Source organism: Procambarus clarkii, chromosome 76 (genome assembly GCF_040958095.1).
Source record: "Procambarus clarkii isolate CNS0578487 chromosome 76, FALCON_Pclarkii_2.0, whole genome shotgun sequence".
Taxonomy (NCBI): Eukaryota; Metazoa; Arthropoda; class Malacostraca; order Decapoda; family Cambaridae; genus Procambarus; species Procambarus clarkii.
In genome coordinates this window covers 18,857,825-18,975,762 of record NC_091225.1, presented here as the reverse complement: position 1 = coordinate 18,975,762, position 117,938 = coordinate 18,857,825, and the positions used below count along the sequence as shown (strand labels likewise).

Here is a 117,938-nt window from a genome sequence, read left to right as displayed (position 1 = left end):
TCAATGACAGGACAGGCCAATGTGCCCTTGGGACACAAAGCAAACTGCTGAATAACCTAATGGGTTCGTACGTCTTGCCTGCGGCATAATTGCAACCATGATGATAACAGACTTGGAACGCGTATATTGGCAACACGACCTCAAAGTCACCGGGTTACATTATCATGAGATTACGCATTTCTCTTGCTGTATTCTTGGATTCCGTTTTTCATGTTACAGATTTTCTTCATCTGTATCATGGGCATGACACTATACCTCCGTTCACTTATGTTTGTACAGCATTTCTTTGGATACCTGTATTGTGAAAAAGTATTATCATTCTATCTTTGCTAAATGCTCAGTTTGCACGGATTCCTATTTTGTTTTCATTGGTCCGCACGAGAGGTTTATAAGCTTGTAGTTTGGTGTCGAGTTTTACAATTTACAAGTGAAGGAAACTTTCTGTATCAGAAAATGAGGAAATATTAGCAAGTAGACATGATATCCTAGACATAACATAGAGACACACATTAACGGATGTGTCGAAATCGTCAACTTTCAAATAGCCTCCAGGAACTTTGACACAGGTGCCTGCCGAACGATATATGTAGCCGATGTGTGACCCACAGGAGCCGGTCGGCCGAGCGGACAACACGCTGGACTTGTGATCCTGTGGCCCCGGGTTCGATCCCGGGCGCCGGCGAGAAACAATGGGCAGAGTTTCTTTCACCCTATGCCCCTGTTACCTAGCAGTAAAATAGGTACCTGGGTGTTAGTCAGCTATCACGGGCTGCTTCCTGGGGGTGGAGGCCTGGTCGAGGACCGGGCCGCGGGGACACTAAAGCCCCGAAATCATCTCAAGATAACCTCAAGATAAGATACATCAAGAAGCAGGTCAGGGAGATACCGTAGGGGGGCGTCTATAAATCTGTGTATATAAGCTTTCCCTCCTCGACATCACGAAATATTATTATTCTCTGCCTCACCCAGCAAGTTCGTATTTTAATGAGTATAGACTATAGAGGAAGGGGAGTAGCATTCTTATTTTTGGTATAATAGCCTTAACTTTTATAATATTTATAACATTGTTATAATATAACAATATTGTGCAAGACGTATAACGTAGAGATCCAGAATACCTGCCACAATAGGCTATGATTGAATATATCAAGTCAATTCTAAGTGCTGACATTCCACTGGTACAATTGAAAGATCTGTCAAGCATTACACCGTGACGCAAGTCACGGTGTGATGCTTGATGATGTCTTTCCATAGAAGCTCTCACAAGCTTCTATGGAAAGGTTTCACCAAACAACATTCTGGGTTGCTTTCCTTACAAAGCTTTAAACTGCCCCGATACGCATACTTCTCATGGACAATGAATTACGGGAAAGATTCTCATTAAAAATGTGTATTGTATACTACTCGTCGTGTATTATAAGTAGACGTGTTTAGGCTGGTATTCAAATTTTCCTTTCAACTTATTTAGTGAACAAACAGCACTTGTCCTTTAACAATGTCTTAGACGTTCACGTCTGACTTGTTGCCACAAGTTGCCTTGCTTATTGTGCATTAATACTTAACCCTTTGAGCGGTAGTTTATTGTGAGTCCCATACTCATCCTTTGAGCGGTAGTTTAATGTTTATTCCATACCCACCCTTTGAGGGTAGTTTATTGTGCATCCTATATTCATCCTGTGGGCGGTAGATTATTGTTCATTCCATACTCATCCTGTGGGCGGTAATTTATTGTGCACCCCATACTCATCCTGTGGGCGGTAATTTATTGTGCACCCCATACTCATCCTGTGGGCGGTATTTTATTGTGCACCCCATACTCATCCTGTGGGCGGTAATTTATTGTGCACCCCATACTCATCCCATGGGCGGTTGTTTATTGTATATTCCATATTCATCCCATAATTGAATAAAGGGGGTAGTAAATTGTGCATCCCATACTCATTTGGTCCTGATCGTTCCATGTGTAAACTTTTTTAACAGAAACTGAGTTATACTTTATAAAATTGCATTATTAAATATGTGTATTTAATACATACTTTGTATGTAGTACCTTCCAGTATATGTGGTACCTGGATCTTTGCAGTTTCTTTCTCCACACTCGAGTTCTAGAGGATATTCTTATAATGGATCTAAAGTTTGCTTGTGAAGTCTCCTGTGAATATCCATCCTCTGAGATAAGGATATTAGTTTACTCACCTCTCATATTTGTTTTAATTAACACATTTAGGTACATCTGCATTTGTGTATCTACCCTAGACTATATGGAGGGAAGTACAGCGTGTTAAAAAACTAGCTACATGATGCTAAAAATCCCCTATCCCTAGCTAAAAATCTGACCCTTTCATTTATCGATGTTATCCGCATAAACGTACCCATGTATGTCATCATATACAAAACTGTGTGTATAATTTAACAGCTGCTCTTAAAGCTATCACCCAATTGGTTGTGTAAGTTTTTGAATAGATGATTTTACCCGGCATGCAGTGACGTCAAAGACTTCAGCAGTGTCGCGAGACACGAACCTGGGGATGCTGTGGCCACGTGCACCTCACGATCAAGGACACGTGCCCCCTAAACTATATCTAATTTCCAATTGGTGATCTGTACGCAGAGGTTGAGTCAGCATTCCTGTGGCGCAGTGGATGGCGTGCGTGTCATTCGGCCTTACAGGTTAAGCAAGGGTTTGGTTTGGCCTGTAAGTGAATGGGTGACTGTGCTAAAAACAAAGGAGGAGAGGATCTTGATGAGGCTTCCTATTCACGACCATCGTATGCCAGAAATTATAGAATACGAACATACTATCGAGTATATTCATGGATGCCGCCTGAATGTTAGATTAGCAATGGCTCGCCCGAGTTAGGCTGCACTAAGATGTTAGTTTATTATGGATCTCCATACCCATCATGTGGGCGCTGGCGGAAACGTCTCACAGGATTACATATTGAGTTCATGTATTGGACTCTTAAGGTTCTTAAGCTGAGCAATTTACATCTATGGTCAACTAATTACAGGTTTGTTTGTACTCAAATCTAGTTCAGTTGGTGCAAACTGCCAGTTATATATGTTAGTAGCGAATCTAAAAGCCTAGCAGCAGTAACGTGTAAAAGTCTGCTTTGTTTCTAATATTTTCACATTCTTAACATTTTTATTTTATTAAAAACCCTCATATCATTATTTCAGTCACTACAGTGCAAGCGTAGGCGTGATATAATCAATTAATATAGATGCTTTGCTATACAACTAGTATATCTATAATATATATAACTAGTTTTGCAATTCTGATTGACGTCCCAGAGATTGGCCGATACCTAGCGACAGCTTTGAGTCCAGAACCCGTCTCCTACATTGGCGACCCAGTCTGGCCATCATGTGACTGTTCACGCAATCGTAAGGTATTTGAATCTGGTTATATTGTTAAGCTGCGAGCCCCACATTGGACGGTTACATCGCGCGAACAGCTCCTGCACGTCTGTGTTTGCGCCAATTGCGTGTCTTTGTTTTCTCAATTGATGGGATTTATCCAAAGTTCTAATCTGTGTTTAATACATAGTTAGGTATATTCTGTGTATTGGTATACCCAGTGGTATGGGTCACAATAATATAATAAGTGGTAAATTATTAGGAACAAAAATTGTATTTGGTATAAAGCCACTAATATGCAAAGAGAGAGCAAGTCCACTACGGGCTCACCATAGCCCGTGCTACTTGCCCCGCTCCTGTGCCAGGGAAGTCCACTACGGGCTCACCATAGCCCGTGCTACTTGCCCCGCTCCTGTGCCAGGTAAGTCCACTATGGGCTCACCATAGCCCGTGCTACTTGCAACTTTTTGTAACGAGTACCTGAATCTAAAACAACAACAACATCAAAGAGTGTGACTAGCGAGGTGTAGATGTTGATACTCCTGCCGGTAACTCATGGGATCCCTCTTGGAGAACAACAGTAAAATCAAAAACAGTGAAACTATGAGCAACTCTAGATCTTATTCTTAACACATCCAAGTGTGAAACAGTCTCCTCTAACTCACACATTACTGAGAAAGTAAAAGATGTCATGCCAGATGAAGTAAACAAACGCTTTGCCAGACTTGTGTCATTATTGATCAAATAATTACAGTACAGTTACATCCTGCAATATCCTTAGAGGTTGGGGGCGGGGAATCTTGACATAATCTTAACGCATATACACACACAGGCGGTCTGTCCCCCGACCAAACGAATTATTCAATTGTGTTCCATTCTACTCTGAAAGTGTTGAGAGGCTGAGGGGGGTAGAAATAGCCTAAGCTACTCTATCCCTTTGAGATGTATTTTTTCTTGTCTCAATAAACATACTTGAAATTGAGAGGCTCAACGGAAAGCAGCTCCTAGAGTCAGATCATAATAAAACTGTAAAATGGACGTTGGACACTTAATTTTTCAACTTCCTTCTCAAGTGAACAATATTAGAAATATAGTGAAGATTCGTGCTAGAAAAATCGATCTCACCCTTTCTGTCATATTCAGTAACATTCACTACAGGAACCTCTACTAAAATATACAAACATACATCACTATAACTATAAATACAAATAACACTAGTAGCGCCCACTGAAATTAGCATCAAATTTACCTGAATTTACCTGAGGGCCACGCCAGAGGCATCGTCGAGGACAGGAAGCCGGCAACTTGTCACTGGTCCCGCCATTTGCCCTGATGATATTTTCCAGCTGTATTTTAAAAGTTAACAAAGTTAGACAAAATAGCGGAGAACACCGGTATAAACAGGTTTATCTGGGCGAGGGTCAGATCACAACTGGAAAGTGACCCAATCTCTGAGTGGAACAGAGGGGAAAGTGCAAGAGTAAAAGTCTGCATCAGGAACAATATAACTGGTTATATCCGACTGTTGGTGTTGGCCTGTGCAGAGCAAAATCAAATATTATATATGTAGATTTAAATACTTGACTCATCGAGGATTCGAAGTCAGGTCTGAATAATACGAGATCGTCACTCAACACTAGGCCAAGATGCTCACAATTAAGAAGGGTCTCAGGAGTACCTAACTGCTGTTCAACTGAGACCCATTGTTGAGCAACGCTTAGTTGGGTTACAGGATCACTCATATTTTCGGATCCAAGGTCCTAAAGTTTCTAGAATGCCGGACAGGAACAAAAAATGTATTTCCTCACTCCAGGTAAATTATTACTTACGCATATATTCTTTCAATTGTGCTTCCATCTGGCTGATGGACAATAACAGCCCTTCTCGCCCTCCCTGTACCAGTACTGAATGATCCGTCAGTGAATATGGTCTGCGTGATTTTTTAATTTGTAGATTATGTATGTGTTTCAGGTTACTTAATTTACAGCAAGCTAAGCATGAGGGTTGTTTGAGATTAGTTTCTTGGTGGGGTATACGGGCCTCAGGCCGTGGTCACAAGGTACTATTTGCTAGGGTGGAAGGAAGTGCTGCACTCTTTCATCGATACATACATCGTTCAGAAGGGAAGGGAACTATCAGGGAGAAAGCACCAAGCCATTGCGACTACAGTATATAGCACTGGGAAAGGGTCAGGATAAGCACGGGGGAGACATCTCCCGTCACGTAGGGTGCAGTCGCACCTCCACAGATCTCCAGTATCAGCTAATGATACTGGTAATGGCTCCAAAGGGCCACCACTTACGGGCTATTCATGCCCGTGCCACCTTTTGGGTGACTTAATCTTCATCAATCAATCAATCAGGATAAGGATTTGGGATGGGACGGGAGGAAGGAATAGTGTCCAACCACTTGGACGGTCAGGGATTGAACGCCGACCAGCATGAAGCGAGACCGTCGCTCTACCGTCCAGCCCAAGTGGTTGGAAACACAGCCTGGAAACAACACCTGGCTGCACTGATGTACTTTCAGTCCATGGGCGCACTGTAATCCAAGTCTGGGCGACCAGCAGGATTTGCAAAATTATGGGACAACCAAATATAAAACAAGCCTCTGTCTTTCTGCTTTGTCTTAGGCTGTAGCGAGACTCATCTAGTGAGGCAATACTAGTATAGAGTCCAATTTTCCCTTGTCCAACAAGCATTTCCGCATCTACTTACAATCATGTACATCTTTTTTCGATCTTTGGCGGCTTTGTTTACATTTATTAAACAGTTTACAAGCATTCAAACTTCTCAGTCAAATGTTATTATTGTTGTAAACAGCCAATTGTTTACAAGGCTCCTAGAAGCTCACAAACAGTTTAACAACTGTAAACAAAGCCGCTATGATTGAGAAAAGCTGTGCATAAAAAGTTGTGTAAATGCTTTTTGAATCCTGCTGAGCCTCAACAGTGTTTGTTACCTTAAAATAGTCTGAATATAGCAAATAAACATCATCCACAGAACAAACCCATCCAATCCAATGGGATCTCAGCGACCCTCGACCATGGTACAGTGGGCATGAAGGCCCATATGGGCATTGAATTTTGTAACTACCTCATCAAGATTAATTGTAACTTGCTTAGCTAAATGAATTGTGGGCTTCAGTCCCTGAGCCCATTATGTGCCTCTGTAACCGTTTCCACTACCGCCCACATGATGGGTATTGGGTGCATAATAAATGAACTAAACTAACTTTCGCCACCGCTCATCTAAAAAAAAATAATCATTGCTTAGTCACGCGCACCTTGTCTGGGGCCTCACCGTCACGTCAGATTTCCACTGAGAGAAATCTTATTAAACTATACGGGGCAGCCTTTTCTTCCTCCCCATTCTGGCTCTATACAGAGCAGCTTTTTCTTCCTCATCTGGCTCTATATGGGGCAGCCTTTCTCTACTCATTATGGCTCTATTGGGAAAGCCTCTCCACCTGCTCACTTTCCCAGCAGCGTCACATTAATGAAGATGGTGGCCATCAGGCAAACGATTTTTTATTTGGATAGTGATCTAGAGTAGCTGAATGAAGAAATGATTACTTTCCCTCTAGAGTCTAGATCGTATATATGAGAGTAGAAAGATACATTTAGGTAGACAGTCTACCTAAATAAATCTGTCTACCTAAATAAATCTTAGATGGTTTAAGATGGAAAATGTCGGATATAGTAGTCAGACAATTTTAAACGAGTTTGAATAACGTAAAAAAATAGTCAAAGTATTTATACGGAGGAAGGAACACAATGACAGTAATAGAATTAGATAGCAATCTGAAGAGGAATATTTCAAGAAACGCCAGTGCTTAGCCTTGGGATTGACTCCTGTCCAATCATTCAATCAAGAAACATTAAGCTGTAATTTCGTCACCCAATTGGCACAGATTGCCGAAAATCGTTGGTCCAGACTATATAGCTTTCTGTGCTAGACGAAATACATACAGTTGACCCTTGATGTCTGTATGACCTCGTAGAAAAATGAAAATCAGCAGCCAAAGAATAAACTGAAACTCGAATTAGCAAGAAAATCTCCAAATTATAGAAAAGCTTCAGCTTTAAAACCCTCGAATACATCTCGATAATTTTATGCAAGTAAAACAAAATAATATATGCATAAATTAGAGTATCAATGAAGCCAAAATTAAAAAAAAATAGGTAGAATGAGACCTTGGGATTATACTAAGAAACCCACCCCCCCCTCAAAAAAGGGTGATAGAGTTGAACTGGTGAATTTGTGGAGGCGATAATTTTGTATTGGCTAGTTGCTCCAACGAGAATATGGTAATTAATATAGCGTTGAAAATCAAACAAGGCGCACATGTAGGATAATACAGCGGTTATACCCCCCGAACCACCCCTGGTCAAAGCTGGGAAAAGGACGTTGATATAATCAGCATTGATACTTTCAATCCTACGTTGGTTATAAACGTTACTTGGCCATGGTTAAGCCCGCTAACCTATTGAGGAAACCCGCAGTATGTTGGAAATTAGAAAAATATTACAATAAGCAGTTGAGTACTCACTGAATTGCGCCTCGGTTCACCGAAAATGTAGTTACAGCTCGCCTTTTTCAGCAGTAGGTCTCACTTGTACTGAACTCATAGTCTTGCCAAAGTTGGGTGTGGTCTTGATGACTTAAGTTGACTGTGGTCTTGCCAACCAGCTTGGCCCTGTATGTCAAGGATACGTCTTTCCACCACTCCCGATAAGGAAGGCTTGAGAAGCTGTTGACAGGTGAATGCCACTTACTGCAGTAAGCACGAGGCTCTTCACAGCTTGGTATGGGACTCAGGGGTTCCAGTTTTGACAACTTTAAATCCTTCCCATGTTTATTTGATACCATTGTAGATGACATTGTTAACGAAGCACTTGCGGACGAGGTATTATTGAACGAAATAAGGAAGAAGTTTGAATATGGCAGCGTGTATATTGAGCAAGTCGGAAAATAAGTACAGTTTAAATGAAATCCAGACGAATCTGGAAAACTTGCAAGAGTAAAAGCAACTCAGAAAACAGGAATAGAATGAACGTAACATTAGGATTATAAATATCTATCTATCTTATTGAAAGATATTCAAATAGAAGGTAGAGAAAAAAACTCTTCAATATTGAGAATCTTACTGAAATCCAAGCAAACATGTAATTTATCAAGAGGATAGGCTGATGGGATTTCATAAAACATTTATGAAATCAAGTTTACGAGTATGATTGAGTTTTCTAAGGAAATGTTAAAGTTTATTTGCTATATTAAAGTAAAATAATGCTAGGCTGTGTTTGAAATGACAGGGAAGTGGCTTAGAAAGCCGGAGTCGAACATCTAAATTATCTGTTCATGATATATTGAACAGTGAGAAGAGACTCGAAACTATGGACAGATCAATCCACAGAAGCCCAGTGAGGCACCATCGAAAAACACTGTTAGGAGCTAACTCCTCTTGTGCAATGTAGGACAACAAATCACTACGACAAACTGACGGGCCCCAATAACATCCGGGGTTAAATACAGTAATGAGAGCAGAAGGTCATTGTGGCTAGATTGAGGCTAGGGAACAAGTACACATGGTATGTGAGCCGCCTGAAGCTCTCAAACACTGTTGTTCTTCACTATGTATTAGAATATGATGAAACTTATACACATACAAATCTCTACCTATAAACCTAAATTGCTCCTCAATGCAACAACTGGCATTTACTCTCACCCACTGATTTGTATTTGATACCATTAAAGATGCACTAAACTCCCCCACCTTAAATAAATGCTGTAACACCCAATGTATTAAACTCTCGATGTAGTTTAAATTGACTTACAAGACTGTTAGCCATCACTTCAAAACCATAAAGCCCTTCAGGCAGTACCCATAACTATAAACTTTAATAATTTTTACCAAAAATTGGCAAAAGTATGTGAAACAAACATAACAGGGAGACTCAGAATATTCTTGTCTAGGTTTAAGGTTCGCTGTCCTTGCACGCAGGGTGTGTGGGTGTGTGTATTCAATAAAAATTTGTTTCTTTAATATGCCATAATAATACTAATAATAATAAATAGCCACCATTGAGAAATACGCTCGAGATAGAAGACTGGCAATCAATTATATCACTATTGGCTGTCACCTGTGCAATCCCATTGTCAGACTCGCTTCAAGGTCCATAAAGATTAAAGGTTACTTTGGTCATTACTTCACTGGCCAATGTGTTCGGATTAATTGTTCTAGTTTTTTATGAAACACCTGACATTTACTTGTATTTGTTGATATAGCTCTCCTTCCAGTTCAATTAATTCTGGCAGGAATTATGGGATAGAAGTACATGCAACAAATCCAGGAACTGACTAACTATACACAAGCACACTAGGAAAATACGACAATCATCAAAAACTAGTTTTTATGGGTGCAGATCAGTCTACAAAAAGTTTGATGCAAGTTGCGGGTATAAATACTCATATTTATAACTATAATATGTTTGAGTAGGGCTGGGCACAGTCTCTATTCTTCATGGTGTGTCATCCTCTTAAAATATATAAAATAATTAATTATCAAAGAAGGCACCAAGCTGGGACAAATATATAGTGGTTGCTTCTTATAATAATATATAATAATATAAAATAATACAAGAATTATGCATGCACTTCTTTTGAAGAAATTATATGCAATCTGCAGTATAACATTTTGGCAGGAATATTTTATTTTTATTAGTACTGTATTTAGCAATTCATTTTTTGTGGGATTCATGCCCAAAGCCCAGCAATGAAACCATTTGTTATTTAGAGCATTTCAATCTGCATTAGGTAATTACTCATTCATTATAACATCATTTTCTCACTTTTGTGGATTGGGGAAGTATAAGATGGGAGAAAAATGGAATAAAATGAAAGGTCTTGTGCATGGTCATACATAGTACAAATACATTCACTCCCTCCTTACAAACAACTTCCAACGAGACTAATTCCTCGCCGTATCGCGTTGTGTGTACACTAAATGCATGCTTTCTCTCTCTTATTCATAATATCCACCCATCTAATTATCCTCTGCTCTTACCCTTAAATTAACTTTGCCTATACTCTCACCAGTTTATCATCATCCATTCGTTCAACATGGCCAAGAAAATTTCAATATGCAATTTTGTGGCTAATCAACTTTAATATTCACATTTCTTAATTACATTGCTGTTCCTTATTATTTTCTAACACCTGTGTTACATAGTCTTCTCAGCCTGGCTCCTTCTTTTGATAATTGCTTATTTTCTAATACCAAGCATTCGTCTCACATTGTTCATTTATACACTAATCCGTAACTTACCACATTCGTACCGCACTGTTGTTTTGCATCTGTACACAAAGGATTGTCATTTCACACAGCTCGCTTGGCTGCATTTTGATTTGTAATTCTAAAATATAAAATTACACTTCATACTTATAATCAGGGCTACTAAAACATTATTATAACAATGTGAGCTTTATTTATTAATTATTTACATTTCTAGCAAATTTAGTAAACACCAATCTTCATACATGTATCACATCTTACCATACATGTATCACATCTTACCATACATGTATCCCTCCTTACCAACTGCTTGAAGTCATCATGGAAGTAAAGAACGGCTGACAAGGCACTAGACACTTGTAATTATTTCAAAACCAGCTTCTATAACTCTCTCTTGAGGTATTTAAGATGTACAACTATCACATGCAGATGAACTTTGGAGATATATACGGATAGCAGAATAGCAATTATAAAAAAATATATTAAAAAAATATTTTACAATGTACAAAAATTTATCCAATAAAAACAAACCCTACAGTTACATAATTCACAAATCTAAATCCCTGTACAGTACTGGTACAGACCAAGACCACATGGGACAACAGAAAACTGCAATACTCCATTGTACTATAATAAAATGGTTATATTTTTTCTTCAACTATCCACTGCTAATATTTTAATGCTTAGTCTGAGTTTTTACTGCTTTATAAAAAGTCACGTATGAAAATATTACCTCATGAACTTGTGAACCAAAAATAAAAACAGTGTGTGCATGATTGTGCATATTAAACATTAAAATTTCTCAATGTTCAAAACAATACAAGTAATTCTTTTTTAAACATTCCACTCGTTTCTTATTAAGAGGGGGAACACAACCTTGGTGTTATCAACAAAACATAATTCATTTTCATGTCATTTTTATCTGTAGTATTGTACTATTAATGTTTTTGGTATCCAACAGACCATTATGTAACTAAATATGATGTAACAAATTGCAAGGAACACGAACATTGCAAATCTGTATGAATTACTGTACATTTAAAAAAAATTAATAAAAAAAAAAAATCTACAGTACTGATATCGCTGATACAGCCACAGAGCATTTCTAAGTGAATTCTAACATTAAGCAGTCTCAAATTTTACTACACTAGTGAAACCTAAAAAATCTAGACAACAATATAATGCAAACCTTAAAAATCCAAAAGGATTTTGCTAATGGAACCAACATCTAAAAATTCTGGTTCCCGTTCAGAACTTTGAAATATTGATTGCTCCAGCAAAACATTTTCCGGCATTTTAACATTCCCATTATACTGAAGTCTGTGTCTTTGACATTGCATTGGTAGTACAATATTTATTTTTGCCTTGTGGAAGAATGTCAACTGGAGGATGCAGAAGGACTGGTTCTATGGGCAGTAACTGTTTGCTGACTCCTTTCTTCCCTCATCATCACCTCCACTACTCTCCCAGTCAATGTTTCATTTACCCTTTACACCAGCTAGGCAAGTATGTTACAAAATTTATGCTTTTGCTCAATTATAAATCTGAGATCTACTTGGATGGAATATTATATTATATACACAATAAATTATCTTGTTAATTTTAGTTTAAAACTAATTTATTTTTATTGATTTTTTTTGTATTTTTTACTTTTAGTCATGTTCACACCACTAATTATTGTACTGAGAATGTTAAATAAAAGACAAATACAAAGAAACTAGACACAAACACAAATAACATATGTCAGATGTGTGTTAAGTAGGAGGATCAAGTGCTAAATGATGTGGGGAAAACAAAAAGGTCATGAAAGTTTTGAACACCACTATGAGAGTGGCCAAGACAGAATGCAGAATTTTGAAGATCTCTAACATGGTGTAGGAGAAATTACTGTATTAGCCAATTCTTCCAAACGTTTTGCACTCTACATACACATTAGTATATGCAAATATGAACAAATTGGGTAATAAAATTAAAAAATATACAGTAAAACTAAAAGTGAAGGAAATCAAAGAGGAATATGATGATAAAAAAAAAAAAAGAATATGGTTTATGTATGCAGAACATCATGCTAAAGAAAACACTAAAGTGGTTCCCTAGGAAATTACAACAGTGTGATGTACCTTTACGAAAATCACTGAAACAGGACGAGGACAGAACCAGTGTCCTGGGTCATCCCAGACGCATCATCCTGGGGTGACCCAGGATGGGTCACCCCAGACGCATGCCTGGGGTGACGCATGGTTACTCCATACTGCTCCAATGACTTTTACTAAATTGGTATGCATTTGCAGATCTATGTCGTTCCAACAGATCATATATCTTTTAGTCTTCCAACGTGGTAGCACAAACAGTATGTCAATGTGCCTGTATTAAATTTGTAAGTGAAGATGTGATCAAGGAATTCCTTGGACTATATACAGTATTTACAGGTGTGTAATTACCTCATGTAACTTCCCAAGTGTAGTTTCAGAATGAGAGTTACACTCTTGGTGTCCCATCTTCCCAGTAAACTTTGTCATATGATGCTTTGAAACTACTGATGGGGGGGGGGGGAGTATTTACTATTTGTGTCTATAGAATTGGGCTATTTAGCTCATGGACCCCGCCTTTCTAGCCAATCTATTTTTCCTGTATTATGTCTACTACATATATTTCTCTCTAACACACACACATCCCCAGGAAGCAGCACATAGTAGCTGTCTAACTCCCAGGTACCTATTTACTGCTAGGTGGACAGAGGCATCATGGTGAAAGAAACTCTGCCCATGTGTTTCCACCTCCACCGGGAATTGAACTTGGGCCATTTGGACTACATCCCTCGAGCGCTGTCCACTCAGCCGCAAGGCCTGTGTGTGTGTGTGTGTGTGCGCGCGTACACGAGACCATATTCCCAGAAAAACTGGAAATAAACTGGAAATGAATAATGAAAGTGGCGGTGCTCCCTACGAGTGGATACTATTACAGTATAAACCCAGGTAATTTTTGTGCCCATGTGCCTGAATGCCGATGTTGGAAAATTCAGAATTACAGCTTAGATACAGTTGCAGATCTCTATCAATAATATGATGTGACAAGTTGAGAGCCACCATACTAAGCAGCAACTCTGGGTAAGATCAAATAAAGCATTTAAAAAAATAACAAACTCATTAACTGTTTAGCGGGACAAACAATGGACGGACATATAAATAAAACAAATATGAATATTATGAATTGTGTGTAACTCAAGTGACTAGGAATGTATTAGAATGAGGTGAATAGGAATTTATAAGGAAAAGCGCTTTCATTGGAAGGTTACTGTGAATCAAGATGAAGGATGATGGAAAACTCACGGCCATGCGATGGAACCTATGGGCCATTCAAAGCTTCTTATTGAAGGAAACTAAGGGCATTTGGAGACAAAAATTAGAAGTTCTGTACTGTTTATGATATATCCTGTTAACTGATGAACTATACCAAGTAAAAAAAGAAGGAGGAATTTTTTTTTAAATTGACAGCATAATAAAACTGAAATATTGAGTAGAATAATCCTTACAGCATGTAGGAAATGTGAGGAGAGATTCTGCTTTTACGACATATGTCAAAATAATTATGGGTACTTTGACTGACTACCAAGTCTATTCTGTATACAGTACTATATTTTAAATCAGCTATTGTGAAAATTACAATTCACCATAACTTGGTCAACTTGTGGCAACTTTGTGTACCAAAGAAAAAGCCGAAATTGGAAATGAACCTCTGAAATACTTGGGGGATAAAGAAGCCAACTACATACATTTCTATTCAATGGGGCAACATATTATAATTTTGTGTTAATAATGAATTTTCTCTGGGACAGGCAGCTTGTGTATATACATACATGTTAGGCTTATATTGAGATCTCCCAAGGTCGAACTACTGACCCTCCCCAGGATGTAACCCCACAATAAGCCGACTGAACTCCTGGGTACTTATTTACTGCGAGGTGAACAGGTACATTAGGTGTTGGGAAATGTGGTTAACCATTTGTGTCCCGCCTCGGGATTTGAACCCAAAATCTAAATTTTCAGTTCATTCCATCAGGTACAGTATACTGCACTGTTACTTAATTGGAAGATAATTGTTTTTACTTTTAATTACCTCGTACCAGCTTATGTCAAATTTGATTCTCTCCATACAATTCCAACAGTTAAACTAGGCACTGTACACAATAAAAATACCCTAAGCTATTATGCTTGAATTATAACAAAATGAATGAAATGCATTAATAGCATTTTTTGCTTTAGCCTTACTACAATAAAAAGTGCATATGATACATATGATTTATAAATATTAAAGATGCAAGAGCACAGCTCAAAATGAATCAACAAAATCTTAACTACGTACTGTCATGATCAAAACATTTTTTAACGAGATTAAAAAGGGCAATGGGATAAAAATATACAAAAAAGGGTTATTTGAATTAATTCAACCTAATCTAATATATAAACATACACTTGGAGAGAGCTGCATAATCTGTGTTAATGCATTGTGCCGAGACATAGTTGATGGAGAACCTACAAAATTTAATAGTCAGCACACCAAATGCAATAAAATTAACAAGTGGAAACAATACTGTACAGAAATGACTGAATTGGCAGAAATAACTTATAAAAGGGTTAAATTACAGTGAAAAGATAAATTCTAGTTAAACCAAAGAGAGAATTTTAAGGCGAAAAGATTATGTAGCTAATGAACGCCAGACCTTTAGTTCAATAGTAGTTGAGAAGTTGGAATTAATGAGAAGGATTATTGTGCAAATATGTGCTGTATCTAATGTAATACTCTTAAATGTAACTTATAAAATTGGCAGATGTTACTCTTAAATTTGATAAATATTTAGATAATGCTACATACGTAAAACAGTTTTGCAGAAAATAAATAATGTAGCTTGTTCGTCTAAGGACCCAAAACGTGACAATGATCTCATTTATGCTATTATAAAATAAGTAAATGTCAAAGTCATGCAACCAACATAGAAAAATATAACTACTCAGTGCTTCAGGTTTAATACACTCCTGTACGAAGTTAGTATAAACCCAGGGATACAAATGGTGATATTAATTATGACGTCGCACGAGGAACGTGAACTACAGTAGTTTGTCTATGTATTGACCAGTACTGTATTACCATATTACTACATGAACTAATGTCATTTTGTATCTATATATATTTTGTTTTTTTACTAAAGTTTTATTAAAGTTTTTTACTAAAACTAGTTCTCAAAAATCTGGCTTTAATAGCTAATAAGTATGGAATTTATTGCATGTTAACTTTGAAACTACAGTACTGTATCCTTTTTTTTAGGGCACCTATAAACTTTTGATTTTGTATGTGCTACAGTGTATGTTTCTCTGCTGTGTAATATTACATCTTTTCCATACAACCATACACTGAATTTACAATACACTTATCTCTCTAAATATGCTACTATCAATTCAAAAAACACTGGCCCTAGACTGTATGTATGAGCTATACTTTCATATGTATTTCTACATTTGTCTTGAGTGCTTTAGCTAATCAGAAATGTGTTAGTAGATTTATGGGATGAAAAATAATTGAGAAATTTATTGCCATTATTAGTATGCTCTTTACCATTAGTATAAATTTTCTTGATAAAAATATATAAATTGAATTTCTTCACAAATTACTGGGAAAATGTTATTACATAACAATATTGCACTTCAAGTACTGCACCAGTATTAGGTAATATTATCACAGATATACTTCAAATCATCAAATGAAGTCAATATGAATGATTTTACATGTAAATTACCATTTAAGATGATGTAATGGTTTGTAAAATGATAAATACTTAGGTTATCAGTTAAGTACAAACTTTTCTCTAAAATCTTATAGCCATAGTATGCCAAGCTTGCTGGGAAAACTGACAATATGGCTATGCTCTGATATACATTTAGGAAGAAAAATACATTAATGGCTAGAAAATATTGTGTGTTTACATGCAGTTACAACCACTTGTCCACAAACAGAGTTACAACCTTATTTATCCTCAGTCGTATGTGCGAATACAGTTGTAGCCACGTGTACACACATGAGACGGTTACAACCTTATCTATCCTCATCCGTGCCCGCAGTCACACTCATTTGTACATATACTACATACAGTTGCATTACACTCTCACCTCTCCTCAATGGTACGCATGCATGAGACTGAACCTCAACCCTGCGGGAACACTAAAGCCTGAGGTACAACTTCTTCGGGATAAAATAACACAAAATACTCGCGCGCGTGTGTGTGTGTGTATTTATGACATGACAACATAGAGCAATAAGGCTACCTGTTGCTATCATTATATCTCAAACAAAGTGGGGGGAAATAAAATTTAAATAAATCTTAAAAACATATTTTGCATTATAAAGTAATTATCATAAAACGAAGATGCACATTTTTTATTAGCAAACCGTTTGCTTCGACAAGAACAATTCATTTAAGTTAGAAAAATAAATAAGTACAAACAGTACGATATCAAGAATTTTCAAGATTTGCGAATGAAAAACTTGAACAAATTCTTCCTGAAGTGTATCATATAGACTCCAGTCTCATACTTCCTTACTACCAGCCTCAGTAAGCTTAAAAAAAGTAGCACCTTGTTTATAAAAGTTTTGAATATTCTTCACAAAATTTTCATCACTGTAGATTTGCCATATATTGTAAACTGTCACAAAATACAATAAAAATACATATAATGAACATTTACAAATACCTATGTGATAAATAATCCCCAACAATGCATCCCAATGTTAGTCGCCAAGATCGGCATCTCCATCACCAACCAGGTAGAGGAAGTGGAAAGCTATGGCTAGGAGGCCTGTTCCAAGGAGATCTCCGAGGGCAGTCAAGTATGGAATGGCAGAGTTGTCTGGATCAATGGACATTTTCCACATCCAATGCACCATTACATGTGCAATATACAGTAGGATTGCCACCTGAAAAAAAGTATATGAAAAAGGAAAAATATATAAGAAAAAATTGCATTTAATTTTGTGTAACATATAATTTTATGCATTCATGTGCAATCAAGCAAAAACCAATTACAAAAGCAATTAAATATGACTACACTGAACCTTATTCTAAATTAAACAAAAATTGACTTTTTAGTCTAATAAATTACACATGTTGTACCTGGAAATGTGACAAAAATGCCGTTCTGAAGATATACTCAGTGCAACAATCACATGGAACAATGACTTATCATGATACAATAATCAAGAGGAGGGAGGGGGAACCGATGCATTTTCTTGTCCTAGAATGGGGAGCCATAGGATTCCCAAAGGAAGGAAACTTTACACTAGCATTACCACACACTCATGGCCTGAAGGAGAAATTAAACAAAATAGGGGATTCTTACCTGGAGGAATGCAGCCAGCAGGTACGTAACAACAAAGATAGGAGTGAGGGACGTGTGTCCAGCCTTAAGGTACGAGATGGTGTACATGAAGACTAAATGTCCTGGTACGACCAGAAGTAAGAGAACTCTTGCAGTTCGAGGATGACCAGCTGTATTGATGCAAAAATTTAGATTACTGACTCGGCACTGAAAGGTGAAATACAAATATTACATTAAACAAACTAACAGCTGATTTGTATTAGATGTGACTGTGCAGGCAGGATAGACAGACTAAAATGCTAAGGAGAAGAGAGGAAGCACATTTTAAAATGAAGTTAAGGGCATCAAAAGAAAAGTAATTATCAAAAGAAAGCATTAAGCCACAATGAATTAAATAAAGTCTTGGGAGTGATGATCAAGGAGAACTAGTTATTTGGGATTAATTGCATAGGTCAGGCACAAAACCGATTAGGTTATTTTAGCTGCATGTTTTTCCTAGAACACGAACAATCCTTCATGACAGAGCCCTGTGCCTAATTACTGCTTGGTGGAGAAAAAAAAAATAGTGCTTAGCCATGATTATGTAGGGCATACGTAAATCTGTGTATGTATTTACATATGTAGGTTAGCTTAGCATTTTAAAAGCACCGAATCACCTTCTGTGGTTGATTGTTCAATAAACCCTTGAACTATATGTTTAACACATCTCTAACCCTGTCCATGGAGGACAGAAGAAAATGTATATATGCTGGTTAGCATTGTAAATGTGTGGCCACGTCTGTGGTAGAAAATAATAATAATAATAATAAAAAAAAAGTGCTTAGCCATCTCATCCTGTCAAGAGTAAGACCCCAGGTAGTTTCTCTTGCAAGATGAACAGGTGATGGTGCTAGCCATTACACCATAGAGTAATTACCTAAGTGAAGTGCACAAGTCTTGGAGCTTTTCCATCCCAAAATCCTCCAAGACTGGGGCTATATAGTCAAACTAGCTTAATGCAATATTCTGATAATTTCCTTTCCTTTCCATACCAAGAGATAAACAAGGAATTCATATATAGAGTAGATAGATCAGATGACAAGTACATAGGTTCATCCAAAATCAGAGGAATTGTCTTTAAATACAGCACATATAACATTCTGCATTCATGTTGCAGTTAACGTATTTATAAATATGGAACCAATGATGGAGAGGAGATAGCTATCTAACTTAATGTTTAATTTTAATTTATATTTTAATATGAAATGTATCTGAGGATGAATTCATTAACATATTAAGGATATTCTACTACAGTACTGTATTAAAAAACCTGCAACTTGAAAATGACTAAAAAGCCCCACCTGCAACCACAAAGTTCTCATAATTACCCCGAGCACAGAACGCAGAACAAGGATTGATGCACAGCTCGGCCACAAACTTGGGCATCTTGCCAAGAGGAGCTGCAGCATGAAGAGCAGTGGACACACGGGAAGCCTGCACCGCCACTAGGTTTCCTCCAACACCATTGATCACAGGTTGGAACACCGCGATGCCCTTGTAGTTGGCCACTGTGAAGTCTAGAATCAGACCTCCCATGCTAAAATATAAAGCAAAATTGGAGCTTTAATTACAAGACCAAGTCAGAAAGGTAATCAAAGATAATAACAATTAAACCAGATACTGAAGTGCAAGATGTTCAATAAATTAAACTACTATGCGGTAAAAAATAATTACCGTACTTCCTGCCATCAAGTCCTGTAAGACAATTTGGCAAGCGTGTAGCTAAGGTTTCATAGAGTTTGGCGTTGTTTTTTAAATGTTAAAGATTGATGAACTATAATGACAAAAATATCTTACCTCCCCACAAACAGTAATATATGAAAATATTCCAAACCCATTAAAAGATGATTTTACCTGGAAATCATCATAGCCGAAATGACAGGAGTCCATCCAGAGTAGAGAACCTCCCTGGTATGCTTGTTGCGACCAGCAAGCCACACCCATAGTGGTAAGGAGAGCAGGTAGCCAACCACAATCAATGGGGATAACCATATATCAGAATCTGTAGTAAAAAAAAAAAAAAAAAAAAAAAAAGAATTATTAATTAAATTTTCATGGCTTATACTTTTTAATTAAACTTTTTATTTGTAAATATTGCAACTCCAACCATATAAAGAAATCTCATCTAGTAAATATTTAAAAATTAAATTTTTGTTTTAAATCCATTATTTATAGCCATTAACAAAACCTTTTCAATTTTATTTTGGAACACATAACATGGTACTGTACTGGATCTGATCGTTTCATGTCTCGTATCACAAATCAGCAGGACAGTGACAAGCATTCAAATTCCAAATACTCATACGATAGACTCTTTACAATACTATATATAAAACCCTACCTTTTGAAATGTAGAGTACCGAGGCAATCCAAGCCAATAAGCCGAGAGTAGTTAAGTCCCCAAGAGAAGCAGCTATAGGAGTAGCAACATTGTCTGGATTAATGTTGCACTTTCTTGATGCAAGAATGACTCCAACCATGATCATACCTGACGAAGAATGCACAAGTTGTAGGACACATTAGGCAGTGATGTGGTGGAGGCAGACTCCATACACAGTTTCAAATGTAGATTTGATAGAGTCCAATAGGCTCCAGAATCTGTACACCAGTTAAATGACAGACGAGAGGCGAGACCAAAGAGACAAAGCTCAAACCCCGCAAGCACAACTAGGTGAGTACATTGGATGTAGCCGTACTGAAGCCAACATACAAGTCAAACACCCATCCACCACCTGGTGGTGGATGGGTGTTTGATTTTTTTTATTATTATTTTATTTACCGTACATATATATGTACAAGAGTTCTTACGTTATCGTAATACTGACATGAGGAACATAGCTGACCAGCCAGAGACATAGAGCAAGAATATCTTTTAGGGTTAAAGAAATAATAAACACAAATGATGTAAAACTTCACAAAAAGTGGAAAAAAGTGAATTCTAAGAGTGAACAGTCGATGATGGAAAAGTTGAGAAGAGCAGGTAATTGAGAGAAGTTGGAGAGAAAGGCCAAGAAAGATGGAGAGAGACTGTGGGTGTGTGTTAAGAAATGGGGATTAGGGTGTGAATGGTGAACAAGAAGTGATGGGGGAAATAGAGCTTACATACAATCAGGAGAGAAAGGCCAAGAAAGATGGAGAGAGACTGTGGGTATGTGTTAAGAAATGGGGTTTAGGGGGTGAATGGTGAACAAGAAGTGATGGGGGAATAGAGTTTACATACAATCAGCTTGTTAATTAACACTTGTGTTCTGGGATCTGGTGGTGGACCATATCCAACTTAAACACAAGTAAACTGGGGTTAAGGGAACCAATGAATCGCCATCTATCAATGATTACATTATACTGTATGTTTATTCAGCTGTTTAACATCAGAGAATTTTCATTCCATGTTAATGTTTGCAAATGATTTCTCTCAAATATATTACAGGAAAATGATTACATTATAACTGTATTTTTGGCACATGCCCATCTTCAAAAAACTGAAGAGAACTGGGTATGAGAGGGTAGGTAGGGCTATGTACAATGTGTATAATTTGTTCACATTTATTCACCTGTTAACTGTATTTCATAATTCTTCATGCAAATGTTTATAAATAATTGCTTTATTGTATGGTAAAAAAGACTTGCATTAGAATTAAAGTCATACATTTTTGTTTATAGAATAATCATTAGCCTGTCCTGAGATGATTTTTTAAACATTTTACATCTGTGCCATGTTAATTGTAATTATTTCTTTTTTTTTTACAAGCAACATTTAAAAAATGATTGCTCTCTATTGCTTGTTAACTAATATATTGCATAACAAAATTGATTGGTGAATTTTCACAATGGATACCACAGCATGAAACTTCTTGATCAATTACTTTGCTTCTTTGTCTTTCCTACTATATTATGGGATTATATTCTAGTTCCACAATAGACTGGATTAACAAATACCCACGGATTTCCAAAGAAATCACCACAAACAGATGAGAATAGCTACTGTAAAACCACAACTGAAATCCTTCTGTAACCATTAGTTACTTTAGTTTTAATCCAGTAATATTTAAAAACTTGCATAAATAAAAACAAATATACAGCACACAGTCCATCTTACTTAAGATTAGCGAGGCAAGAGACGCAGTGACCAGGGCCGCGGCACAGAGCAGCAGTGCGTGCAACAGATCAAAGTGCCCCTCTGGAATCCATCCCATCACCACTGCAGCTACAGATGCCAGAAATCCAACCACTATAGCTTGACACTGTTGAAAATTGTAGGTTTTGCCATCAAATTAATTTTTGAAACTACTTACTGTGTACGTAAAATACTCCAAAACATGATAATAAGAAGGGTTTGACAATAAAATGTAAGTTACTCCTTACCAGTTTTATTTTACTGTATATGTTAGTCAATTTAAGATGCAATATTTATTACCGACAACTATCCATTATATGCGTATCTTAAGGGTGTAAACAACAGCATTTCCATGATATAATCACTGTCGTAACTTTTCCTTAGACAACTATATAGTAAACCTGAATTACAAACCTGAATAAGTGCCATGTTCCCAATGATCATTGACACACAGTCTTCTCTTTTATCTAGGTGGCCGAGATTGGCATGAGTGGAGAGCCGTGATGCTAACGTCATTTCCAGATTTCCTTTCAAACCCAGAAGAGCTGGCACCATTATGAAAAGTTCACTCACATCTCTAAACACATCCCAGTGCTAGAAAGAAGCATTGATAATACAATAATTATAATATATCAGTAACAACTGTGTTAAAGAATTCTTGCCTCTGTTTTAGTTACAAAAATATTGTTGTTTAAAAGCATTATCAATGCTGTATTGATTGGCTACAACACCCATTTTTTAGATGCAGTTTTCATGTATTTTCAAGTACAGCACTAACTACAGGCAACAGAATTACCACTTTTATACATATATATATATACATATCAAGTGCAGTAACAATATTGACAATTATAGACATATGAGTTATATCAGGGAATGACTAAGACTGAAGAATTATATCAGGGAATGATTAAGACTGAAGAATTATATCAGGGAATGATTAAGACTGAAGAATTATATCAGGGAATGATTAAGACTGAAGAATTATAACAGGGAATGATTAAGACTGAAGAATTATATCAGGGAATGATTAAGACTGAAGAATTATATCAGGGAATGATTAAGACTGAAGAATTATATCAGGGAATGATTAAGACTGAAGAATTATATCAGAGAATGATTAAGACTGAAGAATTATGTCAAAGTTTGTACAGTACCTGGACAAGATCAAGCACCAGTCCCGCTCCCACCATTCCCAGACCTGCCACTAGGAAAGGCAGCATAACTTGGGTCAGGATGGATAGACTGGTTTCTTCATCACTTTCCAGTGCTTCCCCTCCATGGATTAAAGATACCACTTGGTCATCATCCGATGTTGACGAGCGCTCCTCAAACAACCCATCCCCCACCTCAATACGTCCCTGTAAGGTAAGTTTCTCAATACACAACTAAAACGTTACACTAATTTACTGCATTATTTCCTCTCGGATAAAAGTTACATTATACAATACCACTTGCATATTATAGTGAAAAAAATACAAATTCTGGACAATATTTTTAATGTGCCATCCTTTTATGCAAAACAGCATTCTTTATGTATGTGCTAATGTGTCTCCACGGGTACTATAGTTTATAAATAGATTTACAAACACATCGTACAATTCTCCTATTCAATAATATATTGAACAACCACTTCAAACAAACTGTATCTTAGAAGCCTACAGTAACCATCCTAATATTTTAATATACTGCATATAAAGAACCCGCTTTGGAGTTCGTACAAATTAGGTCTCATAGTAGAGTTGGCTTCATTCTCGACTCGCAATCAAAGATGCTGGGTTCAGAGGGGGGGGACAAAAATGGATGGGCATTTTTTTTACCTAATACCTCTGTTCAACTAGCAGTAACTAGGAACCTGTGATTTAGATAACTGTTGTGGGGTTGTATCCTAGGGAAGGCCAGCAGTTTGACCTTGGAAGGACCTCAATACTCTACAAGCTGAAAGTACTGAATATATATATATATATATACTGCAGTATATATATACATTTGGTTCAACTACCAAAGGCTTTCTTTGTACCAGCCACTTTCCTCTCCTAACTCACCCTTAACTCAACTTTGATTACAACAATTCCAACTCTTATCAATCACACAACCCAGGTATTTAAAGTGATAGACGACCACTCGTGTTCACATCACACGCACACACTTCTCACTACCCATGTCACTCTTCATTACAGTATATTGTTTTAGAGATACACACACATGACTACAACCCCCTGTACCCACTGGCATGAGATGGGTAAACTAGACACCTTCCAGGAGAGGATATCAGAGCATTACAGGTAAAGGCTAAGATATACTGTGTTGTTTGATCTATTATATTACCTTCTGCTCTCAGGTATATATACCCTCCACAACAATTATTTACATTACATCTTTTCTTCATTGTATGCCAATTTACTTCCATGCTCCCATTCACAAGAATAACATAACCCATTGTTTTGTACATCTTCTATTAATTAATTACATATTGTAGCTAAGTGAGTATCTGTTCTTTTTTCACAACTGTTACCTGCTTTATACTGTACTATTAAATGTCTAAAGTCTTCCTAATTTTAATTTATTCCATATTCTGCCATCAGATACTATTTAGCCTAGCTTTGTATTTGTCATTCACTCTCCACTGCTTACTCATCTCATGGATGCATACCGCACATAATGTTATTTTCACAAATACAGTCAACAAATAAGTAGCCAGTCCTGCTCAGCCAAAACTGAACCATGAGAATGAAACACACACACACTTGTGTAAGAGTCCACAAAATTGTACATATATTACCAATCATGAAGTGAAATACAGTAAAATACATCTTCCCTCACCCCCTTGTTTAATCTGAAAGATTTGATATTTTGATTAATATTCTTAGTAACTAGCTGAAATGTTTCTTATAAAAAGTAGATAGTTACATGCATTTGTAATTCAGTTTTCATAAAATTTAAGGTCTCAAAATGTATGCCTTAAACATGAAATCCTCCCAATTTTCCAGTAAACAACAGAAACTATGCTTATATCCTAATCTTATCAACTCCTTTGCCAAGCAGATCCACCTTAGACAGGCAAACATGGTATACAGTACTGTATATTAAATGAAAGGTGGCCCTGTCCACCTTCCATTGTCACACCTGAACAAAAACTGAAGAGGCCACAAGAAAGAATATTGAACATGCCTTGCATATGTACAGAATGGAGGATTACACCCAGAGAAGCCATAATGGGTTTTTATGCCTAACACAGAAACCTGCAGTGGCCTCTACAGAACCGGGTGCACAGCGGGTGGACCCCAGGTGAAAGATGAGGGGTATTCAGCTCCTCCAACTCTATTGTAATAGAGTTAGTGCCGCAGAGGATAGAGCAGCAGAGGCATAATCGACTATCTGATCATTCCCAATGATCCTCAGTAGGGGGTGAGCATCTAATTCTCTGTTCTTTGGTCTTATAGCAAGCAGTTGCTCGGTGATGGACTGAGATAAACTTTCCATGGTCTCTGCACCCCTTAAATTATGTGGCAAGACAATTTGCAAAGTTCCTTGTTATGGTGAGGCTACAAGTCAACACGTGCTTGGAGTGTAGGCATAACCTGAGGTGCAGCAGAAAAAATTAATCAATTGTTATTTTTGTGGGAAGACACCAGTAACCAAAATGAATACAGTACCTATACAACCAAACCTAATCTCACCTAATAGGGAGTATTAACCCTTGAACTGTTCCAACTGCTATCTGCGATTACCGCTTGTGGTCGAATCACCATCCATGTTTTGTTTAACATTCATTTTGTGAATTTGTTCTTTGTTATGTGCACCACAATGTGTGAATTTTAATTAGCAGCACTGTTTAAGACTTACCCCTCTCCAAAAAAAAAAGTACATTGAACGAACCATGTGGCATTAAGATTACCTGCCAAGTTTTATTCACTGAGCATGTCCTAAATATTGAGAAACACGAATCTATAATCTACCACTAACCAATGATCATTTCCTAGTAACAATAAAATGCTGAAAATAAATGTGAACAGTGAAGTGCTACAACTAGTCAATCATGTTAAACACCCGAGATGCACGATTTATTTAACGGGAAACTGTGCACTCAAAGTTAAGAGTAGGATCAGTTAAGAAAATAAAGTGGATGGGGCAATAAAAGTTCTGGCAAGGAAAAATAATATATGCATACTGTAGAGGTCAGTGTAAAGAAAACAACTTCTACAGTATGACCTCACACTGTAAAGGTCATAGCCAGAAGTCATTGTAAAGAAACAGTGGTATGGTACCAATTCTTGTACAGTATCATTGTGATACTGTATACAGGTGGGGAAACAGGGAAATTATAATGTATCATACCCAGTTGTAAAAATTTCTATATACCTGTACTTATTACAGTATTTCTTGGAAAAAAGAATAAATAAGAGAAAATTAAAGAAAAGAAAATAAAAGAAAAGAAAAAATAAGAAGGAGAATGCTTTTCTGCAGTGATAGTAACCAGAAAAGGCCAACAGAGATGCCATTTTGCATTTAAATGGGTATAATGTAAGTTAGTCTGTTAGGCTTATTTCAACTCCAGTTCTCTTATTATGGTACGACACGTACTACCAGCATTAGTATGGAACCTGGCACCATGATTGTGCTATTCAAAATTCGATCCATGTAATTCTCCTTTGTGCAGTCGGCACGGCTGCTTTCACACCTTCAGTCTTAAGTGATATACATCCCTAAGATGCTGCATCCGCATTGACAATAGGCTTCCGTGTAGAATAAGTAATCAGAAGATAGTTCAAAGCTCTGCATGTGTGAGTGTTACCAATTGAGGTCAGTTGGGAGTTAGTGAATAGCTCCTGGTGGTCCGACAGACCACTGGAACATTATCTAACACAGTGCACAGTTACAAACCCAATAAGATTTTAACTTAGATTTAACAGAGTAGAAGTTGTTAAACACACTGGGCAAAAATTTAACTGAAGTGACCATACGAGTCATAAATACTTATACTTCGCTTAAGTAAAACAGAAACAAGCAACACTTAGTGGGCCAGCCAGAGGCTTAAGACCCATGCAGGAATATCCCTGGAAAAAAAATCCTGGTAAGCAATGGTAACCTTGTCCCTGAGCCCATTATGTGCCTCTGTAACCCTTTCCACTACTGCCCACAAGATGGGTATGGGGTGCATAATAAATGAACTAAACTAAACAAGCCTGTCATCACTGACCAATTTTTAGATAGTATCAAACCCTTCAACAAACACCTATGCAGTATGCAAAAGTGAAAAATACAAATATTTTATTAGCACCAAGTTGCAAAATTTGAATATTGCAGCAGCTGGTCAATAATAATGAAATAAGGAATCACAAAAGACTTAACCCAAATACGTCTACTCAAAGATTCAGAATGAACACTTACATTCAATAAGGAAACCAATTCTCTTTGCATGTACTGAGTTTCTAAAGTGTGTTCATTAAGAAAGCATTCACTGGACATTAATCAAGTAGACATGCTTTCTATCTATGTGACCAAACCTAAGAAAAAATCCAAAAGCAATCAATTCTAATTACCAAACTATTAGGTCAAAATATCTTTGAAAAAATGTAATGGAATAAGTGCAATAATTATAATTACACAATAAGTATTATTTTTAAAATAATTGCAAGAGTTACTGTAGATAATTCATACTTCATGCATAATTAGTCATTCACTTAAGAGTACTGCCATCAAATTAATGCCACAATTATTCCATTACATTTGAGTGTGTGAAGTGACTTGATATTTAACATATTCAAAGATTTCAGCAAGGGTGATGAATGTTGTATGGGATTAAAGTTTGTCACTATTGTAAGTGTTGATTTACGTTAAGAAATAATGGGTCATAGGTAATTTTGGGTTGTAGATTCCCAGGTACAGATACCATGAGATACAGATAAATAAAGCATTACTAAGGCAGAACAAGGTACATAGTACTGCTTTTTATAGAGAATGCCAACTGTTTTCTAAACTGTTTTGTTACATTTTGCATATGACAATTGATATTCAGTTTGTGATCATTGTGAACATCAAGGAATTTCCCATGAACTTTGTTCACAATTTCAGTACAGTATTGTTCATTCTTAGTTCAATTTGATTAGTTGACTTTTTTCTATAAAATACATAATACGTTTTTTCAGTGTTAAACACGATTGTTAATAGTCACCCTCAAATAGACATTTTTAGTGCAGTATTGACTGTGCCAGTTAGAATAAGTGGGTTAGCATTTGTAAAAATGAATGATAACACATAGAATTTGGTTTATCTGTTGCATGGTATTTAGTAGGTAATTGATGCAAATGAGCAATAATTATGTTAATTTTAAGATATATACAAGAGTTGTGCCATTCTTGTACAGCCACTAGTACGCGTAGCATTTCAGGCAGGTCCCTGGAATACGATCCCCACTGCGAAGAATCGTTGTTACAACCAAGTACGCATTTTACTGTTGCGTTAAACAGGGGCTACAGTTAAGGATTTGCGCCCAGTAAATCCTCCCCGGCCAGGATACGAATCCATGACAAAGCGCTTGCGGAACGCCAGGCGAGTGTTTTACCACTACACCACGGAGACTGTATTGGCAGCATGGAAGACGTAGCATTGTTCACAAACATGTCACTGAGGTAAAATTGAAAATATTGATGGGAGAGACCTGATTCCAGAGCGGTGCAGTTTGAAAAGAATACTGCGGTTAACTGTCATAGGCCTTACACAGGTTAAATGAACCAAAGGGGTACTCATGTTTGTCAAAAGCTGTATATATCAAGTATATTAATATCATAGTATATTAAACCACCAAGGGTATTTTTGGGGGGTCTGAAGCTATATTGGTAAGCACTAAGTATATAATGGTGGATAATTGGGGATATAATGGGGTATGTATATAATTGGGGCCCTGCCTGAAACGCTGCGCATACTAGTGGCTTTACAAGAATATAAACACCATGCTATGTATCCTCTCAAACCCAGTGTGCCTTCTTGTATATATATATATATATATAAATAAATAAATAAATAAATAAATAAATAAATAATGTTTATCTAGGGAAGAGTAAAGCTGTTCCTACATTATCTTTTCAAATATTTTGGACAAGGTGGGCAGGATTGAAATAGATTGAAGGGTGTTGATTTCAGTGAGATCACCACTTATGGAATTGCATTACCAAAGTCATTTTTATTAATTAATGTTATGGTGGAAGCTGTATCAATTTAGGTTTCCTTATAAATTAGGGTTGGTATTGCATGAAGGTTACTCAATTTAGTTCATAAAGTTGAGGAAGTTTATTGCTTAGTATTAAATTTCTGAGTCTTGCATTATATTTAGCTACACCTGTGTTAGGAACTCCAAATATCGCTCCCACTGATAAGTTTGCATCTGAACCCTATGATTGGAAAATATATACTCTACTATATACTGGACTGGGAATATAATAGATATAAAATATATACTATATACTGGACTGGGAAATATATTATCTCCATAGATGACTCTAGTTTTTATAACTTTTGAGCACGATAGCTCCTAATGGTAGAAAAATTGTAGTATCATCACTTCTCTGGTTAGGGATAGCCTAATCAGAGTCAGGTTAGAATTCCTATCAAACCCAGGTTGGTTTGATAGATTTTATTGCCCTGTAAGTAAATAGGGATCTCCTATTGTCTGTACTGCATGGAAGCTTGGTGACCCAGTTGTTGTTTCTTGAGTCATATTGTACTCCTTTTTAATTAACACATTAAGACCAAAGAGCCAAAGCTCAAAGCTACATCATGACAATACAGAACTTTGAACAACGACATGTTTCCTTAATCTCACCACTAAATGTTGGTAGATTTTCATGACCAAAACAATGGGTTCCAACTTCTTTTTCATTATACAGTATTGTAGTTTTTTACAGTAACCATATTCTACACACACTACATTGCATCCCAGTGCAACATTCTCCCTAAATACGAGATTCTTAGGAATGACGTAAAGTCCCTCTCTGACCTCACGATCATCACTTTTTTTAACTTTTAATTGCAGCTAGTGTCGTGTTTCTTTATTAGATTTTATAAAAACCATTATAAATGAAACTATGGCATGTCCAATAAAGTTTACTGGTCAACTTGGTGTTTCTCTACACTGATGTCAGTACTTTAGACTTAAGTCAAGCTTACTTGGCCATGTTTTGATAGGGGGTAGCCTACCAAGACACCTTTGCAAAATGAACTCTTGCCTATAGGTACTCCGATGTGCATTTCAACCAACCTTGACACACTTCTCAACAGAGATACTCATTTTGCCATCTCAAACGACCATTTTTTCCTCGAGTACAGTAATCCATTTTGTCACTTTTTTCTCCTCACACCACTTTCTTTTCACTCACACAAATTTATCCTTGTCTTCCGAAACCCTCTTTCCAGAAGATCCAGATGCATGGTTCCACTTACAAGCCTCTGTAAATTGGCTTCCCATTGTTGGGGACAGGAAGCCTACTTATCGAGGTCACCCCAGTCAAACGACTGGCCTTTTCCAGGATGCAACCCACAACAGTTGCCTAACCCGGGTACATATTTACTACAATGTGAATAGACGCATCAGGATTATGGAAATGTGCCCAACCTTCTCCGTCCTGCCCAGGAATTGAACCAGGGAGCCAACTGTGCTGATCATTGTGCTAACATTTTATAGACACCTAATATTTAAAAACACATTACTCCCAAACTGTTTAACTTGTGAAAAATGCATGACCAAAACTTACACAATCTCCAAAAACTGTACTTGTGTAGTTTTGTAAAAGAAAATGTTCAACACAAGGCCTTAAATCTTCATTAAATAGCACCCAGTGAATTTAATGCCAGAAAACTACACTTTAATTAGTACAGTTTTAATAATAATAATAATTATAATAATAATTTTATTATAAAGGAAATCCTGTACACAGGTAGTGGACTGTTTGTTTCAAGTACAGTATTACAAAACCTGAACTAAGTAGTGTAAGCCTAAACACTGTAATACTTGTGAAGGAAGCCAATGTTACAATTTCAATGAAAATACAGTATCGAACATATTTTGAGCATAGCAAAGTAAGATTCAGGTGTTTGTGTGCCTATTAAGTTTCGGTGGCCATTATTGTCCTAGCACAGGAACCATTCTGCCAAATTTACATGCAAAATAACCACAACCTTAACACATGCTAGTGCTTATTGGAGTTACTGTGTTGTATATCAGGCAGAAACAAAGGCAGAATACAAAGATAATACAATTTTTCGGAATTTCCAAGTGTCTATAATATAAAACCTAAAAGAAATTTGGCACCAACTGTATGTACAGTATCTTAATTGAAAACCCTTTTGACAAAGGCTTCTTGGATGTTCAATTTAATTCATTAAATACTTTTAGCATCTTTTCAGGTTTGTTCAGTTTCTATGTTGGAATTTTATATTATAAGAATAATGTAAGATGTTCAAGGAAATTGAAACATTATTTTTACACTGCTTGGAAGGTCAACATGGAACATTAGCGAGGTATTCTCGACCTTCAATAAATGTAAAGTTGAGAGGTCAAGCACAAGTACTGCAGTGGCTTTATCTAGTTTTTCTTAATAAATTTTTCTTAATTCTTAATAATTTTCTTAATACTGTAATAGTTTTTCCTGAATCTGCACATAACTACAAATTTGACTTAAATAATGCAACTACTCATTTTATAACTATATGAAACCCACAAATAAATCTTAGTATACTGTACTGTATATCATTTTACTATATAATATATTTTAGAACAGAGCTAAATGCTATTAGCAGGGTGGCCACAACTTTTCCTTACTCTGAGCACACACGTGGAAGCAACACCCACTTTTTGTCTTGCTTTTCAGGTAAGGTATGGAATCATGATAAACTTAGATATATATAAACTTAGAATGATGAAAGCTGTGTACAGTACTATAGCACAGCAGGGAGTATGAGCACAGCAAGGAGTGTGAGCACACAATTACACAAACGAACAAGATATAACTGGGAACACCCATCAGTGTTGTCATTTAACATTATACACTGTAACAAGTTCATCAAAGGTTAACAGGACACGGTGGCCAGCTTATCAACAGGTGTGTGTGTTACTAAGGCATGGTGGCCATCCTATCAACAAGTGTGTTACCAAGGCATGGTCTTACGCATCTAACATTAATTCAGAACTGCGTATCAGGACTGAGAGGACAGGTGAGGCAATAAAAACTTGGAACTGGGTTGCCAAAATATCATCCCAAAATCAAGGCACATTCCTGATGTCTAGCTTTCTATTATTCTACTCAATTGCCAACAGGATTTGTATACAATAATACCAAAGAGTACAGCAACAACAGTAAGTATACATTACTGTATAAGCAAATACAATTGAAATGAACAAAGGCAAACTCTGTTACAAAATCTACATACAAAGGTAAGGACAACAATTAAAAACTGTTAATACATTGTCTAGGGAAGGTCTAATTTTGTCCCTTTCCAGTTCAGAACATGATTATTAAGTAATTCATCAGAAATAAAAGGTGAAAAATTATCAAGTTACAATAGATAGAAAGACATAATTATAGCCTTGTATTGGGGCAAGGAACCATTCACTGCTGTGTAAATGTCACCCAGCACCAGGTACAGGAATGTTCACATAGCACCAGAAATTTAATTATATAGAACTAGATTTCCAGATAGACTGATTGATATTCCAGACATGCATAGCTCTTCGTTCAATCTTAACATGCCATGCCTCCATAATAACGCATTTGGCATTATAATGTAACGACTTTAACTGGACTTGTGCTTGGCTTCCATCAACAACAACAAAAACATGGCAGTCATACGAGGAATGACAATAGCCTGCTACCAAAACAAGTTATAAAACAGGTCACCTAAAAGCAAATTCTTTAAGAAAATACAACTGGTGATAAAAATATTGTATTGCATATTTACATACATACATACATTCATACAGTTCATACATACATACATATATATATACACACACACACAGTATACACATACATATATACACACAGTATATTATATATACATAAATACACAAAATAATTCAAAGTGAATCGTGTAGCTGGTCCCCATTTAGAAAACAACCTGCAGCTCTCCAAGCTGGACACACTGGTACATGTTAGCACCATGATCGCTATCAACTCGAGGACTCTGACACAGTAGATATGAACCCCACGTCCCCACACTGACCACACCACACCTATCATCTCTCAAGAGAAATAGAGTACTTCGCAATAACCGACGTTAACGTGTCTCGGGAAATGGAGTTAAATCACCCCTAATCAGCTACCCTCACAGACTTCTAATGAGGGGTCAGTTTCAGATAATGGTGGGCTGCCTCTCTGTTATGGGCGTCAGGTATGCTACTGTCCCTCTTAATATGTTTATAAAGATCACTGTCTGAGAACTGTGTTTGATGTTTGTGCTTACTTGAAACACTTTTCGCTGGATGGAATTTGACTTGTACATTATTTTGAGGTACAGTAATATAAAATATATGCTGTAATTATGTCTTTGAAAATAATGGTTCATGCTCCTGGTATTCAATCATTTTTTATTAAAGATACTAGTTTCATTGTGATAATTTTGTCACTATAACTGACAAAGATGACCCGACAGGAGTAAGGAAAATGGTAGAAAGCCCAGCAGGGTGTGTAAGCACAGCAGGGAGTGTGGCCACAGCAGGGGGTGTGATCACTTCAAGGAGTGTGAGCACAGCAGGGGGTGTGAGCACAGCAGGGAGTGTGGCCACAGCAGGGGGGGTGTGATCACTTCATGGAATGTGAGCACAGCAGGGGGGTGTGATCACTTCATGGAGTGTGAGCACAGCAGGGGGTGTGAGCACTTCATGGAGTGTGAGCACAGCAGGGGGTGTGAGCACTTCATGGAGTGTGAGCACAGCAGGGGGTGTGAGCACTTCATGGAGTGTGAGCACAGCAGGGGGGGGGGGTGTGAGCACTTCATGGAGTGTGAGCACAGCAGGGGGGTGTGAGCACTTCAAGGAGTGTGAGTACAGCAGGGGGTGTGAGCACAGCAGGGGGTGTGAGCACAGCAGGGGGTGTGGCCACAGCAGGGAGTGTGGCCACAGCAGGGGGTGTGGCCACAGCAGGGAGTGTGGCCACAGCAGGGGGTGTGAGCACAGCAGGGAGCGTGAGCACAGCAGGGGGTGTGGCCACAGCAGGGGGTGTGGCCACAGCAGGGGGTGTGGCCACAGCAGGGGGTGTGAGCACAGCAGGGAGTGTGGCCACAGCAGGGGGTGTGAGCACAGCAGGGGGGTGTGATCACTTCATGGAGTGTGAGCACAGCAGGGAGCGTGAGCACAGCAGGGGGTGTGAGCACAGCAGGGGGTGTGAGCACAGCAGGGGTGTGTGATCACTTCATGGCGTGTGAGCACAGCAGGGGGGTGTGATCACTTCATGGAGTGTGAGCACAGCAGGGGGGGTGTGGCCACAGCAGGGGGTGTGAGCACAGCAGGGGGTGTGAGCCCAGCAGGAGAGTGTGAGCACAGCAGGGGGTGTGAGCACAGCAGGGGGTGTGAGCACAGCAGGGAGTGTGAGCACAGCAGGGGGTGTGAGCACAGCAGGGAGTGTGAGCACAGCAGGGAGTGTGAGCACAGCAGGGAGTGTGAGCACAGCAGGGGTGTGAGCACAGCAGGGTGTGTGAGCACAGCAGGGAGTGTGAGCACAGCAGGGAGTGTGAGCACAGCAGGGGGTGTGAGCACAGCAGGGAGTGTGAGCACAACAGGGGGTGTGAGCACAACAGGGGGTGTGAGCACAGCAGGGAGTGTGAGCACAGCAGGGAGTGTGAGCACAGCAGGGGGTGTGAGCACAGCAGGGGGTGTGAGCACAGCAGGGAGTGTGAGCACAGTAGGGGGTGTGGCCACAGCAGGGGTTGTGAGCACAGCAGGGGGTGTGAGCACAGCAGGAAGTGTGAGCACAGCAGAGGGTGTGAGCACAGCAGGGGGTGTGAGCACAGCAGGGGGTGTGAGCACAGCAGGGGGTGTGAGCACAGCAGGGGGTGTGAGCACAGCAGGGGGTGTGAGTACAGCAGGGGGTGAGCACAGCAGGGAGCGTGAGCACAGCAGGGAGCGTGAGCACAGCAGGGAGGGTGAGCACAGCAGGGAGTGTGAGCACAGTAGGGAGGGGCAGCAGCATCAAGCGGCAGAGGGAGGGAGCAGCAGAGATGAGAGGAGGATGAAGAAGAGGAGAAAGTAACTGAAAGCTGTTGGCAGTAGATGAGAGTAATAAGGCCAGCAATATAATAATTGAGGTGCAGTACTGCTCTTATTAATATTTAAACAAAGTGATGCACTTGAACACTTTTGTCAAGTGCTCAAGTGTATCTTCGATACACTTGACAAAATATCAATAGTTGTCAAGATACTAACGTCGATAACAGATGAAAACAATTACAGTATAATGTAATGTGGTGGTGGTCTGGTGGTAGGAGTGTGATGGTGGTAATTAGAATGGCTCTGGTGGTGGTGGTGGTGGTAATTAGAATGATGATGGTGGTGATGGTGGTAGTATTGATGATGGTGACGCTAATTGGTTATAGTGATGAGGCTTTGACGAGCAAAACAAATCAACTTCAGGAATGCATAAAATGATAGTGATGATGGTCTCAAGACATCAACAAAATCACCACTGATAACATTCGAGTAAATAATATAACGATGATTGCCAGACATGACAGTAAGATCACTCACTATTTGCATTAAGAAACATTTGCAACCTTTGTGTAGTGGGGGGGGGGGGGGAGAGGGGGAATTACCTTGAGCGAGCTTGTCTGCACAAAATCTATTTTCAAACAATGTTGACCATACACGTAGTGTTATTGGGGTTTAATTAACTAAGTTTTCTTAGAATTTTGTTTACTATATCACACACACACACTTAAAATGCCACTCGAGAATATCTAAGTTTGTCTATAGCATCTCGTTATTTTCTTTCTTTTCCATATATTGTAAGGAGATTTCTTATGGTATTTGCAACTTTTGGATTTCCCACCACACTTTTGCTGTTATGTAGCTATTTTTTTCTTATATAGCTACTCATTTAATGTTATATAAGGATGAACTGGTCAAGTACGGGTATTACACATGTATGAATTATTACACGTAAAAGCATAACATAGTATATGTATGTATGTATGAATTATTACACGTGAAAGCATAACATAGTATATGTATGTATGTATGGATTATTACATGCGTAAGCACTACACATGGATGAATAGAGCGGGGAGTACAGTTGCCACACGTGTGTGTGAGTGAAACAATACATGTGCAAGCAAAATACATGTGTGAATCAGCACGTGTGTGTATAAGCACTATAAATGTCAACGCACCAACCACAGTGGCCACGCCACACACACACACACACACACACACACACACACACACACACACACACACACACACACACACACACACACACACACACACACACACACACACACACGACGGAACTCATTACCTTTAGATGAGGCTTCTTGGTCAAGACCTTAGCGGCGCCGCTCTCTTGATTCTCCACGATAATTTCAAGCTCTGCTGGACAAGCACACACGATTTGGCCCTCCAGCGCCTTGCTGATCATCGGCTCACAGTCCCTAATGCCACTCTCCAACTGAACCTCCCTTTTGCTCTCTTTTACTAGACCCATTTTGGCTCTTGAAGTGAACACACGGCAAGTTTCCCCAAAAGTGCCTCACTTGGTGACTAAATTACTAATGGTTATGGCTTCACCTCCTGGTGCCAAGGTAATATTAATGGTGAATACCCCCAAAATTACCCCCCAGGAGTTAGGGGTTAATATTTAAATAGGAAAAATCCAACTTCCATGGAATCACTTCAATGTTAGTGCATAGAGGTGCACACAGAAGTGTTTGGTGAATGTTTAACATTTAAGAAATGTGTTGAGAAAAACCACTCGACAAGAAAATATAATATTGAACTTCAAATCACTGCCCCAGTTTGGTGGTCAAAATGAGAACAAACCGGGTCAAATGCAAAACGTGAGAGGGAGAGAGAGAGCGAGTTATTGGAGCAGGGAATGAGGAAATTCGCAGAGTGTAGCAGCCGTGCGCCAGCAGAGAGTGCGGGCCCACACTTGCAAACGAGAATCAGTCCACACAATAGAGCCGAGCCATGTGGAGAGTGTGTGTTGCACCACCACCAACTGCCTCACAGACACTGGGAGGCAGCCATGTTCACATCTAACATTCTGAGACCCCCAAGGCCCCTGGCTGCTGATGCCTCAGTTGCCAGTCAACAGTTTTGGCTCAACTCACTCCAAGACTTGCCGCAAGCCACACATTTCAACATTTACAATTCAATGCCAGAACTAAGTGTTTTTCCTTACCTTATCAACATATAAAAACACCAAAACCAAAGATGTTTAATGCTGCAAACAAGGTAAACAAGACAGACATGAACTAAACCGTAATACCAGACTGGTCTGCACCTCAATAAATATTCACTCTTGCCATAAGTTGGTAGCCTCATATAACAATTTGCAATAATTCACAAATTCATCTACCCCATGGACTCGCATATATAATTACAAAGTCAGCTTCACAAGACCTACAACCCATCAGATGGCCTGGATAAGAGGCATCTGATATAATAAAAAAAAAGGGTCCACTGTTCCTTGAACAGCAGGTAAAGTCCCACCACCCTCCCACCTCCATTTTTTCCCCCTGAAGTTAAGCCAACTCAAACCAGTTTTAATTTAAATTCTGTTTCTTACATGACAACTGAGACACAAAAGACATTCCCAAACTGCTGATATATGTCATTATTGACACAAATATACTCAAATCATACTCGTTGTATAGCGAATATACCTGATCTTCCACTCCTGCACATACAACATATTAATAAGTCTGAGTAAAGATGGTTGTGTGTAATGGAAGGGGGTGTGGCCAAGGACCGTGTGAGTGAACATAAGCATCTTCAAGGCTGTATAAATTGAGTCTAGGTGTAATTTTAAGTGAATGCAGGTGTGTAAGCTGTCAGGTTGTGGAGGTGTGTGTAGATGAGAGACGGCCAGCTCACCCAGGAGGCGGAGAGTATAGGACTACACGCATGGATGACAGGGGTATGGAGGATAGGGATGGATGAGGTGGTTGGGAGGGGTGAGAGAGGCTGTGAGGGGTTGGGAGGAGGGTTGACTGAAGAGGAAGGGATGGGGGGAGGAGGGTGAGAGAGAGGTGTGAGAGGTGTGTGTAAGGGGGAGGTATGTGTATGGGGGGAGGGGGAGGATGTATGTGAGGGTGAGGGGTATGAGTATGTGATGTGAGTGAGAGAGTTCATCAATTCGTTCCTATCAATTCCTTTGTGAATATTGTATGTGGTTATCATTTCCCCCTAACTCTCCTGTCTTCCAGCGACGTGAGGTTTAATTCCCGTAGTCTCTCCTCATAGCTCATGCCCCTCAGTTTGGGCACTAGTCTTGTAGCAAACCTCTGAACCTTCTCCAATTTAGTTTTATGCTTGACGATATATGGACTCTATGCTGGAGCTGCATACTGCATGTGTGTGTGTGGGGGGGGGGGAGGGGAGTGAGTGTGTGTGGGGGGGGGGGAGAGTGTGTGTGTGGGGGGAGAGTGTGTGTTTGGGGGAGAGTGTGTGTGGGGGGGAGTGATTGTGTGGGGGGGGGGAGTGAGTGTGTGTGGGGGGGGGGAGTGAGTGTGTGTGGGGGGGGGGAGTGAGTGTGTGTGGGGGGGGGAGTGAGTGTGTGTGTGTGTGTGTGGTGTGGGGGGGAGTGAGTGTGTGTGTGGGGGGGAGTGAGCGTGTGTGTATGTGTGGGGGGGAGTGAGTGAGTGTATGTGTGGGGGGGGAGTGAGTGAGTGTGTGTGTGGGGGGGAGTGAGTGAGTGTGAGTGTGTGTGTGTGGGGGGGGAGTGAGTGTGGAGTGAATGAGTGATGGATATGGCCGTAGATACATAAAACTGGAAGCTGAACACCCAACTGAGCCAAGGAGGTGCAATTAAGTGGAGAAAATGGTGGAGGCAAGCCAAGTACAAGAATCCATGTGTAAACACACAACACGTGGGGGTGACCCACCAGGCTATTTTCATGGGTACGAGAATCAAGCAGGAGAATACACCAAGATGTGCTAGTGCATGCCCAAGGGGCCTGTGGCTGAATGGACAGTGCTTGGGACTCGTAATCCTAGGGTCCGGATTCGATCCCTGGCGGTGGCAGAAAACAAATGGGCAGTTTCTTTCACCCTCATTGAACTGGGTGGATTGAACTGGATTGAACTGAACAGCAGGTAACTGCTGTTACCTAACAGTAAATAGGTACCTGAGAGTTAGACAGCTATTACGGGCTGCTTCCTCTGTATTCACTTAGTTGTACTCGCTTAGTTGTGCTTGCGGGGGTTGAGCTCTGCTCTTTGGGCCCGCCTCTTTCGTCCGGGATCGAACCCGGATCCTAGGATTACGAATCAAGAGCGCTGCCCACTCCGCTATCAGGCCCAAGGTGAGAGAGAAGAGTGAGAGAGAGGGAGAGAAGAGAGAGGGAGAGAAGAGAGAGGGAGAGAAGGGAGAGAAGAGAGAGAAGAGAGAGAAGAGAGAGAAGAGAGAGAAGAGAAGAGAGAGAAGAGAGAAGAGAGCGAAGAGAGTGAAGAGAGCGAAGAGAGAGAGAAAAGAGAGAGAGAGAAAAGAGAGAGAAGAGAGAGAGAGAAAAGAGAGAGAGAGAGAAAAGAGAGAGAGAGAGAGAGAGAGAGAGAGAGAGAGAGAGAGAGAGAGAGAGAGAGAGAGAGAGAGAGAGAGAGAGAGAGAGAGAGAGAGAGAGAGAGAGAGAGAGACAGAGAGAGAGAGAGACAGAGACAGAGACAGAGAGAGAGAGAGAGAGAGAGAGAGAGAGAGAGAGAGAGAGAGAGAGAGAGAGAGAGAGAGAGAGAGAGAGAGAGAGAGAGAGAGAGAGAGACAGAGAGACAGAGAGAGAGAGAGAGAGAGAGAGAGAGAGAGACAGAGAGACAGAGAGACAGAGAGACAGAGAGAGAGAGAGAGAGAGAGAGAGAGAGAGAGAGAGAGAGAGAGAGAGAGAGAGAGAGAGAGAGAGAGAGAGAGAAATCAGTTGAGTGATGACAGTTGAGAGGCGGACCGAAAGAGCAGAGCTCAGCACCCGCAAGCACAACTAGGTGAAACACGGGTGTGCACCCCTCCCCCCCCCCCCACAACACCTGTACAAATACACTACCAAAACGAACCAAATTCTCTACTGTTTTGGAAGAGGAAGGATTGAGAACCAGATAGCTGTCCGAGGATCAGTTAAAGGCATGAATTGGCTATACCGAAGAAGCGTATTTGTAGAGTCATTTCTTCCCTTTGGCAATTACAGTTGGCTGACAGATTAAAGGTTCTCCCGACCCGAAACTGATATACTAGTGCATATATATATACTGAAACGAAAGTGTTTACCTTCTTATGCTTAATTAAGTTGTGTCCAGCGATATCTGTCAGCTCATACGCATCATCGTCATCCTCATCTGATACGTGAGGAACCATTTTGCCTGAACGAAGGCGAATGCGCGACCCGCCTTCTCTATCCTCCTGAATTTGCTGCTTTCTGGGGTTTCTTCCCCCAGAATTACCACTTGAATTGCCAGGTTTTTTAGTTTCTTGATTCCGTTTCCTTCCACCCATTACGACGGATATTTAATGTCTGAAAATAAAATAAGACGCCTTAGTTAAGGATGTGTGGGGACGGCGGCTTTTGACTAGCCGCCAACTTCATGTATTCATCGAGGCTAAATCTATAGAGGATTAATAGAATTGATTGATTGATGAAGATTAAGCACCCAAAAGGTGACACGGGCATGAATAGCCCGTAAGTGGTGACCCTTTGGAGCCATTACCAGTATCAAGAGCTGATACTGGAGATCTGTGGAGGCGCGACTGCACCCTGCGTGACGGGAGATGTCTCCCGTGATTAATTAATAGAAGTAAATATTAATAATTTATATTTACCTCTATAAATTTAGGTAAATAATCAACTTTATTTAAGCTCAGAAATTAAAAAAAAAGGTTTACTTTTACGCACCTCAGTTAAGTGAAATTTTCTCCAAAACTTGACTAAAAAAAATATTAACAAGTCAAACAAAATAAAAAAAATGAGTTAACAGTAATAAAAACATGGAATAAAGCAAGAGACATACAGTGCAGTATTGACAAAGAGAAAGGTTACTGAAGACCTAGACTGGGAAAACTTGTACCCATCATGGTTTTGGCATATATCCAAAATACTCCACAACCTTACCAAACCATTTTTATCAAAATTGCTAGGATGAGAAGGCTAAATGTTAATATCAGTCAATACAAAATGTTCAAGATTTATTTAACCATCTCTTGATTATGTATTTTGTAAAATTATGGAAAACTTAATGAATTTAATATTGTTCATAAAAGCTGCAGCTAAACACGTATTATCTCAACTGCAATGCAAATCTGAGCTACATAAATAATACAGTAATATATATTTGTAGATCACAGCCATCTGTGCAAGGTATTCTAAGCTTATATGGCAAGCAAATTCCATAAAAAAATACTATGAATGGTGTCAGCGAGCCTGAAATTTAGTCTGTTTCGGAAATGTATTTTTATGGAAATTAAGCCACTTGTATGTATTTGGGAAACAAGAATACTGTAGACAGAAAGAATGAGGGCAGCCTCCATTCTTTCTGACACATTCTTGGGGGGTTGTCCTCATTCTTTAAACATTGTTTCCCAGTAGAAACAAGTGACAACCGCTTCACTCTATATCCATCAACCACCACATACGATGTATCTGACTAATGTAGCGGCAGATGCTCTTTCAACTCTTCAAGGTCCCACAAAGGTATTGTTGGTGAAACGCCAGATAAACATTCAAGATAAGTGCCTGACCAATCAGGCCCAAATCCAAATACAAAACGAATATCGCGTGATAATAAATTAGTGGATTTACTTATCCTTATAGCATTATCAAACAATTTTACGAGACTTTAAATTATGTTTATATCGAGTCTTATATTAAATGAATGACAGTACATCTTGGATTTAATTTTCAAGATGCGTCTTGATTAAAACACGAGAATAATTACATTGACTTGAATAGCAGCAGTATGTATGATACAAACTGAATCATTAAAACGTTGAAAAAAATCATTCATTTTTATTGAGCCTGTATAAATACCAATTATCATACCTGGAAATTGAAACCAGGACCAAGAGGGGGTAGAAATAGCCTTAAACTTGTAACCAATGACAAAAGTTTTTTTTTGCATTGTTGACATGCAGTATTAAAATCAAAACAAAACAAAGACCAACACACCATTTAAAATAGGCAACAATAATAGAGATTTTGTGAAGTACAGCCACAAAAGTTCACAACAAAAAAATTGGCAGTCTTTCAACAATTAGTATCATAAACTGCAACTTTCTAACTATAAGGTCAGGTGGGGTGATAAAGAGATCATGTGCTGCCTCCCAATGCATTCTCCATATTGCATGGGCAGCAGACTTATAATTGGGTGAGAAGTTGGGGTCGGACAGCTATGGGCCACATGTAGCTTTACCCAAAATAATAGGAAGAAAGCCTCTTGAACTGTATAGTGAGAGGGAGGGAGAAGGAGAGAGAAATAAAAAAGAGAAGAGAAAAAACGAGAAAAACACGAGAGAGAGAGAGAGAGAGAGAGAGAGAGAGAGAGAGAGAGAGAGAGAGAGAGAGAGAGAGAGAGAGAGAGACAGAGAGAGAGAGAATGAATGGGATGGGATGCAGCGTTTGCCAGGGGGTGGGAAAAGTCAGTAAAGTATTGAATAAAGTAGGGAAGAAACGCATCCCCCTTGATTCCGCATCTTAATTATCAGCGAGAGCATTGATACATATCATTACCCGTTTAATTAACAATATTGCTATGTATGATAGAACAGTGTCGTATTCACTGAGTGAAGCAGTAAACAGTTGATTTACCCCGACATGTACTGTATTTGAACAATTTCACTTGCCTTGTGATACTATTTAAAACCCACGTAGCTACTGATGGCATAGGATCCATTCGATATGTTCCTGTCTCCCTTGCCTTGTGATGCGCTCGTCTGGACTCGTGTGGCTATTGTTGGTGGTGGCTTGTATTCGGCGTGGCCATAGAGACGAAGGCAATGCTCATACCATGTTTAAGGTACAAGTCTATTCTACGTACCGATCAAGTATAAGGACACAAATTATCTCATCATACCCAGGAATTGAAACCAGGATCAAGAGGGGTAGAAATAGCCTAAGCTACTCTATCCCTTTGAGATGTATTTTATTGTCTCAATAAACGTACTTGAACTTGAACCAGGATCAATTGGGTGTAAGCTGAGTGTACTGACCACTGCTTCTCTACCTTAGACCTGAAATTTTGATATTGGCTGACTAACACCTTCCATTTCCCCCTGACTTCTTTATATCGATATTTTCAAGTTGCTTACACAGAACTTCAGCTCCTTTTCAACCCCCCAAATTGAAATCTTGTCTGAGCCCTTGGTCTTTGTTGCATCTAATGCTATCATCTTGAGGTTATCTTGAGATGATTTCGGGGCTTTAGTGTCCCCGCGGCCCGGTCCTCGACCAGGCCTCCACCCTTAGGAAGCAGCCCGTGACAGCTGACTAACACCCAGGTACCTATTTTACTGCTAGGTAACAGGGGCATAGGGTGAAAGAAACTCTACCCATTGTTTCTCTCCGGCGCCCGGGATCGAACCCGGGACCACAGGATCACAAGTCCAGTGTGCTGTCCGCTCGGCCGACCGGCTCTCTCATATAAAGTATTTCCTTACTTAATCATTCCTTACTGCCGGAAACGCTATGCGTGTTTGTGGCTTTGCAGGAATGTAAGAACAACAATGTTATGTACGTCACAAACCTACTGCTTGTATATATAAATAACTATGTAAATTAGGTAATAGTTTTCTAAGCTAAGGATTGACAAGCTCCCCCATGTGACGTAAATTGTCAGTTTGCTTAACTCTGAGGTTAGTATAATTTATAATAGACGTCGTCTATTCTGTGGCAGCGGTGGAAAGGTGTTACATGATGGGTTCAGGAACTGAAGTCTTAGTGTTCTATTAGGTCAAGCTATTTACATTTGTGGTGAACGCGTTTTATATATATAGTTATTTTTTATCTGCTTAACATGCAGCGGGCTCTAGTCACATCCTGTGGTGTGGCCGTGGAAAGATTACATTCCAGGAAAAATTTGCCACGCATCTTAAAATGTTCCTTGCGTGAACTCACATGAGTTCAAATCTATCCTGAAGTCTCCCCACCACTGATCTTCTGAGCCATCTTTCCTGGTATAGCAGATATATAAATTATGTTGAATCCTTGCTTATCTTTAGCCAGTTTCGATTTACTAAAATGTAACAAGACAAAACTTCAATCTACACTTGTTTACACTTGCTATGCTATCTATAAACATTCTCCTATGCAGGAACCATATATCTATGGGTCACTAAAGTGAACATACTCCTAGGTGTTCAACCTGTCAATTAATACACCTGTTCAATTAATACACCACATTTTGTATACTACGGTCACCAACGCACAGAATAGGTGGTTCTATGAAAAGTAGCTCTCGCAATCATCCTCGCTTTCTATGCGTTGGTTGGTTAGTTTAGGTAGGTGACTCGTCCTCTCAAATAATACATATCGAGGTCAAAATCCAAAAACGGACATATAACGTGGTACTATAAATCATAGCGGCTATGGAACAATGACATTTTCTTTGCATGGGTTGTTAGGTAAGGTCGGTTAGTGTTAGGTTCGCGCATTTTAGTACCCCGTAATTTGTCTGTTGGGGGAAACCCGAGAAAATAGGAGTAGTGAGGGGCAACCACTGCTAGGCTGCACCTCTCTGTTTACGCAGCCTACTGATGTAGATCTGATCACGTGTAAACTGTCGTCAAAACTACTCTCAAGTTACTCTAAAATCCTTCATCAATAAAGCCTTGTAATTTAATGTATTTGGTTTTCAAAGTTAAAGATAATTATCTCGTGGATATTAGATATATCTTACGATCATCATCAACCCGTTATAAGCCGAACATAAGCAGCCCTAATATACGTTATCTTAGGCCTAAATTAGTACATATGTTATACAAATCTAGGTAAGTTTAAGTTTGGTTTCTGAATTTCTCGTACCCTCTACAAAATTTATAGTACAAAAGATGAACATTGTCGGCGGCAACAGTTCATTTTTGAACATTTGACCAAATAGTTGCTTTTAAATACTCTAAATTTTGGGGGGAATGGGTTGCTGTATCTATAAAAATAGTATGTCTGCCCGTGATTGGTGGCCAGAGGGTTGTGGCTAGTCTAATTAAACTTTGTGAGTGACTTTTTTTTTGGGGGGGGGGGGGCTGATATAGGAGGGACGGGGTCAGCCCTCCCATTGACCCCTTTCATGACGTCAGTTGATATAAAAATGTTTGGGCCGAGTCTAAAGAGTTTTATCATTGATTCTTTATGTTTTATGGCAAATTTGCTTTCTGGGGACACTCAACCTTTTGGGGAAGACCCGGGCATCACCGGGTACTCCATCTAGTAGACTAAATACTCATACTGGTTGAGCGTTTTCGACTCTTTTTTTTAATTACCTTACCTTATTGTCAACAACACACAAGATTACAGTCCGTAACTTGCACCGCTTGCAAAATACAAATCTTACTGGCCGCACTTCTTAACCACTATATCATTATGCAATACTAATTATACACTAATTCAAGCTATTATAGCATAAATTGATTACCTAGTGAACACCTCACTGCTGTAGTGAGCCCACACTAGTTGCTGATGAAACTGGACTTTGTATAATCATAGACCAGCTTAGATAAACACCTGTTTGGTTCCCGAGCTCATTGTGTCAAACTCTCTCCCACTTCCCCATCCTGAATGGTTGGGGGGGGGGGGGGGGACGGCATTATATGTAATGGGATGACGCAATGGGTGATGGTGCCGTCACTCAGGTTAAAACCAGCACTGAGTGGGTGACCACGCGGACAGACTAAGAAATCTCCCTAGACTCAGGTTAAAACCAGCACTGATTGACCGCCCGCGTGGACAGACTATGAAGCCTCCATGAACCCAAAAGACTTCCAGTACCCCAAGAATGGAAAGCAATACTAAACATGAACAAGATGTACTGTAACAGCAGCGGTAGCAAGCTCGCCCTACTATGCTTTTTTGTTTTAGTTTAGTTCATTTATTATGTGCCCAATATCCATCCTGTAAACATTAGTTGAAGAGGTTAGAGGTAATGATAGACTCAAACTGAAAACCAAAATTGGTTTAGCTAAGTAACTTACTGTACTGGTGAGTTAGTTACCGTTTCTTAACAATACATCAACAGTCTATTCACCGTTTATCGAACTAACCCTGTGATCCTAACAGCCCCCTTAACGTAACGAGTAACTGTTTTATTTGGTTCATTTCTTTTACAAAAAAAAAAAAATCATATCCAGGGTATGGGTCAATGGCAGAAAGGTTACTGGACCCCGACCCCAGTTTCCTTCCACCTAACATTAAAATAGGCACCCGGAGTTGGGCAATTGTTGTTGTGGGTTGTAGCCTGAGGAAGGTTGGGAATTTCCTTAAGTGGGACCTTGACAAGCCTAAGTGCGGACTTCCTGTCCCCGACAACGGAATATTTGCCGTCAGCTACTGATATATACAGTAGTTTTAATTTGCCTACCATGCATCCCACGCCCATCCAGAAGGCGGCAATGGAAAGGTCACAAAACGTTGACTAATCAATTTCAATTTCAAGTACGCTAACTTGGGATACTTGCCTAAAATTTATGGTAAAACATTTTGCATGAAATGCACATTTCTTTACCATTTGTGATGAAGTAATGTCTTTCATTAAAATTCTACATTCCATGCAAGGTGTGCGAATAGTTTTGCTGACAATCTGCACTGGTAAAATAAAAAAAAAGGTAATGCAAAAGCCTCGTGAGGAATTTCAACTGGGTTTGAGCCCCAGGCAAGGAGGGTCAATTACCAACCCGTTCTCGCACTTTCTTAGTCAATATTGACTTATTAAATACGTGCATATGTGACATACTAGTTTACCTTGAAAAGCTTCATAGAAAACACCGACCTTACCTAACCTTCTTAGTATGTTAAGATAGGCATATTATTGCTTCGTAATTACAATTATTACTTAACCTATACCTATACCTGTAATAATTGTAATTACGAAGCAATAAGATGCTTATCTTAACATACTAACAAGATTAGGTAAGGTCGGTGTTTTCTATGAAGCTTTTCAAGATAAACTAGTATGTTTAGTATGTCACATATGCACGTATTTAATAAGTCAATATTGACTATACGAAAGTGCGAGAACGGGTTGCAATTACGCACCAATCCTCTGTTCGCCCCTGTTCATCCAGCAGTAATTGGAGACCTGGTTGTAAACCGACTGGTGGGCGATGTTCAGGGAGAACTAGTATGATAATGCCTAAGATAAGCCACGGAAAATGAGAGCGCTAAACCTGCTGACAAGGCCTAGAAGACTTTTCTCACGGATTCACGTGAAAAAAACAAAAGGAGTCCATGGCCAATGTGTGTCTACGTGAGCCTTCTGCCAAGTGGTGGTAGCTAATAATAAACTATACCACACCGGTAAACTCTACATTGTGCATGAGTGCTCACTTTTGCGTAACTTATTCATCAACGCTGTAATTTGCTCAGCAATATAAAAATACTGGGGGTTCGATACCCGGACCATGGTACATGCATAGATGTAATGGGCAATTAGATAGTAGAATTTGGTACTATTCACTTTATAGTCCGAAAATATAAAAGTTAAAAACAAAACTTAAATATTCCTAGGCCTAGTATAGCACATATATGTACTATATTAGGTCTTAGATAGCATGTATTAGGCCTAGGAAGGTTAGGTTAAGCTTCATTGCAATATAAAAGTTTTTTCTGGTTTGCCCAAATTCAGTACCAATTTCTACTTTCTAATTGCCTTGTACGTCTATATATGTACGGTGGAGCTCAACGTCACAATAAGTACTACCTAAACGGGAGAATGGGCTGTAGAAAATAGCAGCGGCTCGCGATATTGACAATGTGCCGTTTTCTGTTGGTAGGTCCTCTGGTAGGTTAGGATAAGGGCACTTTAGTACGACATTTTCTTGACGTTGTGAACGCTGGCGAGAAGGGGCTCTACATTAAAGTGCCACGTCATGTAACCTATCCACCACCGCTCTCAAGGCTAGTATGGAGATGGGGGTGCATAATAAACCATCTATTAAAACTCGGGTATAGTAGATAGAGCATAAATGCACTAATTAGTGTATTGCGTGCCATCAATTCTGGCTAGTTCAGTATGCCTTATGTGGGGGCCATTCCTACAAAGTTCTCCCAATGTCTTATTCACGGAAAATCCCATTCATACGTATATCCTCGTAGCTGTATGTCGGCAGGTCTTGTGCTTTCTGTACTGTCATCCTAATACACTACGCGTTGAGGGGCATCACGATAGAGCAATTAAGATGTGTGATGTTTTAATATTTGCTTGTCTTGTGTTAGCTACTGTGTCGAGATTGTGTTGTGCGAGAAGAGTTGGGGGTTGAGCTCTGCTCTTTCGGCCCGCCTCTCAACTGTCAAACAATCAACTGCTACTAACTACTAAAAAAAATTTCACACACCCACACACACACCAGGAAGCAGCCCGTAACAGCTATCTAACTCCCAGGTACCTATTTACTGCTAGATAATAGGAGCTTCAGGGTGCAAGAAACTCTGCCCCATTGTTTCTCGTCGGCGCCGGGAATCGAACCCGAACCACAGGATTACATATCCAGCGTGCTATCCACACAGCCACCGGCGCCCAGGTTGAGGGTGGGGATGGTGGTGGTGAGAGTGGGTGTAGGGAAGGGGGTTGAGGGTGGTGGCAGAGGGGTGATAGTACCAGAGGGAATGTGGAGTCCGTGTGGCGGCGTGTTGGCGGGACTGGGGGGTGTGTGTGTGTGTGTGTGTGTGGCCCGGGCCCTGGGCTCTGACGTAAATGTATACTGCGCTAGTTTTTTCACAGGCGTAAGAAATCTGGCTTGGGGAAACTTACAGCTGCACGCGGACATATTTTCCTAAGTTTGTCAATGGGGGAAACTAGTCTGGTGACGGAGAACGGGCAGACAATCTGATATAGAGGTGAGCGTGGGAGGTGGGTGGGGGAGGTAGCCTACATATCAAGTGCCAAGTGGATGAGAATATCTGCCAGACATATTACTGGTGTCCTTGACGGTGGGAGGAAGAATGACACGGCAACTTGCTCACACATTTCAAGAACCACGTGTTCTAATTACCGAACTTTATCAATATTCTTTTTAGCATAAATGACTATAGGCTTAAAAATGGCAAGGCTCAAAATAAGGTTATCTTTATAGCTCAGGATGTGTTTTTGGCAATTCCCCATCCACCTTGTCAACACACACACACACCACACAGACACACACAGACACACACACACACACAGAGAGAGAGAGAGAGAGAGAGAGAGAGAGAGAGAGAGAGAGAGAGAGAGAGAGAGAGAGAGAGAGAGAGAGAGAGAGAGAGAGAAATATATATATATATATATATATATATATATATATATATATATATATATATATATATATATATAAAGTTTGTGAGGGTGCCACCTCTGGTGCCAACCCAACCGCAAGGTGCCTAATGTAATGCCTTCCAATCTATTTTCTCTATTGCACTGGCCATCCCCAGGACGCAACCCACAACAGCTGTCTAGCTCCCACTAAGATGGTGAGAGCAAAATTAATGTATATGTAACTTTGAAAAGAAAATAATTAATTTTGGTTATAGGATTACGGGCTATTCATGCCCGTGCCACCTCTTGGGTGGCTTAATCTTTATCAATTGGTTATAGGCCTTGACTTTTCTCCTTGTTTACTAACGGAACGTTTGAAGTCCAACACATTCCTGCACTAAAAAAACTTGCACGTTAATACACCTTCCTGTATTAACATGCAAGGGTCCCAGTCGGGTTGGTTCTCTACTCGTAATTGGGAATTCCGGGTTCAAATCCCGGGCGAGACAGAAATGGCTGGGCTCGTTTCCCATCATACTATGCCTCTGTTCACCTTAGCAGTAAATAAGTACCCCTGGAGTTAGTCAGTGTGTGAGGTTGTATCTTGGGGAGGGTCAGTAATTCGACCTTAGGTGGGGGGAGGGACTGTTCCTGTACTAAGTACATCTCGCATTGGCTACACGTTCCTGTACTAGCATACATATGTATGTTATTATCTTAATTATGTACATCTGCATGTATGCAGCTTCCCTTGAGTAAATGAAAGGATATAGTCCAGGAGTAGTTACATAGTTAGCTCTTGACGCTTTTGTGTGCGTCAAGAAATACTAAGAAATCCCACTCTCGCAGGATGCTTAGTCATACAAGCCATGTGTATCAGTAGCCTGTGCTTACACGCTTTGGATGCGGTATGAGGCTATCCTCTCGTGATCTAGAGGATATCATGAGTATCTACCACAAGCCATACATTCCTTCAGCAACACACGTGCTGAATTCCTTCAGGAGCCTGGTAGCCTGGTGGATAGCGTGCAGGACTCGTAATTCTGTGGCGTGGGTTCGATTCCCGCACCAGGCAGAAACAAATGGGCAAAGTTTCTTTCACCCTGAATGCCCCCTGTTACCTAGCAGTAAATAGGTACCTGGGAGTTAATCAGCTGTCACGGGCTGCTTCCTGGGGTGTGTGGTGTGTGGAGAGAAAAAAATAGTACACAGTTGATTGACAGTTGAGAGGCGGGCCAAAAGAGCAAAGCTCAACCCGCAAACACAACTAGATGAATACACGTCTCTTGCAATGTTAATAAAAGTTCCTAACAGCATAAATCGTAATAATATAGAGGAAACAAGGAATAATAGAGCAAACTAATAATAGGGGCCCATTGTTTCCGCTAAACGTCAACTACCTGTTGACGGTTCCGGGAACAGTTATAGGTAGGTAGTTGTATCCTATTTACCTCATTTCGCGCACTTAAAAATCGTTTTTTTGATTTAATATCCCTTGCTAGTCGTGACTTTCAGATCTGTTCACACTCAGAGTTGGCAATTTTACCATTGATAATCTGATACTGGAAACTCTATACTCATTACCTAGGCTCGGAGTAACTCCTACGGACGTCAGCATTTAATTGCATCTGCCAATCTTTCGACTGTTTTAAAAGCCCGTCAATCGTTATAAGTAATTTCGTAAGAGATGCAGAAAATATTAGTATGACAGACTTAAGGGTAGCTTTTTCCTTGAAGGATTTGCTGCTAGTGAGTGCTCTCATAACTACCAATTGCACACAGCACGGGAGGTACACGAACAAGGGGACACAGGTGGAAACCGAGTACTCAAATGAGTCAACACGGACATTAGAAAGAACTTTTTTCAGTGTCAGAGTAGTTAACAGATGGAATGCATTAGGCAGTGATGAGGTGGAGGCTAACTCCATACACAGTTTCAAATGTAGATATGATAGAGCCCAGTAGGCTCAGGAATCTGACAATCTGTTGATTGTCAGTTGAGAGGCGGGACCAGAGAGCAAGAGCTCAACCCCCACAACTAGACGAGCACAGTTCAAGAGGTGAGCTTGGGTAACGGACGTCAAGATCACACCTTGCTAAACTTGTCACTGCCATTCTACCCAACACTTCCTCAATTGATTGCGAGAGAATCAATCAATCTGCATTAACATACAAGTGACAGCAGAAATTTATAGTCCCAATAGACTGGTGTAGACAAAATAAAAGTATTTTTTAAAGGAAACGGAATTTTAGCTTAAACAGGACAATAGGAACACAGCATTCATGAAAGACCAAGTAGCGATTAAATTTTGTTGGTCATACCTGAACCAAGAATGGCGTCACAGGAGAAGGCCAAAGATGACCTCAGAGATCTGTGGCGGGGAAAAACTGCCATGCATCACTAGGATTTTCCTCCGCTACAAATTATACTTGAACGATAACGAAGTACTGTCGCAGTTGTCCTCACAAAAGGCGTTAAATTGAATTTAATATTTACATTTATGTAACCTAAACCTAAACCTAAACTTGAGGTGCTTCCGGGGCTTAGCGTCCCCGCGGCCCGGTCGTCGACCAGGCCTCCTGGTTGCCGGACATTGTACAGTGAAGATTTTACCTAAATCCTGTTGTGTTCGTATCATGTATGTTAAATTGCATGATACCAAAAAGCAAAGAATTAAGATATAAAACCCGTAAGGGATACCTCTCCATTGTCTTTTAAACTCTGTAATAAGATTAACGTGTGTCTGGTCACGGCGAAAAACATTATTTATCACCACTGTACCTTTGACTTTTATTAATATTTATTTAATATTTCAAACCGCTGCAGCTTAGCTATAACGCTACACACACACACATTATTTATATTATATATATATATATATATATATATATATATATATATATATATATATATATATATATATATATATATATATATTAGTCCCCATTGCTTCCGAGACACTCGACGCCTGGGGTTAGAGTGCCACCAGTTTTTTTGAAGGAACTGGGTTCTAGGCTTATTAAAACAACTAGAGACCCTAGAGCTACCAACTTCCTTTTCCAGCGCCTCAGCGTGGCGATACAGAGGGGAAAAGGCACACTGCATTCAGGGTTCTTGCCCGCCAACTGAGCAGCTCAAGGAACTCCACAAATTATAATAATCAACTTTGTACCCTACATGTAACTCCTTTTTTGTAGCAAGTAATTATCAAAAGAAAGCACCAGACATTTTTGTAGCAAAGTTTATCCAATATGCTCAAGTATCTGTACACCAGTTGATTGACAGTCGAGAGGCGGGACCAAAGAGCCAAAGCTCAACCCCCCGCAAGCACAACTAGTTGAGCACATCAACGTCAACCACCGCGGACACAATGTGTGTCAAATAAAATATTTTATCAATATCTGTCAAAGGTAACAAATCTCTGGTATCGAGAAATGCCAAATTTCCAACCATGGAATGCATTAGGCAGAGACTTACAAAGACACATTTTTTTTAGGGCAAACTTCTTCAGGCTATCATGTTAAAATATGATGGACAGTTTTTGTTTTCCAAGTAGTGATTGTTATCGCAAGTGTGACAACATATCACTTAAACCCACGTACATCCTGTCCGTTCGAAGAATGCATCGCATTTTGACATCAAAATACCCAACGGTCAATATATCATGTACTATAAAGTATAAATCACAGCGGCTGCCAAATAACCCCGTTTTCTATGCGTAGGTCGTCGATTCGGTTAGGTTCAGGCAATTTAGTACATCAATTTCTATCCGTTGTGGCAACTCTAGAGGACGGGCTGCATAAACACTTTTTCGGTCCCTGAACTGCCATTAGGCAACTGACTCTAGTGTGGGATTTTGTGCAAATAGGAAGTTAGTCTTTTGCCCTTTGTCAAGTTAGACTTGTACCTTAAATATAGTCTTGAGATTTGCATTCGCTTCCATGACCTTGAAATTTTGCCCGATGACCACGCCGAGTGCAAGCCGCCACCCACAATAGCCACACGAGTCCAGAACAGAGCATCACAAAGCATGGGAGACCGTTCACACGTCGAATGCATCCTATGCGAACAATAGCCACGTGGGTCCGGACAAAATGAGTAATTACCTAAGTGTAGTTACAGGATGAGAGCTACGCTCGTGGTGTCCCGTCTTCCCAGCACTCTTTGTCATATATCGTGTTGAAACTACTGGCGGTCTTGGCCTCCACCACCTTCTCACCTAACTTGTTCCAACTGTCTACCACTCTGTTTGCAAAAGTGAATTTTCTTATATTTCTTCGGCATCTGTGTTTAGCTAGTTTAAATCTATGACTTCTAGTTCTTAAAGTTCCAGGTCTCAGGAAATCTTCCCTATCGATTATCACAAAGTGAAATTGTTCCTATACAACACTAGCTTCAGAAGTGTTACCTGTTTAGCTAAATGAACTGTGGGGGGCCGAGTTCCTGAACCCATGATGTGCCTTTGTAACTCTCATCATACCCACCACCGCCCACGGAATGGGTATGATGGTGTGCATGATAAATGACTAAGCGGACGATGAGTCACAATAACGCGGCTGAAGACATGATGACCAAACACCATCTGGTCACCACTTGGTCCGGGAGACATCTCCCGTCACGCAGGGTGCAGTCGCGCCTCCACAGATCTCCAGTATCAGCTCTTTGATACTGGTAATGACTCAAAAGGGCCACCACTTACGGGCTATTCATGCCCGTGCCACCTCTTGGGTGGCTTAATCTTCATCAATCATCAATCAATCGATGACCAAACCACACATCACAAAATGAGGAAACGACGACGTTTCGGTCCGTCGTGGACCGTTATCAAGTCCCAAATCCAGCACAGACTTAAACGTCATCATTTTCACATTTTCTGATGTGTGGTTGATCATTATAAATGACTAAACTAAAAACAAAACATGTCTGGGTAATAAACTGTTTACTGCTCCAATCTGTGAATAATAGTTAGCAATACTGCACCCATAGCAGTGCTGCTAATTAAACGAGTATCAATGCTCCCACTTAATCAAGGAGATGATTGATTGATTGATGAAGATTAAGCCACCCAAGAGGTGGCACGGGCATGAATAGCCCGTAAGTGGTGGCCCTTTCGAGCCATTACCAGTATCAAAAGATGATACTGGAGATCTGTGGAGGCGCAACTGCACCCTGCGTGACGGGAGATGTCTCCCGGACCAAGTGGTGACCAGATGGTTATCAAGGAGATGCCCAACTCCAATACATACCGGACTAACTCTCCCCCTCAAACTCTATATTTCCCCCCCCCCCCCCTCTTTCACTCACAGATATGCACTCGTACCCTCAAAAACAGACTCAAACGCTCACAGGTGGTATGGCTATGACGACGCCTGTCCAATATTTAATTTTCCATGACGCATTCATTTACATGATCATGCTAAACATATTTAATAGGAGAGGAACGTAATGTAATCAATTTAATTCGTGACTTGTTAACAAAACAAAATGGCCCACATGATTTGGAATATAAACAATAATAATAATAGTAATAAAATCATAAATTCTGGGTTGAAACTTCGTTATTATAATGCATTACTTTTGCTGTAAAATACGCAGCAATTGACAAACTTTTGAAATAACGGCACGGATCAAAAACATATTACTAACACATACAATATATCTAATCCCCCCTGCTTCACATACTTCAGATCTATTCCAAAGCCGTATTAAACAACTTGTACCTTGCAATTCGAAGATATTTATGAGATTGCCTGGAAGAAGTACGAGCGAGTATGGAGGAAGACGTTTAGGAGCGAGAGATGCTGTACCAGGCACTGTATGTAAGCTAGACACAACGAGAATAAGGAGTAGGCGAGGATGCCCACACGGGATGATCCCCCCACCTCTGGTACCAGAGGATGACCCCCCCCCTAACCCCAGGTACCTGCCTGTACCACCTCTAGCATGCCAAAAAATACTCTTTCTTCTCTTCTTTGCTACCCAGCGCGAATTCCAATATCGCCAACGGTACAGTTGAATAAGCTCAAAGCGTAACCAACCTAGCTTTCAACCTACAAATAAAAAGCAACTCGCATGATGAAATCATATTTGCAACACGCTACAAATAAATTAAATTAAAGGGCGGAATTCCAACGCGAGAATTGTTCTTAAAATAAACAAAGAGTGCCACCAAGGCGAGTTGCCTAGTCGAAGTGGCCGACAAATACAGTTAATAGCATGCAATGTGCAATACAACCCTGGCCTTCCCGATCACTAGAATAACAAAAACATTATCAAGGTACCCATAACGCACTGCAAATATCGGCAATTAAAACCGTCTATAATTGAGCTTTGACTATGCAGTAGTGAAAGATCAGATACTCGTGAGGCGGATTTTAACCAAAAGCTATAAACAGCCTAGCCAAGATTGTCAATGAAACCCTAGTGAGGCGCTCGTACACGTCTATTCAAAGTGTTCCAAAAATGGGTGAGCCATTCTATGACTATGCAAATTATGATTTCATAATGACCTTCTAATACCCAAATATATAATGATCAAAGGTTAAGACTACCTGCAAAATCCGTCCTGCTCACAAAATAATTGTATTAATAGATCAATTTATGCAATCAGTAGTAATGCAGTGTCCTTTGAAATTCTGCAATTTCTATGAATACTGTACATGTCCCATGCAAACATACTTTTAATTTGTGTATTAATGTCTATACTCACTGCTACATCAGACAAGAGGATAGTGTAATGTTAATTAAGTTAAAAAACTAGCTTTATAAATTCATCTAATATCCCTTATCTTGTACATGAGTACCCTGCCTCATGTACTACATGAGACAGGGTACAAGCTGCTAACCCACAATGCCAAAATTCCGGTACATCAAAAGAAAAGGGTGTCTGGTTCACTCCTTGTACAAAATGTTACTATTGTAGTTGCTAACAGTCCTTATTTTATACCACCCCATCATTCACCTCAAGTCAATCTTTATCTATAAAAAGATGTCTGTCTGTCTGTCCGAGGTTGTAGGCCAGATGCGTGCAGCTAGTCTCACACAACTTTTCATGGCAATTTGTGACTGTATGGTGAGTGTCATTAGGGACCCCCCCCCCTCCCATCCTTCTAAATAGGATTAGTTCCTGTTGCTACAACCAACAAATCATATAAAGTCTTAAATGGGCGTTTGGGTTTCCATAGATTTTTCAACAGATTTTCAGTTGTCCATCACACAATGTTGTTTCAACATTACATGAATGTGGTAATAGTATAATTAACTGTAGTTACAGTGTGTGTTGTCTGGGCACATGTACAGTATTGAATTGACCCAAGTGAGTGTTGTTATAAATAAATCCTTATATTTAATTACTAGAAGGGGGGAACCCTGCAGTGCCCAGGTCTCTCTCTTCCCCACTCTTCACTCCCCTCTCTTACCCCACATTTCACCCCTCTCCCTCTGATCCCCCGTCTCCCTCCATTTCACCTCATCTCTTTCCCTCCCCCATCTCACCGTCCTCCCACCCTCTCATAATGTGCAATCCAAGCAAACACAAACTTACCAATGTTATTTTTACAATTGTTACTTTAATGCAACATTGTAACAATATTAAACAATGTTGTGGTTATGTTATATTGTGTTTATGTTATGATATTATGAAATAGCTGAATATTTTGAAAATCTCCTGGAAAACTAAATCCTCATCACTTCTTACCCTCCCCCTCCTGTCCTTGTCTCTACACACACTCCTCCCTCTTCCCCTCCCTCTTCCCCATCCTCCTTCCCTCTCTACCCACCCTCTATCAGAAAATGTAATACTGTAACCTGAATGAATAATAAATAAATAAATGTTTATTCAGGTAAGGTACATACATACAAGAGATTTTACAAAAATTGATCGATTTATAGATAGAGCTAGTACATACAATGCCTAAAGCCACTATTACGCAAAGCGTTTTGGGCAGGTAGGAGTTTCGGAATGGTAGGAGTGAGCATCAACACACTACAAGAAACACAGGCCTGATTTTATTTCAGACAAAGGAAAATCACAGGGGGTAGGGGGGTCACTATGAATGTCAATATTTCTTAAAGCATGGCATTTGAGTCAACCCCGACTGGTCTGTAACATTCCCCTACCTGCCATGATTCCTCCTGCTAAGTTGAGTGAGGCTAGTGTCTGGCCTCCAACCTCCGACAGACAGGTATCTCTTTCATGGATATAAATAATGATATTGCTGGTAGCAGAACCACTGCTTGCATTATGACGTATAAAAATGTAACATTTACACTGAGCCAAGTCAATTGGGTATTACTTTTTCTGAAGATGAGGTCTCCATGCTTGGATACAATAATCCAAGTGACTAATCCAAGCACTATGGATTTATACCATTGCATAACTGCCTTCTTTTCCCCTGAAATCAAAGTTATGTCTGACTATTCCTTGGAGTTGGTTGGCTTTTTTCACTGCAATTCCCATTTGTTCCACAACTTTCAGCGAGTTGTGTATTCAAACTCCAAGGTCCTTTTCTTTATCAATGTGCTGGCGAGGTAATGTTGCTAATTTGGTACTTATGATGTGTAGTTTTGGCCTACATACAAGGTCTTGTATTATCGATATTAAAAAAGCATCTGCTAATCTTCAAACCATTCACGGAGTTTATGTAGATATCTTTGTAAGGCCTCAACATCATTTTAACTATCTACTTTAATCTAAATACTGTATTAGAGTCATCTGCAAATTTAATAATATAGTTTGCAATACAGTATACTCCTCTATGTCCTTGCTGTATATGACAAAAAGTGTTGGCCCCAAAACGGAACCTTGCAGTGCCCCACTCACCACATTTCTCCAGATTCATTTCTAATTATAATAATAATAATAATAATTTTTATTTAGGTAAGGTACATACATAAAGAGATTTTACAAAGTTTGTTGGCTTTATAGAGCTAGTACATACAATGCCTAAAGCCACTATTACGCAAAGCGTTTCGGGCAGGATCAATTAGGATGATCCTTTGCTTTCTTTGTTTTAACCACTGTTTTATCCATTCTAGTATTGCACCATTTATTCCACATGCTTGTATTTTCCTTGCCAGTCTTTCAGGTGGTAGCTTATTAAAAGCTTCAGTCCATGTTTGCTAAATCTACTAGAAGTCCTTTGTTTGAATAGCTAGTTACCATTTTCAAAAATGTGAGCAGGTTTATAAAGTAAGATTTATTTTTAACAAAACCATGTTGCTTTGATTTTTACTAGATTATTCACAGTGAGATGGTGGATGATTCCCTCCCTTAGGATTCTCTCCATGAGCTTGCAGAGAGGTGAAACTGACCAGATTGTAGTTTTCTGCTGCTTTTTTTAAAATAGGGGTAACATTTGCATATTTCCAATGTGGGGGGAACTATCCCTTAGTCCAGAGATTTTCCAAAAAAGGAGTTTCAGTGGTAGACATACAGTAGTTCATCTCCCAGTTGCTTAATGACTTTGGATTGAATTCTGTCTATACCTCAGGCTTTTTAACACAGTATTTCAGTTTGTCAATGCTTTTCCTGGTTATATTTTATATTGCATGTTATGGGGATATCCCCTAATTCTCTTCCTTATACTGCACAGTACTCTATATATCTTTTTCTTCTAGAAGCAAAAATTTGATACAGTTCAAGAATTTTACGTATTCAATCATTAACAATAAAGTGATGTGCCATTTCAAGCAATGTTAAATCTGATAATTAAATGGCTTAATTTTCAAACATGTATAGGATTCAATGTTCTAGTGTGTATGCAGTCCCCGTCCACACACTTTTTAGTTCATGTAATCTAGCTTCCCACACAAGCGAAGCTGCTATATATGCTCGTAGTCGAGTAGCATTTGAGCTGTCACATCTACCAGTCTACTCTTCCCATGTCACGGTGGTGGGCGTGTGCATTATTCAAGCCCAGCAGATTCTTTTCGTAGATTCCTTTGGGGCCTGTCTAGGAAGAAGCAAGCAGGACCAAAGCTATCTGAAGTTTTACCATCCATGCATTTTCTATGCATATGGAGACCCATATATTCCCAGTTTCCCTTCATCTGGAAGTCTAGCCTATTCAGCAGCTGTGGCTCCTGGTAGATAACACACTCCATCTCCACTTTCATCCACCCCTTCGCTTTTTCTCTCTCCTACTGCCCTCACAACTGATGTCCACCCCCTGTCCATGCCCCACCCCCAACATTCGTCTCTGGCTGAGACTTGCTGACATCACAAACAACACTGCAACCATTGCCTATTCTACACTACGTCCCCTTCTTCCAGTCAGGAGACCCCAGACCCTTCTTCATTCTCCCACAAAGGAAAGAAGGCCCATGTTTCTAAACCCTTCCATCTTGCCTGTCCTCTTCCTGGAATCTGATGGCATCCTTTTTTCAGAGTTTGATGGCGTCCTCTTTCTGATGTCTGATGGCGTCCTCTTCCTGGAGTCTGATGGTATCCTCTTCCTAAAGTCCTCTACCCAGAATCTGATGGCATCCTGTACCCGGAGTCAGACTACATGCTCTTACCAAGCGACACCATTCTTCCTTGATTTACCTATACATAGCGTCTAACCCTGATTTCTCAGCTCACAACCTTAATTACCTCAGTTTGTTTCTACACACATCTTAGTTTCACACTTTTTCTCTCGGTCTCTTAAATTTTATTATACTGTTTGTGTCTATTATTCAATGGAATACACATAGCTCTTATATAAATTTAACTAAGATCCAGCTTGTAATTTTGAATGTGTGTGTATGTACAGTACTCAGTATGCAATCCTTGGAACTCATTCTGGTTACTTTCATGGTTGTACCTTCTTAATGCCATCTCACCCTTTCAATGGTTATTCTAGCACACACTGTTCTTTTAATTCAGGAATGATGTTCCGTTTCTCCACCTTATGTTTATGTTGAACATCCATTCCACTGCCCCCTTGAATATTCTGGTACTGTACTGTCTTTTTTCTCAGCACTGTCTTCTGGTCTTTCTTCTTGATTTTAAGCTGTCTTTAAATCTTTTACTAGTGTCATTACGTCTTCTGTGTGTCATTAAGTGTAGACATGCCTTTTGGGTTGATTTACTAATACCAGTGTCCATCCCTAACAACCTTTCATCGTTTTTATTATTGTCCTGGTCTCTGTTGAATACTGGCGAGCCTACGCACGTTGACTCTCTCACACCAACACTTCTTCCTGTATCGAAACGCGGCTAAAGGGAAAGATCACAGATCACATGAAGTTACAACCCTGACCAACATGCATTCAGAGCAGGATACTTCTACCTCTTACAGCTCATAGACTGCTACAACATGGCCTTGGATATCATGGAAGACTAGTACAGTTGATTCTTGAGATATGTTAGCAAGGGAACTCATAAAAGAATGTTAACGGAAAAGGGTAGAGATAAGCAAAATGAACAGAATAAGACTCTTACCTGTAGGATCCATATACTATACAGAGAAAAAGTCACAATTACATTTCTGAAAACAAATACTGTAATCCAATCCACACATACATTAAATTATATAGCCAATAAATTTATATAACTTGTAAAGTAGATATGATCACTCCTGTAGGTAAACATCTTTTTAACTCGCAAGCAACAGCAAAAATGTGGGAGTAAGTACAATAATGGTCAAAAGAGCACACCAACATGGAAAGACAATGAATCAAACACAAAAATTATGTGGAAAAATAAAATCACAGTTCTGAGAGGTCCTGCCACATGATCACAAGAAGAAAAAAGCACTTGGCCAAGATATATTCAACTATTACACACAGAGAACACACTAACGTGATGCATCAAATGAACAAATCCACAAGGGCCGTGACGAGGATTCGAACCTGCATCCAGGAGCATTCCAGACACTGCCTTAATCGACTGAGCTACGACAGGGTAAACAGAGTTGAAACCGAAATTCTGCTTAACTTACTGGATCCTGTAGCCTCTCCGAGGCACAAACCAGAATTTTACACAACTCCCCCCTGCACCCGAGTTTGAATCCTCGTCACGGCCCTTGTGGATTTGTTCATATTCAACTATAATAGGATAATGTCCGAATCAGGAGAGAAAAAAAAAGTGTCAAACTATTACACCATTTATATTTTATACTGTATTCAAATAAAGAAATGCTGTAGTTGGAGAATTAAATAAAACAGTTTTATTACTACAGTACTGTATTTACTTCTATGGTTCTAGTCTTGCTATTACTAGAACTATATAAAATTCTTGTCCAAAGATATTTTTGAAAATTTAAAGCTGTCACAAGAAAGCATTCTCTAGATTTTGCATGAACATCACAAATTTTGAAGAAAATAATTCAGTGAAAACAATAAAACATTCCTTTCAAGGATGATTAACAAAAAGTGAACATAGCAAATGTACAAGTAACAGGAACATTAGCCTACTAAATGCAGTGGACGGCTAGTGAGAAAGAAAGCAAGAAACCTTATATGGCATACAAACATGGCATTTATGCACTTTAAGAAAGAATATGACAAGCAGTGCACGAACAGTGCATGTCTTTAGAGAATTATCACACAAGGAGTTGGCAGAATGTTATTAAATGATGTAAAGAGCTTTTATTCAGGATGAACATTACTTACCAGTTAATGGTACAATGAATGTCTTCTTTGAGAATAATTTAGATGTGCCAAGGTTGTGCACTGTTTACAAGATTGTTCAATGTAAATACGATGAAGTCATGAGTGAAGTCAAGGCAAGAAAACTAGAGAAGGGAAGTGAAATTAGTGTGTGATTGTAATACAACAGAGTACTGAATCTATACAATTATATGTAAGCTAATGTAGATTATATAGTCCTTCTTGCAGGAAATGACAGATATATGTAACTCAGTTGAATGTTTTGTTGATGTATTTGAGAGCAAAATGATAAGAAGTGAATGTGGGTAAAAGTTAAGCCATGTGATTGATAGGAGATGACTTTCCCTTCTTCACTTTTCCTCTTGAAAGTAAAGCAACAAATGCAAATGGAGTAATGTATGCTTAGAATTAAGTATACACCTAAATGTGCATCAATAGTGAGGTCTATACCAGAGGTGGGGGTACCTTTTGCCATACAAAGATCCTATTTCACTTAGCAAAGATTTTATAAGGGTGCACACATTGAATTATACGATATGTACAATAACATATGTCACATGCTTACAGATCAAGTTTTAGTAATTTAAAATGCTTTCTAAGACAGCACCAAGTTCCATACAAAGTCACAGGTTTCCCACCCTTGATACAGTATATACAGTATCACCTTGGAAATTAATTAGACAATTAAATACTGTGATCTAATCTTTGCACTGAGAAAGATTGCTTGCATACTCTTAAATGTTAGATGTTAATTGGATAGGATCTGGTGACCCTATGTAAAGATATAAGTTGTGCATTTTGGGAAGAGATAGGTTCAGTAATGGCAAATGTCTTTCTTCACTAACCACAGAGGTGGTCTGGTCTTCCCGTCTCAAATGCCTTATTGTTTCAGCATTTTTTGGCAATAAGCATTCTGATACATCAAAGCTCTGTTACAGCCCTGCTCCTGTGCCAGCTAAGTCCACTACGGGCTCACCTTTTCCCTGCCCGAAACACTTTGCGTAATAGTGGCTTTAGGCATTGTATGTACTAGATCTATAAATCCACCAATATTTGTATCTCAACTTGTATGTACTTTACTTGAATAAACATTTGATTTGATTTGATTTATTTTGACCATAGCTCGTGCTACTTGGAACCTTCCTTTCCGAGTAGCTGAATCTTAAACAACAACAAATCAAAGCACCATAGGTCAATCTGGCAAGGCCTGCTCCACAAACCGGCTCACCATAACTGTATGTGTATACTGTGCATGTGAAACTGTTTACTAAAACTAGTTTACCCTCTTGTCTACACTTCAGGTTGGAGTGCATTTGAGGATACAGACCATAGATATCCACTTCAACTCTGACTAGTTAAGGGAGAGCTCTACAGAGCAGTTAGTGTCATTCTCAACTCACAATCGGGAATCCCGGGGTTCGAATCCCAGATAGAACAGAACTAGTTAGACACATTTCCTTTCACCTAATGTGTCTGTTCACCAAGTTTTTTTTTTTTTTTTTTTTTTTTTTTTTTTTTAGATATATACAAGAGTTGTTACATTCTTGTACAGCCACTAGTACGCATAGTGTTTCGGGCAGATTCCTGGAATACGATCCCCGCCGCGAAGAATCGTTTTCACAACCAAGTACCCATTTTACTGTTGCGTTAAACAGAGGCTACAGTTAAGGATTTGCGCCCAGTAAATCCTTCCCAGCCAGGATACGAACCCATGACAAAGCGCTCGTGGAACGCCAGGTGAGTGTCTTACCACTACACCACGGAGACTGTGAAGTAGAAGATGAAGTAGCAAATAGGTACCCGGGAGTTTGTCAACTGTTGTGGATATACATCCTTGGAAGGGTCAGTAGTTCAACCTTGGTGAGACCTCGATATAAGCCTAATGTAAATACTGTACCTACACAGACTGCCTCTCCTCAACTAAATGAAGTAAACAAGTGAATTGTATTTCCTAAATATCACCCAAATGGTGAAACAAAGATTCTTCATGGCATTGCTGAATGAGAGCAAACACATTTAATTATTGTAAGTGTTATCTACTCATGTCAATATCTATAACAATTTCATTCCAGAGATCCAGTGCACCTAGTCTAGATATTTACATGTGCATGGTAGATTAATTATCAAGTACTGGACACCAGCGTTGAAGGTTATCCAATTTGTTTTCCATGGTTGCTATAATGCAAGCAAGACAGCATTAATTATCAATTGCCATACTTGGCAACTACACTGTTAAGCCAGTCTTTCCACTAGACTGGCTTTAGATTTAATTACTAGATTTAATAACAATTTTTATACACATATTTAAAAACTAATATTAAGATTTCCCTGAACCTTGAATAATCTGCAATCCTAAAATTCCTAAAAACCTTCGAGAATCACATCCCACTACTGTTATGTAATTGTAACTAATACAAAGCCGTACATACAGTAGTACCGAGACCTTCCACAAGGTCAAGTGAGAAAAACAAGACATGGGACAACTTTGTGCATAATCATTACAATGATAAGGCTCCTCTTTCATAATTTAGCAAATCACAAAGAGACAGGGTTTCACTTTCTTGTCTGGTTCAATGCAAGAGCAATGCATATTCTTTGCTCGTAAGAGACAGTACTACACGAAACTACTAGCGGTACCTAACTGAGGTCATGACAATATCTGCAATTTCCATTAAGATACAGCTTTGTGTTAATTTACAAATCACTGCAAAAACATTCGTATCCAACCAACTATATGTAGCACAATTATGAAAATCAAAAGCTGTTTTTACAATGCTGAAATAAGAAGATAACTTTTTATGTGAAATGAAAGTGGGTGATAAATTTTAATCTTGGAACAGTTATAAACAAAATAAAAGTCTGGGCAAAATAAGTTCTGGGTAACAGTATTCAGGGAAGGAAAGGGATGGCCAGGAAGAATAAAACTGGAGAAGATACAATACAGTTAGAGGAAAGGAGCCGGTTGGCCGAGCGGACAGCACGCTGGACTTGTGATCCTGTGGTCCCGGGGTCGATCCCGGGCGCCGGCGAGAAACAACGGGCAGAGTTTCTTTCACCCTATGCCCCTGTTACCTAGCAGTAAAATAGGTACCTGGGTGTTAGTCAGCTGTCACGGGCTGCTTACTGGGGGTGGAGGCCTGGTCGAGGAACGGGCCGCGGGGACACTAAAAAAGCCCCGAAATCATCTCGAGATAACCTCAAGATAACCAAGATGGTGTCCCATAATTCGTGACAGGAAGCCTCTTTGGCTAATTTCCTAATATGTTCAGCTTTTTATTTATTTTTTTTACTATTCTCCTGTCTTGTAGTAAATACTGAACTGTTAAAAGTTACTATTTAGTTTTTTACAAAGTTTTTATTTTAATAGTGTAACCAATTTAGTAGTTCAGTTAGATCATTTTCTTCCCGAGATATTTGTGGCTTATTGTAAACTGATTTGTCCTGGCCATGTGGTGTCTCCCTGTGATCATGTGGCAGGATCTCTCAGTACTCAAGGGAGTGTTTTAATAACATTCCTTTAGCCATTTCAAAATTTTTAAGCTGAAAAGATGTCTTATTAGGTAGAGAAATCAAGGTAAACCGTGAAGGTAAAAAAAATGAGGTATATTAGCATGCAAGAAAAGGTTAAATAGATTTAAATAAGTGAGCAGGTCTAGGAGTGCAAAGTGAGAAATGCATCTGATGACAATGGGTCAAAGTTAAAAATATTCTTGAAATCAAAGCATATGTTAGATAAAGCTGCTTATAAATAGTTTATCCAGTAGCATAATGTGGCATATTTGTAGTGTTTGCATTGTACTCCTTACAGTACTGAATATCCATATATCTATGAAGATTAAAGATTTATGCAGATTAATGATTAAACAAACAAAACTAGTTTTTCTTCTTCCTAAAATTTTTATCTTTTCCTTCCCTATTAAACCATCAGGTACTATGTATTTAAAATGCATTGTTTATATATAATTTTGTTGTCTAAATATGAGCAATAACGTATTCTATTATTTGGGGCCAAAACAAAAATTATAATATAGAAAAATTACAAAACACTTGGTGGACTTGAATTTTTGTAAAAGAGAACAGGTCCTGTCTCAATAAATTCATACAGGCAAGGTGCTACTGCATATCTTACTGTTGGCGATATGCTACATAGTCTCCTGAGCTTGGCACCTTCTTTTGATAATTACTTACTTACTGTATATGCATATGTAAACTACATTACCTACGTACTGAGAAGAAATTGTGACAAGTTGGTGTGCGTCGACTTCGAAGTGTACCGATATGAAGAACCCCTTGTAAGCTGAATCCAAGATAGCTTCCTTCAATCAGATGCAAATTAAAATAATTTCCACTTCTAAATTTGTTTAGGATTTCTATTTTAATGTTTGGCTACAAAAATACCTTCTGTACACATGCGGTGCATCATTGGTGGCAATAATATAACTTGGATTACATGCAATAAATTGTAACACTAGGACACAAGTCACATCATACACAAGACTGACAAATTTTAAAACCCACCTAACCTTATTCTACTTAACCTAAACTTACCTAACTTATCCAAAGCCAAACAAACGTAACTCAACCGAGCCTAACACAATCTAACCTACAATATTCAAAGTTTTAACAATTAGAAAAAGAACTTTGTGAAAATGCTTGTGTTTGATTTGACTGGTTTGATTAAACCCATTAAAATTGGTTTAACTCACCAGCTAAAACCTAATATTATTAACACACAGGAGGCCCTTGAGTTTTATTATAAAACTAGGTAGAATTACCTTCACCCCCCTGAAAAATCCATGCATTTACACGTTATTTAGACCTGTTAGTGAGGTTAAGGTAGATTAACAAAATTATTAACTTGCTGTACTGTACTTGCAAAAGCTTAATGTTATGCGGGCAGGGTGTACTGCCCTCATACTCACAGGCATGGTAGTGACCGATATTTACACACTGGTAACAGCACAGGTGTGTATATACTGGTCCTTACCACCATTTACACACTGGTAACAGCACAGGTGTGTAAATACAGGTCCTTATCACCATTTACACACTGGTAACAGCACAGGTGTGTAAATACTGGTCCTTATTACCATTTACACACTGGTAACAGCACAGGTGTGTAAATACTGGTCCTTATCACCATTTACACACTGCTAACAGCACAGGGATGTAAATGCTGGTCCTTATCACCATTAATATACCCTCTTTCCTCCCTTCACCGAGATGCAGTTTAAAATTATTCGTGTGTGGCATTTAATACATTGCGAAACAGGGTTAGAGAATATAATATAAGGGGGGAGCAACCCCCCCCAAACTCAAACGTAGCTTAATATTTCGATGCTGACCTCCATCCTGTCACAAGTGAAGCATAATTCCAGGCCGAGTTAACGATATATCTCCTCAAGTGGCACTAACAGCAAAATGACAGCTTGCTCGGGGCGGCCAGCTGGTTGCTTGCGTGTAAACAATGCCAGGCTGACCAACCCTTCCCTCCACCTGCTGCCTCCTCATATCACACAATGCACCCTTTTCTACCCGTTTTGGGGCATATTAATACCTATATAATGGTAGATACTATTCTTTTTGGATCATTTTGATATGAAGGTTGTATAGATTGATTTAGATTTGATATTGTTAGGAAGTCTCCACAGTTTGTCTTTCTTAGATAAGAGGATGGATCGGTGTTGAAAACTTTAAGGGGACTCTCTTATAATTCTTGAAACTTGCTATTCTCGCGTTTATTGCATTATATACGGTATCTATTAACTCTATATCTTTACAATAGGAGCCAAATGTCAATAGCTCACTAACAATTGCAACATACAAAACAAATTTAGGATATATATGTCCTAAACTTATAACCAAATACAAAAGATTCAACTCATGACTCCAGCATATTGCGATAATATAAGTTAATGGAAGCTTCCCGTGTCTCCGTTGTAGAAAGAAGTGCTGGACCCTTGACAGGGCGACACCTGCGCTAGCCTGGCTTGACGCTTCCCTCCTAGCCAATTCATCCATCATCATCACTAGCCTGTATCAGTCCACACATGGATGAAGACAATTGCTCTCTTGTGTATCCACGCTTCCCTGCCTTGATCGAGTTTGTCTTGCCCTCTGGATGCCTATACACAATTATATGTATATATATACATATATTTTATGTATTCTCATTGATATATTCAGTTTAATAGCCTGTTTGTCCACTGCTCTCTTTGCTCTTCATCATTTCACAATTTCTAACTTTTATAATAATAATAATAATAATTTTTATTTAGGCAAAGGTACATACATAAAGAGATTTTACAAAGTTTGTTGGCTTTATAGATAAAAGCTAGTACATACAATGCCTAAAGTCACTATTACGCAAAGCGTTTCGGGCAAAGCGTTTTTTACGTCGTGGGGGTGAAAACAAGGCAGTAGCAAATGGAAAAGAAAACGAGATAAATATATAGATAATTTCATTCATTTTATTTTAATTCCTTCCACACTACATACTGCAGCATCACATTATAACCAGCATACACTACTAAAGTAACGATACATATCTTTTAACAGGTCATTCATGGCACCGTGGTAGACCCTAATTTGTATTTATTTATTTATATATATACAAGAGTTCTTACATTCTTGTACAGCCAAGACATCTTGGTCGCCTCAGACCCAAGTGGATTTTCTATAATAATAATTTATTTCCAAGAAGGTACAATATGGGTTTGTAAGATTACATAATGGTATTTTTACATTATTTCAAAGCCACTAACACGTTAAGTGATTTCTTGTGAATAATAATTATAATAATTTTTTTGTTTATAACAAAACATTTACATTTGTTATATTGCATTATATACATACATGATACAGCATAGTATGAGTACATGGTATAGCATTGTATACATACATGGTACAGCATTGTATACATACATGGCACAGTTTGGTATGAATATGTACATACCTCAGTAGTGTATACAAACATACTTCTGCACGATATGAATACATATCTCAGCACTGTATACGTACACACATAGTACAGCATTGAATACATACAAGATATGAATATAAGTAGTACAACACTGTATACTTACATACTATAAATACATAGTACAACAATGTATACATATGCATGATATAAATACAAGTACAGCATTATATACATACATGGAAGAACCCTATAATACTGTGTATTGTAAAGGTGTGTACACATTCACAGTATAGGGATCTAAGACAGTATAAACATGCTTTGAAAATCACAACCAACATTCTCTATTCGTTTTCACTGCATGTAGCCCCTTTAGGAGCTAAAGCATGCATTTAATTTAATCAAGGACGTGTATACCATTAATCAAAATTCCAGTCGGCATCTCAGTAGGAACAGGAAAGGTACTTTAGGACGCAATAAACTATAGATTGTCATGGCCAAAAATTGTGTTTTGTTTTGTTCTTCCTAGAACACCTTCGGTTGAAATGAAAGCTAAAATGTTAATTTTGTCCTATTGTCGTACCTTGTTGGGAATTTAAACATCAGACAATGTGGGTATCTGAACTAGTTCATTTATCCATTATTCAGTATCAGGTTTTCACCAGAACGCGATCTGCCTATCATAAACGTTACATTTGTTTAGGTACTTCAGTAGGTCATGTAAGTTTATGTAAGTTTATGTAGTGTACACAATATAGCTAATCATCACTGGGTTAAGTTCAACATGGTTGGGTCTGGCTGGTAACACAATGGGTAACTTCACAAAAACCTTACTTTTGGCTAGGGGGGAACCTTGATAAACCTTTCAGAACTTCAGTCCCCGACAATGGGACTATTTTACCTGAGTTTTACATATATTCAACAATCCGAGGATTGTGGTCCCCTGAACCTATCATGGGCCTCTGTAACCTTCCGAACATACATAGGCTATCATAAGTGAGTTGTTTTTCTTTTAACTAAATCACGTGACTACGATGGCTATAGCATGGTTGGAATCCATCAAAATTGCACATTTTTAAATGAGTGTACTTCACAAACATAGGTCTAAGTTAAGGGTTCCGAAGAGGAAGGCAGCTGGGAACAGAAAAATCATTGATCAAGGCGGTACAAAACAAATCTACATTAATAACTTGTGCACTTTCCACGTGTACACGAACAGAGAGAGCGCCCCGGCCTAGTCTAGGTCAAGGAAGCCAGAGTATGTGTGTGGACACAACGAATTGCTTCCTACAGGTAAGTTGCTGACCTCTATAAACTGTGATTTAGCAAGCCTATTCAACACAAGATATAATTATTTTATATTTTGGTTTGGTGTTGTCTTATCAAGAGCCTACGGGTCATTAAGGCTACCATAATAGATTACTGACCAATTAATGTATTAATTGGTCAGTAATTAAATACATTAGGCTATTTAGTATATACATTAGGCTTCAATATAGTATACATTAGGCTTCAATATAGTATACATTAGGCTTCAATATAGTATACTTTAGGCTTCAATATAATTCCACGAACTAGCAGTCTCACTGTATCAGCCAATTACCAGAATCTAACCAAGTTGATACTTTTTGTTCCTTCTCACTATCGCCCCTCAATCAAGAACAGCACACCGATTATAGTTGCACGTGTAAAACCTTTGAATAATGGTGCTCAATAGATTATGGTTTAGAATTAATGAGCAAATGTCACCTGATATTAATGGTTTTACAATGGGTAAAGGTGTACACAGTCACATCACAACATCCATGGTGTTCAAAGGCTCTCTCTCTCTCTCTCACACACACACACACACACACACACACACACACACACACACACACACACACACACACACACACACACACACACACACACACACACATACACACACACACGCACACACGCACGCGCACACAGTTTGTGTGTGTGTATACTCACCTATTTGTGCTTGCGGGGGTTGAGCTCTGGCTCTTTGGTCCCGCCTCTCAACCGTCAATCAACTGGTGTACAGGTTCCTAAGCCTACTGGGCTCTATCATATCTACATTTGAAACTGTGTATGGAGTCAGCCTCCACCACATCACTTCCTAATGCATTCCATTTGTCAACTACTCTGACACTGAAAAAATTCTTTCTAATATCTCTGTGGCTCATTTGGGCACTCAGTTTCCACCTGTGTCCCCTAGTAACAGCCAGCTGTTACGGGCTGCTTCCTGGGTGTGTGGAGGAAAAAAATAGTTAGTAGTTAGTAACAGTTGATTGAAAGTTGAGAGGCGGGCCGAAAGAACGACTAGGTGAATACATACACTGAGTGGATAGCGTCTGGGGTCCTGAACCTAATGGCCCAGGTTCGATTCCCGGCGGAGGCGGAAACAAATGGGCAGTTTCTTTCACACTGATGATCTGTTCACCTAGCAGTAAATAGGTACCAGGTAGTTAGACAGCTGCCACGGGCTGCTTTCTGGGTCTGTGTGTGTGTGTGTGTGTGTGCGTCTGTTAGAGAGAAATATATGTAGTAGATATAATAGAGGAAAATAGATTGGTTAGAAAGGCGGGGTCCAATCAGACACAGATAGTAAATAAACTAGTAAATATATATATACACACACAACATTTATTGACTTGAAAAATGGCTTTGCTATTGTTAACAAAGACGCTACATGATTCGTATTAGTTAGAATGGATATATAAGTTCGTTTAAAGCAATGGCCACAAGACACAAGGTTACCTTAACCTTAAGTCCTCTGCAATGTTTTAAAGACTCCGAAAGTGAAACTAAATTAATGCAATTAAGCACTCCTCAAGGTGAAGTAGTAAGACTGCTCAATGTACTAATAAAAGCCTCACTAAAATCAATCGCAACAAATCCCCATAAACATGACTATTAGCTATGCAGATGATGTCTTTTTACATATCGGGGCAACATGTCCTCTCAAATAACTCATCTCATATTGATGTCTATATCCCCCCCGAAGGTCAAATACAATGTACTATAAATCCTTGCGGCTCACAACCAACCATGTTTTCTATGCGCGGGTCTGTCGGCTAGGTCAAGTGTTTACATATAGGTCATACACGACTTCCTGTCCAGCTTTTCCGTCTTCCAAGGAATGACTTTCCTCCTTGCTGGTGGTGTCCACAAGAGAGAAGGAACCATAGAACATTTCTTCCTTTATTGCTGTAGTAAAATGCAGTCCCCGTGGCGCAGTGGTAAAAAACTGCTACGCTACGCGAGCCCTTTGGCCTGGGTTCATATCCTGGCCGGGGAGGATTGACTGGGCACTAATTCTTAACTGTATACCACTGTTCACCCAGCAGTGAATGGGTATTGTTAAACGATTTGGCGGGTCGTATTCAGAGGAAAATTAGGATTAAGGACCCACCCGAACGCTATGCGTGCTAGTGACTTTACATGAATGTAAAAACTTTTGTATATAACAACAAATGTATCTATTGTACCTGGCTGGAGTTATTGTTGTACCTGATGGGTGCTCGCCTGACATAATGTTTAGTAAGCGACTGTGACTCACTTGTATACAGGTCGGTGTAATGTACTCTCTTATTTGCTGTATATTTTAACTTTAGTTTACTTGTGTAAAGGAGGAAATGTATATGTTTATCTCTCAGAATGTTTGGTAATACGTTTATTGTTTGTGATGTGTGTCTATGTATGTATTAACACGATGTACTAAATGGGGTGAGAATAGCTTGAGCTACCTCATCCCTTTGTGTGTATTTTACCTCAATAAACTTATTTCAATTTCAATTTTCAATTTCAACTTTAGTTGATTATGCAATTTGCTTATCATAATAGTGAATAGAAAGTGCTTAAATTGTATATGTGTATTGTATATTATATGGCTTGGTGTTATTTAGCTGAGAGTCATTAACACTAATGGCCTCAACGAGGACAGGAAGCCGGCGGCTTGTCTAGGGTCCTCCCCCATTTGCCTTGATCAAAATATGATTATTGCAGGATGTAACTGTACTGTAATTATTTGATCAATAAAGCCACACGTCTGGCAAATGATTACCTCAATTGGCCACGCATTTACTCCGCTAGAACTTTCCTTCGCAGCAACAACCTACTCAACCTTCATATTCTAGCCCCACACGCTTCCCGCCACAGATTCAGCCCCACTCCTGTGCCAGGTAAGTCCACTACGGGCTCACCATAGCTCGTGCTACTTGCCCCACTCCTGTGCCAGGTAAGTTACGGGCTCACCATAGCCCGTGCTACTTGGAACTTGTCCTGAGTAGCTGAATCTATAACAACAACACAACGCTTCCCGCCGTCATTCGACCATGAGTTACAGCCCCGCTCCTGTGCCAGGTAAGTCCACAACGGGCTCACCATAGCCCGTGCTACTTGGAACTTTTTGTTCCAAGAATCTTAAACAACAAACAACAGCTTCCCGCCCTTTTTGACGAAGACAGACATCATGGCGTCCTATGGCACACATTTAGTTTCATAACTTCTACAGGACTACACCGACGCAAATGAGCTGTACCTGTCCATGCTGACTGTCACGTTACTGGACTAATTCGAATATGCCCTTATCTACAGACCACGTCGAAGCTGAGACTCGTCCTTCCGCTGACTGCTATATTCTACCATCTACCATTATCGTAGAGACTGCATATACTTGTGGTCGTTCGCGAACCCATTGATATAATAATTCATTAAACTGTGCAACTAGCTTATTAAGACTGTAACTTGCTTTGCTAAATTTTGAAGTCCAGCCTGGACGGAAGAGCGACGATCTCCCTTCATGCAGGCTGGCGTTCAATCCCCGACCGTCTAAGTGGTTGGGCACCATTCCTTTCCCCCCAGTTCCATCCCAAATCCTGACCCTTTGCAAGTGCTATATAGTCGTAATGGCTTAATTGGCGTTTTCCCCCTATAATTCCCTCTGGAGCCCATTGTGTACCTCTATAACCTTCTCAACTACAGAATGGGTGCATAGGATGCATAATAAATAAACTAAAATAAACTATAAGCGGGCGTGACCAAATGACCTCTGTGAGACCACATAATGGGACCATGTATTAATAAGAAGTGTCTAAAATTTAACCAATTGGCATGTGGTCAGGAGCAGACGAAACTGTGCCCTCAACAAGCAGTCAAGCCGTGGTCTCGCTGCGTCGCATGTGTACCAACTCTTCCTCCTCACAATAAAAGATTAATCATAAACTTACAGTACTATGCACCTTGATGATGATCTTCGGTATTGTGGAAATTGCAGGGAATTTGCTGTAGGGATAACTGTGCAACTTGCATGTGATCTTCGGTACTATGATGACTGGGACTTGCATTTGGTCTGCAGTACTGCAATAACTAATAGTAATAACTATACTAATTTGTAGGTGATCTGCATTGTGCAATTTGCAGTTAGTTTAGTTCATTTATTATGACCACATACCCATCTTGTGGGCGGTAGTGGAAAGGGTTACAGAGGCACATAATGGGCTCAGGGACTGAACCCCACAATTCATTTAGATAATCAAGTTACAATCTTGATGAGCTAGTTACAAAATTCAGTATAAGTCGTCATATCATCAATAGGTTCGAGATCGACCACAAGTACAGTTTCTAAATTATGCAACTGACATATGTGGAGAGCTAGTGTCACAATTGATATGTCTGTCCTGCACACCGCTCCCATCCAGTGGGCAGCGGTGGATAGGTTACAATAACTTAGTTACTACCTACAGTTTGCAAACTGAGGATATTTGGCTAAAATTTCTGGTGCAGACAATCTAAAATAGTATCATGTTTACCCTCAATATCTAGCATTTTCTGTAATCTTTGACGGTCTCTTCCAATTTCTTTAATTGAGAGGGGCGTCTCCTCCAATTTTTCCTCCAGTATAAACACGTATGAAATCCGTATGCCCCCACTAATAAAACATGCTGCTTAGTCTGTATAGAAATAAATGCAAGCATTCTCGCATGTTAAGTTAATCAACTCGATCTGTTCATATCACAGCCCGTTCTCACAATTTAACAAAAATCTAGATTCAAGTGCTTTTGTTTAACAATAAGCGTATGAATCTTGACCGGTACCCACCTAGCCTAATGAAGGCGATGCATCATAGTATATTATAGTCATATTATACTGCATTTACTTGTAATTCACGAGTCACGACACTTTCGTGCTTTGTGGTGGGATGTAGACCTATTATTCACTTTAAGAGAGTTTTAGTTTGACAAGTCATGGTACCAAAATGACCCTGAGAAGATGCACACAATTCATTGTATGATGTTCAAAGTCTCTTCTCCTAGATACGTGGGAGCGAAACTGTAGCATTGCAATAAAATAAAATAAAATAAAACAAAATATATAAAAAAATAATAGGAGTGGTAGGAGAAGAAAAGATTAAAGTATTCAGTGAGAATCCACAAGGTTTTCTCTGAATACTCTTTATTTTCTTCCTCGAGGATGTGGGTCCCTACAATTGCACCAGAGGTGGTACCCCTATATATATATATATATATATATATAGTCTTTGTGTAAACACACTTCACATGACCGGACATTAACTCTGTTGCACCAGCCTACTAAGTCTCACCCATTCAGTGATGAAGGCTCGCTGGGAGTCCGGAGGGTTAAGTGCTCTAATCAATCAAACTTATAAATGAAAAAAACACTTCATGTTGCTAGTTATGCTTGAACTTTTATGGAGCAGTGCTTTGCTCAATTCCTATGTCTGAAGTGCCCCTCTGTAAATGCTTCACCCAAGTTGCTTAATTTAAGAACTGTACTTGTGGTCGATCTCGAATCCATTTATGATGTGACGACTTATACAGAATTTTGTAACTAGCTCATCAAGATTGTAACTTGCTTAGCTAAATGAATTGTGGGGTTCAGTTCCTGAGCCCATTATGTGCCTCTGTAACCCTTTCCATTACCATCCAGAAGATGGGTATGGGGTGCATAATAAATTAACTAAACTAACTAGCTGTAAATACACGTAATTGCCGATAATATCAAAACAACTAACCTAAGCTTAACTATTGTATACACAAAGCTATAATATTTCAGAGCATTTAATTTTCTATAATACATTACTGTACAGTAAAAATTTTGCCCCGCTCTCTTTTTCAAGGCAAGTAAATTAAAATAAAATTAATTCAAGTTGTTTAAATAAATACTGAGATGTATATTATTATTATTACCTGTAAAATTAAAAATTCCTGGGTATTATTTTTTAATGTACATTGCCATTTACATGACCATGTAAATAAATGCCCTGTAGGGGTAGTGATGTAATGTAAATCACTCTCATTTTTCACGTGTTGTTCATACTAGAGTATGAACACATGAAAAATGGTAGTGAACAGGGATAGGTAGCAGCAGTTTGTGAAGAAACGCTGTTATCATAGTGGTCAACCAGTCTTTACGAAGTTCAGTTTTCAGTTTAATTCATTTATTATGTACTCCATACCAATCTTGTGGGCGGTAGTGGAAAGGGTTACAGAGGCACCTAATGGGCTCAGGGATTGAACCCCACAATTCATTTAGCTAAGCAAGTTACAATCTTGGTGAACTAGTTACAAAATTCAGTATAAGTCATCACATCAACAATGGGTTTACGAAGTGTGTGGATTTTATTATGTGGATTTTATTAGTGTGGCGATACTGGTAGAGATTTTTTTTATCATGTACTTCAAAAGTATAGCAATACACGGTGATGCAATTTAGTGTTTAAGGTATAAGCAATGGAAAGATATCATTTTTATTATCTTTTCCTAGACTGATCTTTCTTTCTTTCTACAAATGTCTCTTCAGTTCATGAAAGTAGGGGAAATGTGACAGTAATATATTAACAAACAATTTAATTATAAGTGTATAATCAATATATTAATATATATTCCTTAGATTTTTTTTATAAAAATAAACATTTTTCAGCTAAAAAATAACTCCATTCCACGTTGATTGGTACTCTATTAACACGATCTCTTGATAAAGGTTTCCTTAATAATGAAAGCAGGCTTTACCTGGAAAAGATCATATTTGCAGTCATTATGGAAATTGTATATAATGATATGTATTTTACAAAAAATCCATATTTTATGCATTTGCCATTTAGTCATAAATTTAAACATAAAAATCCCAATCATTCATGACTTCCCAACATCCTCTGCACCATACATCACTTCAAATTGAATGCAAAGTATTTACCATTCAATATTCTAATTATTTCATTTGCTAGAGCAGCTTTTCGAGCATCCATTACAATATAAATAAGAAAATGTGGGGGCGATAATATTTATTAACTGGCTGTAGTTCAACTGCATAATTGAGAAAGTGACTACTCAGTCTCATGTGCCAACATATACTGCATTGAGTTGCTGTACTATTTGTATATTTCAGTTGAATAAAAAAAATCATGTGGTGAATGTAATGAAATTACTTTTTCTGATTACTTTATACACTCAGGAATAGTGGGAGATATTATTGTGCTGTTCCCAGATTTTGCTAGTGGAGGCTAATAGATCAGCCTTACATTTCATGTTCTCTCTTGATTCCTTGTATGACTGGCCAGCCTGTGAGGTGGGGATGTTGGATGAGCTTTTAGCTGGTTTTTTATCTCTACTGTGTAATCTTTCATATAGGATAGGGTAGCAGCACATTGCTGTGTATACCTAAGGTTGTTAATAACAAAAAATATAGTATTCCCATCTCACAGGATGGTTAGTCATACATGCAACCAGGAGAGAAAATACCTGCCTCAATACAACAAATAAATACAATTTTACTAAATAATAACTTCATGATTTTCATAAGAGCTAATCATGGAGATATTATATTATCATTATTTTTTACCAGTTTCTATAAGATTCCTCTTAAATAATGTTTGTGTTATAGACCAAGACAGTTTTTTAACAAGCTTAGGTATACACAGCAATGTGTTGCTACCCTATTCTGTATAAAAGATTACACAGTGTAGATAAAAAACCTGCTACAAGCTCATCCAACATCCCTACCTCACAGGACGGCCAGTCATACATAGAATCAGGAGAAAACATGATCTATTAGCCTCCACTATTAGCCTCTGGGTACAGCACAAAAATATTTTCCAATATTCCTGAGTATATGAAGTAATTACAGAGCTCAAAGTACCTCATACCATTTGATCTGAAATGCCTGTTAACAGGGCAATGGAATCAGGAGAGAACATGAAATGTAAGGCTGATTTAATCCTGTGTAATCTTTCATATAGAATAGGATAGCAGCACATTGCTGTGTACACCTAATTTTATTAAAAAAAAAACACTTCTGATGTATTTTCATAAAATAATTATGATTTTGATTTTCCTTTAATCCTATACGAAAACACATTGGGCAAAGAATTCTATCCAAATTTCAGGGTTTGTAGTAACAAAAGCATAATTTAATTGCTGTACAGTAATATACAATTATGTACTGTACTGTATATCCATGGAATCATGCAAAGTTTTATTTAAACATTTTGTTCCAAAATTTAACTATTATCATAAACAAATTACAACCAATTGTTTTGTAATTGCACAGATAACATTCATTTGACTGGAATAATTTCACTCTTGAAATGTTAGCTAATCTAAGAATTTTGAATATGTTGAATAAGGATTAGTCTATCCAGTTATATTCATCCAGTTATTTTATAAATTTAAGATGTCGGAATGCCTCTATATTGAGTTCCTTGTATATATCCAGAAATATACATCGAAACTAATTTCCCAATTTAATTTTTTGTGATAATTGATACACACAATTTTGTAATTATACCTACCATTGCCGTATAAAATGAATGCTGAGATCCCCCAGGCATAGCTAGGCCTTCTTGCAGCCGCTCAGCTATCAACTGCTGCATTTCAAGTATGCCTACTGAGGGAATCGTTGGACTGCCCTACCAAAATGAAGCAAGATGGTGCTTCGTGTAAGATGTGGCCTCTGGAACACCATCTTGACCAGAAGCAGCACCGAGAGCTCATGAATTTCACATCTCCTGTGGTGCCGGCGGAGCAGGATAGCATTAAGGGTGCCGAGCGGCTCGGCTCGGAATGATATCCCAAAGGCTATCAGATGGTCCACATTCCTTATGATATTGAAGCACGTGTACCAGGTCAGCAAAGTGCGGCCCATCATATCACTGGTCAGCTGAGCTATGGCACTAGGCACCAGAACCATCTTGGGGTGGGTTCTATGGTCTTGAGGTGGGTTCTATAATCTTGAGGTGGGTTCTGTGGTCTTGAGGTGGGTTCTATAATCTTGAGGTGGGTTCTGTGGTCTTGAGGTGGGTTCTGTGGTCTTGAGGTGGGTTCTGTGGTCTTGAGGTGGGTTCTATAGCCTTGAGGTGGGTTCTAAGGTTTTGAGGTGGGTTCTATGGTCTTGAGGTGGGTTTTATGGTCTTAAGGTGGGTTCTATGGTCTTGTGGGGGGTTCTATGGTCTTGAGGTGGGTTCTATGGTCTTGAGGTGGGTTCTATAGTCTTGAGGTGGGTTCTATAGTCTTGAGGTGGGTTCTGTAGTCTTTCAGAGCCGGAACAGGCTGGCCCTCAAACTGGATACTATGTGATGTAATCATCAATTACGATGCTTGTTTATAAATCAATGAGTATATTTAAAAAATATGGTATTATATAACTAAAAATGAGGTTAATCAAGTTCATGTAGTAGTCAATTATTTTGTAGGCAATTTGTAAAAATATTAAATTTGTTTGCGTTTACATTTTAGTAGCCTAAAGTAGCTAGGCTACATTGAAAATGTAGGAACATTTAAATTTTCAACTTATATCATTATTTCTGTGACTTTTTTATTATAATTAAATAAATCAACATGTACTGCACAAGAAAATAATTCTCAAGCACTTCGTACACATTAAATATAGCGACATTTATATTTCCTCTCTTCTTCAGTGTTTCTGCAGTGACAATTTATTTGTCATAAATAAATATATACTTATATTTATCATTTACCCAATGATAAATATATAGTGTAGCAGAAGCTGTCTTAATATTCATGCAAGCTCGGTTAAACCCTAACGAGATGAAACAACAAGCCATCAGCTAGATCTGTGTGTCGCTCCCGAGGACGTCAACAAGGAGACGAACTTTTAGCAAATACCTTCCTGTGATTGGCTGTTGCTGGGAATGGCAACACTCTTTCTATAATTAAATACAAACTAACAAATACGTCTTTTTGCACAACAATATCTTTATTTCAAACACAACCTCTTCGTTTTGTACAAGACAGAAATTCCCATCTAACTGAATAATTTAGTCCAATAAGAGAACAGAGCATTGTATCATGAAAGTTATTTGCGTCAGGCAACCCCCCACTGATGACGTCACAAGCTAGGTAGCCAGCCCATGTTTCTGTAACACTCGTTACATCCTGCAGTATTTAATTATCACTTTATTAATGCTTTTAAATACTTAACCCTTCACTTTTTATGTAGATTAAAGTTGAAGCAGAATGTCATGAGCAAGGATGGTGTGCTAAATAAAGATGATTTATTAAGTGGATGGAACCTTTAGCAGATCCCTTCCTGTCATTGGCTGTTGTGTTAATGTCAACAAAGAGTTTCTACCAATGATATTATTTTTATTATGCACGCCATACCACTTGTGGGCGGAGCTAGGAACTTCCTACCCGAGCACAACAACCCGCCTTATGGGTTGCTGTTTGGCTATTTGTAGTGCGTTGGAAAAAAAAGAGATGGCGCTAGTGGTATTTTGTGGGTTAATTTGTTATAAGTGCAATTTGATGTCAACAGATGGCGTAAGCTGTACCTTATGGCCACTAGTGACCAGCCAGTTAATAGTGTTCTCTTTTGCCGACAGATGGCATCAGCTGTATTATTATTATCAATTAAACAATGATTCTATACGTCCGTTAGCTTATGATAAGGTTTTATACCATAATGAATTAGATAACTAGAGTTCTGCAATTATATATTTTTTTAAATACTGTAAAGGATACGTAAGGTTTGGAGGCTAGGTAATGATGATAGAGTTACAAGATACGAGTTAGATGGTGTTGAGATTGCGAAAGGCTTATGATTAGAAGTTAAACCAAACAATCAATTCATAAATGTTCAAAATAAAGCAAATAAGACGCTGGGATTTATTATTCGAAACGTTAGTAATACAAAACGTTTTCTAGTTATTTCTTTTTCAAATTGTTTATTATTGGGAATTGGGATGATTAACGAAGTTGCAAGCTAAGACTTCGTTATCCTACAGTAACTCATCTGTAGCTTGACCCTAGATACTCGATTATTTAACGAGTTTATTGTTAGATTTCATTAGGAAACAACTTGTCAATCAAGGAATCACTCTCCAATAGGAAGAAAACCCGCTGGGTTGTTCATCCTGTCACTTGTACCCAGACACAGCTGGGACTTGCTTAACTGTCTCAAGTGAACAGCTTCTCAAACAAAAAGATTAATATCTGTCAAACCCTTAACATCTTACGTTATCTTGCGGGTGCAAAATGGGGGAATCTTTTAAGAAGAGTATCAATATTTGACAAATACTGTTTTCCTAACTCATTCAGTGTTGGGTTTATTATTTTACACATTTCTAATGTGTCAAGTGTTCACATTCACGTAGACAGTGGTCAAGGCGGTGACTGTCACTCTCATCACTAATTCTGCAAAGTAAAGAAAACAATCGGAAACTAAGGAAATAAAACTGGCAAAAAGTTTTTTTAGTTTAATTCATTTATTATGCACCCCATACCCATCTTGTGGGCGGTAGTGGAAAGGGTTACAGAGGCACATAATGGGCTCAGGGACTGAACCTCACAATTCATTTAGCTAAGAAAGTTACAGTCTTGGTGAGCTAGTTACAAAATTCAATACACATCGTCACATCATCAATGGGTTTGAGATCGACCACAAGTACAGGTTCTAAATTAAGCAACTGACATATGTGGAGAGCTAGTGTCACAATTGATATGTTTGTCCTGCACACCGCCCCCCATCCAGTGAGCAGCGGTGGATAGGCTACAATCACTTAGTTACTCTCTACAGTTAGCAAACAACCTACAACTGTAGGTACTGATGTACCTACAGTTAGCAAACTGGGAATATTTAGCTAAAATTTCTTGTAGCAGAACATTTTGAATGAAATATTTACACATTGTTGGAACATTGGTTATAGAATTGTCTCTGAATTCACGTATCTTTACGCACTCCATCACATAGTGACGGAGGTGTGCGAATAATATTATTGACACAGTTTACATTTGGTCAAATCTACATCAGCAGATAATGAGAATTCCCAGAGATACTTGTAACCGAGTCTAAGCCCAGCAGTAGTAACTTTTAGAAGTCTGCTGATTTTATTGAATGAACCATAAATGTGTGGCTCATTACACAGAGAAATCACAAATCCACGACCCTTGTGGATTTGTTCATGTGTGGTTCCTCTTGCATGATAGTATGATGATAATTACTGGTGTCGATTTCAATTTGCCTCAGATTTACAAGATTTCGTTGAAGTTCTTGGTGTACCATTGCTCTCAGACTGCTCATTGACAATCCAAGGTTACACTCAACGTCTCCTTTAAAGGCAGATTCTTTGGCTAACTCATCAGCTCCATCATGCATTCGGAGGCCAACATGAGGACAAGAGATGAAACAGAAAGTTATGAGATAGATCAATGTGCTGAACGCTCCGAGTAACATCCATAAGGTGGCGGAGCTCCCAGAAGAAATACCTTCCTGTGATTGGCTGTTGCGGGGGATGCCAACACTCTTTTATGAATAAAATGTTAATTAAGAAATACGTTCTTTTGCACAACAACCGTGTTGTTGTACAAAAGATAAACCAATTCTGTTTTGTACCTGACAGAAATTTCCATCAATCTGGATCATTTAGTGCATTAAGAGGTCGAAGCATCGTATCATCAATATTATTAGTGTCGAGGCAACCCCCACTGTTGACGTCACAAGTTAGGTAGCCAGGACCTGTTATATCCTTAAGTATTTAATTGTCACTTTATTACACTTTTCAAATCATTAATACTTCACTTTTTGGGTAGATTAAAGTGAGATTAAAATTAAGCAAGGTTGGTGTGCTGAACTAAGATGATTGCTGGTATAAAATCTACAAGGAACTGGAGAAAAGCCTTCAAGTATTAGGTACATAAATTGAGAAGTCAACACCCATATCATATATTTAGAAAAATTGTATAGCACGCTTTCCATTCGTAGGTAGTAACTAAGTGATTGTAACCTATCCACCGCTGCCCACTGGATGAGGGGGGGGGGGATGCAGGATAAACATGTCAATTGTGACACTAGCTCTCCACATATGTCAGTTGCTTAATTTAGAAATTGTACTTGTGATCGATATCGAACGTATTGATGATGTGACGACTTATACTGAATTTTGTAACTAATTCATCAAGATTGTAACTTGCTTAGCTAAATGAATTGTGGGGTTCAGTCCCTGAGCCCATTATGTGCCTCTGTAACCCTTTCCACTACCGCCCACAAGATGGGTATGGGGTGCATAATAAATGAACTAAACTAACAACGCTTTCCATAAAACTCTATTACAGAATCCACTATGAGTTCTTTTTAATGGCAAAATTTAGCCATTTTGTGTAACAACTGCATATCTCATACTTTTAATAATCATAGTAACAGAAATATTCATATTTTTTATATACGAGAGATGAAACAGCAAGCCATCAGCTAGATCTGTGTGTCGCTCCCGAGGACGTCAACAAGGAGACGAACTTTTAGCAAATACCTTCCTGTGATTGGCTGTTGCTGGGAATGGCAACACTCTTTCTATAATTAAATGCAAACTAAGAAATACGTCTTTTTGCACAACAATATCTTTATTTCAAGCACAACATCTTCGTTTTGCACAAGACAGAAATTTCCATCTAACTGAATAATTTAGTCCAATAAGAGAACGGAGCATTGTATCATCAAAGTTATTTGCGTCAGGCAACCCCCACTGATGACGTTACAAGCTAGGTAGCCAGCCCATGTTTCTTTAACACTCGTTACATCCTGCAGTATTTAATTATCACTTTATTAATACTTTTAAATACTTAACCCTTCACTTTTTATGTAGATTAAAATTGAAGCAGAATGTCATAAGCAAGGATGGTGTGCTAAATAAAGATGATTTATTAAGTTAATGGAACCATTAGCAGATACCTTCCTGTGATTGGCTGTTGTGTGAATGTCAACAAAGAGTTTATACCAATGATATTTTTTTTATTATGCACGCCATACCACTTGTGGGCGGAGCTAGGAACCTCCTACCCGAGCACAACAACCCGCCTTATGGGTTGCTGTTTGGCTATTTGTAGTGCGTTGGAAAAAAACGAGATGGCGTTAGTGGTATTTTGTGGGGTAATTTGTTATAAGTGTAATTTGATGTCAACAGATGGCGTAAGCTGTACCTTATGGCCACTATTGACCAGCTAGTTAATAGTGTTCTCTTTTGCCGACAGATGGCATCAGTTGTATTATCAGTTGTATTATTTTTATCACATTTAACAATGATTCTTTACGTCCGTTAGCTTATGATAAGGTTTTATACCATAATGAATTAGATAACTAGAGTTCTGCAATTATATTTTTTTATATACTGTTGAGGCTACGTAAGATAAATGTAAGGTTTGGAGGCTGGGTAATGAAGATAAGAGTTACAAGATACGAGCTAGATGGTGTTGAGATTGCGAAAGGGATTAGGATTAGAATTTAAACCAAAAAATCAATGCATAAATATTCAAAATAAGGCAAACAAGACGCTTGGATATGTTATTTAAAACGTTAGTAATACATTACGTTTTCTAGTTATTTCTTTTTCAAATTGTTTATTATTGGGAATGGGGATTTTGTCTAACGAAGTTGCAAGCTAAGACTTCTTTATCCTACACCAACTCATCTGTAGCTTGACCCTAAATACTGGTTTATTTAGCAAGTTTATTGCTAGATTTCATTAGGAATCAACTTTGTCAATCAAGGAATCACTCCCTAATAGGAAGTGTAACGTACGATTATGTTGCGTTGTTGGGTAGATTAGATACACAGTGTTTAGTGAGTTTCATATTTATTTAGTAGTCCTGGATACAGCAGTATCGTAGACGTTGAGACGAAGCTTAGAGCAGAGCAGAGAGCTGAGTGAGGCCGGAGTCGCGGAGCTCTATGTGGGAGAGCGTAATTGTAGCTGGATGAGGTCGTAGTCTGCTGCCTGTTCTGTTTTTAAGCTGTAGCGTCTTGGAGACGATTAGAACTGCCTACGCCGAGTGCTACATTCTTGACTGGAAATTGTACTGTTGTCTATTCTCATATCGCTTCCTTTTATTTGGTGACTACCCCTCACCTTACTCTACTAGGATAGGAGGATGTGAGAACTGTAACTGTAATTAGGGATAGGATTATAGCTTGTGTAGTTAGTGCTAATTAGTTATGCCATTAAGATAATGAGATAATGGAGCGAGTATAAGTATTACTCGCTACAGAAGAAAACCCGCTGGGTTATTCATCCTGTCACTTGTACCCAGACACAGCTGGGACTTGCTTAACTGTCTCAAGTGAACAGCTTCTTAAACAAGAAGATTAATATCTGTCAAACCCTTAACATCTTACGTTATCTTGCGGGTGCAAAATGGGGAATCTTTTAAGAAGAGTATCAATATTTGACAAATAGTGTTTTCCTAACTCACTCAATGTGGGGTTTATTATTCTACACATATTTCTAATGTCTCTCAAGTGTTCACATTCACGTAGACAGTGGTCAAGGCGGTGACCGTCACTCTCATGACAGATTCTGCAAGGTAAAGAAACCAGTTCGGAAACTAGGGAAATAAAACTAGCGAAAAGTGTTTTAGTTTAATTCATTTATTATGCACCCCATACCCATCTTGTGGGCGGTAGTGGAAAGGGTTACAGAGGCACATAATGGGCTCAGGGACTGAACCCCACAATTCATTTAGCTAAGCAAATTACAGTCTTGGTGAGCTAGTTACAAAATTCAATAAACATCGTCACATAGTCAATGGGTTTGAGATCGACCACAAGTACAGTTTCTAAATAAAGCAACTGACATATGTGGAGAGCTAGTGTCACAATTGATATGTTTGTCCTACACACCGCCCCCCATCCAGTGAGCAGCGGTGGATAGGTTACAATCATTTAGTTACTACCTACAGTTAGCAAACAACCTACAACTGTAGGTCTGATAAGCTAGTTAGCAAACTGGGGATATTTGGTTAAAATTTCTGGTAGCAGAAAATTTTGAATGAAATATTTACACATTGTTGGTACATTGGTTATAGAATTGTCTCTGAATTCACGTATCTTTACGCACTCCATCACATAGTGACGGAGGTGTGCGAATAATATTGTTGACACAGTTTACATTTGGCCAAATCTACATCAGCAGATAATGAGAATTCCCAGAGATACTTGTAACCGAGTCTAAGCCCAGCAGTAGTAAAATTTAGAAGTCTGCTGATTTTATTGAATGAACCATAAATGTGTGGCTCGTTACACAGAGAAATCACAAATCCACGTCCCTTGTGGATTTGTTCATGTGTGGTTCCTCATGCAAGATAGTATGATGATAATTACTGGTGTCGATTTCAATTTGCCTCAGATTTACAAGATTTTGTTGAAGTTCTTGGTGTACTATTGCTCTCAGACTGCTCATTGACAACCCAAGGTTACACTCAACGTCTCCTTTAAAGGCCGATTCTTTGGCTAACTCATCAGCAACATCATGCATTCGGAGGCCAACATGAGGACAAGAGATGAAACAGAAAGTTATGAGCTAGATCAATGTGCTGAACGCTCCGAGTAACATCCATAAGGTGGCGGAGCTCCCAGAAGAAATACCTTCCTGTGATTGGCTGTTGCTGGGGATGCCAACACTCGTTTATGATTATAATGTTAATTAAGAAATACGTTCTTTTGCACAACAACCTTGTTGTTGTACAAAAGATAAACAATTTCTGTTTTGTACCTGACAGAAATTTCCATCTATCTGGATCATTTAGTGCATTAAGAGGTCGAAGCATCGTATCACCAATATTATTAGTGTCGAGGCAACCCCCACTGTTGACGTCACAAGTTAGGTAGCCAGGACCTAGATTCAGGAAGCTCTGTGAATTTCTTCGTAAGTGGGTTTGCTACGAAGGTTCCTAAGTGCGCCCTAAGAAGATGCTTAGGTGCTATTCAATAAGGTATACTTAGGAAGAAAAATTGTTGGTTCACCTGCGTGCCGATAGAGGTCACTACTGTGTTTCGTTTGGCCAATCAGAGAGCAGCAACATTCTTCATATTGAAGATTTAGCGCTGGCTTATCGCAGCTCTACTGCCTCCTATTTACGTCGAATTTTCTTATAAAATTAGTATATTTCGAAGTAAAACAATGTTTTTTCAACTTCTACAGCCAGCACCGACATTGTAGTAAACAAATATGTTACATTTGTTGTTTACCTACGTAATTCTAAGAGATACTGTGTAGCTGTCCTTGTTGCTCGGAAGATGCGCTGACAATTATTGTATATATTTACTGAATTTACCCAAGGGCCACTAACTATCTAGTGACCTCGAAGAGGACAGAAAGCCGGCGGCTTGTTGAAGGGCCCGCCAATTGTCTTAATTATATTTTTTAGCTGGAATTTGGCATTTACGGCTTCAGCGGGTAGGCGGTTCCATGGGTTTATAGCCCTCTTGGTGGAAAAAACATCTGTTTTCAGTCCTACTTGAGAGAACATACTCTCCAACACTATATCTGTGATTGTCCTGTAATCAGTGACTTCATACCAAATGGTATGAGGTATTTTGAGCTCTGTAATTACTTCATACACTCAGGAATATTGGAAGATATTCTTGTGCTGCACCCAGATTTTGCCAGTGGAGGCTAATAGATCAGCATTAAGTATTTTGTTCTCTCCTAATTCCATGTATGACTGGCCATCCTGTGAGGTGAGCTTGTAGCTGGTTTTTGATCTACACTGTGTGGTCCTTTAGACAGAATAGGGAAACAGCACATTGCTGTGTATACCTAAACATATTTAAAAATACATTGTTTGAGAGGAGTTTTGTAGAAACTGGTAAGAGTAATTATAATATAATGTTTCCATGATTCAGTGCTTACCTCTTGTGAAAATTGCTTAGAGTTGTTTAGTCAGAGTTGATTTGTTTTTTGTATTGAGGCTGGTATTTTCTAAATTGATTCCATGTACAGTATGTCTAACCATCCTGTGAGATGGGAGTATTAGATAAACTTATAGCTAGTTTTTTATCTACACTGTGTAATATTCCATATAGAATAGGGTAGCAGCACATTGCTGTGTATACCTAATCTTCTTAATAAAAAAAATCAGTAATAAAGATTTTAAATTATAGTTTGTATTATTACAAATACAGTACTGTATTATCCTTATTAAATCATGTTGACCATGGATCATTAAGATCTCATGTTGATATGTAATACAAGTCATATTTCTTTTGAACTGCTAATCCATGCTAATCATTCATTAAATTGTGTATTATGTCTCAATTTTTCACTTCCTTGGATATACTGTACAGTACAAAAAGATAGGATAAAAATAAACCAGTAATATTTCTTTCATTATATTTTTCATTTAAATAACTGCATCAATATTTTTACAGCTGACAGGATTTGTTTTACCATACAGGTGCATTATTTGTTAAAAAAAAATTGGTTTATTGTTACACACAATGGTGCTACATAGCCTTCCCAGCTTGGTGCCTTCTTTTAATACTTACTGATTAAAAAATAAATAATAAATACATTTTATTCAGGAAAAGTACATACAGTTGATTTACAAACATAATGTTGGATTTATAGACAGAGCTAGTACATACAATACCTAAAGCCACTAATACTCATAGCATTTCGGGCAAGGTGTGGGGGAAAAAACACAGACTAAAACTTAGTAATCGGGATTAGGTATAAATTGTGTTGAAAGAAGGAATAAAAAATACAAAAAGGGGGGTTAGCATAGCATAACTCAGCAATTGCACATGTTGGTGAACAGCGTTGTTTAAAAAACAACCACATATGTCAGTTGCTTAATTTAGAAACTGTACTTGTGATCGATCTCGAACCCATTGATAATGTGACGACTTATACTGAATTTTGTAACTAATTCATCAAGATTGTAACTTGCTTAGCTAAATGAATTGTGGGGTTCAGTCCCTGAGCCCATTATGTGCCTCTGTAACCCTTTCCACTACCGCCCACAAGATGGGTATGGGGTGCATAATAAATGAACTAAACTAACAACGCTTTCCATAAAACTCTATTACAGAATCAACTATGAGCTCTTTTTAATGGCAAACTTTAGCCATTTTGTGTAACAACTGCATATCTCATACTTTTAATAATCATAGTAACAGAAATATTCATATTTTTTATATACGAGAGATGAAACAGCAAGCCATCAGCTAGATCTGTGTGTCGCTCCCGAGGACGTCAACAAGGAGACGAACTTTTAGCAAATACCTTCCTGTGATTGGCTGTTGCTGGGAATGGCAACACTCTTTCTATAATTAAATGCAAACTAAGAAATACGTCTTTTTGCACAATAATATCTTTATTTCAAACACGATATCTTCGTTTTGTACAAGACAGAAATTCCCATCTAACTGAATAATCGAGTCCAATAAGAGAACGGAGCTTTGTATCATCGAAGTTATTTGCGTGAGGCAACCCCTACTGATGACGTTACAAGCTAGGTAGCCAGCCCATGTTTCTGTAACACTCGTTACATCCTGCAGTATTTAATTATCACTTTATTAATACTTTTAAATACTTAACCCTTCACTTTTTAGGTAGATTAAAGTTGAAGCAGAATGTCATAAGCAATGATGTTGTGGTGAATAAAGATGATTTACTAAGTGGATGGAGCCTTTAGCTGATCCCTTCCTGTGATTGGCTGTTGTGTGAATGTCAACAAAGAATTTCTACCAATGATATGCCATTTGTTATGCACTCCATACCCACTGTGGGCGGAGCTAGGAACCTCCTACCCGAGCACAACAACCCGCCTTATGGGTTGCTGTTTGGCTATTTGTAGTGCGTTGGAAAAAAAAGAGATGGCGCTAGTGGTATTTTGTGGGGTAATTTGTTATAAGTGTAATTTGATGTCAACAGATGGCGTAAGCTGTACCTTATGGCCACTATTGACCAGCCAGTTAATAGTGTTCTCTTTTGCCGACAGATGGCATAAGTAGGTAACTGGAGTTCTGCGATTATTATTTTTATCTACTGTTGAGGATATATAAGATAAATGTAAGGTTTGGAGGCTAGGTAATGATGATAGAGTTATGAGATACGAGCTCGAAGGTGTTAAGATTGCGAAAGGGATTACGATTAGAATTTAAATAAAAAAATCAATGCATAAATTATCAAAATAAGGCAAATAAAACGCTGGGATTGATTATTCGAAACGTTAGTAATATAATGTTTTCTTTTTCTTTCTTTTTCAAATTTTTAATTATTGGGAATGGGGATGATGCCTAACCAAGTTGCAAGCTAAGACTTCCTTATCTTAAACCAACTCATCTGTAGCTAACCTTTAATACTCGTTTATATAACGAGTTTATTGTTAGATTTCATTAAGAATCTACTTTGTCAATCAAGGAATCAATGAAGGAATCACTTCTCAATAGGAAGAAACCCCGCTGGGTTGTTCATCCTGTCACTTGTTCCGAGACACAACTGGAACTTGCTTAACTGTCTCAAGTGAACAGCTTCTCAAACAAAAAGAATTAACATCTATCAAACCCTTAACATTTTACGTTATCCTGCGGGTGCAAAATGGGGGAATCCTTTAATAACAGTATTAATATTTGACAAATACTGTTTTCCTAACTCACTTAAGGTGAGGTTTATTATTCTACACATATTTCTAATGTCTCTCAGGTGTTCACATTCTGTCTAGAAATCCAACATTCTGTTTGTAAGTCATCTTGTATGTATGTACTTTTACCTAAATAAACATTTTACCTGAATGAACCTGCCCGAAACCCTTTTTTTGGAGTTAAGAGGATGGAGACATAGGTGAAGGCATATTAAGTTTAGAAATGAGAAATACAGTGAGAGTTATGAAAGCAGGCGGGCTGTCCACCTTGCTGACCCGATGCGTGGGTCTTGGCTGCTAAGGCAAGCTGGCTCTCTCTTGTCAGGGAGCTGTGAGTGTGTGAGAGGTTCTTCACACGTGTTTTAGCATATATGGATGTCTATAGATGAATACTGTGTAGCATTCATATATGCTCACTTTGCTGCTTCCATACATGTTGCGTTGTTCTGTTTAAGGCTATTTATTATTATTATTATTTATTGATTTATATATATATACATATATATGTATTTATATATATGCAGAATTTTACTGTTTTTTTGGGAGGGATTTCGTCAGTATTTGATCTGGGAATTATGTACTGTGGGGCGGGGTTTGCATCTAGTAAATCGAGGCTCTTGGGCCACCAGCTGTGGGAGCGGGGCGTCTCATCTTGGAGTAATCTAACATTGGGTCCTCTAACATTGGGTCCTTTAACATTGGGTCCTTTAACATTGGGCCCTCTAACATAACGATGGTGTTCCACACCCTAATGGCTTGGTGCTGCAGTCTGATGTTTAGTGGCTGTATATTCAGGGACTCATGGAGCTCCTGGATTGTCTGATCATATGGTGGATGGTGTTTTGCTGCTCTCCTTGGTGCCTTATTTTGCACTGCTTGCAGTTTCTGATTGATAATTGATAAAGATTAAGCCATTCAAAAGGTGGCACGGGCATGAATAGCCCGTAAGTGGTGGCCTTTTTGAGCCATTACCAGTATTAATAGATGATACTGGAGATCTGTGGAGGTGCGACTGCACCCTGTGTGACGGGAGATGTCTCCCCCGTTGCAGTTTCTGCATTTTAGTTTTCTTTATAGTATGTAGTGGTAGTGGAGAATACTCTAGATGCGGCCGAACTAGAGCCTTATATAGGTGTATCTGAATGTTCGTATACTGAGGCTTCGGAATCTCCTCAATTTTCCTAAGACTGCTCTGACTTTTTTTAGTCGGTTCCCAACGTGAATTTTTATCCCTGTTCTATTAATCATGAGTCTCAGTATTCTACCTACCCCCGCATATTGGATTGGGCTATTTCTACCAGTGGCTCTAATCGACCAGTCACCCCCCCCCCAAGACATGCGCGAACGATCCTATATAATGAAACGGCGCATGACCAGTGATATATAATATAATATATAATATAAATAACCAACTATATTATAGGAAATATATATGTTTATCTCTCAGAATGTTCGGTAATACGTTTATTGCTTGTGATGTGTGTTTATGTATGTATTAACACGATGTACGGGGGTGAGAATAGCTTGAGCTACCTCATCCCTTTGTGTGTATTTTACCTCAATAAACTGATTTCAATTTCAATTTCAACTATATTACAAAAATATGTATCCGGATGCACTCAAGTAAATGATAGAGATTAAAAATATTGAAAGAGTATATGGTATATAGGAAGGAGGCGAGGGAAGAGGAGGTTTATGTATGTATTAACACGATGTACGGGGGTGAGAATAGCTTGAGCTACCTCATCCCTTTGTGTGTATTTTACCTCAATAAACTGATTTCAATTTCAATTTCAACTATATTACAAAAATATGTATCCGGATGCACTCAAGTAAATGATAGAGATTAAAAATATTGAAAGAGTATATGGTATATAGGAAGGAGGCGAGGGAAGAGGAGGTTCGAGAAGCGCAGAGAAGCAGCGTGTGTGTGGGAGAGAGACAGTTGTGTCCGGTCCTGTGTCTTGTTCCCAGTCACTCCTCCCTGCCAGCCAGCCACCATGGTGAGTCTCTATTATATATCACCCAATTAGGGTTCCAGGGAGGTGTTTAGGGTGTAATAGGGGCGTGGTGGGGGTTATGGGGGTGAGTGTTGCGGCTTGTCCACCTCCCCGGTCCTGTTATATGAGTCATGGGGTGTTGATGGCACATGTTGCGGGTGTTGGCGTATATGAAGGTGTTTTGAGGTAAATGTTGGTTGTTAGATGGTATTGTTGTCTTTGGTAGGGTAAATGAGGTGTTTTATGGGTGGGTAATATCAGGGGTGCAGTGGTAATGTTATAGGCGCCGGGGCTCGCCTGGGCCTCACAAAAGCCTCCCATTTCCTATCCTGTTTCTATATATATATATATAATTCATATATAGAATGGCAATATATGTCGCACGATTAAGTATTTTGTGTTTGTACTCGCTAATTATCATAAAATATAATTATCAAACAAATAAAAAATCAATAGTGTATTGATGAATCACAAGACACTAGTTAATCACTAGTTAAAAAACATAAATCACACGACTAGTAAGCAACTGTTGATCAATTTAAGAAGTTAAAACACGAAAGTGCTCACAAAAAAACAACAGGTGAGAAGTTTTACAATAGTTTCCACAAAGGGAAATGTATTCGAGCGGGGACGCTAAGCCTCTAAATCATCTCAAGAAAACCTCACGTTAGAAGGGTCAGGTGTGAGGTGGTTTTGGGGTGTGAATTAACATGTCCCGGTGTCATCTGCCAATCTGTGGTACTGTAGCCATGATATGGCCTATGGCTCAGGATTCCACTGAACTGGAGGAGGGCCATGTGTTTTTTTTTCTTAAATTTATACTGTATATACAATTTCATACATTCTTGTACAGCCACTAGCACGCATAGCGCTTCGGGCAGGTCCTTAATTCTATGTTCCCTGGAATACGACCCGCCAAATCATATAACCACCACGTGAACAGAGTGGGTGAACAGACTACAGTTAAGGATTGGCGCCCAGGCAATCCTCCCCAGTCAGGATACGAACCCAGGCCAAAGTATTCGCGAAGTGACGGGGTGAATGTCTTATCGCTGTGCCAAGGGGACTGCTTGTTTAACAAACATAAGTGCTGATAAATGATTTATGAGAATTCTTGAGCTTCTTATTGTTAGATTCATGTGACTGAATCTCCCTCTCTCACTCAGCAGTACTAATAGGAATAACTTGTTAAACAGCTCAGTAATGGGTGTAAATCTTGGGGGGGGGGGGATTTAATGTCCATGATCTTAGGGAATTTCTGTCCATGATTCTCTACATAGTCTCTAAAAGGCATTTAGTGCAGAGTAAGAAGAAAGCTTAAACCTCTTTTAGAGATAATATTTCAGCTTCTCTGTAATTAGGTGGTATTTCATCAGGTTAATAGTCTTTTTCAAGGACACAGTTCACTTAGCAGTGATTAATACATACTTTGAGGTTCAGAAGTTTGAAAGACTTTCATGGATGTTGTCGTGAACATACGGTACTACAAATTGTTCTCAAGATTAGTAAGAAACTGTTGATAATTAATGAAGACAGTTTTCTTGTTGCTTGTTATGGTAATTCGTCCACCGTCCTCTTTTTCAATTGCCATTTGAGCTTCTAAAGTTCTAGTGCCAGGTTTCTCTTAGTCTATGCAATGACCTTATATTCCATTGAATCAGTTTGTCTGTATACACAATCAAAGTAGTGCATTTCTGTAGACACTGACAGTAAATAAAGTTCATGCAACGTGTCATTCATTAGAACTAAATGCAATAGTAAGTTCTGAAGTTAGCTTTATCAACAGACCTTCATGGGTTTTTCTATCACTTCCAAATCTTGTTTCATCTTTCACTGCTTTTTCAAAATGAAAACAGTGCTTCATCATTTTTCGCACTGATAAAACTATTCAAAATGAACTGGCTACCCACCTGGTGCTCAGAACTTGGCCTGTTTTGCAAATCTATTGTTAAAGTTGAGAGGCACATTCAGATAGTTCCATTTGATTTAGAGGTGATCTACTGTAAACTGAGAACAATTAGTCCATAGATGCTTGAAAATTATTAAATCCATGAACTTCTCACTGAATCACCTACTGCAAGTTCTAATCTGTGATTAATTAATACAGTGCCAGATTATTATATCAAGGTAATGTTCCTTGATAATTGTTGCAATGCCAGATTTAACACCAAGCATGACACTTGCACCATCAGTACCAAATGCTACAAGGTTCTGTTTCAAATATATGTCATCAAACCAATGATAATTGAGACAGTTCAATAGATGCCTAGCAATAGATGCTTTCTGATCAGGTAGTTCAATTAGATCTAAGAACATGAAATGGGGATTACCTTCCTTATCACATTCACATTTCAAGTAAACTATCAAAGTTATTTTAATGGTCAGGCTTGTTGATTCATCATTGAGAACAGAAACTTTGCTATATATGATTTATATGCTGGCACATTTTCTTTTTCATAGTAATGGCTATGTGATTAATTATCTCTGTGGCACTAGTGTGGTCCCATTGCAATGTTAACACCATTTTGCTTTTGTAGTTTCAGTAAGCCAAAGTGATCAGAGTATTGTCTGTCATTCTGAGCTAAGTAATGTGCAAAATGCAAAATTGAACAAGTTGTCTGCTTCTGAACCGATTATGTACCTCGGTAACCCTTCCCACTATTGCCCATGGGATGGGTATAGGGTGCATAAAAAAGAAATTGGCATCACACAATTTTCCAAGAGTATCTTCACTTGCTACATTTTCAACACGTAAACCAGCAATGTGAACTCTGAATAGTTTATGATTAAGGTTTATAACATTTAAAAACATTCTTATGCCAACATATGCAGTAAACCTTATATAGTGATCCGATGAAATATTACTAGTGCAACTGAAACAAACAGTTGCCAACTCGGTATTTCACACAGTGCTAGAACCACCCCAAAAAGCACTAAATTTTATAAAGTTGTGTGTAGCAGTCTTGTTGTTTTACCTGCCTAGTATTTAATACTAAACTATACTACAGTATTTTATGAATAAAGAATTCCTGTCTAATGAACTACTGCTAAAACCATGATCACTATTGCTGAATATTTGTATCAAAAAAGGTAGATTTTCAACTTTGTCTTGTACAGTTTGTCTCATATAAATGGACAGGAAGCATTCACGTATCGGTTATTGTGTTTTCTGATTCGTACCAATACAATTCAGCCTGTTTACTTGTTAAATATATAAAAATTGTAATATTATTGAATCTTTTAAAAATAAACAAAGAAATATAACATTATGAACTTAGTAATGCAATACTAATATTTTCCTGCCATGATTAATCATCCACAAGCCATCATCTCCTTCCTCTCCTCCTCACTCCCTTTCATCCATTCCATCATCCACTTGCCGAGGTGGTCAATATAAATAGGGGTTTTACAGGCTTGCTTGATCCTAGTGTCGGTAGTCTTTATAACTTGGTACAACTGTCTAAATGTTTAGTTTTGACTAAAGTTACATTGGCTAGAAAACATTATTTTGTGCTGCTTTAGTTCAGAATGCAATGTGTTGTGTTAATTTGCATTACATTACTTTGCATTAAAATGTGCAAAAACCCATGGATCCCTATAGGTTATGGGTTAGATTCCCATGTAAGCTGTCGTTTAAATAGATATTCCATAGGTATTCTCCATATGAATGTGAATCACATAACATCAACTGTACAAGTTAATTTGCCTTGTGACAGATTTGGATAAGTTTGATTCAGAAGTTGTCAATTACTAGGGGCTAGATGGTAGAGCAGCGGTCACGCCTCTAGCCGGTCAGTGTTTAATCCCCGACCATCCAAGTAGTTAGGCACCATTCTTTGTTGCCATCCAATCACAATTCTTTTCTATATCTGAACTCTCTATCCCGTTACCCCTTCCAAGTGCTATATAGTCATAATGGCTTAGTGCTTTCTTTTGGTAAAATACCTTGGCTGATTCAGAAGTTACCTGGATAAAATACTGATTTAGAAATTGGGGGGATGATTTCAAACACGTTGCCTGGTAACACAGACATGGTAGCCGAATTGTTTAGTGTGTAGGTTGACTATTTGATTGACTGGCTGGTTGGCAGAGTAATGGCATCACTGCTTGACATTTTACACTGATAATGTCATCAGAGTTGACACTTAATCCTCCAGGGTCCAAGTGGTTTCTCTTGGTGGTGGTTGGGCACCACCCCATAATAATAATAATAATAATAAAAATAATTTGTTCAGGTAAAATTACACATACAAAATCTTCTTTGTCCTCGTATCAGAGATCCCTGTCAGTATATTTCTTCAAATTGCTGTGTAGTCATACTGACGATGCTTCCTCCTGAGAATTATCTAGTACTGTATCTCTTGAGATCTTGAGATGATTTCGGGGCTTTAGTGTCCCTGCGGCCTGGTCCTCGACCAGGCCTCCACCCCCAGGACTGCCCGTGACAGCTGACTAACTTCCAGGTACGTATTTTACTGCTAGGTAACAGGGGCATAGGGTGAAAGAAACTATGCCCATTATTTCTCGCCGGCGCCCGGGATCGAACCCGGGACCACAGGATCACGTGTCCCGCGTGCTGTCTGCTCGGCCGACCGGTTCCCGCTAGGCCAAGTGGTCGTCAGTTTCCTATGTTCTTTACTAATTCCAAACAAAAATGAATAACAGTTATAGTTGGTACTGGAAGATTATCTGTAGGGTAATGTTGTGTCCATTAAGTTGCAAGAGAGAGTGAGGACGTATGAGTGGAGTAAGTGAGCTACTTAAAATGCTATGCGTGTCTGGCTTTGCAAGAGTGTACCAATTAAGCACTACTGTATTGTCACTTAACAACGTATAAACTTTTACAACCCGTTGTACATTCTTGTGTATACTATATACTGTATAAATAAGCAATAGTATTAGTGAAGTCAACCAAACCTAATCTATTAATGATTCCCAACTGGGGTTCCCGAGCACATGTCCAGGGTTTCATGAGCCCGTGTCTGGGGTTCCACAAGAATTTGCTAAAGTGTGTGAAAAACCCAACTTGCCACATTTTTGTAACCAAGAAAAAATGGTAACTTTATGAATTGTTTCCATTCAAACTTCATAAACAATTGTTACCACAAAATTGTTACAAAACATAATGCATAATGTTTGTAACCAGTAAGCCAGGTGTAAACTGAAAATGTTTGCTTTCTTTAATAACAGTAATTAGTAAATAGACTAAATACTCTTGTGATATTTTATTTGAGGTAATTTTTATTAACCTTGCTGCTTTACATGGCTATTTTGTAATTTTCCATCGAACCCAATTAAAAAGTACAAAATTTTGTATTTTGAACAAGACTCCAGTCATGAAATCCCATTATATAAATGGGATCGAACCCACATGGCGGAACGTCCCAGGCAGGGATGCGAGTTCGATCCCATTGCATGGTCTCACTATTGCCAACTACTTGGGCTGGACAGTAGAGCGAGTCTCTTGTCGTGCATGTCCGAGTTCAATCCGTCCCATCCAAAATCCTTATCCTGATCCCTTCTAAATGCTATACAGGTATAGTCATAATGGATTTGCACGTTAAATTTTGAGTTAAACTCAAAGTATAGTAGGGGTTTAGCTTGTAGTGTTCAAAAAATTACCTTGTTCCTCTTTAACTTGCATTGTTTATTGGATAAGTCGCAAATGATGTTTTACATGTTTTAATCAATGTGACTGCAATACAGTATGAGGTTCTTGTATACTTAGCTAAGCAATACTATTTTCATAATACAGTATAGGTATTGCAACAATAGCAGCTGATGATAATCATAGTGTAGCAAACCAGTCATCCCATATCATTTGAAGGGGTAAACTTGTAAAAATGGGAAAAGAAACGTCTCTGAAAAATTGTTGGATGAATACTACTTTTGCTTTACTTGTCAGTCCTGTTTGAAAAGTTTAGAAATGTGACTTTAGCCAAAGGCTAGATGATTCGTAATAACAATAAGAGTAATAATACAGAATAATCACACTAACGTGACTGCATCAGAGAAAATCCATAGGAGCCATTATGAGGATTCGTAAGGGGCGTGTGCGTGGAACTCTACCCACCACATAAGTTGAATCGTCCTCATGGCTCCTACGGATTTTCTCGATGGTGATGATAATGATAATAATAATGATTTATTCATATAATATGCATACATGAGAACATGGTACAGAGGTATATCTGAAGGTGCAGGAGTTGCACATTATATAATGCCACTAATATGCAAAGTGTTTCTGGCAATATTTGTACAGCAAAAATGACCTCTGCTAATATACAGTACTTGATTAATCGTCCATCATCTATCATACAGCAACCGCAGATCATCTTGATGAAAGAGGGGACGGACTCCTCTCAGGGTAAACCACAATTAATCTCGAACATCAATGCTTGCGCAGCCGTTGTTGATGCCATTCGCACTACTCTGGGGCCACGTGGTATGGATAAGCTCATTGTCGATTCTAAGGTATGTGACATGTATTGTGACTACTGGAAATAATACTGTAAATTCATGTCTTTGGCTTATATTATTAGGCAGATTTATTTCTGTTTTTGTTTAAAATATGTAGAGTACATGATTATGTGATTACATGCTCATTAATATACAGAATGATATTTATAAGGTAAACGGTACATTATTCATAATAAAAGTTTGAAATTAGCGTTATTTTGTATAATTGCCAGCACAATTTTATTTTGAAGGTATTTTAAAAAATTTACAAAGGAATTGCTGTTATCTGTATACATGTCCCTCTCCAATCTTGCTTTCAGTGTATCCCTGCAGGGCAATTGGATAATTTTTTGGATTAAAACTGTATCACTTCATAGTTTCATGTTAAACTGTTGTATTTTAAATGCTGTATAAACATCATAAACTGTAATTGACAGTAATTTTATTTTAATATCTTGTTTCCTTTCAGGGACAAGCAACAATTAGTAATGATGGTGCTACTATAATGAAGCAGTTGGATATTGTTCATCCTGCAGCTAAAATTTTAGTAGACATTGCAAAATCTCAAGATGCTGAGGTAAGGCTTGGTGTTAGTCTGGGATCAATGATAATGTAAAACATAGTAAATAGCTATACCTTGTAGCTACTGAGATAGCCAAGTCAAAGCTGTAGCCAAAGTTTGGCTACAAACCAAAGCTACATTGGTTTGTCAGCCAATGTATTTCTGTTTTGCTTGACTTCCGGAGATATCTTAAATACATTTGCATTTATTTGAAATTTAAAACTGTGTGTGTGTTAATGCAATGAAGCTTCATATTTAGAGTTGAAGTAATTTTTTTTGGTGGGGGGTTAATTTCTGATATTGTGGTTTAAGATTAAATAGAACAATGATAACCTTGATATACATTCCTTCATGCCCTATTGTGCCATAATTGATCATAATTGCACATCACCTTAACCCTTTCATTTTTTGTTAGTGATTTATCAAGATTGGTGTAATAATCCCTTCCATTCTATCGAAGTGGTTGGCTTGTTTAAATAAGTGTAAGTGAGGGTTTGAGACTTGTTTGGCAGTTTTTTTTAAATACCAAGTAATGGCAGTATTTATTGTCAATGTGCCAGTTTTGAAGGGCTGAGAACGTGCTCATACATTACGTGATTGGAGACATTTTGCAGGTCACATTGGTAGGAATAGATTATCACAGGGAGTGCAGTTTTTAATTTGTTTCCAACTGTCGGGGCGAAAAATGTGAAATATCTCGTGCAGATTTGCCTCATAGTTTTTGCTCTGGAGTAGATTTCATGATGAGCTATAATATTAGGATTTAACATGCATATAATTCTGGCTGTCTGATTTAATTTTGATAATGGGAAGACTGGCCAGTTAAGTGTTCCAAATCGTTCCGTTATCGTTCCGTTCGTCATATGACACGGACGTCATACAAAATGAATGTCCCCAATGACAATACAGTAATGGAAATAAAATTAATCCGTTCTACTATCGAGAAACATCAATGTGATATTCGATGTTTTAAATAATGGCGCAGCCTACCTTACATACACTGAACAATCCTTTGACATTTTTCTTTCTAAAGATTTGTTCAATATTTTATTTTTCGTTTGTCTTATAGCAAAAAGTTCGTTCGGTGTTCGGCAGGTAGGCTGCTCCATGTTTCTTAAATAAAAAAAAACGAAAAATAAAAAAATATGGTTGAAACAATTTGAAAAATGGACAAATGCCACAAAGGTTCGTTTGTGTCGGGTAGGCTGCTCCAATATAGTAATCTTTCTTTGTTTCAAATGTGTTCCATTTTTGTAATTTTCATTTACGTCTCAATAATGGAGCAGCCTACGTGACAAACACTGAACGAACCTTTATGGCTTTTGTACGTTTTTCAAATTGTTTCAACCGTTTTTTTTTATTTTTATTTTTTGTTTAAGAAACATGGAGCAGCCTACCTGCAGAACACCGAACGAACCTTTGACATTTGTTGTATTTAAAAAAAAAAAAAAAAAAATTCTTTTTTTCTACAAAAAAGTCAATGCTTTGTAACATCTCAGCAGTCACCCCTCTATATCCCACTATCATTAGCATCTTTAAACAAAAACAACATAATTTATTTGCATTGTCGGAGGTGTCCGAGAATGTGCAAGAAGCGACGCGACCCCACCATGTCGGCGATTGCCGGTCGCCGACGAATTGTCGGCGATTGGGCCGGTCGTTAGCCAAAATGTTCGCCATTTGAGGCGATCGTTATTCGAGGTGCCACTGTATATTCATTTAATTTTTTGCCCCATTTTCATCATTGTTTTTCACCTGTTAATCTTGATGCATTGCCTAAATCTTGATGCATTGCCTACCCAGTGTACAGAACAGTATAAGGGTAGAACCACCACTCCTTTATAAAGCACACTAGGTAATGCTTTAAAATCTTAAGGATAGGCACCACAATTCCGTCATGAAGTACTTGATGCATCTATTCCAATTGTATTTTTTCATTTACCAGCAATGTTCTTTCCCTGACTTGTCTCTCAACTGCTTCTGTGATATGTATTGATATGTAATTTTTTTTTGTCTATACAGGTTGGGGATGGCACCACCACAGTCGTATTACTGGCTGGACAGTTTTTGGAACAGTGTAAAACCCTAATTGAAGAGGGTGTCCACCCTCATGCTATTATCAGGGCTTTCAGGCGGGCTACAACTCTTGCTATAGAAAAGATAAATGAAATTGCTGTTAAGGTAAGTGTTTGGTTTGAAGTGATTAGTCTGTATAATCATTGATTCTGCTGGTGGGAACAATTTGAAAACTTTTTTTTTTTTTAGTAAAATTGTGTACAATTTTTGTTTAATCTTTCTGCAGTAATTGTATAATTATTTTAAATATCAAGTTAGTACCAACAGGTATAAGTTACAAAATGCCTCGTTCAATGATAATTAGATGAAAATGGTCAAATTTGTATGGTGTTGCCCCCTGTTAGTTTATACAATGCATTAAGTATAATTGTGTGTGAAATGCTAGTTTTATATCGGGTTCTAATTCAAACTATGGTGAGTGAACATTTAATTGAATATTGTTTTCTGCAGATAAACAAAGAGGATGCAGCCGAGCTTCGGTCCCTTCTTATGAAGTGTGCTGGAACCTCTCTCAACAGCAAGTTAATTCACCAACAGAAGGATTTCTTTGCTGAAATTGTTGTAGATGCTGTCATGTCACTGGACCTGCTCCTGCCACTTGACATGATTGGCATCAAGAAAGTTCCAGGTGGTGCCTTAGAGGCAAGTATGCTGATAAGTTTGTTTTTAACTTGATGCATTGTTGTTGCGCATTCAAAAATAGGGAAAAAATTTGTAATATTGTTGCCGACTCGGATTGCTTATGTACTGTAGCTATTAAGAGTATTCAGATTATTTCAAAAACATTTTGGTACATTTGGTCTTGGTTGCAGGATAAATCAGATTTAGAGGTTTGGTTAATTTTAAAATAAAATTATTATGGTTTTCATATAACAATAAAAAAAATTGAATACTGTTGGCAAGTATTGTTTAAAATGTTGTTTAAAATACCTCAAAGTTTGATATTGACATTTCTATTTTCAAATTAATGTGACTAACAGATTTGCATAACATTGAGTCTGAAGGCCAAGAGTGGGACTACTTGTATATATGAGAAGATGAATGCATTCATTTTGAGGCTTTTTATAAAGTTGTGAAAACCTATGGAGGTCATTTTAAGTCTTGCACATAATGACAGTTTGTGATAATGGTAACACTGCGGTACTGTATAGCTTTGTTTTGTACAAATTTGTTGCAAGGAACATGCTTGAAATCTTGAATTGCATCATAATTTGAGTTTAAAGTAGCAAAATTCAACAGTATTTGTGGTCATTTGATGTGTGTACAGTAGACTGCTATTCTCTATACAGGTTCTCTGATTTTTCGGTGTCGTCATTATGCTCGTGGGAGAAAAGTATAGTTGGAGAATTTAAATGTTTTTCCGATTTAAAAAAAAAAAATTGTAATGACTAATTTCAAAGTAATTTGAGGCTATTTGGGTTAAGCTTTGATAATTTTGAAAAGGTTTTGAAGGTTAGAATAAATGCAAATAAATCCTGTTTGGCATTGTCAGCTGTGTATACAGTATTTAGTAATGTTGATGTGCTTGCATACGTAAAAGTTATAATTCGTCTTAATATGCAGAGTACAGTTACCTTTGAGTTTTACACAGCTTTATTTTGTGGTTCACTTTTGTGAGGTAAAAATAAACAATCGGCTCTTCAGCTGTTGAATGTACATAATTGACACGTTCTGTGTGCAAACTCGATAAGTTCCACCTCGTGTTCTTTACTTGTGAGCAATGCAGTCTTGTTGAAGTGTATTGTGTAACATATACGTGTTGAGACTTTTGGGTTTGCTCCATATGGCTTTTCATCACATTTGGAAAATAAAATATTAAATTTGTTAGCCATTTGGGTCACTGAAAATTATGCCGCAGGTCAAGAGTTGGTGTACGATATTGTGGTATGTACATCGTATCATTTTAGTGAAAGTTAAGGATATAGGCACTGGGATTGTCAAAACATTTCGTGGAGATTAAGAGAATGTTAAGTCATTCATTTAGAATTTACATATATATGGGGATGTTAATTTTGTCATGTTAATGTGTGTTATTTAACCCTTAGACAGCGGTTATCATCAATTGTTGATTCACATGGTAATGCGGTTATCATCATATGAAGATTTACAAAAATTATTGTTTAGGTTTTACATGTATGATGCAAATATGGATATAATAGGTCTATGTGGATAAAATGGAGTTTACTTGACCCATGGGAAAAAATCCTATGACAATTTCATGGTACAAATGTGGTTATCGTGAATGTTACCAGGGGAATGCAGTCATCATATGATGATTTAAACAGTTATTGTCTAGGTTTTATATGTATGATGCAAATATGGATTTAAAAGCTCTGTGGATGTAAATAAAGAAAAATGAGTGATAAACCAATCGCTGAAACATTGGAGGATAAAACAGGAAGCGTCAGCAAAGTGGAGCACCAGGCGTTGATAAGTGCGAGACGCAGCCTTGCAGAGCACCTCAGCCCAGTGAAATGATAAATATTCACTTGCGTTTTTCTTGCAATCTGCATAGAAAAAAAATAATTCTATAATGAAAAATTATTTGTTGGAATTTAATTCTTGTACATAGGCGGGTATGTTTTCTCTATAGCTGCTGTCTAAGGGTTAAATTGTGGCACCCAGGTCTTGTTTTGTGTTGACTTAATTCTTTTGTTACTAAAAAATTAATAAAATGCTTCATGTTTTCTTGCAGGAGTCTTTCCTTGTTGATGGTGTGGCTTTTAAGAAGACATTTTCGTACGCAGGTTTTGAGATGCAGCGTAAACATTATGAGAACCCAAAAATTGCTCTCTTGAACATTGAACTGGAACTCAAGGCTGAAAGGGACAATGCAGAAATCAGAGTGAATAATGTTGAGGTATGATTTATTATCTTTTCTGTATATATCCAATATTTGGTAAATATTTTTGTTGAAAATTTGCATTAATGTTGGCATTTCATGAGTAAATTTTAGAACTTCTGAAAAGGCAGTATAGGATATAGTATGATTGATAAGGAATTAATGAAAGCGAAGAAAAGTATCTAGGGTAATGAAAGATGTTATTAGAAGCAAGATAAAATTATATGTTGAATTTTATGTATGGATAGAAATATCTTTTAGCATTTTAACATTTTTAGGCTGATACCTTTCAGTTCAATGAAAGTGGAATACACTGATAAAATGTTGGTGTAGCTTGGGAATTTTTAAGAATAGGTGATAGCACTGTAAAGAGGGATTAAATCTGGTTGTAAGTGTTGGGGTGTGCTGCCTTAAGTGATTTAATGGAATAGAAAAACTCAAAATTGGGTACAGGGAAAACCGTAGGTGTGTGTGTGGTGGTACTGGTTCAAAATGATGCTGTGTAGTTTGTGATATGATGATTGGATGCATCAAAAAGCATTATTTACCTGTGGGGGGGGGGGAGGCACTATCTCGGTAGTGCCCTCCTTGTATGAGGTACTTCTGACTGTACACAAGTGGTCGGGATCAGTATCCTCCATATTGTTCAATATTTTAAGTTTTGATATTGGCCCTGTTAGGCCTAGTTTGCAGTGATGGATAGATTTAGTATTTCCTCTCGTGAGTACGTATGCACGATTGGGAATAAGAAGCCCGAATTGGCTCTGGAAGTCCCATAGACAAGGACACGTCCATGTAGACACTCGGTCAGATACTTATTAGACTCAACAATGCTCAACGTGACTGACATAAGAATATTTATTAGATGGTTGGTAATAATGACTGGTTTGTGCAGCCCTTGCATGTCATTTGAGCAATAGCACAAAGGCACAATGTTTTATCAGTCCTCAGTGGGTGAAAAATATAACATTGACATCATTGAAAAGAAGAATTGCAAATCTATTCATATTATTTGTGTGGGTGACTGTGTTCTTTTTTCCTTGGATGCTCAATCTTGGTATAAATAAAATTCTCCAGTAATTTTGGGTTTTTATTTGTTGATGTAAATTTGTTTTTCATTATGCAATTTAAATCAATGCACATTATTCATTATATTTATTTGCAGTGTCCTAATAAGTTGTTATCTTGTAGGAGTACCAAAAAATTGTTGATACAGAGTGGAATATTCTGTATCAAAAGCTGGACCTTATCCACAAGTCTGGGGCCAAGGTAGTGCTGTCTAAACTCCCAATAGGTGACGTAGCTACGCAATATTTCGCCGACAGGTAATTATATTACCGTTTTAAAATTTATTTAAATCTAGTATAATTCAAAACTAAAGATTTAAAGTTTTACTATAATTTTTTTTTTATCTAATTAAAAATTTAAAATCACACTTTTTGTTTTCAAATCCAAGGTTGTCTATAGGTATTTTTGGTCATATTATGCTTTGCATTAACAAGATTACAAATTTTTGATTGCAGAGACATGTTTTGTGCTGGCCGTGTTGTAGATGAAGACATGAAGCGAACCATCAAAGCCTGCGGAGGAGCAATCATGTCAACTGCGCATGATCTTAATAATTCTGTTCTTGGCACTTGTAAGCTCTTTGAAGAGAAGCAAATTGGTGCTGAAAGGTAAAAAACATGTTATTTTCACTTTTATAATTAAGACTGAAAAGGTTAAATGAATGTGATATTACTAGAGCCATTCACATCTCCCATTAACCACTGTACCTCACATTAGTTTAATAAGACAAGTTCTCCGTGTACATAAATTAAATTATTCCAAATTTTTTTCTTTCTAAGATTGTTAAATTGTTCCATGGTCAAAGAGAAAAAAAATGACATACCTTGACTGTGATGATAGCTCCAGCAGCTCCATGGCCACACGAGTTGCCATGAATACAGCTTTATATAATTATTTCAATGTCTCGAGTTATTTTCTGTTTTGCCGTAAAATTATTCCGTAGTGTGTAATTTTAAGAAATTTATGTAAACAAATGTGTGGAACATAACTATACTAAAAAATATTGGGTGCATATCTTAAGTCACACATTTTCAAAGCAATAAACTAGTGTTTTTGCCATTATTATGCTATATACGTGCATTAATATGTAACTCAACATTTTATGCATCATTACAAACATAAGCTTTTGTGGATTTCTGGATCTTGCTGTCAAAATTGACCTGCATTCCATTTGCAGTTTGTTCAGCATCAAAGATTTTTTTGCTAGTAGTTATGGGTTAACAGTAAAGCAATGTAATTATACTAAAAGGAAGACTTGTTTGAAATCTTGAGGTAGCAACAAACATTTAAGTTTATTTACATTGTTATATTAAAACGAGGGGGAATCATGTTAACTGTTGGTGGAAGATGAATAATCTGAGGGACATTCAGGACCAAATGAATAACTAAATTCACGATAAACTCTTCTTGTTCACGGGGTGAAAGGTATCTTACACTTGACTCAGATGTATTGATTCTCCTGCAAAGCTGTCTGCTGATTACAAAAGGTATGGGAGAAAACCACAGTTGGGTATCCGGGAACATATGGCATGCACAATATTATCTATTAATACATCCTACCTTGGTAGTTAATCTTGCTACTTTTCCTGGAAAAATTACCATAGAAGTTTCTTAAAGTAGCTTGCATATTAATACATAGGTTTCATTTAGTATTTTCTAATACTTTTTATTTAAGGAGCAAAATATAGATTGTCATAACACAATGAAATCACAATGTGATATATTGATGAAAATTTTTGGATAAGTGTCAGTTGCAATGTGTGTAATATTTATAGGGCTTACGTTGAGTCACTCATTACTGTACTGTTTGTCATCAATAGTCTTCAAAACCTGAACAGTTCCTAAATGATGCTTGTTTCTCTCTTTATTTATTTTCATCTGAAGTAGATTTTATTGAAGTAGAGTTGTTGAGGGAATACATCAGACTTACAGGAAGTGTCAGTTGTACTGTAAACTTGATAAGTCTACATCATTGTTAGTACTAAATTCCCTGTTGAACCAATCTTAAACATTTCTTAGCCCTTACACAGCTCCAGTCACTTATTTGCATGTGCAATTTTTTTTGGGGGGTGCATTATGCTGTAGCACCTTTAAATAACTGAATAGTGAATGTTGGTGGACAAGAATGATTAGAATTACTCATTCTGACTTAATTCCAATAGTAATATGTCTTAACATGCAACACTATTTGGTAACAATATATGATAAATAATTATTGAATTTATTCTATCAGATTTAACTTCTTCACTGGCTGCCCGCAAACAAAAACTTGTACAATTGTTTTACGTGGTGGAGCAGAGCAGTTCCTTGAAGAAACAGAACGATCATTGCATGATGCAATCATGATTGTTCGCAGGGCGCTGAAGCATGATGCTGTTGTGGCAGGTATGTATATACAGTGTGTATGTATGTATGTGTGTGTGATTATATATATATATATATATTTTACCATTTTTTTTCTTTTGGCAAAAGCATGTTTTGTTAGCAGGGCAGTGAAGTATAAAATAATGTGAAAATTCTGTGAACCTACGTAAAATTAATTTGCTCATTCATTAAATTCAGTTTGTGTAAGAAAGTTGTATTTTTATATAAAGACAGTAACACTTTACAAGTTTCATTGTATATGAGATATGTAAAGCTTTGTTGAAGTAATGCCATACCAGATATGGGTATGGCAGGACAAACATTTGATACTTGGAGTGGGTTTGAGAGTTCTTCCCAAGCCCAGTCTGAGGAGTGATAACTTGGTCCAACAGGCTGTTGTGTAGTGTGGCCTGCAGGCCCACATATTTACTACAATCTGGTTGGATTGGCACTTCTTGCAGGAAACTTGCCTAATTGTTTCTTGATCACATCCACTTTTGTTCCAGCAATATTTTTTTGTTGGTAGGCTGTTGAATAGTTGTGATCATACAGTGCTCACTAGTTGTCTATGGCACACGTACTCCTCAAAAGTATTCCTAGTTGGTGTAAATGGAAACCACGATGAATATAAGAATTTTGGAAGCTGAAGAAATTGATGTAATGAAATTTTTCTTGTGTATTGATTGACAAGAGTAAAATATAAGTGTTGTGGATGCAAAGGGAAACGGGGTTTTGTACAGAATGGTTATGGCTGCTCTGTATTTTATTATAGTGGGAGAACTAATGGAAATTAGTTAATTTCTATTATTTAACTAATGCAGACTAAAGCTCATTAAAAATTAAGGATTATTTAAGCTGCAATAAGAGTCTGAAAACTTTGTAAAGAAAAATAATTTGGAAAGGACTGGTACTGATATACATGTAGGCTGTATTTGTTTAAGTACAGTATTCAAAAATATTTTTGGATAAATTTATTGATTTTCATATCAATTGCCTTTGGTATACTGTATAGCTATTTAACTGAGGTTGATCTTTAACCTATATGTAGTTCAGTATTAAAAGCTGTGCTCAAAAGACAAAATTAGCAATACAAGTTATGCAATTTTATTGTAATTGTTTCAGGTGGTGGTGCTGTCGAGTTGGAAATTAGCAAACATCTGAGAGAATACTCGCGCTCAATTGCCAGCAAAGAGCAGCTTTTCTTGGCTGCTTATGCCAAAGCATTGGAAGTAATTCCTAGACAGCTGTGTGATAATGCGGGCTTTGATTCGACTACTGTACTTAATAAGCTGAGGGCCCGTCATGCTGAAGGTGAGGCTGGGTTATGTATTTAATTTTTTAGCCCTATTTATCTATAGGATTTGAATTATTATGCATATCTGCTGCAAGCAAGTAAGGAATGGTCCCATTTTAGTCTTCAGGTTTTGTTAAGGATGATATGATCAGATTGATTTTATATGATAAGGTGGTGATATTTCAGTATGCTAAACGGTGGATCAGTTATCCAATACAATAACACTTCAAGAAATAAAACTATTTTGGCACTGCCATGAAGTTCATGTAATTGTATATGCTAAGTAAAGTAAAGTTTGTTGGCCACATACTTATAAAAGCTTGTATATTAGTAGGTAACTTTTGGTTCTCTACTCTCATTCTAGTAAATTACTCAAAGCAGGGTACCAATTTACAGTATATTGTTCCAGATACCAATTTCCAATTTGTGGAGAAATCTGTTGGATTATACAGTAATATGTAAATTGTCTTGCTGTGAATGTGATATAAATAGTTTAGTTAATGTGTACACAGTGATGTGATCTCTTGTGGCCAAGGATTATCAGATAGTATTTTTATTTCCTATTTTAGTTCTATATTAATTCTGGAATCATGTCTACTAGATGCAGTAATTAAAAGGATTAGAATGCAGTTAAAAGGGTGACCTGAAATGTTTGAGTAAAAAGATCTTATTAGGGTATAGTGAGTTATTGTGAAAGTTACATTTTAGTGGCAGGTTTTATTATAGTGAATCATGTAACATTTAAAAGCTGATCTTTTATTTATGGGGGTATTGCTAATATGGTGAAAATAAAAAGGCAGATTTTGCTACATCTTTTTATTTTTATTCACAGGAGGTAAATGGTTTGGTGTTGATGTCATGAATGAAGATATTGCTGACAACTTGATAGCTTGTGTTTGGGAACCAGCACTTGTGAAGATCAATGCCCTGACAGCAGCCTCTGAGGCTGCGTGTCTTATCCTCTCCGTTGATGAAACTATCAGATCACCTCGGTCAAGTGCAGAAGGTCCACCCATGCAGGGTAGGGGACGTGGAAGACCCATGTAAATGTCCAAGTCAACTTGTAGATGGTTACCCCATTGCCGACATTTCAATTCATATACAGTACCAGCTTGTTAACTAGAGGCATTTGAATCTAGTTCTAATGGAGTTAATTAACCAATGTTAAAGCATCTCAAATTTTAACTCATTGTAATAACTATTGGCAATGTCTTAACCACAGACATAATAACTTTTAGGATAAAAAACCATGTATTTGTGTATGTTATGTAAAGGGTTTGAACTGTACCAAGTCTTTTGCATTCCTGAGTACATTATCAAGGTCGAAGTGTATGTCTAGAATGAAACTTAAATTTCAGTGAGTAGTACGGTTGCTACCCTGGATCCAGTCCTCTTGACCCGTTGCCTCCATTCCTGAGGGTACCCCTTATACTGAATAGGGAATCCCAGGTCAACTGATTGTCATTCCCTATATAAGGAGTACCCTCGGGAATGGAGGCAACGGGTCAAGAGGACTGGATCCAGGGTAGCAACCGTACTACTCACTGAAATTTAAGTTTCATTCTAGACATACACTTCGACCTTGATAATGTACTCAGGAATGCAAAAGACTTGGTACAGTTCAAACCCTTTACATAACATACATGAATGTGAGGTAAACCCCACCAAAAGGGATGTCACCTAAATATTATGTATACCTAATTTCTATATTAAAGGTATTAAAATAAGATATCTATTCATTGAGATCCTTTATTTACTTTGAGCCTGTTCCATGTGGTAGAGACAGACAATTTGTAAGGTAAGAGAGATGATTGGTTAGAAGTAAGGGGAAGGCCAAATGGAAGAGTGCTTAAGGGGGCTAAAGCTAAGTCTGATCACATTTAAGAAGGTACTGTGAAAGGAAAGTCAAGAGCAGCAAAGCCGAGACTTAAGAATCATGTAGGGTGTGCTAGGTATAGTATCACAGACATGACGGCACCTGAAGGGTAGAGGCAGGAATGATTATTTACGAGTCCCTAACATTACCGGAGAGCATTACTTGTGTCTGCAGGTTTAACACCTTTCATCTTGTCATTCAGTTTCACCAAAGTATTGGAGAAGACAAGACAAGCAGGAAATACGAGTAAATACCAGATGACTGCAAAGTGTGCTAGTTTGTCAAAAGGGGAGTTTTAAATCAAGAGGACAAAGGGTATTAGTCATTTTAAATTTTTTAGTTCATGAAGGAAAGGCACAGCACAGGTTCTAGTGTTGTGAACAGGTGTAGAGTTAAATTTATTTTAAACTTGTGAATGGGCACAGAAAATAAAATGAGGGATAACTAAGGTGTGTGAGACTTGAAAATAAAAAAAAATCACAAACAAGTCTCACTTTCGTTACCTCTTATTTTATCTTCTGTGCCCATTCTCAAGCTTATAATAAATTTAACTCTACACCTGTTCACAACACTAGAACCTGTGCTGTGCCTTTCCTTCATGAACTAAAAAATTTAAAATGACTAATACCCTTTGTCCTCTTGATTTAAAACTCCCCTTTTGACAAACTAGCACACTTTGCAGTCTTCTGGTATTTACTCGTATTTCCTGCTTGTCTTGTCTTCTCCAATACTTTGGTGAAACTGAATGACAAGATGAAAGGTGTTAAACCTGCAGACACAAGTAATGCTCTCCGGTAATGTTAGGGACTCGTAAATAATCGTTCCTGCCTCTACCCTTCATGTGCCGTCATGTCTGTGATACTATACCTAGCATACCCTACATGATTCTTAAGTCTCGGCTTTGCTGCTCTTGACTTTCCTTTCACAGTACCTTCTTAAATGTGATCAGACTTAGCTTTAGCCCCTTTAAGCACTCTTCCATTTGGCCTTCCCCTTACTTCTAACCAATCATCTCTCTTACCTTACAAATTGTCTGTGTACCACACTTGTTCCATTACATGTCTTGATAGTGCTCCAAGACATGCCGAACCGTCGTTATTTTCAGACTTGTGGGTTGGGTGTCTAATCTTCAACCACGTTGTTGGGAATCATCATCTGTAAATAATGAAAAAAAGTTAATAAACACAATCAAGATAAGACTATTATATGGTGTAAAATATTGTTGCTAATGCTTTTGATCACTTTCTAGTCTTATAACATGACCTTACGCTAAATTTCATTTCAAGGTGTACAACTGTAATTGGCATAATTCAGTTCCAATAAGTTACAGGGCAGTGTTTCATTGTGCCCTCGAGTTAAGCATGTGCGGCCAGTACCCACCCAGAGCCATCTGTTACGGTAGTTGGAGGAAGGGCACAACTAGGTTACCTTTAACACTAGACCAATGATTCTACCTACAGTCACAGATTGTGGAAATGACTGGGTAGAAATCTGAATACGTAATCCCTTTATGGGAAATAGGACAGGTGCTAATGGTCTTGGCAGTGTTCACATGCTTATTTAACACCAATAAGGCTGGAAACCTAGCAAAATTCAACTCTTAAATTTGCTAAGGATAAGAAACAGCCATCTTAAAGGTGAAAAAATCTTCCTAGGTGACTTCAACATGTTTGCTAGTCTCCATCTTAGATTAAGCAATAATGTTATACCAGGAAAAATATCTGGACATAACCAACCACACATTAGATAACTGTTTAAGAGTCTGTGACTAATTTTCACTCAACCAGCAGATATCAGAGCCAACTAGAAACGAAAATATTCTAGATCTGGTCTTTAAACAATGAAGACATAATCAGGGACATTACGATTTCAGACACCACATACTCAGATCACAATCTCATTGAAGTGCAAACTACCACCAATACTTAGAATAAACCTAAAACAATAATCAAGTGAGAGGGGTTATTCAGTAAACTCAATTCTAATATAAAAGGATAGACTGGAAGAAAATATAAAGGGAACTTACAATCCATGGGAAAGTGTTCTAAGTACAGTAATACAAATCCTACAGAAGGAATAGAAAAACTGACTATGGAATCATATAAAGTCTGTCTTAAACATATTCCTGTTTTGCTATTCCATATTGCTATTCCTGGGGCCCCCTGTTCCTACCGTGGGGGTTTCTTTAGCCGCCGGTTCCATCTCGGTTCCTGCCCTCGCTGAGGTGCGCTCCTCTTCTTTCTGCCCCTCCTTCTCCTCCTCCTCCAGACCCCACCTGTCCACCTCTGGTCCGTCCTCCCGCTTCTTTCCCTCCTTCTTTACTCAGTTTACCCATGCTCAGAACCCTGACTTCGCTGACCCTGTGTTTTTATTTAACGTGCTGTGTTCCTTTTTCACCTTTGTTTCTTTTTTGCTCTCTGTTGCTCTCCTTTCTCTTTTGGCCAATGTCTATTCTTCAATGGAACATCCGTGGATATTACACCAATTTTCTTGACCTCCAACTTCTCATTTCACAGTTTTCGTCCCTTTGTGGCTGTCTCCAGGAGCCGATGCTTGGTGCTCGTCCTGGTCGCTTCCGTGGCTATTCTTTTCTCTCCCCCCCCTCCCCCAGCTGATGCTGGAGCCCATAATTCTTCTGCTCTCTTGATTCGCTCCGATGTTCTCTTTGTCCCCTTACTTTTTTCCTCGTCTCTCCACTGTTCTGCCGCCCGTGTCTTAGTGCGTAGATGGTACACGGTTTGTTCCATTTATCCCCCCCCCCTCACTGTCCCACTTTCTCTTCCCGATCTTTAACACCTCCTAGACTCCTTGCCGGAGCCTGTGCTACTGCTGGGTGATTTCAATTGTCGTCATGCCCTTTGGGGTGATGTGCTGACAAACACCCGGGGCTACTCTGTTGTTTTTCCTGACCGTACTTATATGTGTCGCCTCCCTTCGGAGGCTAGCGTCTTTACGGCAGAACTTTATGCTGTTCTCTATGCTCTCCGTCTCTTGCTTTCTCAATGTCATTCCTCTTTTGTGGTTGTAGTTGACTCTCGTAGTGCCCTCATGGCTTTAGGGTCCTTTAATCCAGTCCATCCGGTGGTCATCGAGATTCATTCAACATTGGCTGTTTCTTATTTCTAGTAAATTTAAATCAGTAGAGTTTTACAGGGTCTCCAGCTATATTGGTGTTTCTTTCAATGAGCGTGCGGATGCTGCCGCTAAGGAAGCTATCCGTTCTTGTCCCATCTCCCGTAAAGGTATTCCTTATTCCGACTTTTATCCTGTTATTCATTCCTCCATTCTTGCCCGTTGGCAGGGTTGTTGGTCCTCTGTGGTTAGTAACAAGCTGCGTACTCTCAGACGTAGTGTCCCCGTGGCCTTCCTCCTGCCACCGTAACCGGCGGTGGGAAACTGCTTTGGCACGGCTGCGGGTTGGCCATACTCGCTTAATCCACAGTCACTTAATGGAGCGCCGCCCTGTTCCTTATTGCTCAAATTGCATTGTCCCTCTTACAGTTGTGCATATCCTTGTTGAATGTCCTGACTTCCAGAACGAGCGTGTGTCTTGCTTTCCGACTGTCCCTCGCGGTCACTTGTCCCTCGATAGAATTCTTGGTGAATCGGATACTTTTGATATCGTTCGCCTTTATTGTTATTAACATCTTTATTGACAAAATTAATTACAATTTTGCCTAATCTGAGGATTTTGATAGTCTTATTAAATTGAGGTTAATGCTAGTATTCACTGTCACGCAGGACAGAGGGTCATACATAACACAATAGGTCTAAACTGTAGGCTGAAGCACATATATATCATGGTTACAATCAATGTTTTAATGTGTGGATATGTGAAAACAACTTTCTATTGTGCACTGCCACACAAGGGCAGGGATGGGTTCATAAGTGATACAGCTTAGAATATAAATAGAAATTGTTCTTCATTCTTTAAAATGGACCTTATGCGTTTTTGTTCTCGTATTGGCATTCTTGGTGATATTTAGCGCCTTCTGGTTATTTCGCTCTTTGATGCTGCTACACAGCCTTCCCGGTTTGGTGCCTTCTTTTGATAATTACCTTACCTTCCTGAATAAAAATTTGAATTTGACATGTATATGAGTGGGATTGGGTGGTTATAAATAGGAGCTGCCTCGTATGGGCAAATAGACCTTCTGCAGTTACCTTTATTCTTATGTTCTTATGTATTAGGTGATAAGAAACGTGCCGAAGCTGTAAATGCCAAAACTGTTAAATATTAAAATGCAGCTGGAAAAACTCATCACGGTAAATAGGAGCTGCCTCGTATGGGCCAATAGGCCTTCTGCAGTTACCTTAATTATTGTGTTCTTATATAACCACTAACACTAAAGTGTTACTGGTCCTCATAGGTTCAGGAGCCTGTGTATACCAATTAATTAACAGGTGAAGGGCGGGGCCAAATAGTCGAAGCTCATTCCCATAAGCACAACTAGGCGAGTCCATTTGGCTGTGCGCCATCTATGTTTTGTCAGCAGTACTACCAGTTTACCCACGTTATTCGATGTTCTAAATATGGGTGTTATGGTCAGTTGCTATTCTATATAAGTTTCTAGACAACGTAAGTGATTTGTAGTAGGATGCGGGCGGAGGCCAGCAGTAACTATTTAACCAGTGTTGGAAGAGGATGTGTAGACCAGTGTGGTTGACCAGCGGGTAAGTTGAGTCTTTCTAATAGTCATTTGTTTCAAATAATTTTAGGATGTTCGGTTGGGTTTTTACTTTAAATTTATTTGATGGGGTATAGATAGTAATATAAAGGGAGGGGGGAAGAATTGTATAGGCAACAAAAAATTATTTCCCTAAGTTAGATACGGTTTCAAAGCGAATTGATCAGAGGGCCGGTACCCCTAGTGGCCTTTACGGGAATAGGAAGCCAGCGTCTTGTCAATTTTTTAAGCTGTTTTCTAAGTACGGCTTAGACGGATAACTAGTTTCATAAATTTATAAGTGTGGGAAAAAAACTTTAGTGTTGAACACCCACACTGAAAACGCTTTGTCTGGTCTTCTTTTGGGAGTGTTTAAAAAAATCTAAGACTAGCTCCTTGATTACCGCTTAACGTGCAGCGGGAATATTAGTCGGTTATTGACAAACCAAAAAAAAAACAAATCCTAAATAGTTAATCTAAAAAGGGGCAAGGATGGGGTCCATTTAAAACTAAGGTCGGATAACTGATAAGGGATAAAGTAATTCTAATTCTATAATTACTAATTAACTTGACATTAGGCCTTTCACCGAACAAGTCTGTTGGTGGGGGGGGAAGCAGACGGGTAGAATAGTTTAGCAGTTACCGGGGGAGGATTGGTCTTTAATTCAAATAAATTATAAAACTTTAACACGGTTTACCAGGGTGCTTAAAGATTGCAAAGGGCGGGTTTGAGAACCGCCGTATACTAAGCTTATTAAATCACTAGTCAGGAAGTGCCAGTCATGGCAAGTTGCTAATGTGGTAACGGTTTGAAAGGACAATGAATTTTGAATGTGAAACTAGTTATCCAAAGACGGATAGCTTGTGAAACTTACGGCCTATTAGCTAAGTCTATTGTGAGAAAGTTCTAGGTGCAAATTTAATTTGTCACCTTAAACATGGACACTGCTTCTCAAAGCGGTGAAGTTTCTGTGGGAAGAAAAATTAGTGTTGAGATTGCAAAAGGGCTCTGGTAGTTGTGATTGATAAAAATACATGTTCATAATTAGGGAAAAAGAAAAATTTGTGTAAGCACTGGTAATAAAATACCTAGTTCTTAAGTTATCTTAAAACCCCCTTTAAATTAGGCATGGTTGCCATGCTCTAGAATGGTGATAAAATTGCTGAAACGTATCAAACGTAGAATGACAAAAGCTAATCCCGCAAATTAGAATCTATCGTATGAAGAAAAGTTGAAAGCTGAAATGCATGCCTCTAAAAAGGCAAAGAATTGCTTAGACTTGTTTAAGTTGACCAATTAACTTGACAAACGGTATTAGAGGTATGAAGTATACAAAAGACATAACCTAAAACAATGCGTATGAATTGGGAAAATTTAGGTATAGGAAAGCCATGGGTAAATACTTTGGTAATAGGGTTGATTTGTGTAACCAATTACTGCAAAAAAATGTAGTATGATCCCCTGACCGTTTCAAACTTAGGTTAAGTGTACAGTATATGAATGACAGCGTGGATATAGGTACCTCAT

The 117,938-nt window shown here is 38.4% G+C and overlaps 2 protein-coding genes and 2 long non-coding RNA genes across 11 annotated transcripts in view; 2 read left to right on the top strand and 2 right to left on the bottom strand.

The window, feature by feature from the left end:
* Positions 1–12,419: 12,419 nt before the first annotated feature.
* On the bottom strand, positions 12,420–67,871 carry LOC123771489 (solute carrier family 41 member 1). Of its 6 annotated transcripts, none has more exons than XM_045764050.2 (10): positions 55,511–55,631; positions 40,632–40,875; positions 23,331–23,534; positions 22,588–22,767; positions 22,156–22,300; positions 20,401–20,547; positions 19,914–20,061; positions 19,388–19,596; positions 18,042–18,190; positions 12,420–17,619 (listed from the first exon to the last, which is right to left on the bottom strand). In XM_045764050.2, exons 2-10 carry the CDS (start codon positions 40,854–40,856, stop codon positions 17,434–17,436), a joined length of 1,593 nt encoding a protein of 530 aa, XP_045620006.1. In that variant the 5' UTR covers positions 40,857–40,875; positions 55,511–55,631; the 3' UTR covers positions 12,420–17,433. The 6 variants fall into 6 exon arrangements, with proteins under 6 accessions (XP_045620006.1, XP_045620004.1, XP_045620008.1 ...); XM_045764048.2 differs by lacking the exon at positions 55,511–55,631 and adding an exon at positions 67,730–67,871 and having other exon boundaries at positions 15,079–17,619; XM_045764051.2 differs by lacking the exon at positions 55,511–55,631 and adding an exon at positions 67,730–67,862 and having other exon boundaries at positions 15,841–17,619; positions 23,331–23,522.
* A 9,289-nt stretch (positions 67,872–77,160) lies between these two features.
* LOC138357170 (uncharacterized) lies at positions 77,161–80,411 on the bottom strand. Its single transcript, XR_011224849.1, has 2 exons — positions 79,121–80,411; positions 77,161–77,342 (listed from the first exon to the last, which is right to left on the bottom strand). It is a non-coding gene; the product is annotated as an uncharacterized lncRNA (long non-coding RNA).
* A 12,669-nt stretch (positions 80,412–93,080) lies between these two features.
* Positions 93,081–111,594, top strand: CCT7 (chaperonin containing TCP1 subunit 7). The gene is made up of 11 exons (XM_045764054.2): positions 93,081–93,205; positions 99,524–99,676; positions 100,131–100,238; positions 102,246–102,404; positions 102,750–102,941; positions 104,995–105,159; positions 106,333–106,466; positions 106,665–106,817; positions 108,443–108,594; positions 109,696–109,884; positions 110,700–111,594. Exons 1-11 carry the CDS (start codon positions 93,203–93,205, stop codon positions 110,912–110,914), a joined length of 1,623 nt encoding a protein of 540 aa, XP_045620010.1. The 5' UTR covers positions 93,081–93,202; the 3' UTR covers positions 110,915–111,594.
* A 4,715-nt stretch (positions 111,595–116,309) lies between these two features.
* The window catches only part of LOC123771491 (uncharacterized), a 12,091-nt gene continuing 10,462 nt past the window's right edge, over positions 116,310–117,938 (top strand). For 2 of the 3 annotated variants that reach the window (XR_011224816.1, XR_011224815.1), the window contains exon 1: positions 116,310–116,417. This is a non-coding gene — a long non-coding RNA (uncharacterized lncRNA). The remainder of the gene's footprint in view (positions 116,418–117,938) is intronic. The other variant, XR_011224810.1, reaches the window with a different exon arrangement.

What these genes read in the sequence shown, in the direction of transcription:
- LOC123771489 (XM_045764048.2), bottom strand. Translation starts at nt 40,856, where the DNA reads ATGGGTGGAAGGAAACGGAATCAAGAAACTAAAAAACCTGGCAATTCA. An exon ending in ACTTAATTAAGCATAAGAAG is followed by an intron (nt 23,535 to 40,631) that starts GTAAACACTTTC and finishes CTTACCTTACAG; the next exon opens with GGACGTATTGAGGTGGGGGA. An exon ending in GGAACATGGCACTTATTCAG is followed by an intron (nt 22,301 to 22,587) that starts GTTTGTAATTCA and finishes AATTTTCAACAG; the next exon opens with TGTCAAGCTATAGTGGTTGG.
- CCT7 (XM_045764054.2), top strand. An exon ending in TCAGAGTGAATAATGTTGAG is followed by an intron (nt 105,160 to 106,332) that starts GTATGATTTATT and finishes GTTATCTTGTAG; the next exon opens with GAGTACCAAAAAATTGTTGA. An exon ending in GAGGGCCCGTCATGCTGAAG is followed by an intron (nt 109,885 to 110,699) that starts GTGAGGCTGGGT and finishes TTTTATTCACAG; the next exon opens with GAGGTAAATGGTTTGGTGTT.